We start from the raw sequence: 144,179 nt of genomic DNA, 5'->3' as shown, positions 1-144,179 counted from the left end.
TTCACCTACTGTGTGCAGGGGCGGATTGGGCCACCAGGAAAGCGGGAAAGTTCCCGCTGGGCCGGTCTCATGAACTCCTCTGCTAGGCTGGCTGACACTGCCAGGTGGCCGGGTCGACGCTGGCTGCCGCGCTTTCGCGATTTGTGCTGTGTGTGTCCCCTCCCTCTGCCGTCCGCTGTCAGGCCCCATGTCTCTGTGGGGTGTTCAGGGACGGGCCATCCCCTGGGTCTGCGGGAAGCGAGCTGGACTAAGCAAGCAGGTGCTTGAGGCTGCTGTATAGCTGGGACGGAGTAGGAGCCGCCGCCGGAGGAACGGGACACTGGTGGGAAAAGCTGGCTGTGTACAGTGTACAAACTGGCTGCTGCTATCATGTTATCATGTTACTTCTTTCCAGCGATTCCCTTCCACTCTCACCCTGCCTGCTTATTCCCACCACTACTCCCACCCTGCCCCCTGCTCCACACTACTGCTCCCAACCTGCCCCCCTGCTCCAAACTACTACTATTCCCAGCCTGCCCCCTGCTTCGCAATACTACTACTCCAAGCCTGCCCACATTACTACTACTCCCACTTCCTACTACTACTCCCATCCAGCACCTAATCTGCACTACTACTACTCCTATCCTGCCCCCTGATTGACTAGCCAGACTACCCCCTGGCCTCACAATACAGTACCCACCCTAACTATCTCTGCGTCTGGAACATACTGTAACCCTCTTTACCCCCAGCCTCCAGTTCTTACCCTACTCTCTGGCCCCCTAGACATACAGTAGCCCCCAGGCCCTGGATATACACTACCCACCATACCCCACGGCCCCAGTGACTGCTCAGACAATTTTTTTTTCTTGTGGTGGCCAATTTGTTTTTATTTTTTTCCTGCAGTGAGAACGTGGGTTTTTTTTTCCTGGTGGTGTCAATGCGTGTATTTGTTTTATACCTGTCAGGGGTCAATGTGTTGGTTTTTTTTTCCTGTGGGAGCCAATGTGTTTTAATGTTTTCTGTAGGGACCAATGAGTTTATTTTTTATGTGGGGGCCAATGTGTGAGCATTTTTTTCTTGCGGCAGCCAATTGTTTTATTTTTTCCTGTGGCGGCTAATGTGCTTTTTTTTCCTTTCGGGGGTCAGTGTGTTTGTTTTATTTTCCTATGGGAGTCAATGTGTTTTATTGTTTTCTGTTGGGGCCAATGTGTTTTATTTTGTTCCTGTGGGGGCTAATGTGTTTTATTGCTTTCTGTAGGGACCAATGTTTTTTCTGTGGGGGGACAAAGTGTGTGTTTTTTCCTGTGGGGGCCAATGTGTTTTATTTTTTCTTGTGCATAGTTTTTAATCTGCGCATGTCTCCCCCTTAACAGACTCCATCCCCATTAGGACTGCTACTATAAATTTCCCGGGCTGGTTGTCCATCCCAATCCACCCCTGACTCTGAGTGTGCGTGTATAATACGTATATCTATACTAGGGGTGAGAGGGTTCGGATTTCTGAAATCCGAACCCCCCCGATCCGAGGCCGATCTGAGACAGGCTCGACTTTTCCCGCCTGACTCGGATCTGAAATCGAGGCAAAACGTCATCATCCCGCCTTCCGGGTCTCGCGGGTTTTGGATCCTATATAAGGTAACCCCGTCGGCGCCATTTTCTCACTCGGCTGTGGACAGTGAAGAGGGAGGGTGGGAGTTAGGGCTGGCCGGGCTGTGTAGTGTAGTGTAGTGTAGTGCAGTGTAGTGTTGTGCTGTGCTGCGCTGTGCTGCTGTTGTCCATAGGGGCTGTGTCCACTCCTCCAAAGTCCATAGGGGCTGGCTGGACTGTGTTGTGCAGTCAATTGTCCATAGGGGCTGTGTCCACTCCAAAGTCCTGTGCAGTGTCCCAGTCCTAAAGGGGTGCTGTAGTGTTGTCCAGGGGGTGCTCTGTCCATCAGGGGTGCTCACCCCAAGTGCAAAAAAAAAATATTTTTTTTCTGTGTTTGTGAATTGTGTGCGTAGTAGCCGCACGTGCATCAATAAAGTAGTGCCAAGCGTGCGCCTGTGTCCCATAAGTATTGGGCCGGCTGGCTTGACTGTTAAAGGGTGCTGTAACCCCCAAAGTGCACTCCAAACAAAATAAAAAATATTTTCTGTGTTTGTGAATTGTGTGCACTGTGGCTGCACGTGCATCAACATAGGAGCAGCGCCAAGCGTGCGCCTGTGTCCTATAAGTAAAGGGCCGGCTGGCTTGTCTGTTAAAGGGTGCTGTAACCCCCAAAGTACACTCCAAACAAAATAAAAAAATATTTTCTGTGTTTGTGAATTGTGTGCACTGTGGATGCACGTGCATCAACAAAGAAGCAGCGCCAAGTGTGCGCCTGTATCCCATTAGTAAAGGGCCAGCTGGCTTGTCCGTTAAAGGGTGCTGTAACCCCCAAAGTACACTCCAAACAAAATAAAAAAATATTTTCTGTGTTTGTGAATTGTGTACACTGTGGCTCCACGTGCATCAACAAAGGAGCAGCGCCAAGCGTGTGCCTGTGTCCCATAAGTAAAAGGCCGGCTGGCTTGTCCGTTAAAGGGTGCTGTAACCCCCAAAGTACACTCCAAACAAAATAAAAAAATATTTTCTGTGTTTGTGAATTGTGTGCACTGTGGCTCCACGTGCATCAACAAAGGAGCAGCGCCAAGCGTATGCCTGTGTCCCATAAGTAAAAGGCCGGCTGGCTTGTCCGTTAAAGGGTGCTGTAACCCCCAAAGTACACTCCAAACAAAATAAAAAAATATTTTCTGTGTTTGTGAATTGTGTGCACTGTGGCTGCATGTGCATCAACAAAGGAGCAGCGCCAAGCGTGCGCCTGTGTCCCATAAGTAAACGGCCGGCTGGCTTGTCCGTTAAAGGGCGCTGTAACCCCCAAAGTACACTCCAAACAAAATTAAAAAATATTTTCTGTGTTTGTGAATTATGTGCACTGTGGATGCACGTGCATCAACAAAGGAGCAGCGCCAAGTGTGCGCCTGTGTCCCATTAGTAAAGGGCCGGCTGGCTTGTCCGTTAAAGGGTGCTGTAACCCCCAAAGTACACTCCAAACAAAATAAAAAAATATTTTCTGTGTTTGTGAATTGTGTGCACTGTGGCTGCATGTGCATCAACAAAGGAGCAGCGCCAAGCGTGCGCCTGTGTCCCATTAGTAAAGGACCAGCTGGCTTGCCCATTAAAGGGTGCTGTAACCCCCAAAGTACACTCCAAACAAAATAAAAAAATATTTTCTGTGTTTGTGAATTGTGTGCACTGTGGCTGCACGTGCATCAACAAAGGAGCAGCGCCAAGCGTGCGCCTGTGTCCCATTAGTAAAGGGCCAGCTGGCTTGTCCTTTAAAGGGTGCTGTAACCCCCAAAGTACACTCCAAACAAAATAAAAAAATATTTTCTGTGTTTGTGAATTGTGTGCACTGTGGCTGCACGTGCATCAACAAAGGAGCAGCGCCAAGCGTGCGCCTGTGTCCCATTAGTAAAGGGCCAGTTGGCTTGTCCGTTAAAGGGTGCTGTAACCCCCAAAGTACACTCCAAACAAAATAAAAAAATATTTTCTGTGTTTGTGAATTGTGTGCACTGTGGCTGAACGTGCATCAACAAAGGAGCAGCGCCAAGCGTGCGTCTGTGTCCCATAAGTAAAGAGCCGGCTGGCTCATTTCTTAAAGGGTGGTGTAACCCACAAAGTGCACTACTCTCCAGCAAAAATAAAAAAATATTTTCTGTGTTTGTGTGCGCCTTAGCCGCACATATATATCAAATCAATATAACATAAATGGAGGACCAAACTTTCTCCGATAAAAATAAAATAGGGAAAGATCAAGAACCACTTCCTCCTAGTGCTAAAGCTGCTGCCACTAGTCATGACATAGACGATAACATGCCATCAACGTCGTCTGCCAAGGCCGATGCCCAATGTCATAGTAGAGGGCACATACAATCCCAAATGACAAAGTTCAGGAAAATGACCTTAAAAAAAACATTTAAATCATCTGAAGAGAAACATAAACTTGCCAATATGCCATTTATGACACGGAGTGGCAAGGAACGTCTAAGGTCTTTCCCTATGTTCATGACTAGTGGTTCAGCTTCACATGACGATGGAAGCCCTCCTCCCGCTAAAAAAATCAAACGAGTTAAGCTGGCAAAATCACAGCAAAGAACTGTGCGTTCTAAGAAGATATCACAAATCCCCAAGGAGAGTCCAAGTGTGGTGGCGGTTGCGATGCCTGACCTTCCCAGCACTGGACGGGAAGAGGTGGCTCTTTCCACCATTTGCACACCCCCTGCAAGTGCTGAAAGGAGCACTCACAGTCCACTTGCTGATATGCAAATTGAAGATGTCACTGCTGAAGTACAACAGGATGAGGATACTGGTGTAGCTGGCGCTGAGGAGGAAGTTGGCGAGGAGGATTCTGATGGTGATGTGGTTTGTTTAAATCACGCTCCGGGGGAGACAGTTGTTGTCCGTGGGATGAAAAAGCCCATCACGGTCATTCCACCTCTTTGGTCTGGCAATATTTCTATCCAAATCCGGACAACAACTGTCTTGCCATATGTACCATATGTAAAGGTGAAATAAGTAGGGGTAGGGACGTTAACCACCTAGGAACATCCTCCCTTATACGGCACATGCAGCGCGTTCATAATAAGTTACTGTCAAGTTCAGAAACTTTGGCTAAGACCATAAGCAGTCCAGGGACACCTAAATCCCGTTGTCCTGTTGTATCCAAGCGCCTGCAAACCACACCGTCAACTCCCTCCTCGTCAATTTCCTCCTTAGTCAGGATCGAAAGTAGTCCTGCAGGCCATGTCTCTGGCATGACTGACTCTCCTATCCAGGATTCCTCCGGAGGATCCTGCATTGCTACGCCTACTGCTGCCGCTGCTGCTGTTGCTGCTGCTGGGAGTCGTTCATCATCCCAGAGAGGAAGTAGGAACACCACTACTTTTACTAAACAATTGACCCTCCAACAGTCCTTAGCGAGGAGGATGAAGTACGACAGCAGTCATCCTGAAGCAATACGTATAACTGAGGCCTTGACTGCTATGTTGGTGTTAGACGTGCATCCGGTATCTGCCATTAGTGCAGTGGGATTTAGACAATTGATGGAGGTAGTGTGTCCCCGGTTCCAAATCCCGTCTAGATTCCACTTCACTAGGCAGGCGATACCGAGACTGTACAGAACGTCAGAAAAAGTGTCCTCAGTGTCCTGAAAAATGCGGTTGTACCCAATGTCCGCTTAACCACGGACATGTGGACAAGTGGAACAGGGCAGACTAAGGACTATATGACTGTGACAGCCCACTGGGTAGATGTATCACCTTACGCAGCAACAGCAGCGTCACCAGTAGCAGCATCTCAGAAACGCCAGCTCGTTCCAAGGCAGGCTACGCTGGGTATCACCGGTTTCAGTAAGAGGCACACCACCGACAACCTCTTAGAGAAACTGAGGGAAATCATCGCCCAGTGGCTTATCCCACTTAGACTCTCCTGGGGATTTGTGATATCTGACAACGCCACCAATATTGTGCGGGCATTACATCTGGGCAAATTCCAGCACGTCCCATGTTTTGCTCACACAATAAACTTGGTGGTGCAGAATTTTCTGAAAAGCGACAGGGGCGTGCAGGAGACGCTTTGGGTGGGCCAAAAAATTTCTGCCCACTTTCGCCATTCAGCGACTGTGTGCCGAAGACTGGAGCGCCAGCAAACACTCTTGAACCTGCCCCGCCATCACCTGAAGCAAGAGGTTGTGACGCGGTGGAACTCAACCCTCTATATGCTTCAGAGGATGGAGGAGCAGCAAAAGGCCATTCAAGCCTATACATCCACCTATGACATAGGCAAAGGAGGGGGTATGCACCTGCCTCAAGTGCAGAGGAGAATGATTTCCGTGTTGTGCAAGGTTCTCCAGCCCTTCGAACTTGCCACACGTGAAGTCAGTTCAGACACTGCCAGCTTGAGTCAGGTCATTCCCCTCATCAGGCTTTTGCAGAAGCAGCTGGAGAAAGTGAAGGAGGAGCTAAGACGGAGCGATTCTGCTCGGCATGTGGGACTTGTGGATGAAGCCCTTCATTCGCTTCATTCGCTTTCCTCAGGAAAGTCTCCAAATCCTGGTTCACCCTTTCGGGTTGTCCGTTTGACTGAGGATGATATGCGGAAGAAAATTGTAGTTTAATTTGAAAGATGAACACAGAGCCCTCCAAAAAAGTGACAAACTAAACACCCCGGTCAGAAACTATTTCAGAGGGAAGTCCGTGAAGACGGAATATCTCTTTGACAAAGATTTGTGCCGGCATAGTGGCTGATGGAATTCATGCCAAAGGACAAAAATGGGCCATGTTGGTAAACCGATCCACCACTACCCAGATAACCGTACATCCCCTGGATTCGGGAAAGTCTATAATAAAATCCATGGAAAGATGGGTCCATGGTTGAGTAGGACTGGGTAATGGATGGAGAGGACAAACTGGAGACTGACGGGGAGACAAATGTTGCACACACTTGGAACAAGAATGTATCAACTCTCGAACATCATTTTTCATAGAAGGCCACCAGTATGAACATTGGAGAAAAGTGTACATACCCCTGGATGTCCTGAGAAACGCGAATTATAAGCCCAAGAAAGAAGTATACCTCGTAACTCAGGTGTTGTCCTGCCGGAAGGTGGATCCGGAGAAATGAAAATTGAAGAAAAGGCCAGAGGATTTATTATAGGATAGCTTTGATCTTCAGTCTATTCCATTTCTCCAACATTGAGTAAGAAAGAGCATCAGCCTTCTTATTCAGCGACGCAGGATGGAACCTGAGAACAAAATCAAAACAGGAGAAAAAAAGTGCCGAATGAGCTTGTCATGGGTTTAAACCATGATCTGTTTTTAAATATAACACATTTTTATGATCCGTAAAAATGGTAAGTGGATGTTTTGCACCTTCCAGCAAATATCTCCATTCCTCTAAAGCCAATTTGATGGATAATAATTCCTGATCCCCGATGGAATAATTGCTCTCAGCACTAGAACATTTTCCCCCCAAAAATCCACAGGATACTGTTTTTCCATCTGCAGCAACTTGGGACAAAATAGCTCCTACTCCATAAACAGACGCATCCACTTCCAAGATAAATGGTTTCTCAACATCTGGTTGAACCAGAATAGGAGCTGCAGAGAATGCATCTTTGAGAGTTTGAAAGGCAACAAGTGCCTCTGAGGACCAGAATGTAGGATTAACCCCTTTTTTTGTCATGGCAGTAATTGGGGCTACAATCGTTGAAAATGTCCTAATAAACTTCCTAGAATAATTAGCAAAGCCTCAAACTCTCTGAATAGACTTCAAGGAAGTGGGCAAGACCCAATCTTGTATGGCTTTAAGCTTCTCAGGATCCATATGAAATTTGGTGCTAGAGATAATATACCCCAAAAAGGGTATGACCGTAATCTCAAAAACAGACTTAGTTTATTGGCCCGGAGATGGCTTAGCACTTCTTTAACATGAATATGACAATCAGAAAGACTCCTGGAAAAAAATAAAATGTCATCAAAATAGACAATAACATATTGGTAAAGTATATCCCGAAAAATCTCATTCACAAACTCCTGGAACACTGCAGGTGCATTACATAAGCCAAAGAGCATAAGAAGGTTCTCATAATGACCATCTCACGTATTAAACACAGTTTTCCACTCATCACCTTCTTTAATCCTGATCAATTTATAAGCTCCCCTTAAGTCAAGCTTGGTAAAAAGTCATGATCCCTTGACCCTATCAAAAAGCTCAGTGATAAGAGGTAAAGGATATTTGTTTTTACCATGATCTCATTCAGACCTCGAAAGTCGATTACAAAGAAGAATCCTGCTCCAGCAGGAGACGAAGAGGGCCCGATAAACCCCTTAAGCAGATTCTCTTGTACATACTCCGACATGGCTTGAATCTCAGGGACAGATAGAGGATATACTCGACCACTGGGTGGTGTTTTACCCAGGACAAGTTCAATGGGACAATCCCAGGGACGATGTGGCGGGAGTACATCTGCAGCCTGTTCAGAAAAGACATCAGCAAATTCGTGATAGGGCTGTGGAAGAGAAGGTGGAACATCAATTTTAACTTCAGCTAACCGGACAACAGGAATCAAACAATTTAGTTTACAATTAGGACCCCAGGAAAGAATTTGAGAACAAGACCAATCAATATGAGGGTTATGGAGACTTAACCACGGTAAACCAAGAACTACATCATACGCAGAAGCAGAAAGCACCAAAAACTCTAGACTTTCTTCATGAAGAGCTCCAACCCTCAACTTTAATGACTTTGTTTCATGCATAACACTTCCATTAGTAATTTTAGTCCCATTCACTGCAGAGAGAGAGAGAGAACGAGGCAATTAGGTGACAGGGATTCCCAACTGTTGAACTAATGAAGACAAAATAAAGTTGCCAGCCGCTCCTGTATCTATTAAAGCAGAAAACACTTGACACGGAGAACCAAAATCACAAATAAGAGCAGAAATTAAACAATCTTTTTTGGGGGAAATTTTAGAGAGAACCCCTAGTTTGACTTCCCCTCCATCAACTAAGGACGTCCGTTTCCCAGCCTTACTGGACATTTAACCAGAAAGTGTTCAGGAGACGCATAGTGCAACACAAATTGGAACGTCTCCTACGTTGTTTCTCCACCTCGGATAACCTAGACTTATTAACTTGCATAGGTTCATCAGTTATACCATGAAAGGGGCGAGTGTGTGGGAGAAAAATTTTACAGTGATTAATACGAATCCTCTGAACCCCTCGTTCCAGCATCCGCAAGTCAGTTTTAATAGTTAAAGAAATTAACTCATCTAGATTCTCAGGAAGGTCCCGAGTCACCAACTCATCTTTAAGTCTCTCAGAAAGACTATTCCAATATGCTGCTCTTAACACCTCATTGTTCCATTTAAGTTCTGCAGCTATAGTTTGAAAACGAACTACATACTAACCAACCGGTGATGTTCCTTGTTTAACCCGCAAAATGTCCACAGACGCGGCCACCGATCTTCCAGGTTCGTCAAATATCCTTTTAAAAGTACGAACAAAGGCTTGGTAATCAGACATTAAAGCATCATTTCTCTCCCATAATGGGGAGGCCCATTCAAGAGCGGTACCAGACAACAATGAAATAATATAAGCCACTTTAGTACGAGGCGTAGAAAAGTTTTGCGGCAATAACTCAAAATGGATCTCACATTAATTGAGAAATCCTCTGCAGGTTTTAGGATTACCATCGAAATGAGTTGGAGTTTGAAATCGTAAATGGGAGGCGGAAGTCAAAGGGGTAATTACAGATGCATTCGTAGAAGGAATTTGGAGCTTATCCAAACGAGTAAACAGATCCTGTAGACATTGCAAAGCTTAAGCTTGGGTATTTTCATGTACTTCGAGATGAATGGTCAAACCCTGGAGCACCTGTACCCCAGAAGCCTGTCCCAGATCAGAGTTCATTTTGTGGTCTGTGCAAACTGTCACGGCTACAGACACTTGGGACTCCTAAGGAGAGACAGGCTTAACAGGCAGTACAAACTGAGGTGGTTTAAGGAATGACTCATGAAATGGCACGAAATACTAAAGGTCAACAGGATTTATTCAAGGACAAAAACTGTGTTGCAAAGTTCAAAATATTCAAACATAAAGTTCAAGTTCATAATATCATGACAGGCAGGTGCGGGGATGAGCCCCATGAAAAACTAAAGTCCAAACAGCACAAAGTTCATAGTACACAATGGGCAGGTGCGGGGTTGAGCCCCGAGATGTGACTGAGATCCGGTATGAGGTTGAGCCTCGATATTGTGACTGAGATCCGGTATGGGGTTGAGCCCCAAGATATGTCGAAGCTGGATAGCTGGCTGAGACAGAATCTGTTTAAATGTAAATGTGCATGACCACATTTTGCGAATGGTAACAAGACGCCATTTTGCGACTGGCCGCCCAGCGCCATTTTAGCGAATCTCACACATAAGTAAATATGGCGATGCTATTAGTTAGCGTTGTGCGATTCCCACGCAATAGAAAGATGTTAAAAGTCCTCATTTTATAAATACAGACAGTTGCTAAAACATATAATATGAACAACCCTGTAAAACACGTACCACAGTGTACTCCACAAAACACGTAGTCACACAACGCTAACTAGCGTCTTTTCTCTATACCCCAATACTTACACACTGCACACTTACATAAAAAGGTTCCTTAGCATTAAGGTTAATATTTAAGGTTTTATTCATCATCAGTAATGTTGTGAAATACATGTTATTTGATATCTAAGGTTTAGTGCATGATAAGCAGAACGTTTTTGGTGTCTGGTGTTTGGTGTCTAAACTACTGAGTCTTTGCAGATTTCCGGTTCCATCGGGGAAGAAATCGCAACATGTGTTATGGATCATAGAGAGTTAGGCATTGAAATGTATCCTTTAATGCAGCCAGCCTAGATTTATTATGCAGTGGGAAAATGGACACAAAGAGCTGTTGGAGGCTGGATTGTGACCATACGAACTGACCTATGAACTGTACTGTAACAGAAGAACCAGGAGGAAGAACCAATGGAATCATGCCACACTGTTCTATTGTATTGCCTATCTCTGTAAGAGTATATATGTGGGCTCTCTGAAACTAGATGCCAGTCTTCTTGCTTTGCTGTTGACGGAGGTTTCATCTTTGATGCCGGGATCTGGGTCCAGAGCGCGTGCGTATGTAACGACTGTACCTTGTGTCTGTATAATTTGTTTGCGCTAACTGTATTTAGATCACAGCGTGTAACTATCTGTTTTTATGGTGAATAATAACTTTTTGTGCTTTGGAACCACAATCAAAGTCTGAAAGCAATTATTTATTGTGCGACTCATAACGTTAAACAGCAACAATTTTAGAGTGTATAGATAGGTAGGAATCCATAATTGGGAGCTTCGTCGAGTGAGATCACGCTACTACTTATACGATAGACACACGGTTAGCGATCTCTCACCAAAAGGGTGGAAAGGTGCCATAAGCAGGAAAGAACGATTTGCCTTCGAAAACCTGCTACCACTTCGTTGCTGACAGACCGCTATCCATATATTGTGTGAGTTCAAGGAGCGCTGATTATAATCCAGAGACAAGGGAGGAAAAAAGTTTGTTTTCCTTTGTTGATAGAATTTCATGATAAAAGGGGAAGTCGCACAATAGCGTAAGGGTAACAATACGTTTTGTGTAATAATATTATTGTATATGTGACTAGTCGCACAATAGTGTATACGTATTTCCTGTATTGCTGCCACGTGTTTTAAACAAAGCCGTTGAGATTGCATTGTGATATTGATAGAGTGATAGCATTGTTGTAAATACCTTAGTCAGTGTTGCCATAATCTGGGAAAACGTTTATTTTTCTGAGCAGGAAAAGAGTGTGTAACAGTGAACGTGTGTTGGTAGGGGTAACATGTTCCCTAGTTAAGGGTATCGTAGGACCCTTAAGTGCTAGGCGCCTGGTGTCGGCCTAGTGGCTCGGTAGTAGATACCGCAGTCTATACACATAAGCAGGTGTAGTTGTTGTCTTTGTTGTAGGTATTGGCTCTCAGTGTGATTGCAGCATTGATTGTGAACTGAGCAGAGGGTGGACAAAATCACTGAAAAGGGTAGGTGTTATTGGAATGCCTAAATGCTAGCAGTTAAAGGTAGTCAAAAAGGGATTAGGTGTGTGGAAGCAGCCTGGTTATTCTTCCATAGGTGTGTGGGCGCATCCTGTTAATATCATCCACAGGTAAGTGAAAGTAGCCTTGACGTTCTTTCACTGGTCTATGGGCCTGATTCAGACCCGCTCGCAAGCGGGTCAATGGTGGCCCAGTGCGTACGCGCGAGCCCCGGACCGAGCGCAAAAAGCACTCGCTCCGTGGCTCACTACAAAAGGGGCGGCTGTCGAAGTTGATCGATAGCTCGCCCTGTTTTGTAGGCGTGGCGGGGGGTGGCTTCACAAACGGAGGCGATCCCAAGCGAATGCCTGCCGGTTGTGGGCGGCCCCACTGACATCACCAGTGATGTCAGTGAGAGAGCTTCCGGCTCTATTAGAGCCAGAAGCTCTCTGGGGCTTGTGGCCACGAGACTCTACCACAAGGGTCTCGTCGCAAACACGATGGTCGCAATGGTCTTGACCATCGCGACCATCATCCTGGCCGCTCGCAATAGCTGTGGGTGGTCACCCACAGCTATGCGAGCAGCCAGGAGGCCGCAACTAAAAAAACCAGCACCCGCCCTGATTCAGAGCGAGCGCTCGCTTTTTGCAAGCACTTCTGAATCAGGCCCTAAATCTCTATTGAAAAGTTTGGCGTTATTTTCCCAAAGATGGGAGCCAAACAAACGGTAGAGATGTTAGATGATGTGCTGCTGTTGGAAGCGCCGCTTGGGTCGGCATGGCATATTATGCATACTAGGTACGGTGCTTATGCAACTAGGTACTGTGATGTATGGTTTAAAATGATGAGGGAGAGTGTGAAACTGTTTTCCAGAATTGGCAACTTTGACAAGGAGGTATTGAACAATGTCTGAGATAGCATCTGTATGGTGCACTCCCGAATGAAAAAGATAAAGTATAACGATTGCTTAAAACTATGGCAGCAGGAGGGGGATACGTGGCTTAAAGGTGTGCATGAGACGCAAACCAGCGTCTCGTGCACGATGCAGGGGAGTGCGCACACAGCACTAAACTGCGGTGTATGCGAGCCGCGAAATAGCGCGCACGCACAGCAAGGTAGCGTTGCGGAAGGTACTGCCAGTGGTTCACGTGCACCACCACCACCCTATGCGGATGGGGGTGGAGGTACAGTCGATGTAAACACTCATAAAAATGTAACAGGTAACTTGTACCCTCTCTTGAGTAATCACAAGGAAAATGTTTATGATGCGGATGATGAACCTGTTGTTATATCTGCCATTTCCCATGCTGTACACATGTTAGATGCTCCATCACAACAAGCACGAGTGGTGGCCCCATCTTCATCAGTGGTAATACAGGAAGTGTTAACATCCACTGCACCTGAAGAGGAATTTGTTAACCCTATACGTAGCAGTAATAGACTAAATCCCCAGTCAGGTAACAAGGTCAAAGGTAACAGTGTGTCTGGTATCCATCCCATCCGGACAATAACTGTTCCCAATGGGAATCCGGATGCGAATGGTGTAGTGCCCACAAGGGAGGTAGCAATGCATTGTCCTTGGACAAGAGCTGAGCTAATTTCCATAATGAATTACTTCCCTGACCTTAAGAAGGAATTAGCAAAATGCCAAAGATTTTTGAAAAATTTGGGTAATGCTCACGAGCCAACCAATAAGAATTGGCGAGTGGTGTTAAGGGCTTGTCTTCCACACAATACCAACGTGAAAAAGTTTATCACGGATTGCGTATTGGATGGATATGGTCCCTTAACAGACAAGGGTAATCAAGGTAACATTACCCGCATAATAACTCAGTTGGGTGTATATTTTCCAGTAGTAGTTAACTGGAGTAAAATTTTCACCATAAAACAAAAGGAGAGTGAATCTGCAGAGAATTACTGTACCCGAGCTCTGCAGGCTATCACCCAGTACACTGGGGTAGAAGATATTAAAGATAGCACTCACCATAGGGAAATGGTCATTATGGTGCTTATGGATGGTCTTAAAGTCAATCTAAAAACCCGAGTCCAGACCTCGCTACCTGGTTGGAGAGGAGTTACTGTAGACACACTTAGGGAGTCTGCTATTGAGCATGATAAAAACATTCTAAAGAAGAGAGAGACCCAGAGCGAGAAGCTAATGGCTGTTAGTATTCAAGCTCTAGAAGGAATTAATGTAACAACACAGCCACCAGACACACATGCACAGCTACACACCTTCACCAATCCTGCATAGACACAAACACAGCCCTACCCCACTTATCTCACACAGCCACAAAACCCATATTATACACAGCCACCATATTACCCTCAAAATCCTTATCCACATCCACAATCTTTCTCTACCGCTCAACCCACACAGCAACCTTTTCACCCACCCCACTCACAAAGGTGCTTTAACTGCAACCAAGTGGGACATGTAAGTAGGAACTGTAAGGTGAAGAAGGGAGTACCTGGATATCCACATAAGGGATATACACAGAGTACAGGAAATTTCCAACAGTCACCAGCTCCAATTGTGGCCTTAAATGCTGTATTTGAGAGTGGGAGTCAACGCTAGGGGTCAGGTCATTCCTGTAGTCTACAGATAGTCAGGTTAACTGGAAGTACTAGGGATGAACCGGTGGTGATGGTTGATGTAGCTGGTACTAAATATCCTTTTCTTGTAGACACAGGGACGATCAGATCAGTGATAAAATCTCCAGCTAATTTACAGGTGACCAGCGAGACAGTACCAGCAATGGGTGTAATGGGTAAAGTGCAACATTATCCTTTAACCAAATCCACAGAGGTTACTATCGGGCCATTGCATACCAGGCATTCTTTTCTCCTGGCAGCATCGGTTCCTATTAACCTAAAAATCCATCCCAGGTAGATCAAATGTTATCCCAAATACCAGATTCACTTTGGACCAAGGATGGAGAGGACACTGGATTAATGGCAAATGTAGCTCCCGTAATGGTAAATCTAAAACATGGTAGGCAAGCTCCAAAAATTCCCCAGTACCCATTAAAACAGGAGGTAGAGATAGGGGTTTATCCCATAATTGAGCAGTTATTACAACAGGGAATTTTAGTCCGTACAGCAAGTGTAGCCAACAGTCCCATCTTTCCTGTGAAAAAGAGTGGTGGGAGGGGTTATAGGCTGGTACAAGACCTTTAGAGGGGTTAATAAGGTAGCAGAGAGCCAATTTCCCACAGTGCCAAATCCAGCTGTCATTCTTATGCAGATCCCACCAAATGCAACCCATTTCACTGTCATTGACCTCTGTTCTGCTTTCTTCTCTGTACCTCTTCATCCTGACTGTCAGTACCTATTAGCTTTCACATACAGGGGTGTACAATACACATGGACACGTGTGCACCAGGGCTTCATAGACAGCCCCAGTATCTTCTCCCAGGCCTTACACGACTGTTTACAATCTTTTCAACCTGTCAATGGATCTGTTCTAATACAATATGTGGATGATTTATTGTTATGTTCTGATTTGTTTATGTCATGTTTAAATGATACTAAACATTTATTGCTTCATCTCTAGCAAACAGGACACAAGGTTGCTAAGGATAAACTACAGCCATGCCAGTCCAGGGTTAAATACTTGGGACATTGCCTAACCCAGGGGTTACGACATCTGACAAATGACAGAATCCAAGCCATATACACCATGACACTGCCACAGAACCAGCAGCAAATCTGTACCTTCTTGGGAATGTGTGGATACTGCATAATATGGATCCCAGGTTTTTCTATTTTGGCCTTGCCATTACAGGACTTAGGGCCTGATTCAGACCCGCTCGCGAGCGCTGAGTACTCGCAAGCAGGTCGATGGTGCCCTAGTCCGCATGCGCGAGACCCGCATAGCGATGGCCAAGCCGTCGCTATGGGTCTCGCACCAAAGGGGGCGTGCTGTCGATGGTGAGTGACAGCACGTCCCCTTTGGTGGGCATGCCGGGGGCGTTGTTGCCTACCGTCTGGGGCCGGCCCCACTGACATCACTAGTGATGTCAGGGGGAGTGCTTTTGGCTCTGATAGAGCCAAAACCTTTAGGTCCTCCTCATTCAGCCCAAGTGGCGGAGCTGGTGGCATTAAGGAGAGCGTGTGAGTTAGCAGAAGGTAAATCTGCTAATATCTGCACTGACTCTAGGTAAGCCTTCGGGGTGGTACATGATTTCGGGGCTCTATGGCGTCTGAGAAATTTTATGACAGCAGCAGGCATACCAATTGCACATTTCAGACAGATAAAAGGACTACTGACAGCAATCCAATTGCCTAAGACAGTGGCAGTAATTAAGTGTAAAGCCCATACATGTGAGGGTGATCCGGTGTCACTGGACAACAACAGGGCAGACGAAGCTGCCAAATGGGAAGCAGGGTTAAAAGTAATTGTGCCAATTAACCAAATGATGTTTCAAACGATTGACATGCTGAAAATAATTGAGATGCAAAATTTGTGTTCCATCGAGGAAAAGGCAGTCTGGAGGTCCAAGGGATGTGGGCAAGAGTGCTCTGGACTCTGGAGAGATGGACAAGGTAAGCCAGTGGCTCCCAAGGTGTACTACCCAAGCCTGGCTGAGGCAGCGCACGGTCTGACTCACTTGGGAAAGCAAGGTATGTGCAAATTGGTGAGAGAATACTGGTGTGCACCAGGTTTTTCTTCTCAAGCAGAAAAGAGAGCAATGTCCTGTCTGACCTGCTTGAGGAAAAACATTGGGAAAATGATCCCTACCGAACCATCCCACATTCCTCCAACCGATGGACCTTTTCAGGTAAACCAAATTGATTTCATCCAATTACCACCCTGCAGGAATCTCAAGTATTAGTGTGCACTGATATGTTTTCTAATTGGGTTGAAGCATACCCAGCTGCCACTAATACTGCTGCGTTACTGCTAAGAAAATTGTTCAGGAGTTTGTATCTACTGGGTACTGGTGGAGTTTGAAATGAGGTGGTTTGGACTTAAGAAATTTTCCATCCAGTGCATGCCCTCTTTGCGATTCGAAAAATTCAGAGACATTCAATGGGAATGGCACTAACCCTACATTATGCTGTCCTTGAGGCACGTGGGAGCACACCCAACAGTCGGTTTGGTTTAAAACTTTGCCCACCATGGTTTGATAATCCTCTAAAGTATACCCACCCCAATACTGGTTATACTTAGGTTGGCACTGCTGGATGCAATTCTCATCAACTGAGGACCCACAAAACTCGCACATACAATAATCTTCAGACAATAGACCTTCACACTGTCTCTGAGTTTCTACAATAGCAGAAAATAGCTCGCTGCCGCAAGCCCTGGAGTGATTTTGGCTCTATCAGAGCCAAAATCACTCCCACTGACATCACTAGTGATGTCAGTGGGGCCGGCTTCAGACGTAGGCGTTCCCATGGGAACGCCTCCGTCTGGCAGGCACGCCCCCGGCACGCCCACCAAAGGGGGCGTGCTGTCAATCAACCTCGGCAGCACGCCCCCTTTGGTGCGATACCTGGAGCGATGGAGTGCCCGTGGCTCGCCGGGTCTCGCGCATGTGCACAACGGAGCTCCCTCCGTCGTGCGCATGCGCAGTTGGGGAACATCGACCTGTTTGCGAGCGTCCTGCGCTCGTGAGCAGGTCTGAATGACCCCCTAAGTTCCACCAAAGAAATGATTGGTAGGGTACCAGAAGGGTATTGTGCCAAGATATTATAACCAGAAACTTGCATGAGCCAAATGGGAGAACCTGAAATAGGATCACTTGCTAGGGAAATGTGTGTGACGATAATGATGTTTACTATTCCTTATGTTCTCACCGATGATGTATATTTTATATGTGGTAGAAAAGCGTATAAGTGGCTCTCTCCGAGTTCCGAAGGTTTGTGTTATCTGGGAAGAGTAGTTCCAGAGGTTATGACCTTTACACATGGTGAAATGCTTGGTATTCATAAAAACCATCACCATATCTTCACACACAATATGAACATAGAGGCAAAAGAAATATGATACCTGGTGATGTACGTAAAGCCACACAATCAGTGAACAACTGGCTTTCAAGTTTTGGTAGCATTGGATCCCACCAGGATCGCTCAGGGTACACTAAATTTTAGATATATCCAAGATTTTGCTAAATTAATAGATAATATCACCGAGATGTATGATGACACGTTTAGATATACAGGTAGGGAGTTGCAAGCTTACAAGAAAGAACTTGTGCAACACAGACTAGTGTTAAATTATTTAACAGCTGTCACTGGAGGGTATTGCGTAACTTTGGCCACCCAATTTGGTGTAAAGTGTTGCACATATATTACAAATAACACTAGTGACCCCAAGGAGGTGATAGACTGGAAGATGGACGAAATTCTGCAGCTGAAATGGGAATCCCGGAAGAACCATAATGCTTCAGTGGCTGAAGTAGAGGAGAAGGTAGAGGAATGGGTTTCATGGTTGAACCCAGTGAAATGGTTCTCCGGTCTAGGAGAGTGCGTCCAAGAAATGGTTGCTAGTATAGGTAAACTCCTGTTCCTCATATTGGTTGTCATCATAGTAATTGGCTTGTGTGTCAGGTGTATTCCTACTGTGTTGAAATATGGAAAATGTAAAGATAAGGTAAACCGAAAGAATGAAATTTTGATGGTGGTTAGAAGTAGCAATGTGAATACTGAGGTAAATGTAGGACTGCATTACAACCCTGAACTAGAAGGTACCATCAGATGATGTATAAATTTAGCCATGCATGAAATGTGTTATTAAAATGTTATTTTAAAACATCTTAAATAATGTAAGTCCCGATTCCCCTTCAAGACTTTCTTTATAGGATTGGTGCATCCCCACATCTTTCCCATGATCTCCCAAGATCCGCAGTGTGCGCATAAGGGTAGTTTTATGTCCCTCCCAGAGACACATTATTGATGGTTTATGAACCACCTTGTGCCATCCCATAATATAACATTAAATAATATGTCATAGTGTAAGCCTAAATTAATTTTAAAATCAGAGTGTGATAGCATGTTGTTTGCTATCAAAGGGTGGACTGTCGAAGCCGGATAATTGGCTGAGACAGAATCTGTTTAAAATTAAATCTGCACGACACCATTTTGTGAATGGCAACAAGATGTCATTTTGCGACTGGCCGCCCAGCGCCATTTTAGCGAATCTCACACATAAATGCATACGGCGATGCTATTATTTAGCGTTGTGCGATTCCCACGCAATAGAAAGATGTTAAAAGTCCTCATTATATAAATACAGACAGTTACTAAAACATATAATATGAACAACCCTGCAAAACACGTACCACAGTGTACTCCACAAAACACGTAGTCGCACAACGATAACTAGCGCCTTTTCTCACTACCCCAATACTTACACACTGCACACTTACATAAAAAGGTTCCCTAAGTATTAAGGTTAATATTTAAGGTTTTATTCATTATCAGTAATGTTGTGAAATACATGTTATTTGATATCTAAGGTTTAGTGCATGATAAGCAGACCGTTTTTGGTGTCATTTTAAACTACTGAGTCTTTGCAGATTTCCGGTTCCATCGGGGAAGAAATCGCAACATGTGTCTGCAAGTTATGGATCATAGAGAGTTAGGCATTGAAATGTATCCTGTAATGCAGCCAGCCTAGATTATTATGCAGCGGGAAAATGGACACAAAGAGCTGTTGGAGGCTGGATTGTGACCATACGAACTGACCTATGAACTGTACTGCTCTCTGAAACTAGATGCCAGTCTTCTTGCTTTGCTGTTGACGGAGGTTTCATCTTTGATGCCGGGATCTGGGTCCAGAGCGCGTGCGTATGTAACGACTGTACCTTGTGTCTGTACAATTTGTTTGCGCTAATTGTATTTAGATCACAGCGTGTAACTATCTGTTTTTATGGTGAATAATAACTTTTTGTGCTTTGGAACCACAATCAAAGTCTGAAAGCATTTATTTATTGTGCGACTCATAACATTAAACAGCGACAATTTTAGAGTGTATATATTGGTAGGAATCCATAGATGTGACTGAGCTCCAGTATGGGGTTGAGCCCCAAGATGTGACTGAGATCCAGTATAAGGTTGAGCCTTGAGATGTGACTGAGATCCAGTATAAGATTGAGCCCCAAGATGTGACTGAGATCCACTATAAGATTGAGCCTCGAGATGTGACTGAGATCCGGTATGAGGTTGAGCCTCGAGATGTGACTGAGATCCGGTATGGCGTTGAGCCCCAAGATGTAGCTGAGATCCGGTATGGGGTTGAGCCCCAAGACGTGACTGAGATCCGGTATGGGGTTGAGCTTTTATGATGCAGTTGACAACTGTTGCTTGAGATGAACACAGTAGTGAGACCAAGAATCAGTAGTAGAGCTGGGCTAATAGTGCAGCGGAGAACTAGTAGCAGAGCTGGGCTTTGTTTATAGTGCAGCGGAGAACCAGTAGCAGAGCTGGGCTTTGTAGTGCAGCGGAGAGCCAGTAGCAGAGCTGGGCTCTGTAGTGCAGCTGAGAACCAGTAGCAGAGTTGAGCCAGGAAAAATCACAAGCGTTGGAAGGACCACAGCATACACCAGGCACAGCGAGGATCTGACAGGCGTCCAAAGGAAAACCTGAAGGTCACGTTGCACAGACAAGAATGCTCAGTTAGTGACAGACTTTTATACCAGATGCATGTAATCCATTGGAGGTTCAGAACATGTGATTCAGAAAAAAAACAGATTTGGGAGACCAAGTAATCACAGAAACGCAGAAAGTTGGTGATGCCCATGGAACAGAAGATCATTTTAAAACTCTGCATACTCCATGCGACGAACACCAGCAGCCCGGAAGGATACTTCAGCGACCACAGCGGAAACTCGGCAAGTGTAGTTTATCTTTATAAAAAGACACAGTTCGAGTATTGACGCTGATGCCCCTGTGCACCGCCCCACACCCCCGCTGCTGCCACTGCCCTGCATGCCTGCAGCTCACCCCCGCAGCCATCTCTCTCTCGGCACCCCCAAAACACATCCTGTGTGCTGTCACCTCCTCCACCCGCTCTAGTGTACCATTTTGTTGCCCTTCTCTCCTGCAGGTGGCCTGGTTTGCTCCTCCAAACCTGGATGGTTAATAAATTATAAAAAATCTATGAAATTCCATAGACAGAAAATCTTACGGTTTCACATGTCTCATTAAGGCTTCTCAGACAAGATCTGAAATTTCACAAAATTTCTGACACTCAAACTCAAAATAAGGAATTAAATTCCGATCATTAAGGCGGACACCTTAATGGACGTGTTCCTTTCGCAATACAGATATGGTATGCCAACACATCCTGTGGTTATCTGCAGATTCAGCACTCTCACAGAGTGAGATTGCTGCTATTCACAAAATGATGGAGCTGCTAATTCACAGAATTGTGTGCTCATTGTAATACACACATGCAGTCTATGCAACTGAGGTTTGAGCAGAAGATAGAGCTGCGCAGATGGGATAAGAATGGGGTGGATGGGGCCGTAGCTAGGGTAGTGCGGCCGGTGCCATCACACAGGGCACCACAGGTCAGGGGGCGCTGTTTGGACCTGTCAAATTTCTGTTTATTATCATTCTTGCATGTAGCTTCCTCTTATTTCATCCCCAGCATCTCCTGGCCTCTCCTATCTCTTCCCTGGACCTCCCCATGAAGCCATGGCCCTTTTTTGGGTGCATTATGTCCCTTTGAAAAATGAGGGGGGCGCCAATGCTCTTTCTGGCACAGGGCACCAAAAAGTCTAGTTACAGCTTTGGGGGGAATAGACAGAGCGGTGTGGATAGGGGAGACAGAAAGGTGTGGAGAGGGGGGGGGGAGATTAAGCAGCACAGATGGGGGAAGCCAAAGTGATGCCGATGGGTGGAAAACAGTGGTGCAGAGTGACACGGTTTGGGAGAACAGAGCGACATGGATGGGGATACAGAGGTGCATGGATGCAGGAAGATAGAGCAGTGCAGATGGATAAAGACAGGTTGGTACAGATGAGGGAATACCGACTAGCACAATGGGAGAACACACATCAGTAGAGATTTGGGAAGACAGATTGGTGCGGGTGGGGGGGAGACAGAGTGACATGGTTGGGGGGACAGAGTGGTGCAGATGGAGGAAGAAAGAGTGGTACAGATGAGGGGAAGTAGGAGTGGCATGGCTGGGGGGAAGGTAGTGGTGCAGATGGAAGGAAACATAGTGGCACGGATGCAGGAAGACAGGGCAGCATGGATGGGGAAAGACAGATTGGTGCAGATGAGGGATTAATGAACTAGTGCAGTTGGGAGACCACACACCTATAGGGATTGGGGAAGTTAAAGCAGCATTGAGGCAAAGATAGTACATGCATAGACATGATAGTTTTAGAAATTAAGGAGATGAATGTGTATTCAGAATGAGATGGATGTATGGAGTGAGAAGGATGTTGGAACCCAGTGGGATTGTTGTGGTGACCGAATGGGAAGATTGTGGGCACTGAGTGGGATGATTATGCCACATAACTGCTCACACCTCATTTGCATAAACTGCATGTGTGTATTCCAATGAGCACACAATTCTGTGAATTAGCAGCTCCACCATTTTGTGAGTGTCCGCAATCTCACTCTGTGAGGGTGCTGTATCTGCAGTTAACCACAGGGTGTGATGGCATATCATATCTGTATTGCGAAAGAAACACATCCATTAAGGCGTCAGCCTTAATGATCGGAATTTAATTGCTTTTTGGGTTTGAGTGGCAGAAATTCAGTATGTTTTGTGAAATTTCAGATCATGTCTAAGAAGCCTTAATGGGACATGTGAAACTGTAAGTTTTTTTGTCTATGTAATATATATATATATATATATATATATGTGTGTGTGTGTGTGTGTGTGTGTGTGTACGGGGTACCAGCGCCCAGTGCACAATCGGCAGGAATTATAGCAATGCCCGGGGCATCCTCAGGCTGTAAAGGCAGCAATGTGCACGTCTGTAACACCCACCGCTCTGTCCGTTCCATGCTCTGCTCCATCACGGCTCTCCATCTGGACCACCCCAGTCCCACTAACCCACCGTCACTCCATCCCGCCACCCCTAGCTCCCATACTTACCATGTTACCCGCGTCCGGTTCTCCCCTCCTTGGTCTGTTCCGTCTGCCTAACAGTGGGAGCTGTCGGGGCATGCACCCAGGCTGCCACTGCGAGCATATATAAATATACTGTATCTACATACACATATATAAACCAATAGAAATTGAGAGCACTCACCAGGCCTTCTGCTTAAACGTTGGTTTATTACTCACATTACAAGCACAAACAAAGTCGACGTTTCGGTCATACTAAGTGACCTTCCTCAGGACATAGGACAAAACAGCAGTATATGCCTTAGTGCAAGTCACCCCCCTTAAATACCCACAGACTCTAATCACATGGGAAGCCACCGGAAGTGACATTATCCATCTATTCCAGAATATAATATAGTATTTACTAACAATAGCCCAACTTCATCTAGTCCTCAATGGTATATACATGCATCAAGATTCAGCCTTGTTATCTCGTGGAATTCTGTGACCCTAGGTCTCATCATTATGCATTTTAACCTCTGTGTGCAAAACTCCGTGAAAACTGGAAGTGCCCGTTGTCTAGCAACCAGTCTCGACAACAGAAGCCTCTATCACACTCTGGGCCAGATGTACTAAGTTCTGAAAAGTGATAAAGTGGAGAGTGATAAACCACCAGCCAATCAGCTCCCAACTTTCATGTTACAGGCTGTGTTTGAAAAATTACAATTGAGAGCTGATTGGCTGGTCGCTTATCCCTCTCCACTTTATCACTTTCTAGAGCTTAGTACAGCTATGTCTCTAACCCTGCTAAGAATGTATATTACACCGACGTTGTTACATAGGGCTCTATTTACTACAATCCGCATATTGAATGCAGATTGTAGTGTGATATTAACGACTGAATTCGCATTGCGAATTTACTACAAATCCCTTGCAGGGACAGAGCTTGCGATAAAGCTCTGTCCCTGCGAATCCCATCCGCACACTAGTCACAATATTTTCGGAAAAAATACCGTGACAAAGTGCCCGTGCATGCGTCGATCGGCAATTGCTGTTACCCCCACCGGCACTAAGCCCCGCCCCCTGATGCTAAGCCCCCATGATTCGCGGACTCCCCCTTCCCCCCCTCCCTTAATTACACTTACCTGCATGATCCGGGCTCTGGTGATGTCCTCCGGTCAGATGATATCCCATACTGCACTGGGACCCGATCACCTGATGACCGGGCTGCAGTGCACTATGGGAGACCAACTGACCGGAGGGAGGACATCACCCGGAGCCCCGATCACCGGTCCCTGGAGTCAGGAAAGTTAATTTTTTTTTTTATACAGTAATCAGCTTGCGGTCTGTTTAGACCACACAGCTGATTACTGAGACCGACTCCCAGCTCTGCTCTCCCCGTTAGAGCGGAGCAGGAATCCGGTAACCGGGGGAGACCCTGGATAAAGCCATCTCCAGGTGGCGTTATTATCACAGGGTCTCCCCAGGTATTTTTCTCACATTTTATTTTTTTATTTTTAGTAACTTTGGTCGGATCATATTTGCCATTACAATTATGGGAAATGCGATCTGCTTACTAAAAATAAGTGATACTTAGGGGTTGGAGTAGAATTTTACGAATTCTACTCCAATTGCTCTGTAATAACTATAGGTGATACTAAAATAATGTGAAAAGGGTGTGAAAACACCCTTTTTCACTTTATTTTAGTCAAAATATTGTTAATAAATAGAGCCCTTAGATCCTCTGATGCCACCTTGTTTAGTAACCAGTAATCATATTACTAGCAATATGCAAATCGTGGCGGTATCCGTTGCCTAGGAACGATCTCTACATAAACACAAATAACACCACTTGTCAGTGGGCTATTCACGCTGCTAAACTAGCGCTACCGTATATATCATCAGCGTTACACCACTCTCCAGTGACACTCCCCCACTCGGCGATCAATCCTTAAAGGACAGGGACCAGAGGTAAACATCTTGGTTTGGAACACACAACCGGAAGTCAATTCTACTACATAGTAAACATTCCTCCCTGACCCTATACACTTACATATAAAGCACAAACTACCTCGATCACATATCCACCACACAAAATATATAAGGCTCTGGATATCTTTTAAAGAGGATAAATATTCTGCAATCCCATTGTAGGCTTATATTACATTTGTGAACCCTCAGTGAATCTTCTAATAGGTAATGTATCCCATTTAGGGGAGCAGCTGGAAACAACATACATAAGAAAACATAATTAAACATACATAAACAAATTACAAAGTACAGCGGGCATCCAGAGCCAAATTAATCATTTTATGCAAAATCCTCCATGGAAACTAGAAAAAATGCTTAGTTATATCAAAGCCAGCCATTTCCTTACACACACACACATATATATATATATATATATATATATATATATATATATATATATATATATATATATATATATTAGTCGACAGTAAACATGTCAACATTCATAATTTCATAAAGTTGACACCACAGTGAGGATTTTAGAAAGTCGACATGGTCAAACTGTCCACAGGCACCAGGTTAACATCATCAGAATGTCGACAGGTTCACAATTTTAACATCTCAACTGTTACCATGTGAAATGTCAATATCTGTGTTACCCCTGTCTTTCTGCCCCTCCCCTTTAGAATGTAAACTCTCACAAGCAGGGCCCTCTTCTCTTATGTGCTTCTTCTTCCCTTACTTACACTATCATTTACTCCTAACTCCCTGCAAAGGCTCTAAACACAGGGCTGTATTCAATTAGCTGCGACGCTGTTTTCGCCAAAAAAACTGCTACATTTTCGCCAAAAACAGGCGAAAATGGTAACAGGTGAAAATAAACTGGAGAAAAGTTTGCTCCATCCCAGACAAGGCGAAAAAAAAAACCCAAATCCCTATTTTTGGCTAAAAATGTGTGGATTTATTTCAGAACCCTTTGGACACCTCCCCCTAATGATAAATTACTGGGAAAAAAATCGTAAGTTGCATACTTTGGCGAAAAATGACTGCGCAATTTTTGGGGGGCGAAAAAAAAAGAATATTTAAAAAAGATAGAAAGCTATTTTTTTCCAAGAAATTACTGTTCCACATAAATTTGGGGTACGTTGAAATGGGTGAAAGTATGTTTTCGTGTCATAAAAACACAATTTTAAAAACCGTTAAAAAAACGCCTGCTGCGACCGCGTGCAATGTTTAAAACACTTGACGCATCCATACTGCCCATCGAAAAATCAGACCCACTATGTTAAAAAAATGTTTTCAACTTTTTTTTCGCCCAGAATTTGCGCGGTAATTTTTGCCAAAGTGCGCAACTTATATATTTTTCTCCAGTAATTTTTTCCAGTTTTTTTTCGCCTTTTTCGGCGAAGATTTTGCCCTTTTTTGTCGTCAATGGCTGTTTTCGCAAATGGCGAAAAAAACATCAGTTTTCGTCGCTAATTGAATAAGGCCCTTAGTTGCTGATGCCCTGTGTTACTATTGGTAATGCAGCAAAGTGTATAAACCATGTCCTTGTCCTGCATTGTTTGGTACTGTTAACGGTTTTCTTGAGTGCTCATTTGCTTGTGTATTTTGTAAAGCGCTTCGGGACCCTTGTAGAACCATATAAATAAAGGATAATAATAATTCTGAGGAAGCCGACGGTTAGGGCCAGGCATCGCCGGGAGTGTTATGCCGGGATACACACTAGACGATATGTTGTCCGATCAGGCAAGATCGGACAACATATCGGGCACATCGTCTAGTGCAGTGATTTTCGACCTTTTTCAACTAGAGGCACACTACACGAGATTTTAAAATTGCCGAGGCACACCATCCTTTTTTTACCTTATATAATATAATATGTAATAACAAATATCAACATATATTTACTATACCACATTGCTCCCCAGAGAAAACCGCTATGCCACATTGCTCCCCAGAGAAAACCGCTATGCCACATTGCTCCCCACAGAAAACACCTATGCCACATTGCTCCCCACAGAATACACCTATGCCACATTGCTCCACCCAGAAAACACATATGCCACATTGCTCCCCACAAAAAACATATATGCCACATTGCTCCCCTCAGAAAAAAAGAACCATGGCTGGTCCCCATAGAAAAACAAAACACATTGCTCCCCACTAAAAAATAAAACATGGCTGGCCCCCACAGAAAAATATGATGACCATTGGTCAACCTAAAACTCACACACTGCAGAGCTGTCAGCAGCAGGCACGCTTGCGGGCGTCCAGGCAGACAGTCAGTAGAGAGAGGGAGCGGGCTGGACGGCTGATGGAGAGGGCAGGACGGCAGCCAACACGGCATGTGTGACCTGTGATGTCACGCTGCCGCGTCTGGGCAGGTCAAGGCCCAGCAGCGCCTGAGTCTCCCAGAGGAGCTCAGTGTCAGCCCGGGACGCTGTACTGTAAAATGTGCCTGGCGGCTCTGATTGCCATGGCACACTTCACAACCGCTGGCCTAGTGTGTACTCTCAATGTCACTGACGATGCACGCTCCCACTCGTCATTAACGACACCGGCCATCGGACCTATCTGTAGAATGCAGCATGGTCCCTGCCGGTATCGACAAGTGTGTATGCATTTGCCGATGCTGGCACTCCGCCGGGTGACGTCGCTTACGAGGTCGGTACACACTAGACATCGTCGTCTAGTGTGTACCGGCCTTGAGTTAGCTGCAGGGAGAGGTGAGGCTCTGGTGGGGGTGGGTAGGTTCGGATTAGGTACTAGGGGGAGAGTTGGGGTTAAGTGGTTTATACCCATTGGAACACTGGAGCGTCAGAGGGCTGACCCGGAACAGCTGCAGCCACCAGAAGGTAAAACACCACTAGACCAAAAGGTATGGTTTGTCAACAGTTCATCATATCGACATATCAGTCAACAGTTCGACCATGTAGATATTCCCATGTCGACCTGATGACAAATCATACCACACACACACACATATATGTGTGTGTGTGTGTGTGTGTGAAAAGCGTTATATAAATATTTTAGATATATATATATATTATATATCTAGATATCTAAATGCATAATTGTGCAGTACCGCTCTTGCAAATTCACAACCATGTCCCTCTTGCAGCCTGATATTATATAAGAGTTGTATATACATAAAATCTCCGCTGCTCTCAGGTGAGTGAGTCAATGTGAGATGGACTGTCATCTATTAAACAAAAAGGGGTGTTGTCTCTTTAAGTTTCACAAGGATGACATCAGCACTTGGGTTTGGCAGTCGGATTCAATGAGAGTACACAGAGTAGAGACAGCTCACAGACTGAAGGGGGAAGGAGAGAGGCAGAACACAGCTAGACGCAGCCACAGCAGGTAAGCGGAGCTCCCCGCAATCCTCAGTCATCCGCCCCCCAGAAGCATCCCCCAGGGGTGACACCCATAGGAGCAGACAGAGGGGGCGCCTAGCTACACACACATACCAATATTGAGGGGGTCGGTTGGGTTTATAGGGCTGAAATGAAGGGGGAAACATATACCCCCTATTCTTGTTTCCCAGGAGTTACAGGGAGATGGACACATTAGATCCTAGATAAAGGACCATAATATTTCTAGTAAGGTGCTGCGGATGTTACAGAGGCCATTCTTTCTGCTGTAGCGCAAATACGATCTACGTTTTTATTCCAACTAGTAAGTGCCTGCTGCCCATGGGGGTGGGTAGAGCTCATATACAGTATTACATCCTACTATATTCCCTTGTCTATATAAAAGTGGGGTGCCGCGGGGTCAGGCTAATGCCTGTAAGAAGTATAACCAGGATTTCCAGTCTTTATGCTCAGAGATAATAAGGACATTTACATTCGTGATGAAATCATCGTATTCGTAGTAGATACTTAACCCATTAGAGTGCTTCCGGTGCAGTGCGTTTATAGCATAGGGGGTGCTGGTATGACCCCCATATCTGAGTCCCAGGCAATACGTCATTCAATCTCTTCTATATTCCAAGGGTGGGGTAAAGGCCTGGGAAAAATGCAGAGCCCACCCCTTTGTTCTCTGCTGGACACAAAAAATATATACATTTATTACATTACTGACATTCTCTGCTGTTGAATTGTGTAGGGTTTATTGTGAGTGAGGTAGCACCGACTTATTGGCTTGTCCATACATTACATAATCAACAGTGTTATTCACACTGTCTCCTGCTTCTTCTAGTGTGGCTCAAGCATGAATAATTAGTGGTATTAATAATATGCTACACTTGTCATACTTAGCTTATACAGCCATGTTTGTAGGTAGTACAGTACATATGATGTATGGGAGCTGATGTTAAAATGGCCTTTTTCATATTTAATAGTGTGTATTTCTGTGTGTGTGTGTGTGTGTGTATATATATATATATATATATATATATATAATGTTGTTTTTTTTTTTTTTTTTTTTGGATATATAAAGCTCTGATAAGGAGATGATTTGGTAGTGTGGACTTGCTCAACAGTGAAACGTTGTGATTTGTTAGGAGAGATAATATGGATGTGTTGAAGTGACGTGTGTGTACAGTGTACATAGTAGACCAGGGTATATATGTGTCAACCCTGAAACTGTTGAGCCACCCTAATATCTTTTAAGCCTAGTAGGTGAACACTAGGCCAGATGTGTGTTTTATATATACTGAATAGATGGATAAGGCAAGTTCTTTTAGTAATTATGCTTGTGGTACCAGATTATTTAGACCTTTGCTAAAAGATGGAGTATAATAAAGTTAAAATTAGTGTAGCAGCGTGGATGATGATAAATGGGTCTGGAATTAAAACGAGGTAATTATCATGATAGCTCCAGGCCTACTTTTAAAATAATGTAGACCCTCTACATACTGACAGAGCAAGAAAATCAAACCTGTAATCACTGATTTTGTAATAATCCCCTTCACCATATATAGCGTACATCTTTCCAATCTGGTTAGGTAAAAAAAAAAGCTGGTGTATACACAGCTGGAAACCAGTGCACCTCCCAGGCAAACAGATTTGGGCCTTTAGTAAATGAGCAAAGGGAACAAACTTATACCCCTTTTCCGCCAAAAACCCGGCTCCAACCCAGGACACTGAGCACAGGTTGGAACCAGATCTTACTATTTTCACATTGGCCAACCCGGGTCTTCCGGCATTGCAGTGGATGCTTGGAGATGATGTAATGTTCAAGCGCTACTCAAGCCAGCCAATCCGCTATTTGAGACATGACTTGGGTCATGCCACTTGCACTGCACTGTTACCCGGATCCTTCCCAGGTTCAACCCAGGTAGCGACCAGGGTTGGCTTCTGTTTTTTTTTTTTTTTTTAAAGGACCTTTTTACACAGAACCGTAACCCGGGTTATTGCGGCAGTGGAAAAGGGTAATAATTTAGTAAAAAATTCTTTATTGATAGTGATGCCATCCCATTGTTTACAACAAGATTTTTTTTTTTTGTTGCCAATTGCAGACCAGTGATTCTTTTAATTAATCATGCATCTGATAACTAGTATCAGTACTGGTTATTCCTTGTTGTTTTTATAGCGTGCACATATAATGCAGTGGTCTAGGGAGAATATTGTGCCTCATTAGTCCCTGTCCCAGTTTACAATCTGTATTCCCTATCATATAGACGGATGTACAGATACAATGGTTCATTTCTTTTCAGAAGCCAATGAGCCTATTATGTTTTTGGATTGTGTGAGGCAACTGGAGTACCTAGAAAAAACCCACACAAATTTTTGGGAGAACATACAAACTTCACACAGAGGGAGAGCCCTGGCTGGAATCAAACCCATGACTTCAGTGCTGTAATGCAGTGCTGCCCATATTGGATTGTAGCGCTTCTGCTAATTAAATTCTACCTGAGTAGAGGCATATATTTTGTGGACGGAGCTAATATTCCTGAGACTTGTAACCATTCAGTTTACTATAAGTCAGTACCACATTTGTCATGCAGCACCTTAAAGATGTCCCTGGTGCTGAAGAAACTGATAGGCTGTCATACAGGTTTAGACCACAAAATGGATGCCTTCTTCATTGTATAAGTGACATGACCAGTTCACATGGAAACTTCTATCCCTAGGATTGCATTATGCCAGATATGTTTCTGCGAGTATTATTAATTTTTGTTCTTTGTTTTAATTATATAGAACAGGCAAAATATCAACTACTGTGGTTCACCAGAAAAGACCTTGGCCTGGATTTACATTCCCTTTATAGTTTAATAATACAATTTCACAACCTGACTTATTGCTGTACATTGTGTATGCTATATTGTGGTGACCTGTGGGCTCATACTGTATTTTCATGTATGCAGAAATGTTTTCAGTGAATCTATGGATGTGAAAGGCCGTGTTTATACTTTATATTGTGCAAATGTAATATCTTTCACCATGCTCTTGTGTGAGAATACAGAAGATCCCAATCGGTGGTCATGTCAGTCTTGTTTGCAATGGTTTTTTTTTTTTTTTGGCAAAACAAGTAAATTATTTAAAAAAAAAAAAGCAATTTTGAGTCTGTTGTTTTACTGTGCTAAAATGCTATTTTTACCCTTTCTAATTTATGTAGGATACAGTATGAACCTCCTACAACTACCCTAGAATAATATGTGAATATTCTTGGCAGGTTGATAGAAAAGTGCCTGATACAAGACAGCGATGCCTTTCTTGTATTGTCTACAGTGCGTTGCTTTTCTGGGAAGTTGTCATTTCTGTGAAAGTAATAATTAAGCCATAAAACATCAATTTTTGACAAGTTTATTTTAAGAGAAGCAAAAGAATAAAAACTGTTTTCTACAAGAATGTCTACAGTACAATGGCTGCTTATCTACTTCCTGTTATGAGACTGCTTTGGCAGTCAGAGGCTCAGAGCCAGTTAGAGGGCTCCCATAACACGTATGGCCGAGCAGATGTTACTGGCTTTATGTACCATCGTCATTTTGTTAATAGGGAAGTATACATTTTGTCAGTCTTTGTTTTGTAACATTGTCTGGTGTTGTGAAATTATTTCAGTTGTCACACAGAACAATATTTTAATATTTTCTGAGGATGAACGGCATGTTTTCCAGTTACCTGCAGCAGGAAGCGTATGTTAAATCTGTCCATAATGTTAAGATGAATTCATGTGGAAGGACCATTTGGACAGATCTGATTGTGTGGGGGGATTGGCAGAAAGGCTGAGTAGCTTAGGAGGACACTGCCAATGACCACACACACATTGTGGTGATCCACAAACCATATTTTCATATGTGATTAGGGAGTCTATTTACCAAGCCTTGAATCGAGATAACGTACCAGCCAACCAGCTCCTGTCATTTTTCACACAGCCTATGACTTGACAGTTAGGAGCTGGTTGGCTGGTACTTTATCTCCATTCACTTTATCTCCTTCCAAGGCTCAGTAAATAGACCACTAGGAGTGAGTTGCATCAAGCATTGCATTTTGCATGCAATGCATCCTGATACTCATCGCATGCATGCCAGTATGCATGAACAAAATCGCAAAGGACCGCTTTCCTGATAAGTTTTCCTTTGCGATAGAGGGACTAAGGGTTTATGACCCAGAAGTCCCTCTGCACATGTGCAGAACGACGCATGCTCCACCTGGGGGCTGGCAGTGGGCTGATTGGATCCCTATCGCAGAAGCCCATAGGCTTTTATTGGATGGCGTTACCCATCGGGTCCAAGCAGCTTAGTACATATGAGAAATGTGGTAAAACCCCTGAAAACGGCATTTCCGGGGATTTGACCGCGTCAGATCCGAACACAATTGAGGTAATTTAATAAGGTCTGGGTTCGCAAAAGCCAAAAATTTCCATAAATTTTGGTCCAGGATGTAAAGCTGCAATATTGGTTTTACCTGTAACAAAAAAAAAAAAATATCTGTTATTTAAAAACAAAAATGCCACTTTAAATTGCTCAGAAAAATCGCAAATTGTCACACCTGCAAACGTAGACCTTATTATGTCCCCACTAAGGTTAGGAGAGATCATGAAGTGTGATTGCTCTTTTGGGACAACAGGTCCAAATTGCATGCCAACTCTTGATGATTTATTACCAAAATGGTGCAGCCTCTTTGCAACCAGAAGAAAAATTTGTGACCTGCTGGGAGCCTGGAGAGCTGATCCATGGAGGTGTTTGTAGCTACAATTTTATGGCAGAATAAGGAATAGATTTTTCTCCTTCAAGTTATTGCAGGGTAAGATTCCTCTTTTGTATCCCTTTGAGTCAGAACAGTATCGAGAGGACAGGAGAACATTATATTTTGTATGGAGCCTCTGTAGCATGGAGTAAAAATTTTCGGAAGATGAAATCCTGGGGGGGGGGGAAACAAGCAATTGATGATAAAAAGCCAGCAGTCACCTCTAAAGATCTTTTTTTTGTTGTTGTTGTTTAATAGGCCTTTATCGGTGGCTGAAAACTACAAATCTGTTTATGACTAGGAGATCAGAGTAGTCTCGAAACTGGGCACTGGTTATGAGTTTTAAATGAGGAAATTATTCACTGGCGGTGATCCCTGCACCGCTATTTTTCCCACCTGTGGGACACTTGCAAATCTGCCTAGCGGGAACGCTATATATGCACTGCACCGCATACGATATCGCCTGATTGGTAATGCAGTACGGAGGCGCACAACAGTGCATACATACTAGACTATGTGGACGATTTGTCTTACCAATGTGTCTAAAATCATCAAATCGTCCACTTATCATCTAGTGTGTACCCAGCTTTAGTAATACATTGACCCGTATTCAATTCTCCGCAGTGGGAGACTGTGAAGTTCGGCAGCACACATCGTGGTAGTAGCACAGCACAATTTTTCTGTGCACCTGGAAAAATTGGTGATTGTTGGTGGTCACATCATGCCATTATTCCAGCGATGCTTACCACCCATCGCCTGCGATTGAATCCTTCTCCTTTTCCCAGGCGTTGGGCATACAATAGCAGATAAACCTAGATTAAAATAATTGAAGTAAGTTCCTATATGGTTACTGCATTTAGAATACATTAAAAAGGAGGGGTTTTATGCTTTGACCTATGTGCATTTAAAGACTTTGTCTATGTCACTTATGCTATTTTTGTAAGTTTATTATTCTTTAGTGCTCCTGTTAGTGTATTGTGTTAGATACAAAAGCCAACAGTCTCCAGTATCTTGTCCGACTAGTCAAGAAGAACAAGACAGTCTGCTTTTACCTGTGTACTGGTTGCCAGGAAAATGGTGGTTGTTAGCAAGATGTCAACATTGGTACAGTAATCTATGTTTAAGCCTTTTGTTTGTTTTTTCTCCTCCCATGGTTGTACCCCCATCACCACAGGATACAGATGGGAGGGATTTTAGACGGCTTGACTAAAGGAGAATCCTTTTAAAACAATCTGTTGAACATACCTGAGGTGAGGGTTATGAAACAGTAGAAACACTGTTAGACCATCCGGAACAGATGTCTTTTACCATTCACTATATGGGATGTCCTTTACTTGATTTATATAAAGTGTGGTCAAAATACCCAAAATATATGGGTAATTGTAAGCTTTATAATCATTTTACAGTCTCTGCAAATTAGTGTTTCTGGAAGAGTATGCTTTTCACCATAGAAACTTCATTGCTCCTGAATTGCCTTGTTTAGATGGAGATTCAGTTCATTCCGACATGCTTCCATGGGGTGTGGTATGAATGGTTGACATTCTTATGGTTGACCTTCAGAAACTGACAAGTTCTAAATGTCGACAGTCAGAATTTCTACATGGACGTTAGGTTGACGACCTATATGTCGACATTCACTTAGGTCGATATGGCTAAAATGTTGACTGTTAACATATTTTTGCTTATTTTAGACTAAATCTAGCAATCACCAAAAAAGCCATATGTCGACATTTTAAATGTAGGCCTCCTGAAGGTGTCGCAATTTTTACCATGTCAACCTAACGTCCATGTGGAAATTCAGAACCTGCCCAGTTGTGATGTCAGTGTCGGCGGTTCCTGCAGCCAATGTATGGGTAGTCAATGGGGTCGCCCATACAAGGGCAGATGTACTGATATATCGGCTGTGCTGCAGGGCCAAACTTATAGGTCTGTGAACAACATCGTTCAGACATATCGTCTGTACACACTCGCAGATACGCTATACAATATGTTGTTTGTTGACTGTATGAACGACCTGTCGCATAGTGTTTACCCAGCGTAAGCCCCACAAATGTTCCCCTTTTGCTTTCAGATGTCCTTTTTATTAAACTGTGGTAACTTAAGTGCTTGTTTTACTGTGAGGAAAGGAAAATGCAGTATGCATGGATTGCTTTATCACCAGACCCTATAAAATCTGAGGGAGAATCCTGATGTTGTGGATTGATTGAGCTTATCTTGTGTCTATAGGTGGGGACGAAAACAGAGCAGGGAGTTTGATGATACATAGGACATTTACACTAGAGAATACATCATAAGGCAGCCAAAATGCTAATTACCTCCTGCTAAGCTTTTGTTCCACAAATAATGAAAAATGTTGATGGCCGTAAAATATGTAACTTATACTGCTGTGTTCACTTGATGAGACGGACTAAGCAGCATCCGTGAAGGGAAGCCGTGCCATGTGATGGCTGAGGGAAATGAAGGTAGCCATGTGACACACACACAATTGGCTCTGAATAAACAATATATCAGATTACAGACTGATTGAGGTCCTTGTTCTACCTACACATATAAAGGCATAAATGCTGCCCAGCTGACTGCCAGTCTCCCTTCTCCTCCACACACCAGTCTGATATGACACATTTTGGATGTGATTGGAAATGTGACAAGTTTGTCAGCATCACGCACAGATCTGATCTGAGGCACATGGTATTATCACAGTCTTTATATCAGTCTGTTAAGCCCCCTCCGCCGATGATCTGTATTCAACTACATCATACAGTTAGCAGATTATTTGGTACAAGGACACATTTTAGCTGGTCATATTGGATCCAGTCATTTAGCATTCAAGCCGTGCCTCTGGCTTACATGGCACCCGATGCAGTATTATTGGCTAATGGCGTACAGCGCCAATGCTTTCTAATTTGGGGCAATACAATTGTTTTTTAGGTGGCTATTTGTTTTGGGCGTCCAGTGGAGCAATTCAATCGTTACTCTGTCCAGGCGCGGTAGTGCTGACATTTCTGCTCATACCCTCAGGAGGGTGTGAGCAAAAATCTGCGATAAACCCGTGTTTAGGGTGCCCAAACAGCAGTTCGGGTTCCCAAGCCAGGACTTTACACTGGTTTAGCCGTTCTACACAGTTAAACCCGATCTACTTGGGTGCTATGACTGTGATAATTAATGGGTGCCACGCACAGATATCGCCACGCACAAAACAATTGAATCGTCTCCTCATTCTCGGGTAAAACAATCATTACAGAAAAAAATGCTTTTCAATATTTTGGTCTCAATTTTATGTTGAAATAAGCAGATATCTGGGTACACACATCAGCGATGCAACGTTGTGATTATCGATTTATCGCATTGCTGTACACACTACACGATCCACAGTACAATGACGCAATACATTGTTACATGCTTAATAGAACTACACCACGTCGTCCGTCGCATTATTCCATTTGATGTCCAGCACTTCAGTTGGAAAGATGCGACCACACAATTCATCAAACGATAATTGGGTGTACACACTATACGATGGCTGTTACAGTCCATTGCGGATCGCAAGATTGACCAACATATTGTATAGCGTGTTCCAAGCTTTAGTCGTCACATTTACTGTAGTAGTAGTGACCCACCCATTGGAATCTCCTTTATGGAGTCTCCACATATGTGCCAAACATTTGCCTCCTTTTAGTGAACAGAAATATAGGAAGTTTGAAGGGGAAAAAAACAACATTCTATGGCTCAAACAAGTGTGGACATGTTCTGAACACTTTATTATGTTTCCTCATAGAACACTGGCTTATGTTTAGACAGTGAACATAGTTCTGAGTCGACTTAATGTTTTTATTCTTATAAGATGTAGACTACTGCAAAGTTGTTAACCCAGCCTTGAATCTTCTATTGGAGAGTTCACTGCAAGCATAACGTCAGGTTTATTTTCCAGCAATTTGCATAGCTAAAGTCTGATAACAATAATAATAATAATGTACTTAATATTGTGGGAAATTCTGTTATCTTTGAGGGCATGTAGCTCCTGGGTTAAGCCAGTTGACTGCATCACTCCTGCCACTTAAACCGGGAGATGCACCTTACTGCAACTAATGCCTGGGCCTTAAGGTGGCCATACACGGTGAGATTCAAAAGTTGGTCAGATCAGTTGTACGATTTCCCTTGAAAATTCTTCCCTTCAGATGCAGGACGATTTGTATTTAAAATGCAACTATTTCACATAAGACCATACGATTTGATCAATCACATCATGTGTGTCAATTCCTACACGATCAGTTGAGATCTCTCTGCAAAACCATCTGATCTATGATCCAACTAGACGACGGTGGGGACGCTCATTGGGGTCGCAGAAGACTCAATATACAACTCTTTTCAAATGATTGGTCTGTCTAACCTGTAGAAACTGCCCAAATCGTGTGATCAATCGTCCCGTCTATGGCCAGCATTAGTCGCGGTACACTGAATCTCCTGGCTTAAGTGCTGGGCGTGGTGATGTTACCGTACACATGTTATTAACACAGTGACTAGTCCCAAGGCGTTAGTTAGCGAGGATTTCTGCTCACACTTCATGATGGTGCGAGCAGAAATCTTCTAGACACGAGGTTACTATGCGGTCAATTGAATAGTCATAGCCCAGACGCGGTGTAGCTAAATTTCCGCAAAGCGAATTTAATTCCTCCCCTTTATAGCATTTCAGACAGCACTATAAAATCAGAAAATTTGACACTTCATTCCCTGACCTGGCGGAGCTTACAATCCAGTGTTTCTACTACAGGAAAATGTATACGTCCTCACTCTTGCCCAGTTGATTCAGCAGTCGGTAATCTTACTGGAGAGTTTTGAGAGGGGATTGAAGTGATGCACCCAGAGCAACCTCATGTGGACAGTGGGAGCATTTGGAGCAGCACAGACTATGTAATGGCTGGCATTACTGCCTCACATTACTGAGGTTGTGGGTTCAATTCCCACTACGGTCCTAACACTGTGAAGTTTGTATATTCTACCTGTGCTTGCGTGGGTTTCCTCCAGGTACTCCAGTTTTCTCCCACACTCCAAAAATATACTGTTGGGTTAATTGGCTCCCAACAAAAATTAACTCTAGCGTGTATGTGTGTGCATGAGGTAGGGAATATAGAGTGTAAGCTCCACTGGGGCAGGGACTGATGTGAATGGCCAAATATTCTCTGCAAAGCGCTGAGGAATGTGTGCGCTATATAAATAACTGATGATAATAAAAATAAAAGAAGCCTTGGGTTCATTTTATAGGCGGAATTCAATGCTTTTCGCCGGCAGCTGTCCCTCCTTCGCGAACAGCTGCCGGTGCTGGCATTTCAGCTCGCACCCCCCGGAGGTGGTGAGCTGAAATTCGCGAAAAGTTATCCGTTTGGGCGCCCAAACAGCACTTTTCATGATTGCGCCCAGCACTTTGGTCGGGTTTAGCAACTAAACCCGACCTATTTGGGCACGATATTCTGAATCAATTGAATATCGCCCTGCGATCTCCTGTCACTTTAGATGGGAGATCAGCGCGATAAAACAATTTTGTCACAATGTTGTAATTTATTTGCATGAAATTTTCTGTTTACCTATAAAGATTAAGAAGCATTGACGTCATAAAACGAAAACGTAGCCTTGAGGCTAAGTGAGATTGGCCTTGTTTGTGCAGCGCTGTTTACAAATTCTGCTGTAAAAAGTACTTAAATTAATTCTAGAAGACATGAAGGCCTTGCAAAGGAACTCGACTGTTTACATTTTTGGGACTGCTAAGAGGCGTGTTCTAGCACAGATCTAGCAGACACTGTTTTACATCACCAATTTGTCCCTCATTAGCTCCCCTCTACATAGCCAGATGATGGTAAACTGTTGTCGTCAAATAGCTGAGGGGCTACCCTGTGTCTATGAATCTGTAAGATATTTCCGTGGCAGTGTATGTTTTCTTGACCATAGCATGTTGTGTGATTATGCCACCAGATACAAATCTGCAAATTTGATTCAATTTCATAAAACACACTGGGGACGATTCAAATGTTAGAGCCGGCAGCTGTCAGTATCTGGTGCCCGACAGAGCTATTCAATTGTTGCTTTGTTCAGATATGATAGCTGCCGGTGCCAGTATTTATGCTAGGAGGAGGCGAGCAGAAATGTGCGATAAGTCCTGGTTTTGGGCTCCCAAACTGCTGTTTGGGGCACCCTAACCATGACTTTGGGCTAGTCTAGCCGTTTTACGCTGCTGAACACGGTCTAATTAGGCGCGACAAGAGCTGTAATTAATGGGCGTCCAAAAACAATTGAATTGCAACATTGGGCACTCATTAATTAGAAACCATTGATTCTGTCTGGGGAAATGTGTTCCAGTCCTTGGGTCAATTTGAAGGTGCAGTTAAATGCATACAGGCATATACTGTATAGTGGTGCTTACTGTACAGCTGACTTAAGTCTAGGACGGGCTGCTGAACAAATAGAAACTATTACGGTTTGTGACTTCCTTATGGGTATCTATAGTAAATTTATTATGTGTTTAGTGCTTCTGCTGGTGAAGTCTAGGAACCAATCTTCATATAAAATTCGAGACCTCATACATTTGGGATTACACTGCTGCAGATTGATCTAGCCCTGCAGAGGTACAGTAAGGGGCACTCGCTATATAGGTTCTTGGTACATTGTTAGTCATGCATTGACTGGTACTTAAAGGGATACCATAAACAGCGAGCCAGCAGTACACACCAGTGCTCACAGTGAATACTGGGTGGGTCATAGACACAAGGCAATAGAACATGCAGCTTTTATGGTCTGTGCAGCAGTCACTGCAAATACTTATGTACTTTGTCTGCTCATTCGTCATAGAATTCAATGTTCTGTTTATTCTGCAGTCAACACTTGATGAAAACACAAGTATATTGGGTTCGATTCCCACTTCAGCCCTAACTGTGTGGAGTTTGTATAGTCTTCCTTGTGCTAGCGTGGGTTTCCTCCGGGTACTCCGGTTTCCTCCCACACTCCAAAAATATACTGATAGGTTAATTGGCTCCCAACAAAAATTAACCCTAGTGTGTATGTGTGTGAGTCAGTGGTAGGGAATATAGATTGTAAGCTCCACTGGGGCAGGGACTGATGTGAATGGCTAAATATTCTCTGTAATGCGCTGCAGAATATATGTGCGCTATATAAATAACTGGTAATAAATAAAGGGTGGAATTCAATTCAATACGATGATGAATAGCCGCGGTAGGGAGCTTCCGGAGCTATTCAATACACTGTGATGTTTGTCTGGTCGGGAATTTGTTGTCAGAGAATGCCAGAATTGTGGTGGCCGTGCGTCTGTTAGCGCCGCATTAAGCCGGCAAACAGTTGCGTGCCAGGCACTTATGTCGGATTTCTCCTCGCATCCCCAGTGGGGTGCGAGAAGAAATACTTTAGCCGGCCAAACAGCGCAGTGAATTGAATAGCTTCGGGAGCGCCCTCCCGCATCGATTCAACATCGCACTGAATTGAATTCCCCCCTCCCCCAATGTGTACTGTATATACCCTAAAGTTTCTGTTGCCTAATATTTCTAAAAAAGTATCCTATCAGTTGATCTTTAGGTATGTTAGTAATGTCTGTAAATTGTGATTAATTCTTAAGGTCCCTACACACGGAACGATATTGCACATGATCCGACAGATTGGAACAATAATTCATTTGTGTATGCACGATATTGTGCATTGCGCGCTCTTGTGGGGCCGTCTTTCGCTTCACGTGATCTCTCTGCATGTTCAAAAGATCAGGCGAATCGACTGACTATTCCATGCAGCGCTATGGGGGGCACGTATCGGGCGTTTGTGCACCAGATCGCCCCATGTGTAGGGACTGCCCAATATGTCGGCCCTTGGATCGTCTGTCGCATCGGTGGGTACACATTGAACCGTGTGGACCTAGCTTTATGAATATTGGGAGATCCTACTAAATTACTTTGCTTGTTGTATGTAGGTGACAGACCCACTTTGTAGGCCTTCTATAATAGCCTGGTATAGGCTTGGTTTTGGCGAGTTAGCCCCTATTTTGTGAGTGGCAGTAATTTTAAAATGCAAAACAAAGTTGGGTTTGTTTAAAAAGTACTGATCTTACAGGCTATTACATAAGGCACCAACACTTGCAGCCATCCTTCTAGTACAGATAATAGATTGTGGATCTTTGGTTTTTGACTCTGGTTTGCAAAGCATTATGAATTTGATTTATATTCTTTTCTGACATTGTCAGTGTAGGTAATTATCCTCTGTTTTTGGAAACAGAACACGTCACTGTTATACTAAAGTCATTTATGTTGTGCAACCCACACTCTTCTACGAAAAGCAGTTTTAAACTGTCACGCAATGGCAAACAGTGTCTTTTAGATTGTTGGTTCTTTAAAACAATAATAAGCCTATATTTGCTTTATATGTGTTTATCACATTACAAATGTAGATAAGCCAAGCTTGTCAGAACTGGAGATATAATAAGGTGGGAATTTTTTTTTACTTTCCCTCTTTGGCTATTAGTGGTGTAATACCCTACTGACCGTTTTCTGATATGTGTGACGTCTTGTTAGATTAATCACTTGGGAGGACTCAGATTTCAGTTTGGGAGATGTCACTCACTGAGATTTGGAACATTACTGCATATCTGAACTTTTCTGATATCTCATTAGCTTTATTGACCGTTTTATAAGTTGGTTGTGCAAAATTCAATAAGAAAAATATACACAAGTGGGAATATTGAATAAACTACTGGAAATATATAAATTGTTTACAAAGAAGTCCTTAAGGGGCCTATCCATTAGCAGATCTTTCTAAAAGACAAAAGATTTATCTTTTGAAAATTCCTGGGGCTGCTATGACAGATATCTATCATGTACATGACAGATTTTTGCAAACGACGACCGATATTGCATGACATCATTCTGGGAGTGGATTTTTTTTTTGTTTCTATTAATTTTCATAAAAAAATCGTTCGTCATTTACCGCGACAGATATTTCTAATATCTGTCAGCGATAAACGATAATTGACCAACATGTTGGAGAGACAATAGACCCAATTTGTTGGCCAGCGGGAGTGCGCATTTTTATCGTTAAGAGCCTATCCATTAGCAGATAAATTGAACGACTGAACGATAAATCGTTCATCATTCAAATTTATCTGCTAATGGATAGGCGCCTTAAAGTAGAGAGAAAAAAAATTTACATACTTCTTATAACCCACCTTCAATTCATATAAAAAAAAAAAAAAAAGTTTAAAAAAACTCAATGGGCACGATTCTATTCAGCGTGATGTAAATAGCTCCCGGAGCTATTCAATACACCGCGCTGCCAAGTCCGACTAATGATTTCTTCTCTCATCCCCGGAGGGCCCTTCGCGCCGGAAAAACAGCCTCGCGCCGGGAAGTTAGGTCGGGGAATGCCCGTTATCGCGCCTAAACACCCTGTTTAAGGCGCGATAACGAGCCTTCCCCGACCTAACATCAGGATGAATTGAATAGCTCCGGGAGCTATCTCCCGGAGCTATTTACATCGCGCTGAATAGAATCGTGCCCAATTTATTTAAATGAATACTACCACACTCCTTTACTCCAGAGGTATAAAATGAACTAAACATATAAGTTAAAATGGGATGAAGGAAATGGAAATACAGGTAGTACATCTAAGGTCTACCCCCGGTGAAATTGGGCACATCCGCAAGTGTATGAATATACATATAGACACACAAGAAAATTCGTGGCTTTAAGCTGCAAGCACTCCAGTAACCTCCTGTGAAGAGAAGTTCTCCAAATGCAGGTAAATGGATAAGGCGGCACTCAGCTCTGATAAAGTTAAAATGTGCTTTATTTCCAACGTTTCAGAGACCAAGGGGTAAATTCACTAAGATTTGAGATGGTCCCGATTTTCAAAGTGATTAATTTCGCTTGTACTCGCCAAAATTCGGGTTTTTGCAAATTTAACAGACGATTTGAGGCTAAACGAGTTTGCCGATGGTGAAGCAGAATGAGATATCTCTCCCGAGTATCTCGTTTTGCAGGAGATTACTCACCCGATATTGCAGTGTTTACGTTCTGCAAATCTCACCCGAGCTAGCAGCCAGCACATATCAGTGAGATATGTGCTTGCTGCTTGTGTGTTAAAACTTGTAAAAAATAGATAAATGTTGTTTTAAAAAAATGACGTGAGGTCCCCCCCCAAAAAAAAACTATCCAGCCCCGGGCTTGCCAGCCTGACCTGGTTCTTAATTTACAAAAAATGTGTAGGGTTCCACTGTAATTACGAACAGGCAACCGGGACAGAGCTGGTTTTAAATATACGGAGAAAAAAAAATACGTGAGGTACCCCGTATATATAAAACCAGCCCTGGACCCTTTCTAACGGGGGACTGATGCCACAGCCAGGGGTGCCCTTTCACTGGGCCCCCCAGCCGCAGCATCAGCCCTGACCGTTAGTCAACCCATGCCAGGGATCCCTAGGGAGTTGGGGACCCCCCCAATAAAGGGGTCTCACCCTCTCCAGAGGGCACCCCTGGCCTAGGCGGATAGCCCGGGGCTATCCCCGCCACCCCTGGGTGGTGGGTTGATAGTGTTAAGTGTAGTGTAAAAATTAGATTTTTCATCATTCTTTACAGTGGAACTACAGGTCCCAGCAAGCCTCCCCCGCATGCTGGTACTCAGAGAACCACAAGTACCAGCATGTGGGGCATTAATGGCCCACTGGTACCTGTAGTTCACCTGTAAAGAAATGGTTAATAAAACACACAACACACTGTGAAAATAAAGCTTTATTGCATCATAAACACACTTACATACTCACCTGTTTCCAGATGTTCATGTCCCCTTGTCAACGTAAAGTATCCCATCGAATGAGTTAAAACAACCAACATTTATTTGATTAATTGAATATTTATAATCCGCCACAAATAGCGTAATTTCTAATCCGCCACACACAGCGTCAACGTTTTGGTTCTGCATGAGAATCTTTCTCAAGACAGGCGTGATAAGCAATTTAAACACTTACTAAAGACAAGACAAAAATACATCTGATCAGCACATTACTGGACACTGAAGAACGTATCCATGCTAGCCGCACCGGGCAGACGTATACGTGGAGCGCTGGCAGTTCTACAGTGTCCACTTATGTGCCGATCAGATGTATTGTTTTGTCTTTAATAAGCGGTTAAATTGCTTATAACGCCTGTCTTGAGAAAACAGCAAGCCGCAATGTCGGAGCAGGCGGAAGTGCTGTCAGAAATGGGGAAATCAGCCTGAACCCCTCCAAAAAAGATGCTCTAACATTGGGGATCAATGTAGATGTGCCCGAATAGCCCTAAAAAAGCTATTTGTGGTACTTAAGTTGTTTCAATAGCTTCTTATTAGCGTCTTTGAACAAGTGGTGAAGAATAGCATTATGCTGTATTTTTTGGGGGAAATAAGTAGTCCTGTCAAATTTGGGGTACTTGAAAATGGGTGCTAGCATATTTTAAAGTCTCTAAAGTGATGTTTAAAAAATCGTGAATTTCCACCGTCATACAAGCACCTGCAATTCCAAAAATACTTGGCCCCTTCTTAGTGCACCCCCAGAACCTTATTTTGCAAGTTTTTGAAGTTGTTCCCCCACTTTGTGCTTTTTCGCCCCCAAAATGAAAGTACTTTTTTGGGGTATTTGTTTTTTTTTCCAGGAATTTTTTTACACAGTTGTCCTTTGGGGGCTGTCCCAACGGTTCTGAGTGGTTTCCCCACTTTTGCACCCCAAAATAAAAATGTTGCACTTCTTTTCTCCTGTTATTCTTAGGCGAATATTTTTTGCCTATTACATTGCCTTGACTTTCCGTGTAGTCGAAAACCGTCTGGAATTGAATATGGAGATAAGCTTCCGCCACGCGAACAGCCCTGATCCGCGATACTTTTCTGCAGATCTCTGCTATACGCTTCTAATTGAATACGGCCCTTAGTATTAAAATTGATTTGTATTTGCTGGACTTATTGAACATGCACACTAGATGTACTCTCACATTGATTCTCTGACAGAGACACTAGGGGCAAAATTTACTAAGCGGCAGTTTCTATTTTATTTTAAACATCGGCGGTTTGGTGGCGGTTTCTATTCTATTCTAAACACCGGGGGTTTGGTGGTGGTTTTGCAGTGGTTTCTAAATTACAGCCCTGTTCTATTCTAAAATGTGTTTTGATAGCAGTTTTGGCCTTAGTAAATCTGCAGAAAGCAAAACCGCCGCCAAACCACAGTCAAAACACATAATAGAACAGGACTGTCATTTAGAAACAGCTGCAAAACCGCCACCAAACCGCCGGGGTTTAGAATAGAATAGAAACCACAGTCAAACCGCCGCTTAGTAAATTTTGCCCTAGATCTTGTCACATCCACCCTCTGATAAGAAAACCTCTCATGAATGGTTCTAGATGAAACTAGAAACTGTGGTGCTAAAAACCAGCCTGTCCAATAAAAATGGCAACAGTTTTTCGATTCATGCCTGATCATCAAGTGTAGTAACAGAATAATATATCAATCTCTCTATCTACCTCTTCTTAAAAGTAAACACTCTAAATATATGCGGTCGATTCAATTCAGCGCATTGTTGAATAGCTCCGGGAAGGGGTTTCTGGAGCTATTTAACTGACCGCACTGTTAAGTCCGACTAGAACCACTTAACTTGGAGAATGGCTGTTACTGCACCTTAAGCTGGGTGTTTAGTCGCCGTAACTGGCATTCTCCAACAAAAGTTCTGGTCGCTAAGCCGGAAAACAGCACTGCAGCCGGCACCCTAAGAAGGGCGCAAGCTGAAATCCTGTAATCGGACATAACCGCATGGTTAATTTAATAGCTCCGGGAACTCCTTCCCTGTGCTATTCAACATTGCGCTAAATTAAAACGCCTTTTGCGTTTGTACGTCATTATTTTGTAGCTTCAGTCATGCAGAATGTGGTTTTAGTGTGAAGGGCTAGATTTTAGTGATGCAAACTTGTTTCTTTATATGTATTGTAGATTGCCTAAAATATTACCGACATCACAGCCTGGGCTGCGCTCCTGTTGGCGAGACACAAAATGGGATTAGCACATTTGGTTTGTGCCAGATTAGAATTTAAAAATCTATACATCCTCTAGTTTTTGAAATGTTTGAGACTTAAAAGTATCTATTGGTCCAATTTTTATATATTGGTACAGTATATTCCCACTTATTTATAAGTGGGCTTATACGAATAACGAATTCTACCTATAATTTATTTAAGAGTATGATAGTATGTGGTTATATTTGTGACCGCATTAACCTAACATGGCAAATCGGGCAGAGGCAGTAATACCAGCCACAAACTTTTCACTACTGAATGAAAGTGAAAAATACTTTTGTAACAGTGGGCCTGATTCAGACCCGCTCGCAAGCGGGTCATTGGTGGGTCAGTGTGCACGCGCGAGCCCCGGAGCGAGTGCAAAAAGCACTCGCTCCGGTGCTCGCATCCAAAAGGGGTGGCTGTTGATGGTGATTGACAGCTCGCCCCGTTTGGAAGGTGGGGAGGGAGGTGGCTGGGCAAACGGAGGCGTTCCTGCAGGAACGCATGCCGTTTGTGGGCAGCCCTACTGACATCAGTAGGAGCAGGAAGTCCACTGGAGCTTGTGGCCTGGCCGCTCGCAATAGCTGTGGGTGGTTACCCACAGCCATGCGAGCAGCCAGGAGGCCGCACAAAAAAAAAAAAAAAAATGCCCTGATCTAGAGCGAGCCCTCTTTCAGAGCGTCCGGCTCTGAATCAGGCCCAGTATTCAGAATCCTAAATTGTACCCATTGGGGGCTCCCAGAGCTATTCAATTCAGTGCGCTGTGTGGTTGGAGAATGCCGGCTATCACGCCTTAAAAAGGGTGTTAAGGTGCGGTAACCGGCATTCTCTGACCAAAGTGCCGGGCGCGCGGCTGTTAGCGTTGCGCTATGCAGAAAGACAGCTGCGCCCCCGGCACTTTGGTTGGATTTCTCCTCGCATCCCCAGGGGCGGTGCGAGAAGAAATCCTTAGCCCGCCAAAACAGCGCGGTATATTGAATAGATTCGAGAGCACCCTCCCGTCGCTATTCAACATTGCGCTGAATTGAATCCCCCCCCCCTTAGGCCCAGATTTATCAACAAGTGATATTCTTCTTATCAATCGTTGCTAATCTTAAATAGTGCTCCAACCAATCAGCTCCTGTCATGTGTTTGAAAAATGACAGGAACTGATTGGTTGGAGCATCATTTAAGATTAGTAACGAGTGACAACAAGAATATCACTTTGATCTCATTGATATATCTGTGCCTAAGTGAGCACCAACATATTGTGGCCTGAAGCAATATTATTTATATTGAATACTGTCTATTCTTTATGTTCCTAATGCCTTCGATAATAAACTGCATTATTTATATAGGAAGATTGCATTTAGGCCCTCATTCAGAGCCGCTCGCAATTAGCGCTCGCTCGTTCAGAAAAAGGGGGTGGCTATTCAAATGAACCGTACGCTCTTGGCTATTCAAATGAACCGTACGCTCTTTGCGCCCCCTGGCCGCTCGCATCATACGTCATGTCCGCTATTTATTAGATTAATCGAGTACATCGAACAGCGTAACTGCTCGCTATTCTTGTGGTTGGTTTTTTCAACCGCTATTTTGCGAGCAGTTCTGAGTTAAAAAAAAACAAGTGACGTGGTCAATGACGCTGCTGCAATAATTATGCACTCCCTTAAAACGCCCGTTTTGACCTTTAAGCACGCCTGCGTTCTGATCTCCACTCCCCGTTTTCAAGCACCTTCCCCTGTTACCACCCACATACGCCTCATTCTGTCACTCAAAATAGCAGGCCCTCGCTATATAGCGAACAAACGATTTTCGGCCGCACTGACTGGTTCGCGCATGCGTACTAAAAACCGTACGCATGCGCAGATGTGCGAACATCGCTCGGAACGAGCGTACTGCCGCTTACGAGTGGCTCTGAATGAGGGCCTTAGTTCGGAAATTGTTAGGGTAGTGCTTTGTGGAAATTCATTTGTTTTTGGGTGCTCGTAGCTCCCATCTAAAGTGGGGCTGGTTATGATGGGCCTGCTCTCACACCCAAAATACACAGGAAAAGCGGCTTCTTCTGTGTAAAGTGTCAGGTAAGGTGCCCAAATCCGGGTGCTGCTGTTAAGGCTCCCAAAAGCCCAACTTTTGGCTTGCCTCTCAGGAGGGTGCGGGCAGAAATCTGCATTAAGTGATGGGTGCCCAAAACTGAATAGCTCCCTGTCACTTTAGACAGGAGTGAGAAACAATTGAATTGCCCCTATACTGTTCAACAGCTTCTGTGCTGACAGGATGAGGAAGAGTGAGCACCCCTTGTTATGTCACATGGGTGTGATTTAAGCATTACTGTTTGTAAAGCCCTACTACCCATAGTCCCAATCTTCTACCCTACTTTACAAGGTAGTGGTATGTGATGTGTAGTCAAAAATGCAAGATGAAATGTCGATGAAAGCAGGTGTCCAATGCAAATGTTTGACATTCGGTAAGCTATAATTTCTATATTCACTGTTGTGGTCATTGAAGGTTCCTCTTACCTACCTCTTTTTTAACTTACACTACACTCCATTGAACACCGCGAATGGGTTTCTAAAAACCTCAACTCGACCATAATGCACAAATGCAAATAAACGTGTGTGTATGCCAACATTGGAATCAATGGATTAGTGTCAGACCCATATACATCCTATGTACTAACATGAAATCACTAATAAATGTAATTTGCACATATATTGTAACGCCAGTGGGTTTGTGAGCATTATAAAAAAATAAAAAGTTTTCCTAATTTGGGTAGTAAAGTAGTCTTTTATATATAGGATATCAAGTAGTACATTTTTGCCTCTTGTATGAGACCTTGTCTGTATTTATTTCGGCTTGTTGAACAGGTCACTGTATCTGCAGAGCGTTTATCTGTTTCTAGGAAACATTCCATGTTGTGGTTTCTTAAGAGAGGAGGCATTAGCGTGTATGTATAGGGAGCAGTAAGAACAGTCATTACAACCCTTGGTCTGTCCTTCAAGTGATCTGATGAAGAACTGTTTTATGCAGGCATCCTCCCCTCCAAAATAAATAAATCTCTAGTGGCTATGGAGGTTCTCAATTATACTGAGGCCAAGTTTGTTTTGAGTAATCCAAAATGCATCTTTTTATTTATTTGTGACACATGATATTCAGGTGCATATTTACATACTTTCTCCCAGAACTGAAGTATATACACAGCTGCTTTGTGTTCTTGTCTTGTGATGTTTGAATGAACACTGAATAAATCTTGATGTACAGTATGTAATTATCAGGTAAACCTGGGTACAGCGTCCCTGCACTCTTGACACTTCCAAGAGGGAATTTGCAAAATAGGCGCTATAGTGTGTTTTTACGCGCTACAGCAAGTTGGGGACCCGGCTTTTAAAACTCAGCGGGTTCCACAGGAAGCGCAGACTGAGTGTGCCGCTGGTGGCATCTTCTTCACCAATCACCGCCGGCGGATTACCCTCATCCGATAGCTGCCGGCAGCGACTCCTCAACCAATCGCTGCTGGCAGCTTCTGATTTAATTGCCACCTGACACCCCCCCTCTCCCTTCGTGCCCGCGGCGCCAGCGCTTTCTCCAGATGGATGGACTCTGCATCCACCGGTGAGACAGGGACAGTGGACAGGAGGACTCGGGTCCTAGGCTGCTGGGGGGACTCTCAGCATGTACAGGGGATGTGCTGCTGTGACGGCTGGTGACAGAGGAGACCCTAAGCTCAGACAGGTCAGTCACTTACAGCCTATGGTCATCACTGTGCAGTCTCCCCCTCCGACTGTGTGACCATGTGCACTCCCTCTAACCCTCTCTGACTGTGTAACTGTGGCCATCCCACCCCCCGTAACATTGATTTTGTGACTGTGCGCACTCACAGACAAGACGCTTGTACACACTGGCCGACGGGCACCCGATATATTGGACGATCAATTGATCGGCCAGTGTGTACCCATCATAACGGTGTGCAGCCCCCCCCCCCTTATCCTTACTCTGTTAAAGTGTTTATCCTCCCTGACTGTGTAACTGTGTGCATTCCTTCCGTAGCCCTCGACTGTGTAGCTGTGTGTATTTCCCATTTACTGTTAACTGTGTGCACAGCCTACTTTACCCCAGCACTGCCTGTCCCTAACCTCCTCCTTGCCCCCAATACTGCGCCAGCTCTTTACCCTGACCCCCACCCTACCGTTAGCACTGCCTGCCCCTAACCTCTTCCTTGCCCCCAGCACAGTCGCAACTGCGGTCTCTACTGCCCTCTGGCTCCAACTGTACCCCATCTTCTCCCTGCCTTTATCCCCAGCTATACCCCAACTGCTGCTTGCCCTTAACCCCCTCTATACCAACTGCTACCTGTCCTCACCACCCACAATATGTGATGGGACCCAAAAACAGTGGCGTAGGAACCCAACTTTATAAAGTGACGGGTCCCTGGGGCCCACAATTTGTTTTGCTTAGCGCAATCACTGTGCCATTCTGAAACACTGCGCCGCATCTGCTGGCCTCGCAAGTTTATCCACGCATCTTATCAAGCTATGGAAAAGCTTGCAATGTTAGCGCTATTGTAACTGGCCGATATGGGTCATTTCATTATAACTCACGTTACAAAGTGACATAGCAAGTATATGCATGTCTATCAACCGCAAAAGGAATTTATGGGAAATTCATTTTATTTACTGAGAAAATAAGAAGACAAGTCATGATTTTAAAAAACTGGATACAGGAATTGCTAATTGTATGCTATGGCACTTTGTAACGTGAGTTAGCTTGGAAAACCCATATGTGCACAGCCGGATATTGTGGCACATTGCACAGATTTGGATCCTCAAAGTGTGAAGTTGTTGTTAAAGCTCTGCCTGACTGCATATGTGGCTACTGCAGAATTTAAGGTGGTCTCCAGCTCAATGGAAAGACAAACTTATGTTGGTTTAGGGACTGATTATTTCTCTTTCATCCACTAGGGGACACTGGAGGTGCTTACGCTGGGGTATAGAGGCGTGGATAACTGGAGCCGGCACTTTAAATAATTCAAAAGTGTGAAGCTCCTCCCCCTCTATGCCCCATCAGCCCTCAGTTTAGAAAATGTGCCTCTAGGAGCTGGTCACATTATGCTGTGCTCCTGCAAATACATTTATTTATTTATTTATTTTATTTTATTTCAAAGCATCTTTTGCACTCCTATAGGTACCCTTCGCCACCTATCTAAAAGGTGGGGCCTGGGTACCTGGCGCCCTGGTGTTTTAGCAAACACCAGGAAGGACTGCGCAGGGCTCATTCTAAAAGAGCTCCTGAAAGCTCCTTACCGCCACAGCAAGTCTTCACACAGAGAAGAGAAGACTCTGCTGACCTGCCGAGAGAGAGGGACCTCCGGGGACACGCAGTGAGTAACATGCTGCGCATCCCCCGGCTCCTGCCCACGTGGTTCCCGTCCCGCTGTGTCAGGGAAGCTGTGTGTACTCAGTACACGCGGCTCCCTGCTTCTCCCCGCTGACCAGCGCTAGCACATGCTGCGCTGTGTTGTTTATCATAGCGCTGTTGAAACAGAGCTACACCCGGCTTCCTGCTTCTCCCCTCTCCCCGCTGATACACGCGGAGGGGGAGGTAATGGCCAAATAGCTGCCATAATCTGAGCCCTTAGGGTATGTGGAAGGGGGCGGAGCCTAATCAGTGCGGGCTCTATTCCCCCTCTCTCTCCACTATACGCGGCAAGCAGCTGTAGATAACAGCGTGGCTGCTGTTTTTTAACTGTTTAACTGTTAAATGCCTGGATCTCTCCCTTACACAGGAAGAGTGCTGCAGACATACAGAAGGCTGGATTCTCTGGCTCCCCATTCCAGATAAGCACAGAAGGCTCTGGTACAGAGACTGTGCATAATACACTGGGGGTGCAGGGAATCCGATCTGTGGGAAGGGAGTGGGGTGTGCTCCTCTGTGTCCTATGCCAGCCTTCTGTTTTTCATTACTTCTGTTTTGTACTCTGTCCCTCTGTGTGTGGTGACTGTGTGTATCCATGTCAAACAGAACAAAGGCATCTCAAAAGGGTGTTTCTGTTTAAGGTGTAACATGCTGGGTCCACGTTATGTGATGCTTGTATAGCAATTGATCCACCTATGGCTCATACTGCCTCACCTGCGCCTACATGGGCCGCTGACATGGTAGGAGCAATGACTGATTTAACGTCCGAGTTAGCTGAGGCACGTAAGTCTCAGCCTCCCTGGGTTGCTGGGCTAACCAAGCCTCTTGACACCCTGGCACAGGTAATGGATACAGCTGTGTCCGCACCCTCCACTTCCTGGCAAGGACCGACTCAAAAGTGTCCTATATCGACTGTTCTCCAGTTAGAAGAGTCTGATGAGGAATTCCTCACTACTGAGGAGAGTGAATTGGAGGAAGCGTTACAGGATGAGACCCTTCTAGAGCTGGAGTCCATCTCTCCAGGGGTAGAATCTCTAATTATTTAATGAACGTTTTTTCTGTTCTCACTACATCTTCAACAACAGCTCTCACTTGCCTGGAAACAACCGGATAAACGGTTCCAAATTCCGCGCCGGTTTCCGTCTAGCTACCCTTTTCCATCATCCATGATGGAGAAGTGGGAAACGCCTCCTCCAGTAGATGCGTCCGTCTCCCGTCTCTCTAAGAAGACCACGCCCAGTACCGGGAGCTACAGTACTAAAAGATCTTTCGGACCGTAAATTGGAGACAACGCTAAGATCTATTTATACTGCAGCGGGTGCTCAACTTAGGCCCACTCTTGTTACGGCGTGGGTTAATAAGGCAGTGGTTGGCTAGGCTGACCAGTTGATTACAGGTTTGGACTCTGGTATTTCCAGAGCACAGTTATGCCTACTAGCAGAACACATCCGTGTGTCTGCAGTTTACCTGGGAGAAGCGTCAAAAGATATCAGTCAAATTAGTGCTTGCATATCTGCTTCTGCTATTTCGGGCCGCAGAGGCCTCTGGTTGCGTGCCTGGCATGCGGACGCTGAATCCAAGCGTGTGGTGGAGAGTTTACCATTCAATGGAGACATGCTGTTTGGCCCGGAATTAGACAAATGGATATCCCAGGCCACGGGGGTAAATCTTCCTTCCTCCCGTCAACTGCACCGGCTCCCAGAAGATCTTACTCTGGAGGTAGAGCCAGAGGTGCTCCCTCCCAAGCAAGAGGCGGCAGAGGTAGAGGTCGCCCACACACGGTTGCACGTAGACAGGAGTAAACCAACGGAGAAACAGGTGGCATGACGGTCTTCCGGCCCACCTGGGACCTCCTACAGTGGGAGCCCGCCTACAAGGATTTCAACAAGTTGGAAACCAGACCTCTCCAGAACCGTGGATCCGCAAACTAATCTCCCTGGGGTACTGAATAGACTTCGAGGACCCCCCACCACCTCTGTTCTTCACTACAAGTCTGCCAATACCTACAGACAAGGCCAGGGTTCTACAGGAGGCTATCCAGTCTCTAGTAGTATCATCTGTGATAGTTCCGGTTCCAGAACATCAAACTGGTTTGAGTAAAACCCCATACCTCTTTGGAGTACCCAAACTGGATGGATCGGTCAGGCCCATCTTGAACCTCAGGTCATTGAACCTGTATCTCAGGATGTATCGGTTCAAAATGGAGTCTCTGCAGTCTGTTATTGCGAGCTTGGAACCAGGAGAGTTCCTATTATCCCTGGATATCAAGGATGCCTATCTCCATGTTCCCATCTGGGAACCACACCAAGCCTTTCTGTGTTTTGCCATATTGAAAGATTATTATCAGTTTCTGGTGTTGCCGTTCGGGTTTTCCTCGGATCCCCGCATCTTCACCAAAACTCATGTCAGCCATGATTGCTCTCCTTCGGTCATCGGGAGTGAACATAATTCCTTATTTGGACGACCTGTTACTCAAAGCGCAATCGGTATCTCTTCTAACAAGTCATGCCTTTCTGACATATCAGACTCTTAATACAACACGGTTGGATAATCAACTTCAAGAAAGCAGATCTCAATCCATCCCAGAGGCTGCTCTTTCTGGACATGATCTTAGATACGGCATCACAGAGGATCTTTCTTCCAATAGACAAAGCTCGAGATATCCGGTTGTTAGTTCAGCTGGTCCTCGGACCAAGGAAGGTGTCCCTACTTCTTTGTCTGCGTCTCCTGGGGAAGATGGTAGCTGCCTTCAAGGCACTACAGTTCGGCCGGTTCCACTCCAGGCTTTTTTCAGCTGGACCTACTAACACAGGGTCTCATCTGCTTCTACATCGACAGATCCGTCTGAGCCCAGCTACCAGAGTGGCCTTTCTCTGGTGGACACAATCCAACAATCTTTTAACGGGCCAGATTCGGAGTGTGGGACTGGATCATCGTAACAACGGATTCCAGCCTTCAAGGATGGGGAGCAGTAGTCCTCGATTATCACTTTCAGGGTTTATGATCCCCTCTAGAACAAAAATGGCCCATAAATGTGTTGGAACTCAGAGCGATTTACAATGCTCTGATAGAAGCAACAGTTTCTGAGGACTCATCCGGTAAGAGTGCAGTCCGACAACGCGACGGCTGTCGCATACATCAATCGCCAAGGAGGGACTTGAAGTCACATGGCCATGCGAGAAGTATCTCGGGTCCTCCGGTGGGCCAAGAGCCAGTCAGTAATCCTGTCGGTGGTATTCATCCCGGGTGTGGACAACTGGGAAACAGATTACCTAAACTGCCAGGATATCCATCCCGGGGAATGGAAGCTTCATCCAGATGTGTTCAACGCGTTAATACGTCGATGGGGATGTCCTCAGGTGGACCTCATGGCGTCAGCCCCCGGTATACGTGTCAAGAGACGCTCTGACAGTTCCGTGGATCTACGACTTCGTTTACCTCTTTCCTCCGATTCCACCTGTTCCTTGACTGCTAAAATCCTATTGTCAAACGATCCGTGGCCCCTCCCTCCGCCCGGATCTGCTACTGTAGGGTCCTTTCGTACACCCCTACTTAGCGCAGCTCCGTTTAACGGGGTGACTCTTGAAACCGATATATTAAGACGCCGAGGAATCCCAGACTCTGTTATTCCCACCATGCTACGCGCCAGGAAGCCAGTTTCGCCTGCGCATTATCATCGCATCTGGCATTCTTATATCTCATGGTGTTCCAGTCGGGATCTTCCCTCTAGGACTTTTCGGTTGTCCCGGTTTCTGTATTTTCTTCAGATGGGTCTGGATTCTGGCCTTCGTCTTGGAACTTTAAAGGTGCAGGTTTCTGCCCTTTCCATTTTCTTTCAACGTAAATTGGCCCTCATTCCTGAGGTGCAGACGTTTCTTCAGGGGGTCTTGCGTGGGCAGCCTCCTTTTGTACATCCGATAGCTCCCTTCAACTTGAACTTAGTGCTTCTGTTTTTTCAGTCGTCCGTGATTGAACCTTTGGAAGAGATTGATATTAAGTACTTGTCTTGGAAGACTGTCCTCCTTCTGGCTCTAGCATCGGCTCGTAGATTTTCAGAATTGAGTGCTCTGTCCTATAGGCCACCTTACCTGGTGTTTCATGCTGATGGGGCGGAACTCCGGACGGGAGCCGCCTTCCTTCCCAAGTTAGTGTCGGCTTTTCATATTAATCAGCCTATGGTGGTAACGTCTTGGTGGAGGACTCTGGTGGTTCTTCTACCTTGGATGTGGTTAGAGCTCTCCGCATCTATGTTGACAGGACTGCTTCCCCTCCGTAAGTCTGAGTCGCTTTTTGTCCTCTATGATGCGGTTTGGAGGGGTTGGCCAGCGTCTAAGCAGACTTTGGCACGTTGGACCCGGCTGACTATTTATCAGGCTTATGTTTAGGCCGACCGTCGGCCTCCTTCGTCCATTCGGTTCATTCCACATGTTCTGTGGGGGCGTCATGGACGGCCGGTAGTGGAGCCTTCACTTGGTCTTCGGTTAACATGTTTGTAAGGTTTTACAAATTTGATACATTTGCTGCTTCAGCATCCAGTTTTGGCCGCTTTGTTCTGCAGGTGCCGCAGAGAGCTCCTGTCCGTGGGGAAAACTTTGGGACGTCCCCAGCGTAAGCACCTCCAGTGTCCCCTAGTGGATGAAAGAGAAAATTGGATTTTGGTACTTACCGGTAAATCCTTTTCTCTGATTCCACAGGGGACACTGGACGCCCACCTCAGCGCTCTCTGCCTGCCTGTTCGGTTTGTTCAGTATGTTGTTTGTTTTGATTGTGTGTTCTCTCCCTTTTACTCAGCTTGTTCTCCATCTCCTCTCGGTCTCCATTTTCTAAACTGAGGGCTGATGGGGCATAGAGGGGGAGGAGCTTCACACTTCTGAATTATTTAAAGTGCCGGCTTCAGTTATCCACGCCTCTATACCCCAGCGTAAGCACCTCCAGTGTCCCCTGTGGAATCAGAGAAAAGGAGTTACCGGTAAGTACCAAAATCCAATTTTTACCTATCGGAGCCTTAAGGGACCTATCCATTACCCGACTTTGTGAACAATCCGACCAAAACCAGGAGGTTTTGGTCGCATTGTTCACAAAGTCGTGTAATGGATAGCCGGCAAGGACCAGCGATGCGCGTGCACGCTGGGTCCTTGCCGACACCGACTGTCTACTGAACATGCCTGTCAACCTGATGCCGATCGGCATGTTCAGTGATAGGAGGTCGGGCTCCTTCACTGAATTACGTTCAGTGAACGCCGTTCAGTGTGGGCACCGCCCCTCGGGGACCTGAAGGTCTGAACGCTAGACGTTCAGACTTTCAGGTCACCTAATGGATAGGCACCTTTAGGGAGGAATTCAATTATCCGTGGAACTTAGTTGTACAGGGTTTTAGCTCCCGGGTTAAGTGCCCGGAGCTATGCAATTACCTCCAAAAACTAGCCCCAGAAGCGCTAGATTACACAGATTACTCTTCACACCTCAGAAGAAAATGTAATGGATTTAAAAATACGGCGCCATAACTCTTAATGACTCTGAGTCAAGTTTTTAAGTTACTTTTTTTTTTAGTTCTTAAATGAATGTATTATGTCACTTCTGTGGCTCTAACAACTTTTAAATTCTATATTTATATTAATGTTTTAGCTATTTTTGACTTTTCATATATAAAAAAAGTAATGTAACGAACACGTTCAATTGTCTGTAACTATTGGCCACCCGACGGAGCAATTCAGTTGTTGCTCCAATCGGGCACGAGTGCCATGGGTGCCCATTATGTTTACTCTCTCACTACAGAGGTGGCGAGCAAAATTCTGCGAAAAGTCTGCCTTTTTGGTTTACAAATTCCATTTTCCTTGTCACTCCCAGTTCCGACGATGGGCGCCCATAAACTATTGAATCGCCCCCAAAATTTGAATTTCATAGACTCCTAGGCCTTAAACGTGTTGGTGTTTGATTTGTGTGTGTAACTACATGTCTAATGTTAATGCGCCTGACATCCGTTGTTTCACTAGTATTTTTTACTTATCAGGAAGGTAATTAGAAGTCATTCCAATGACCTTGTAGCTCCATTCCCTTGATTTTATAGAGAATGTCTGTGATGACAAAGCAATGAAGCTGGATAATAAAACAAAAAGGGTGCGATTCAATTGTATATTTCACACCCCATCGTGGTGCGATGTTCAATAGTTTTGGGAGCCCATGCCGTTTCCCACATGTTGTGCACAAAAACACAGAGTCTAGCCATGTGAAGTGTCAAAACCTGTATAAAGTCCTGGTTAGTGACTTTTGCACGTTTCTCCTCGCCACTTCACGAGGCTGCAAGCAGAAATGTTGGCGCCGAGGGATCTCGCGCCTGAACTGAGTAACAATTGAATTGCTCCATTGGGCGCCCATTAATAACAGCAGCTGACGAAAACAATTGAATAATATACTACATTAAAAGTTTCTTTTTATTTTTAATACATAATTTAGAATCACTCGTGATGGATTAGTGCCCCTAAAAAGAATACTGTTCTTTTCTCTTAGGACTTCTGAACTATTTATGAATATTGTTTTTCATATAACTATCACAGTAGAGTATCCATCTTATCTACTTTTTTGCACGTTTCACACAAGTTTTTCTGACCAGTGCTCGGGTCTTCTCCCTCTATTCCCCTCCCATCACATTTATCAATTAAACAGTAATGGTGGGTACACACTGGGCGATTAAAGTGGACGACTGAACGATATCGTTATCGTTCAGTTGTCGACTTTATCGTCCATTTTTATCACAAAAATGATGAACGATAACGACGCGCATTCCCACGGGTCGTTCGTCATCATCGTTCATCGGGTTAACATGCAGGCCAAGCTGACGATGTCGTCAGGTTGCTGCATGTTGGGGAATGGGGGAAGAGAGCACGGCACTGAACGATATCGTTAATGATATAGTTCAGCGGGGGTGCGCAATGTCATGAACGACATTGAGCACACCCTGCCGGGGACACACTAGACGATATTGCTCGGGGAGCATATCGTCTAGTGTGTACGCACCATTATTCCAGAACTGCACATATTAGTTGGATGCCGGTTGATTGGTCAACATTCAGAAGGACGACACATTCTGAGGGGGTAATTCAGTTGTTTTGGGCACCAAGATAATGGGTGCTCAATGTAGCAATTCAGTTGTTTCTGGGCGCCCGTTAGTTGTTGCGCTTGTCACGCCCAGTTAGACAAGGTATAGCAGCACATAGCAACAAATCCCATCTAAAGTCCTGGTCAGGGCGCCCAAACAACAGACTTCTCGCACATTTCTGCTCTCCTCCTCAGAGGGGGGTGAGCAGAATCTAATTGCTCCATTGGGCGCCCGACACTTACAGCCGGCAGCGCTAACAATTGAATCTCCCCATGAATGTCGACATGGTCATTAGGTCAGCCATCATTCTGTAGACCTTTATTTATGACATGTATTTAGGTCGACAGGGTTGACTAGTATGTAACGTATCCACATGGTTTTCTCATGAATTTTAGGGTTAGGCTAAAATGGCAAACATGTCGACATGTTAAATGTCGCCCATTTAACCATATCGACCTAAATGTCTACAGACTAATAGTCAACTAATGACCACGTCGACCATTTTACTGTCAATATTCAGAACCAGTTGACCTACTGTCTGCCTTTTATACCACACCCATATTAGTTGTAGGTTGGAAGTTGCAGTAGTGGGCCGTACTGCCCAGGCTGCTAACTGCGTGTAGCCACAGAGATGGCCTCTATTTAGCTCAGGGTTTTCCAAACTCTGTCCTCAAGGCATTCTGACAGTGTAGGTTCAAAGAATAGCCATACTTGTGCACAGATGGAATAATCAACCTGACAGAGGTACTGACTAAGTCACCTGTGCTTAAGCATGGATATCAGTAAAACCTGGCCTGATAGGGTGCATGAGGACAGAGTTTGGGAACCATTGATTTAAATAATAAAAATTCAGTGAAATATGTTTTGGGCTTGTTGAATAAATTAATTTAACAGTGCAACAAAAACATCACAAACTGTACTACCATACTATATGTCAGTCTGTTCTGCATATCATAGGTCATGGGGACAAATGCGTATGCATAGGCTTACCATACTATTCCTTTAAACCGGGACAATAAGCCAGCCACAGAACCTGTGTAATTCATGACTTCAAGCCTCATTTTAGATCGGTTTAATGAGTGTCCTGGTGTAAAGGGATATGGTCCCCATCCATCTGCGATGGATCGCAGAAATCCAACATGTTGGATTTTCCCGATTTTGACGATCGCGATCAAAAAATGATCATGATTGTCTAATCGGGGACATTTAACATTGAAAATTTGAGCGATCCTGCATTGCCCATCGCGTCGCAGGATCGTGGAAACCCCACTCTGATGTATGGCCACCTTTAGTAAGCCTAAGCAGTGGCCACTGCCTCTGTGAAGAGGTCCTTCTCGCATAGGAAATTAATGATTCTGCAGTATACCAATGTCTCTGATCACAGTGGTACAGCCATGAAACTAATCTTGTTCTGCAGGGTTGTGAATGGAGAGAAGGCATAGAGATCTTTTCTCATTCTGACCTTCTTAAACATCTCTGAGGGCATAAGGGAGGGTATCACTGTAATCAGTTGCAAGTAGAAGAGCCTTTTTAAAAAAAAATAACAAATGAGTTCTAGCCTGAATAAAGGATGATGACGTGACAGCGGTTTGAGACACCCCAGTATCGGATATGATATATATCTTGGGCCTCTTAAGTGGCCATTGGGGCTGCTCATTATTTCAGTGTACAAGCATCAGATCATATGATATCTGCTCAGCAGCACAGAATATTCATGTGGACAAACATGTCTGGTGAGAAGGTGTTGGGCTTTCATGTTACATTCATTGTGTGATGGTGACTGACACCACAGTGTGCAGTTTACTAAGAAGGCTGCATTATGTCACTAGCCATTACAAACCTCAGCTGGCCATGAATTGGTCCTCCTATGAAAAGTACTTGGTTAATGTTTGCACATATTGCTAGTTACCAGTGGTGCCCCTGCCACTATGTGTAAAGTGTTTTCAGTGTGCAAAATGATACTTTAGCCTTTTCTACGTGCTCACCGGCCACAGGAAGGCAGAGTGTGTGTATGCTCCGTTGTGGGGTCTCCCCAGTTTGCAGCCATAAGAAGCTGTTCTTGAAAATGTTTCCTGTATTCCACATGGGTCTGGATGAAAAGATCTACAATGTAAAGGTTGACAGGCACAAAAGGTCGACATGGGCAAAAGGTTGACATTGGAGTGGTCGACCCTTTTTTTTGGGGGGGGGGGGTGTTCTAGTGGAGCATACACAAAGCTCCGATTTGATGAACGATTGAATGATTTTTACAACGATTTGAACGATTTCATCAACAATTAACGATTACAGACAGTTTTAAAATGAATGAAATCGTCAAAATCTGACTGCAAACACATCAGATGTCAGATCGTTATCTGAAATGCGGGAACGCGCTTCGTTCGTCGATATATATGCAATACATGTCAAAGATATGATCAATTGAACGATATTTACAATCATTATCGTTCATATCTGATAAGAAATCTGACCGTGTGTGCACCATTACCTTTAGTTCTCCCTAACCCTCCTCTTGGTGCCTAATCCTTCCTCCTGATGCCTAACCCTAACCATCGGGGTAAGTGCCTAACTGTCCCTCCTAGTGCCTAACCCTAAGCGCCATGGGTAAGTGCCTAACTCTAACTGTCCCTTATACAGCCTAACCCTCCAGTAAGTACCTAACCATCTCTTCTACAGCCTAACCCTACAGTAAGTGCCTAACCGTCCCTTCTACACCCTAACCCTCCAGTAAGTGCCTAACCCTACAGTAAGTGCCTAACCCTAACTGTCCCTTCTTCAGCCTAACCCTACAGTAAGTGCCTAACCCTAACCGTCCCTTCTACAGCCTAACCCTACAGTAAGTGAGTAACCATACAGTAAGTGCCTAACCGTCCCTTCTACAGCCTAACCCTCCAGTAAGTGCCTAATCGTCCTTTCTACAGCCTAACCCTCCAGTAAGTACCTAACCCCCTAACTGTCCCTTCTTCAGCCTAACCCTCCAGTAAGTGCCTAACCCTAACCATCTCTTCTTCAGCCTAACCCTCCAGTAAGTGCCTAACCCTAACCGTCCCTTCTACAACCTAACCCTCCAGTAAGTGCCTAACCCTAACCGTCCCTTCTACAGCCTAACCCTCCAGTAAGTGCCTAACCCTAACCGTCCCTTCTACAGCCTAACCCTACAGTAAGTGTCTAACCCTAACCATCTCTTCTACAGCCTAACCCTCCAGTAAGTGAGTAACCATACAGTAAGTGCCTAACCGTCCCTTCTACAGCCTAACCCTCCAGTAAGTGCCTAATCGTCCTTTCTACAGCCTAACCCTCCAGTAAGTGCCTAAACCTAACCATCTCTTCTACAGCCTAATCCTCCAGTAAGTGCCTAACCCTCCAGTAAGTGCCTAACCCTAACCGTCCTTTCTACAGCCTAACCCTCCAGTAAGTGCCTAACCCTAACCGTCCCTTCTACAGCCTAACCCTCCAGTAAGTGCCTAACCCTAACTGTGCCTTCTTCAGCCTAACCCTCCAGTAAGTGCCTAACCCTAACCGTCCCTTCCACAGCCTAACCCTCCAGTAAGTGCCTAACCCTAACCGTCCCTTCTACAGCCTAACCCTCCAGTAAGTGCCTAACCCTAACCATCCCTTCCACAGCCTAACCCTCCAGTAAGTGCCTAACCCTAACCGTCCCTTCTACAGCCTAACCCTCCAGTAAGTGCCTAACCCTAACCATCTCTTCTTCAGCCTAACCCTCCAGTAAGTGCCTAAACCTAACCATCTCTTCTACAGCCTAATCCTCCAGTAAGTGCCTAACCCTAACCCTACAGTAAGTGCCTAACCGTCCCTTCTACAGCCTAACCCTCCAGTAAGTGCCTAACCCTAACCGTCCCTTCTACAGCCTAACCCTCCAGTAAGTGCCTAACCCTAGCCATCTCTTCTACAGCCTAACCCTCCAGTAAGTGAGTAACCCTCCAGTAAGTGCCTAACCCTAGCTGTCCCTTCTACAGCCTAACCCTCCAGTAAGTGCCTAACCCTTAAAAAAAAAAAAAAAAAAACATTCCAATGTTGATCCTTTGACCATCTCGAACTTTGTGTACCCGTCGATCGTCATCCATGTAGACCTTTTGTACCTATCAACCTATTGCCTGTCTACCTAGAGACACTGTTGATCTTTTTTATAGTAGATCTATTGATTGGAACCCATTCCACATCTTCTAATAGGAACAATATGTACAGCAGTTTGATAGTAGTATGGATCTAAAATAGCTGCTTTTCTATATAAATGCTCTGCTAACAGCACAAATTTCAGTAACTTATTAGAGCTGAAGATATTTGGGTAATATAGGTTGCAATGAGAGAACCAATTTTATGATTATATGTTGTTGTTAAGGTGGCCATACATCTGCAACGGATCGTCGCGATGCAGGGATGCGAACGGAAGTTTCCGAATGCTCATCAGAAACTTCCGATCGCCCACCATCGATGTTCAGCGATCAGTTGACGGATTGCTGACATTTGACATGTTAAATGTCAAAGTTTTGACGATTGCGATCATGTTTTGATCGATCGTCAAATCGGGAAAATCCAACTTGTTGCATTTCTGTGATCCCGCAATGCCGGTTTGTGGGATCGCGAAAATCCATCGCAGATGGATGGGGCCCTTAAGGCTGTGGGAGTAACCTAGTGCAGACCTACAGACACCACTAGTGGTACAGCTGCATATTGATTGCATTCATTTCCTTGGTGTACAGAACCACATAGTTTTGAAATCCTTGAATTCTATCTTGGAATGAGATTTTTAGACCTTCTGAAAAGTGTATTTTTACTTGTCACAATATTTTTCTTCTCTGGAAAATGAAATGTATTATTTACGGATCTACACAAACATTTACATTATGGAGTAGTGGGTCTTTGCCAGTATACTATTTGTATGTGTGATTTCCATCATCTGGTAAAGGAGTCTGTCAGATGGGCACACACTCCAGGGATATATCTGTGTACGGAATGTTCCCCTGTTAGAGTGCTGGCATTAGCTGCATTCCTGGGCCAGAGAGCAGGTGTCAGATTTGAGTGTATTCACTACTGTAAGTGTTACATTTACTATTGTCTACACATACAACTGTACATAACTCACCACTTCCCTGACTATATTTATATTTATGGAACTAATGTGGTAAAAATGAATTTAGAAAAAGAACTGCCTGGGTTCCTACTGCTAACTTGCTTTGTGCCTCTGTCTAGGTTAAACGATGGAGCTCAGAGTGGGAAATAAGTACAGGCTGGGCAGGAAGATCGGAAGCGGCTCCTTTGGAGACATCTATTTAGGTAAGCAGGGTTGCTCTCCAATATTCCGACTGGGGGTTAACAGCTGCAAGTACGCCACATCTAGTACCTTCATACTTTCCATTGCAGTGTTATGACCATACTTGTGTAACCAGACCACTGTATAAATTGATGTTTAGGTATTATTTGTATATGACTGCACTGATTGATATTTTACAGGTTACAGTGAACGTTACTCTTCCCATTAGCGGTTTTCAAACAACTTAAAGTTGTAGCTCAGACTTCAATAAAGACCAAACTACATTTTCTAAATAGCTGTATCCGGGGGGCCCCTCTCCATCTAGCACTGGTATCAGCCTTTCGTTACTCCCTCCAGTTGCTACACTCTGCCCGGTACAAAAATCACTGCTGATCACTTAAATATGAACATTATTATGAATGCTATGGAATCCAATGAGGAAATGTCATTTGCACATGTGTATTACTATAGAAACCGGATAACGACGTTGTGACCTCAGTTGGACTTCCTTCAGGCTGGGCATGACTGTGGCAGAGTAGGAGAATAGTTATTCAGCTCTCCTATATAGCTTTGCATTAATAAACTCTCATGGGGATGTATTGCCTTTCAGCCAGCATTAGATCACATTAAAATAAAAACTATTAAAACTAAATAGGTTTTCTTCAAAGCAGCTGTAATACCTCAAGAATACAGACATTTTGGTATCCTTATGAGAGTTAGCTTTGCCAAATTTTCAGGGTTGATCTAAATATCTAAAAGAAATTGTATTCATGATGAAACTGACACATTTCCAAAACCTAAAACACTGGTCATGAAGCAGTAAAATACTTCTTTTATTAAATGCTAACTTCAGTGGCGATTGGTTATATAGTCTTGAGGACCATACACACTATGCGATATTGCTAACGATTTGGCCGATTCCGACGCATCGGAACGGTATAACGTTTATATCGTGCAGTGTGTATGCACTATATCATGTAGTGCGCGCTCCCGTGGGGTCGTCGGTTGCATCGCCTGATCTTTTGTACATGCAGTAAAAGCAGGCAATGCGGCTGACTATCCCATGCAGCGCTATGCGGCAGGGGACTGCATGTCGGGCACCGGATCGTCCAGTGTGTACGGACCGCCCGATATGTCGGCCCTGGGGTAGTAAGTCGCATCACTAGGTACATAATCGTTCAGTTTGTACTCAGCTTTAGTGTTCTCTGAATCATTAAGAAGCTAAATATCAGAACAGTGAGAATTATTCACTTGTTGCACCACCCTGAGTCATTAACCTTTTAATGCATGGGTTGTCCTGTTATTATTCTGCCGCAGTGTAATATATTTTACTATTTCATCATATTCTCTGCTCTCAGGTTTAGCATACAGTAATACAGATGAGACCACTTTGTGTGACATCGTCATGGGCCCCTCTATGCAGTAAAATCTCAGTGTTTAGAGCTGGTCTGCGCCAGTGTAATGTGCCAGTCACCACTTTCACAAGTATTTCCACATTCCTCTAACATGGAGGATCCATTATACTACTACAGAGCAGGAGTATAGTAACAGTCTTCTCAATCACATTGTGTACTACCAAACATATCATTTTAAATCCCTAATTTGTTATACGCTCTAATATTCGTAAATAAGAGTTCTATCCAATGATGTTTTATTTGCAATGAATCCCTTCTCTCAACTAGCGTTACCATGGAGGAATACCCAGGAACCCTGCTTACTTCATCCTATAATGCTCCAGGTTGCACAGTCTAAAGCTTAATGTAAAAGTGTGCAGATGCCTGTTGCTGACTAAGCTGGTTGGACAAGCTGTGATGACAGGCATCTTATATTGTATGTTTAGGCTTTGTGCATGGAACTGCAGTCCCAGACCGTTTCCCCTTCTCCCTTTTCTTATATGTGGGAGCCCTCAGCATTGATTGTGCGGTAAACCTGGTGAGAGTTTATTGCAGAAATAAAAAATGCACAGTTCTTTCATTTACAAACCTTAGTAAAACATATGTAAGTAAATACAATATTTAAAATCGAAATGATGGCTCCGAAGCTAACTTACAGTGGCCTTGAAACGACCGTGCTCGTCACGCCACAGCTGTTGTAGCGACTGTCTGCGCTACAGCCCTTGTAGCGGCCACACACCACACCTACAGTCCTGCCAATTGTTTAAAGATTGTCGCTATTGAAAGTGGAATGCAGTGTTCAGAGCCAGAGAGTGGTATGTATGGAATCTCTTTTGACGCATGGGAATACCAATGGCAGAGCAGAGAATTACTGCATTTTTTTTTTTACTTTTTTTTAGGGGTTGGGTACAGGATCAGAATCCAGACACTGGCATTCCGACAGGGTTAGGATACTGGCACTTATCGATCACTATCCTAACCCCCACCCGTACCTCTAACCCTCCTTCTTTGGTGCCTAAGCCTAATTTCCCCGCCCCTCCCCCTCCAGTGCCTATTCCTACCCTTCCCCATCCCTGCCCCCCTAGTACTTACTGTTGGGATACAGGCGCCGGTATTCTAAGCGCCAGCGTCCCGGCTGACGGGATTTTGACCGGATCACTTATTTAGTGTAGGCCAGCCATGATTCTTCAAATTACAGAAAAATCACTGAGGCAAATATCCAGCAATCCAGTTGATAACTGTATGTGATTATTTTGAATGTCCTCCCTTTATTGCACTGCATGCCCTCTCCCGCTTTTCGGTCTTCAGGGATAATACAGTAAAGAGTTACTACTTTTCATGGCATGTGAATGTTTTTCTAAATAGTCAAAGTGCAGACTGTCTAGAGGTGTTGTGGGATCGGTAACATACTGACCCTTATCCTATTCACTGATGTTATTCTGGCTCAGACACCTGGGGTCAGTGCTTCTATTTCTGGGTGATCTTGGGGAGAACATCTGCTGGCTGCTTTCCACTCTTGGGTCCTGGAGGTTTCCCGTGTCTGGAAACACTGCCCCCTCCTCAGGAAAGGATATTCTTGTGGGTCATGGGATTACACGGTGTGCAGACATTAGACTTAAAGTATTGGCTGCTGAACAGGGACAAACGTAAAGACGGCTGAGACCTGACATAATCAGGTACTCAGCTCATCAATTCCTATGTGACTGAGTATCCTGCAGGACTCAGTACAAAGTGTTAATTTCTTTCTTGGAAACACAATGTAACACAAGATAAGAATCTCTTGACCATGCACCTTTCTGTGGGTTAAGTCTGGGGACTCCGGTCTTTGTAAATAGTCTTGTCCATGATAAGCTGTTTGCGTAACTTAGCAGCAGTAATAAAGGTGTTGTCCTTTTTGGTGATAATGTCAACGGTTTCTCAAATTTACATAATCTATTTTATTTAAATATGAAATGCTCTTGATAGCCTCCATTATTTGGTTAATGTGTCTTGTTGCATGTTTTGGTACGAGAGCACCTTTTGAGGTTTATATTTCACACCCTTTTTGGGGGGGAATTCAGTTAGCAGCGGTAAGTTACTGCTGGGGAAAAGGTTGGTAGCCTCGGGCTTTAACGCTGGGGCTATTCAATTAGAGTTCCTTTTTATTGCCCTATAAATTGTGTTAATGTGCTTTAACCCATAGAATCCTGGATAAGTTCCTGGACCAATTGGTTAGCCCAGAAACACAGGCTATTTAAGGTGGATTTCATTTCGTGCCAGCTTTGGTTCGAAAAAAAATCCTTGTTAACTACAGCCTGCGGACTGCCTGCAGGTCTAATTGAATAGCCCCCGCTGCTTCAGTTAACCTGCAGTAAATTACCACGGCTAATTGAATTTCCCTCATCTTAATACATTTTCTTACAGAAAGCCCACTTGCTAGACTTTGGCTCATGTTCACATTACAGTTTTTTTTCCATTTTAAGCATATGTGGTACTTTGTGGCTTCAACAGTATATTGCCTTGGGTCATTCAGCGTGCTCTATAATAAAGGGCAGGCAGTAAAGGCGGGTATCCACTAGGCAATCGCCAGCAAATTGGGCATGTAAATGACAAAAACGACCAGCGATGCACGAGCCCGCTGGTCGTTTTTGCCACCTATCATCGCCCGTACATGCTGGTCAACCTGACGATCCCGTCAGGTTCAGCATGTACAGGGATGATGGATGTGCCTGGACTGAACGAGTGAACGTTTAGTCTAGGCACATCACTAGACATACAAACGACAGCAGGATTGCAATGTCGTAAACGTGCTCTAGTGTGTATGTCTATGGGGTCTATTTACTAAGCAGTATTAGGAGAAGTGAAAAGTGATAAGGTGCCAGCCAATCGGCTCCCAACTGTCGTTTTTCAAACACAGCCTGTGAGATGACCGTTGGGAGCTGATTGGCTGGCACCTTATCACTTTTCACTCTTCACTTATCACTTCTAACACTGCTTAGTAAATAGACCCCTATAAGTGGATACGCACCTAAAGAAGTGAGGTTTGGGGTAATTGCACACACGTGCTGTGCTATTCTAGTAATAAAGTACATTTGTAGCTCATGTAGTGAGATATTTTCAAACATCTCTAGTTTATCCAGTTTATAATTGCCCTGGTAAAAACTATGGGATCAGTATGATTTACCGCCGGGATTTGACAGTCGGGAAGCTGTTGGTCAGTATTTCGACCGTCTGCTTCCTAACTACATCCCAAAACTATGGGGGTCTATTTATAAAGCAATGATAACCTCTTTGGTGTATTTGCCAGAGAAAGGTGTCCTCACCACTTCTCCCTATTTAACAAGAAGGAAACCGTGATTGCTACTGCAGTCCTTTTATTTTTGCTGGTTTTTCAGTCCTGCCCATAGCGGTGAAGTAAGTGCCATTTATCAAGCCGCAAAAAAGATGGGATTTTTGCAGTTTGTGATACACATACCACCATATTCGAATGGTGCGTGGTCACTGACAAGTTGTGTGGGAGGAGAAACATCACAGAAGCAGCAAACAGGATGACCAAGATAAATAGATCCCTATATCTTAATACTAAAATACTATTTTCAGTTTTATTGAATTATAGTTGTTACTTTTGGGGTGAGATTCCTCTTGAAATGGCCACATCCTATTTCCTGTGGTTTTCCATATTGAGCCATAGCTTTCTTTTAAGATTGGTGTGGCATGTATCATTTACTGGTGACATGCTTGTTTATGTTGTGCGTTCTATGAAATCTAAAACATGCAGTATATTTATACCCCCATTCTAATTTCTGAAACACAGGATCAATCTAGTGGCGTAAAGGTTAATGCGGCCCATACACGGTGCGACAAAAAGACGTACAACATGTCATAAGATTTCCCTTGAAATTTTAGATACGATGTGTTCAAAAGGTGTACGATTTTTCATACGATCCGATGCTTCGTTTCACGATTACAAATGGTAAACGAGTGATCGGTTGTGCACATAACCATAGCAATGAATCTGCCGGAATGTGAATAGGGCAGGGCTTATCTAGGGAAGGCAGCCACCATTTTAGGTATGTGTTATACTCTGCTCTGTGACTAGTGAAGCTGGTTGTATACCTGCTGAACGCTGTGCTATATAAACAATGCAGGGTCAGAGACAAATGTACTGAGTGCCATGATGTATACTCGCTTCAACACTACACACGCTGTGATGCAGCTGCTCGGAACGCCATCTCTCATTGCAAAATCGAGTGGCTAGGGATTTTATACACCTCATAATCTGACATCGGATCGTGTTACCTGCCAAAAGTGATACGGTGTGTCACATCGGGGTAAGATAGGTCGCCCTCGTACGGTTTTCCAGTATGCGAGGCGATCCAATTATACAACTGCAGGGACGCGTATCGCCATAGTATGTACACCAAAATATACGATGTGTACGATCGATCGTTACCATCGATCAGATTCGTACACATCATATGAAAAAATCTTACCGTGTATGGGCGGCCTTAAGTTGTCAGTATAGAAGGATGATTGATGCAGTAGTTTATCATAGCAATACACAAAGGATCAGTTTCCGGTCTTATCCATACACATCAACAGCTAAATTGGATTTGGAGCTCATGCCGGATCACATGGGAATGTATTACTGTAGTGTATACTAGATATCCCTTGTGATCAGGCACAGTTTACTTTCTGACTTGCCTTTAGCATGTCGGTGCTGCAGCAATGGGAAAACAGGATGTTTCGTGCCATTAGAGGAAATGGGAGGCTGCTGCAGTGTAGGGGCTGGGGTACTTACTGGGGGGCTCTATAGCTGCTCATATACCTATATTAGTTTGGTGCTGCTTGTGCTTTGTAAAGGGTTAAATATTTGCAGTCATGGACTATAAGGAAGGATTGGAACATGGCTGGGTCTGTGTACAGTAAATGCGTTTGGAAGTGGAATGTTCCATGAGGAGGAGAGGAGAGGAGAGCTGAATTAATTTTTTTTTTTCCCAGCCCCCATCCTCTCAGTTGTAGGCTCTTGCTGTGTCTATCCCCATCTGCTGGGCTGGCCTGGGAGCTTCTGATTTATAACAAGAAAAAGGGAAGGAGAGTATTTCTGCACCAGCTGTCAAATTGTTAAAATTTTTTGAAATTGCCACTAATTTATCAGAAAAGGACAACAAGTCCTGTAACTGCCAGAAGTGGTGGGGCACCCCAAACAGTAAAATAAGATTACTTGGACCAAAAGAGAGAGAAAATAACTTTTATTATAGGGCCACCAATCATAAGAGCTTCTAATTTAGCTCTGATATAAGCATTCAAGCAATTTCACAAAAGCGCTGTGCTCTAAGAAATGTATAAGTGCCAAATGAAGTGGAGATGAACTAATATAAATGTGTCCTGCTACATCTATTCTCCATACGCCATGTAGCACGCCCTGCCATGTCGCATGCTGCAGTAAGGCGCAACGTAACGTACTGAATCGCTGAAAAAGCCAGAGTGTGTAATACAACTTTTTGTCCACCAGATGTCACTTTTCCTAAACTGCACAACGCATGCGTCAAATAGCCAACGAAGCGTTTGTAACGCTGTCTGTTGATAGTCTGACGAAACCTGTCATATAGTAGTACTGGACTGTTTTGTCATAAATGCAGGATTAAATAAAGACAGAGCAATTCAAGTTTAATATTCTTAAGGAACTCAAATTGTTCCCAACTTCCCACCACCTGTCATTTCTATGCTACTGTATAGTATACCACCCAGCTGCATTTTTTTTACGCTAAACCGCTATTGACATTGTAAAGTCGCACGCTGAATATCATACAGTACACAACGGGTGTGGCTCTTGATATGGCTGGCGTGTGTGGGCGAGTGGTTAAGTCGAGCGCCTTACAGAGTCGGCACCTTGGGTTCGATTCCCGGAAAGGGACCATGTCATTTTTTTACATCAGTATTTTTTTATTTATTTTTTTTAGTCACAGCTATTTTAAATGTATCTCATGAACTAGTAGTTCATGTATGTTTAGAGCCAAGTGTGTATTTAAAGGAAAATGGTTGCATGTAACACACAACTTAATCTGTGAAATATTATTAAAATTTTCTTCTATTTTATTTATTTTTAGCTAAGCGTATATCCCCCATAAACAAGCAGATACCAAAACGAATCTTTCACATTTATGTATAGTGCTAGGATTTTGACCTTGACTTGTACCTGTAGAGTTGGTGTGTAAATTACGCATGGGAATAGGTTACGCCTGTTCCCAATATATTTTTATTTTACCGGTTACAATATTTTCTGATCTGAATTCTAGGTTTTTTTGTTTGTTTTTTCCAGAAAAATATGTTCTACATGTCTTTTAATACTGTACAACACTATCAAAAATATTATATAAAATAACATGGTTATGGCCTTTATTTGTTTTGAAAAGATAAAAATACGGGCTAGGGTTGGGAAGCAGGGTAGGGAGGGTTAGTGTTAGAAGGCTGTAAGGGAGAGTTAGAATAGGGGGGGGAGGGTTAGGATACTTGCCTAGCCCCTGTCGCGGGATTCTAGGCATCGGGATGCCGCTGTTGGTCTTTTGACAGCCGGCATTCTGACTGCCGGTCTCCAATACCCAACCCTTTATAAATAGAAATAAGATATACTATGGTATAATAGGCTGACCAATGTTCACAAGCTGTTATTGAGTAAAGATATATCCATCATCTCAACTTAATTATCTATTTTGGGTTTGAATGATTTTTCTCTGACTATTATAATCTCTTACTTACCAAGTAAATATCTAGACTAAAGGCCCCCATACATCAGAGATTGATTGCAGCAATCGTGCAATTTGCAATCGATTGTGTATAAAAATCTTTCCCTTTTTCAATCGATTACAGATTGCAGAATTGCCACAATCGATAGAAAAAGGTAAAGATTTTTATACACAATCGATTGCAAATTGCTCGATTGCTGCAATCAATCTCTGATGTATGGGGGGCCTTAACTTTTGAGTGAAGCAAAGGATTTCCACCACTCCATGTTGTAGGATAGTGAACTTGGAAACCATTGGGCTTTAGGTGGCAAAATCTGTCCCAAATTCCTGCACAAAGTCACAGAGCGACAGTCTGAGGACTGGCAGAAATTCCGGCCTGTCTATAATATGTGCCACGTGTGATTATTTTACAGCATGACTAGATCGCCTGCTCGGTACTGTTTGTTCACCTAGGGCGACCAACATCTGACCGCCTAGCCCCATTCGTTTGACTCAAGGGGGGAATTCAATTCAAAGCATTGTTCTGATGCCTGGCTGTGCATATATAACGGCCTTTTATGAAGGTTTTTTCCACTCCTCTATTTGACAAATATCTGGCCCTGTACCACTGAAGCTGAGTGATTGCTTCTTTCAGTGTAAGAGCAGCTTTATAATCTTGGTAGCATTAAGTAGGCCTATCCAGGATAGATCCATTCAATATTATATATATGGACAGGGGGTTGATATACAGGAGATGTGGATTGTCGGGGTATTTATCAGGTAGAAGCAGAGGCCTGTTCATGTGGTAAGTTGAAGGATGAGGTATAATTTTTATACATTTTTATATTTAACATTTACCTTATGACATACTGCCTACTTTCCTGTGTTCCGTCCACTTCTGAAGTGAAGAGGATAGAGCTGTGAATTGTTTCATCCGAGCTCAACCCTATGCTGCAAAATGACGCAATTCACACCATTGTGCAGAAGGATGAGGCTATAATAATACAATTCCCATTCCCATGCACCCTACAAGTCCCCATAGGATCTCCCCCTCCAGCATCTTCCAGAGGGGAGTCCCACAGAGTCTGTAACAATGCATTATGAGCTATGTGAATATTCTTGATAACTGAACTAAAGGTAAAGTGTCAAGGTGATGGCATGAGCAATTGAAAAATGCCCACTTTAGTCCTATTCTTGTAAAGAATATCTTCCTACCCTGATCTCTTAAGGTGCCCATCCACTAGAAGACAGGCAAAAGACTGCACGATTACCACATTGTAATCGTGCAGTAGTTTGTCAGTCTGTGATGTGCCTACACTGAACGAGCAGTCGTTCAGTGTAGACACAATCAAACATATGCAAACATGCTCAACCTGATGTTATCGTAAGGTTGACCAGCATGTTTGCCCGATGGTAGATGTCTAAACAAACAATTTTGTAAACAATCTGGAAACGATTATCGAACGATATCGTTATTGTTCAATTGCTCATTTTAATCGTCTAGTGTTTAGGCACCTTTACTTTTGGAGTTCTGCTGACCAGTTCTTTAAAAGATTGAAGATTGGTAACCTTGAATGTTTGGATAGTGGGGGGGTGCATTTTACAATATACTTTTTCAGTCTGTGATGTTGGACTAAATTCCATGTGCACCTCGGGGATTGATACTGTGACCGGACTCTCATGCATTTTGCCCTCATTGCTTAGCGTTAACTTGAATGTAAATGATTTGAAGGACCTCAAAATAAGTGGCCAGTATGTGGAAAGATTTGTATATATGGGCCTAATTCAGAGTTGTATGCTAATGCTGACACAGCTGCGATGTATGCAGCTGTGGGTGTGAGAAGATATGCTAATGCAACAGCGGCCGGGATTTGTCCTGAGACTCCCACCTGAACCATCGCAACTGCATACACATATGTGTCCAGGGGGGCCCTGCTCCGCACACCCTGCACCCATAATATTACTTACCTCTCTGGAGTCCCACATCGGCAAGGGGGTCCGACGTTGTAAAACGACTGGAAAATGGCCGCAGCTGCCATTTTCCCGTCGTTTGCGCAGTACAGGGAAAATGGCCGCCGCGGCCGTTTTCCCAAGGACCTGTGCATACACTATAGACTCTGGGCACACTCTAGTGCCCAGAGTCTGTAACTCCGGCGCTGGCCGCATACAGCTCTGCTGTGCGCTGCTGGCCGCCGGGCGGAGAGGAGATGGCCCATGTCGGAGAATGCACATGGGCCTCCTCCTCTCTAGAAACGCCCCTGGATGCAGTACAGGCAAACATAGACTCCTTCAGTGAGTCTATAGTCACTCAGAATGGCCGCCATAACGGAGAATCCGGAGCCTTGTTAACTGCTATGGAATCGCAGATGCGGGATGTGACTTGTCCCCAAAACGGAAAAGACACGCCTGCGTTTTTAGCCGACACTCCCTATTGACCCCCTCCCCCCCCCCATGCCCCCAATGCTCCCTACCTCTCACTGCGATTAAAAATGGACAGCGGGCAACTACGGTAATGTACCTTGAATCATGCACAGTGGAAGAAAATCTGTCCATTTGAGAAGAGATTGGCAATGCGTGCAACTCTGCATCAGGCCCTATGTCGTGTCTGCTGGACAAGCAAAAAATAACACCTTGCTTTAAGGTTCTGCCCAGTGTATACAGACAGTGCTCCTCATTGTGATGAACACATTTTGAGAATTTTCCTCAACTCACCAGGCTGTAAAACTGCCAGTGAGTGCACACACTACAGAGATCACATCCTTGTCAGCACAGTAGTGCGAAGTTTATTTTGGGTGAGGTGAATAAATTGTTAAGGAATTCCCCCTCTTGATCTTTCCAGGTGGTAGTAGTCAACATTGTGATTGGTGCTAATGAACCCTACTCTTTAGGAAAGGTAAATAGGTGCTAATCCCCCGTTTTGGGACTCCCTTTGATAATCTGTACTCTGCTTGGTGATTGAATCTGTAATTATAGCTCTGGTGTGTCATTAGCTACACAATGGTTTGTCATGGTGATAGGAGAGGAACCTGTGTGTTAAACAATGGAAGGCTCTCCATAAAAACCCCACAATGATTGCTGTGCAGTAACCATTCAGCACTAGGACGAGGAAAAAAACCAACAGGCAAAAGGTTCAGTACCTTTTACCATAGCTGTAATGTATTCAGTATGAAAGTAAAGCACACATTATCCGTTTCCTTTATCATTTTAGAATAGTCCCGTGAAGCACAGTGTCTTGTGTCATCTCAATTTTCTGCAAAATGTAGTTTCAATTATTAATCAACCTGGTCTCCAATATTCTTTTTTTTTTTCCCTAAGCGCCCGATGTCTTAACTTTAACGACAAAGGTATGATCCACCTTTGTATAAACAAGCCTCTCTTAGGGTGGGTCCACATTAGCCGATATCTTGCCCGAGCCGACGGATTTGGCTGACATTGTCAGAATATGCTAATGTGTACGAGCTATGTCAGCCCATGCGTTCTCCCTTTTGGTCATCCGTTGCATCGTCCGGTCGTCCCTACATGCATCCCAATCTGACAATGCAACTGATTACCCCATGCAGTGGGATGTGGCTGGTGCTGACACGTCAGGCACCAGATCGTGGAATGTGTACCGGCCCCCCGATGTGTCGGCCCGTCACCTGTGCGGTCATCTGACGCATCACTGGGTACACACATCTTTAGTGTGTACCCAGCTTTAATGTGGACTACCCATGCAAGGAGCACCAGACAAATCCATTTAGAAAAGTGTGTGCCTGATGTGGTTTTAGTAAATGAAAGAAGTTTAATAGTATATGTAGTTTTGCATATTACACTGGCTGGGACATTTTAAACACTTAAAACCAAGTACAACAGGTGTTAAGAAAATGTTTAACCTTTTGCAAAGCCCCAAATAAAATTATTACCTGTATGAAAGTAAATCTGAGTTATTTAAGTATAATTTGGCAGAATAATCTGTGTCGTAGCCAAGGGTTTGAATGAACATGTTTTAATAATTTGATTAAAAATATGATCACATTGGCAGTTGCAATTAACACTTCTAAAAACATTGCATTTGGTATGTATTTAGTTTCAGTTTGTATTATTAAATGTGTGTAGTTGTGCACTTCCACATGCATTTAGCTGGAAAAGGCTACATTTAAGCACGTCTTACATTTAGAAAACCATATAATTGAGATGAGTATAGGCAAATGCATGTCTATCGCAAAGGAGCAATGGTGCACAATGTTTGAAAGTAAAACTGCAGCCCAGCAAAACTTAACATGTATTAAAAATGAAAATATTTTCTGTCTCATTACAATCATTTTTATTTTCACAGCGGTTTACATGCACTTAAATAGGCAGGGTGGTAATTCCGGGGTGTACGTAGCCTTACACTGGTTGAGGATTCCTTGTGTCTTATATTTTGACAGGTGCAAACATTGCCACGGGAGAGGAGGTTGCCATTAAGCTGGAATGTGTAAAGACAAAGCACCCGCAGTTGCACATTGAAAGCAAGTTTTACAAGATGATGCAGGGGGGAGGTAAGATCGGTGCCCCATAATAATGAGAACATTTAAGGTGATCCTGCCACATACTGTACACACTAGAGACAGGTTTGTGTGTGTTTCTCAGGCACTGGATATGACCTATATTATCTTTAAAAATATTAGAAGAAATTAGTTAGACCAACACTGTGCGAGCCCTGATGATAAAAAATAATTTGTGGGCTCTAGTTGTGTTCTGAATTACTCCCATAAAGTAGAGATCTAATCTTTTACTCATAATGAGAAATTAATGTAAAGAAAAGATCAGCCAATTGGTTGGTGAAATAAAGGAATTATATTGAATCAAATTGATAGTTCACTGCCTGAGGAAGTGGTCTGTTGCACCGAGAAACGCGTTGCAGAGACACAAGCACTTTCATGTGAGAAATTCGTTTTATTTGTTTTTCATTTTGTGATTTTGTTAAAAATTTTTATTGCCTATGCTGGTATAAAATATGCATTTTTGTGCTGTTTTATATATATTATTGGTTTAGAATATTTTATAACGCCTAATTTTTTTTCATATACTTGCTTTGTATTGTCCATTATTTATTCATTTATACACTGAGTGAGACTAATATCCTAAATATAACTTGCTATACATCTTTGTACATCATTGGTTTTTGGGAGTGAAGGCTTGGACACCCCAGACATCTGTATTTCTAACATTTGATTCAATAAAATTACCTTATTTCGCTAACCAATTGGCTATTTTCTAATATGAGTAAGATTAGGGGCCCATTTATCAACGAGTTTTATCATACGCAACGAGGTTGATAATGAGTATGATAACTGGTGCTCAAGCCAATTCGCTTCCAGCTGTCATTTTTCAAATATAGCTGATTGGCTGGAGCACCATTATCATACGCAACAAGTTTTACAAGTCGCTGCATATGATAACTCGTTGGTAAAAAATGGGCCCCTGTATCTCTACTAATATAGAAATACTTCTGACCAAAACTAGAGCCCACTACATTTATATCAGGGCTTGCACATTGTTGGTCTAATTTCAAGGGCTGGAGAAACGCACACAAACTTATCTCTTTAGCCCCTAGGGACTTTATGGGAAGTCCCTTTATTCACCTAGGCTGCAGGACACTACACCCCTATTTTTAATTTGTTTGTTTTGTTGCACCAGTACGAACATCTGCTTATACATTACAATAAAAGAGATACAAACGCTTCACTCAAAAATGCTACTTTCAATACCCTGAGGTGCTCACCACTCCTCCATATACTGTATAAGAAAGTACTTGCGTTATGTGCGCACCCTCTGGGGTATGGAAATCATAGTTCCAAGAAAGGATGTATTCCTTCTCGCTTCAATACACCTGATCTGAATATGTTCTACTTTCTTGTACGTTTCAATCTCCTAGATAATGGATACTTATATCCTATAGTAACTTGTATTCCGTAAGGGCATATAAAAGAAAACATATATACATAGATCGTATATAGTGAAATACTGTTTATTTCTCATACAAAATTCATTAAAATCTTTAGCCACCAACTTAATACATCAGGCAGCGTACCAGATAGAAGGGGGTGTAGATCTAACTCCCACAATCGCATATATGAAGTTTTTACTCCAAATACCTCCTGGGTATAGGTGCCTGGACTCCCTCCAAATATGTCCTGTTTGGGTGGGATCCTGTCCGCCTTTCACCTGAATAGCAGCTTCTCCTTATCCACCATTGAAGCGAGAAGGAATACATCCTTTTTTGGAACTTTGAAATTTGACCCTGGAGGGTGCGCACATTACACAAGTACTTCCTTATCTGCTTATACATACTCTAGAGACAGCCATTTTGCATGTCAAACTAGTACTGAGAATGCAGCCTGTCTGTTCACTAGGAACTAATGAGATGATGAGGCCAGAAAATGGCTGCTTCCACTGCATGACTGGGCGCCTCTAAATCCGATGACAATTGGCTGCTTAATAGAGCAATAGATATATAGCAAAGAAAAGTTAGATCTTTTGGTATGACTGTTACTGTACTTGACTCTAAATAATGACATAGGTAGCCGGGCAGCCACGTTCCTTTTAATGGTTTTCTTTCTTTTTACATTAACCTCTTGTCTGGTAGTGGGGATTCCTTCAATCAAATGGTGTGGTGCAGAGGGAGATTACAATGTGATGGTGATGGAGTTACTGGGCCCCAGTTTAGAAGACCTGTTTAATTTCTGCTCCCGCAAGTTCAGCCTGAAGACCGTGCTGCTCCTGGCAGATCAGATGGTAAATAGAAAAGATTTAGTTGCATTACAAACAATGGGAGGATACAATTCACTGTGTTGTCACTACAATGTTTGGCTGGACATATGACCATTTATTATTGTTAGTGCACAAGGAATTGAATGAAGATTCCTATCTTCTATGGGGTGCGAGGAATAATCACCGCAGAGTTCCTTTACAACCGTTCTGCAGGCAAATAGAAGATCATTTATATGCCTCCAAATTATGTATTTACATCCGTGATGAGCATCTTTATGAAGTTCACTGGCTGCATGTATTGTTCAGCAGTGCTACAGATACAACAGTAATAACACTTTATCAGGCATTTAAGATAGGAGTTCAGAAATTATATTTGGCAACTGAATGCTACTTCTGTGTGCCTATATTCTCCACCAGTTGGTCATGGTTTTTATAATCTCCATTATACTAAATGACTGGAACCAAAAATAGCTTTACAGAAAACAGTGTTATAGGGTCTGCCTAAAAATCCCCTTTAGTCTACAGCAGTGGTTCTCAAACTTGGGGGTCTATTTACTAAGCAGTGTTAGGAGACAGAGTGAAAAGTGATAAGGTGCCAGCCAATCAGCTCCCAACTGTCATTTTTCAAACACAGACTGTGAGATGACAGTTGGGAGCTGATTGGCTGGCACCTTATCACTTTCTTATCACTTTTCACTCTCTCCTAACACTGCTTAGTAAATAGACCCCCCCAAGTCCTCAGAACCCCACATAGTTCACATTTTCCAGGTCACCTGGCAGGTGCACAGGTGTAGTCATTACTTAAGCTGGGCATACACTGCCAGATAAAATGCCTGTCAGACCGACAGACATTTTATCTGGCAGGCTGCCAGCCGCAGATGTCCCCGGCATACAGTGTGTGAGATTTCTCACAGTGTATTGGGCTGACATCTGTGCTCCGCCCCCGGGGGAGGAGACATTTTCCTGTTCCTTCCATGGGAAGGAACACAGGAAATGTCTGTCAGCCGCGGCTGGGCATACACTGCCCGATGCGGCCGACATATTACCTCTAAATATCACATCAGACGGGCATGCTGGACAATCCAGCATGCCCGACCGAGCAATATTTAACCCTCGGTCGCCCCCCCCACCCGCTACAATTAGCGGGGCGATCCGCGGATATCGGCCGGATCAGTCCAATAATTGTATCGTGTATGGCCAGCTTTACTGACCTGTTTTAAAAAATCCACAGGTGGAGCTAATTATTTCACCTGTGATTCTGTGAGGAGACCTGGAAAACATGCACTGTTTGGGGTCCTGAGGACCGAGTTTGAGACACAGCTGTGCTTTATTTGCACAGCTGTGCTTTATTTGCACAGCTGTGTCCCGCAGAGGACCCTGTGGTGTAAACTGCACATCGTTTCTCCTCCAATCTCGTTACTGCTGCATGACCTCCCCACATTATGCAGATGAGGCCATGTGATGTAAACGTCTTCTGAACCTGGTAAAGATCAAGTTCAATCTTCATCTCCACTTCATGACCTGCCAAGATTCATCCACTTCTCTTTTTAAATAAACGTTCGGGTCACCAGTGAGACTCAAGTGGGCATAGAGCAGAGAGTACGATCTGTGACCAATGTGTCAGAAAAGAACTGGAAGTTGCCTGTTGCCCATCACGGATTTAAGTGCTTTCATATTTTGGAAAATCGTTTAAATGTGTAAATTTTGTGAGGTAATGATTTTTTCCCCATCTGAGCCTGAATTAGTATTTAGTTGTCTTTCTAGAGTTAGAGTAACATCTGCGTATGAAAACCTACCATTTCTACTTCAGGGTCCATAGGGTATCCACAGGATACCTTGGGGTATAGGTGTGACGTCAGTCGCAGGGCACCAAAGAGTTAAGCTTTCAGCCTCCCAGGATGCACTAGGTCCCCCTCCTATACCCCGCCCCCGGGCCAAGGCACCTCAGTTTAGTTTGGTGCCCGGCCGGAGTCGGGTGCACCTGTTGGAGTGGGGGCTAGAAGAGCCCCTGAAGCTTATTCTTCATGCAGCTGTGGCTGCACAACTGGATGAACAGCATGGACAGTCAGTCATGACGTCCATGCTGTCTTCCCTACACCCCGCCGGTACCAGAACGCCGGTACTGATCCGGGGATGCTGGTGGGCGTCTGGGGTCACAGCTAGCGGTGACCCCAGATGCTCCGGACCATGGCCGGATTCAAGGGGGACAGAGGTAAGCAGCGGGGTCCCGCGGTGGGTCCCCGCTGATCACATGGTCCTAAGTCCCCAGGCAGGGGGCTCCCTGGGGACTGGCTGCAGCGTGGAGCCAGGCGACCAACCTGCGCTTCCACTACCCCCTGGGACAGCGGACCGCAGCAGAGCGGTAGCGCTGCGGCGTCCCAGGGGTTAAATGCATGCCAGGGGAGCGCGCCTTCCCTGTCTCACAGCCGGCGCCTCCCCCGCTGCACACAGCCCCCTCTGCATGCTGCCGACTGGTCCTGTGGCAGCGCTCCTCCCCCAGGCCAGCCTCCTCTCTGCTCCTCGGCGGCCATCTTCTCCAGAACGCATGGTGAACGCTGCTGGAAGCGCTGGACGGAAGCATCGTGGTCTGGGTCCCCCCGCATACCTCTCCTCCGCTGTGGTCAGGTCTGTGTATGCAGCGCTGTGTCCTACCAGGCCCTGTGTCTGTGTAGTTGAGTGATCAGCGCTGTTAGTGCAGGAATTGTTATTTTTCTGCATTGTATGTGACTGTGCTAGCGCTGCTGCCTGTAATCTTTTCTTCTCTAAACTGTCAGCTTTATTACTGTCCCTGTTCTTTCTGCTAAAGCCCTTGCGGTGCGGTGCTGCAGGGTGGTCTCTCGCCTATTTAATACTTAATTGGTGAGAGAGGTCACATACGTGGTGCCATCATGTCTGAAAGTGATTTTCCCCTCCGGCTACAGTGTACCACGTGCAAAGTACCGTTAGCGGAGGGGGAGGGTAGCGCGGAGGGCCTTTGCCGGCAGTGTTTGTCCATGGCGCGGCCTATTACGGTTACAGCACCGGTACAGGAGCCGCCCTGGGCTTGTTTCGCTCAGGCGTTAACAGCTTTAGTGGGCCAGTTAGCTCCGCAGCCCGCGTTTACTCCGATGGGTTTGTCCCAGCAGTCTGTGGTGTCGTCACCCATGCAGGGGTTCCCACGACAATTGGTGGTACCCCACAGTCTCCCTATTTCCCCGCTCCCAGGTTCTCAGGAGCCAGCGTGGGTTAACTCCCTGACGAGTTCTGTACAGCACTTGTCGGATGTGTTGCAAGGGGAGTCTGTGATGCGGTCTCATAAAAGGCCGGTGGCGTCTCTGTCCGCTCCTTATGAGGATGACGAAGGGACGTCTGATGATGGGGAGATTCTAGATCCTTACGATCAGGAACCTCTCCATACTAAGGACGCTGATGCTAAGTCCAAAGTATATATTCCTGGACTTATTCGGGCGGTCCGCACAGCCTTGGTGATTGAGGACGAAGTTCCCCCAGCGGCTAAATCTAAGTATGCCTTTTTCAAAGATGTGAAGGGCGATGCCACAGTCTTTCCTCTTTCGGGTCAGTTGGTGGACCATTTAGAGGAGGCGTGGAAATAACCTGGCAAAAGATACCAGCCGCAGAGACGCCTGGCGGTGGCTTATCCGTTCGCGGATAATTATTTTGCGAAGTGGGAATCCCCTCCACAGGTGGATTCTCACGTGACCCGTCTTGTCCGTAGTGCCACATTGCCGATGCCATCCATGTCCTCCCTTAAGGATGCTACGGACCGCAAGGTAGAAATCTGCCTGAAGTCCGCTTATTCCCTTGCAGGGGGGGCAGCACGGCCGGCTATGGCCATTTGCTGGGTTGCCAGAGCGATGGAGCGCTGGGCGGATTCATTAGAGGCTTCTTTTGAATCCGACTGTCCGGCCGATCAGGCGGAGTTGATTGGCAATCTCCGTGATTCGGCCACCTACATCAACGAGGCGGCTCTAGACATTAGTACTCTGGTGTCTAGAATTTCTTCAGCAGCGGTAGCTGCTCGTCGCACCTTGTGGCTGCGATCCTGGAAGGCGGACGCAGATTCCAAGAAAGGTCTGGAAGCGTTGCCGTTTACCGGAGAAGTTCTCTTCGGTCCGGATCTGGATAAGATTGTGGCCACGCTGGCGGCAGCCAAATCTGCCTGTCTCCCGTCGGCCGCTGCTCCTTCTGGTTCGGGACCATCGTCCTTTCGGTCATCTAGGGCCCAGGGCAGGCCCAAACCACAGTCGTTTCCTCGACAGGCTGGCCCTAAGAAATCGGTCAAGCCCCGGAAGCAGGCATGGAGTACCAGACGTCCGGCCCCCAAGCCAGATGACAAGCCTGCGGCCTGACGGTCCGGGCCTCCCTTTGGGGGATCCCAGGGTGGGAGGCCGCCTGCTACAGTTCGCCCAGTGTTGGTCGACCACTACGACAGACACTTGGGTTCTGGAGGTGGTTTCCCACGGATACGCCCTCTCCTTCCGGCACAGACCCCCGGCTCGCTTCTTCACCACGGGTCTCCCATCAGACCGGAACAAGGCTACGGAGCTGCGGAAGGTATTGCACACTATGCTCCAGGCTGGAGTTATAGTGGCGGTTCCATTCTCCCAGAGGGGCCAGGGTTTCTATTCAAATCTATTTTTGGTACAGAAACCCAATGGGTCATATCGTCCGATTCTCAACCTCAAAGCACTCAACAAGTCTTTGCGGGTCCAGAAGTTTCGGATGGAGACCCTACGGTCCATCATTCTGGCGCTGGAACCTGGGGACTACTTGGTGTCATTGGACATACAGGACGCTTACCTGCATGTCCCTATTCTTTGGCGCCATCAACAGTTCCTCAGGTTTGCAATCAGCAGCGACCACTTCCAGTTTCGGGCGTTACCTTTTGGCCTGGCAACAGCACCACGTGTTTTCACCAAGGTGATGGCGGTCATGGCGGCTTCTCTGCGGCTGCAGGGAGTCCGCATGTTGCCGTATTTGGACGACCTGTTATTGGTGGCAGGATCTCCAGAGCTCCTGTTACGCCACTTGGACCTGACCATTGCACTGCTGCAACGGCACGGCTGGCTAATCAACTGGCAGAAGTCCACTCTAATCCCGTCTCGGAGGATTCTGCATCTTGGAGCCTTATTGGACTCGGGACAGCAAAGGATCTTCGTGACGGAGGACAAGATCTCTGCTTTACAGTCAAGGGTGCGCAGTTGTCTGCACAGCCGCCGGGTGTCCTTACACTCGGCGATGAGGTTACTGGGCTCCATGGTGTCGGTGTTCGACATGGTGGAATACGCCCAGTTTCACTCCAGACCTCTGCAGCACCTGATCCTGTCCAAGTGGAACGGGCTGACTCAGTCTCTGAAGTCCCAGACGATTGTGCTCACCCAGGAGGTTCGCCTGTCCCTTACGTGGTGGTTACAGACGACCCACCTCAACAAGGGACGTCCGTTCTGGGTTCCAAATTGGGTCCTGTTGACAACGGACGCCAGTCTTCGGGGCTGGGGAGCAGTTTCGGGTCCACACTTGTTCCAGGGCAGGTGGACGCCGACAGAAGCGGAGCTTCCAATAAATATCTTGGAACTCCGTGCGGTCTTCAATGCTCTCCAGCAGGCACAGCGGTTTCTCCAGGGTCGCCCGGTGCAGGTCCAGTCGGACAACGCTACCACCGTGGCCTACATAAACAGGCAAGGAGGAACTCGCAGTCGGGCGGCTCTCGTAGAGGTCTCTCGGATCCTGGTTTGGGCGGAGCGCAATCTTCCGGCCATATCAGCGGTCTTCATCCCGGGAGTGCTCAATTGGGAGGCGGACTTTCTAAGTCGCCAGGACGTTCATCCGGGGGAATGGTCCCTGCACCCGGACGTTTTTCAACTACTGGTGGACAGGTGGGGTCTTCCAGAAATCGACCTCATGGCGTCCCGGCACAACAACAAGTTGCCGGTGTACGGGTCTCGCACAAGAGACGAAGGGGCGTCTCTGGTGGATGCTCTGTCCGTCCGGTGGACGTTCCGGTTCGCATACCTGTTCCCTCCGGTCTCCCTTCTTCCACGGGTAATCCGGAAATTCAAACAGGAAGGAGGGACGCTCCTGTTGATAGCTCCCGCGTGGCCCAGACGGCACTGGTTCTCAGACCTTCAGGGTCTGTCCGTGGACATTCCTCTGCGGTTGCCGCTACGACCGGACCTTCTGTCTCAGGGTCCTTGCCTTCACCCGGACCTGACTCGGCTGTCTTTGACGGCGTGGCTGTTGAGACGGCCATGCTGAGGTCCCGGGGGTTTTCCAGCTCTGTGGTGCGTACCATGTTACGAGCTCGGAAACCGTCTTCCGCGAGGATATACCATCGCGTGTGGCATACGTTCTTCCAGTGGTGTCGACCGAGAGGTTATGCACCGCGGGAGTTTCGTCTGTCTCGGATTCTCGCCTTCCTGCAAGCGGGACTAGATCATGGGCTTCGCCTTGCTTCTTTGAAGGTACAAGTTTCGGCCCTATCTGTCTGGTTTCACCGTAGGATTGCTACAATCCCGGATGTGCGCACCTTTATGCAGGGTGTTCTCCGCATTCAGCCGCCCTTTGTTCCACCTGTGGCGCCTTGGGATTTGGCTGTGGTCCTGAGGGCTCTCCAAGGACCGCCGTTTGAACCACTGGGCTCAGTGGATCTTAAATGGCTAACAGCTAAGACTGTTTTCCTTCTGGCCATTGCTTCGGCCAGACGTGTTTCTGAGTTAGGGGCTCTTTCTTGTAGACCCCCTTTCTTGGTTTTTTATGGGAACAGGGCAGTGCTCCGCACTCGGCCCGAGTTTCTTCCCAAAGTTGTTTCCCAGTTTCATATTAACGAGGAAATAGTTGTTCCGGCCTTTAACTCACCGGGTCTTTCCGTGGGTGAGGCCTCTTTGGATGTTGTGCGGGCCTTAAGGACTTATGTTGACCGCACTTCTTCGTTTAGGAAGTCGGACGCTTTGTTTGTCCTCTTTGGCTTCCGTAAAAAGGGTTGGCCTGCTTCAAAGCAAACTTTGGCAGCCTGGATCCGTATGGCTATTTCTGAAGCTTATCTTCATGAAGGCCTACCGGTCCCTCCTTCTCTGAAGGCTCATTCCACTAGGTCTGTGGGTCCTTCGTGGGCAGCTCGACGTGGTGCCTCGGCAGTTCAGATCTGCAAGGCTGCTACGTGGTCTTCTGTCCATACCTTCGTGAGGTATTACAGGTTTGACACCTTCGCCTCTCAGGATGCTTCCTTCGGGCGGCGGATTCTCCTTTCTGCACAGGAGCGTCCCCACCCTTAAAGGATACTGCTTTGGGACATCCCCAAGGTATCCTGTGGATACCCTATGGACCCTGAAGTAGAAAATATGAGATATGGTAAGAACTTACCCTTGTTATCTCTATTTCTACGAAGTCCATAGGGTTCCACAGGACTCCCGCCCTGTCGCACCTGTGCTGCAGATGGGCTTTGCTCTGGTCACCGGTTTTCCGTCTCCCTCTGGTGAGAATGTGATTCTTGTATGTGTCCAGATCTTTGTTCTCTCTCTTCCTTCTCCTCCTCCGGCCTATGGCTTGGTAACTAACTGAGGTGCCTTGGCCCGGGGGCGGGGTATAGGAGGGGGACCTAGTGCATCCTGGGAGGCTGAAAGCTTAACTCTTTGGTGCCCTGCGACTGACGTCACACCTATACCCCAAGGTATCCTGTGGAACCCTATGGACTTCGTAGAAATAGAGATAACAAGGGTAAGTTCTTACCATATCTCATATTTTTCTCTTTTTGTCACTCCTCACATCTGAGCTTTGAGATTATTTTACAGTGGTCTCACTGCTAAACTGTTCACGCTGCAATCAGTAGTCAGATGTTGGACTCCAATTATCAGTAACCAATGTATCATCATGGCTATTAGTATGAGTGTATGTATATGTGGCCCCCTCAGATTGCCTAGTTGTCCATCAGAAGACCACATGCCTGAGTGTTTCATCAAACTGAGCAGTCTGTAAATAAGTCCAGCTTTAGTCGAGAAACTTATAGGTATTCTGTATATGTGACGATCAGGTAGACTTTAATATCTATTTATATGCCCGAATGTACATGAGACAAATGCTGACTGGATCTTGGGGTGTATTCGCACTTGTAACTTATTTTCTTATGTGTGACAGATCAGTCGTATTGAGTACATTCATTCGAAAAACTTCATCCACCGGGACGTTAAGCCAGACAACTTTCTGATGGGGCTCGGGAAGAAGGGCAATTTGGTTTACATTATAGATTTTGGCCTAGCCAAGAAGTATCGTGATGCTCGGACACATCAGCATATCCCATACAGAGAAAACAAGAACTTGACTGGGACTGCTAGATATGCATCTATAAACACTCATCTGGGTATAGGTAGGTGATCAGGAGCGCTATTTGTTATTACATTATTGTAATAGCCTGTACAGAGTTTATTTTTTTTTGTATTATTTTGAGGTACCATATTTATGTGGAGACGTGTTGTGTGGATATATTTATCTAGGTTAAAGGAAAAGACCACTGTGGAGATTCTGCTAGGGTGGGTAGTATTTGTTACACACAAGAACGTACAATGTAGAAGCGCTCCTGCAAAGGTGTGTAAACATTAGACCTAGTGTAGGACAGTGTTTGTTTCCCAAACCCAATCCTCATGGCCCACTTGCAGGCCAGACATTAAGGATATCCCTACTTCAACACAGGTGTGTAAATTAAACTGACTGAGGTAATAATTAAGGCTATCCATGTTAATGCATGGATATCCTTCGTTTCTGTACTGTGAGTGGGCCATGAGGACTGGGTTTCTGAAACACTGGCCTAGGTATTGTATCAGCAAAATGGAATCACACAACCTTTTAGAGTTGCTCAATACAACAGTCCATGATGATTGTCTAACACAATGTAGAACAGGGTTTCCCAGGCCGTAGTTAAAGTACAATTTACAGACAACATGGGGCTTTTGTTTTTAATCCCACCCATATAAATTTGTGTTTGACTGTTAATATTGGAGATACAGCAGAAATTGAGGGGGACTCTATAGTAATGGTGCTCCCTATGTTTCAGCTTTGCTACGGTTTATTATAATATTAAAGTTGTGTTTAGAACCACTTTATAAATGTCACTTTCTAGATTTGAACTTCTGCTTTTTAAAAGCTGCATTATTGATCACACTGTTTCCATGTAGAGCAAAGTCGTCGGGATGACTTGGAGAGTCTGGGATACGTCCTTATGTACTTTAACCTAGGGTCACTGCCCTGGCAGGGATTGAAGGCAGCAACCAAACGGCAGAAGTATGAACGCATCAGTGAGAAGAAAATGTCAACCCCTATTGAGGTCCTCTGCAAAGGCTATCCCTGTAAGTACTCCGTCCGGGTGTCTTTCATCGTGTAATTGGATGGATAGTTTGAACATAATGAAAATGTCAGTGTTGGATGTCTTTAAGGTTAGTCATACGCATTGTTGGAGACGGTCAGCTAGGGCACAGGTTAATTGTAACTGCCTTAGTTTTCCTATATATTGTTTCTATTTTGCTTTTCAGTTCATATTTTAAATGAAGGACACTAAAGGTGTTCTTAATTAACAATATGTTCATTTTGACAGCCTGACGATCCCACGATACATAAACTGCTTTCCCTCAAACTTGCCATGATGTAGGGTCAGCGCATGCTTACCACTGAGACTGTTATTGGGACCATTCTTATGTTATGCTGCTGTTATCTTTCAGCTGAATTTTCAACGTACCTGAACTTCTGCCGTTCCCTCCGATTTGATGATAAGCCAGACTATTCATACCTGAGGCAGCTCTTCCGTAACCTCTTCCATCGACAAGGCTTTTCATATGACTATGTGTTCGACTGGAACATGCTCAAATTTGTGAGTCAATGGGTAGAAATCTTGGATTCATAATTAAACTAAAATACAAGTTGCCATAAACAACCTTGTAATGACATTCACATAAACATTTCAGGAACTTGTCAGAACTAAAGATAATTTAGATAGAGGGGAGATATTTTCCGACACACAGCAGACTTCCTGCCAGTAATATCAGGAAAGTACACTGCAGATGGCCTATCAGTACATTCTTCTCTTGCTTATCATTTTCCATAAATCAGTTTTTTTTGTACTCCAGTCCAGAGGGACCCACTGACAGTGCATGTTTTCCAGATCTCTTAGATGGAATGCAGATGTATTCATTACCAGCTCCACAGTTTAGAGGAGAGACAATTTGCACTAATTGTGACTGAGAAGATCTGGGTAACATTACCCATACTGTTAGTGATCACCGAGGACTGCATAGATAAATTCTGCCTTTCTATATGTCTGCACTATGGCAGATTTCAAGTATTTTGTGTGTGTGTGTGTGTAAGTTCTGAGCTTTGTTTAGGATGGTGTTGGTTACACATGGGTTATTCCTGTTCCACCAGGTGCCATATAAACACTCTAAAGTACTGTTCTTTCCTGGGCATACAGCCCCTCCCTCTCGGGTATATTGGCTTTAGCACACCTCATAATCATTACATACTGATCACCATGTTGCCTCTGTATCTGAGGTTTAATAGCTGCATTGCAGTGGGTATAGAGAAGGAAGGACACCTGATCTATTCCCAGTGTTGATGACCAGCATGCTACTCGTATAGTGACACTGGTGAGAAGGACGAGTGATTGGTCTGTCTGTCACGTTGCACTTTCTCAGGTATTGAGTTGGGTAGCAAATGGTAAAGGCACTGAGGAAGATAGGTGATGGCAGGGAGGTGAGGTAAAATCGTAGTGTCTGTTGCCTTCAGTTAGGTTATCGCCACTTCTTATAATAGGAACAGCCAGAGGCTGGTCCCATTTTTGACCTGCAAGCACTCTACAGTACCATGCAGCTACAGATACAATTTATTTGCCTGAATAAATTTACCATTGGTGTTAAAGTGTGCTACTTCACTTCTAGTTTTCTTTTTACACGCTGTACTTTACAGATCGTGGTGGTGTTACTACCTCCCTAGGACATCGTTCTGGCTGAGAGGAGAAATGTACTACTTTACTGCTATAAATAAAGCTTGTATGACCTTGGGTAACACATCCGACTATGAAACTGACTCATTTTTGTGGTTGACTGTAGGGTGCAGCTCGGAACCCAGAAGATATGGACAGGGAAAGACGAGAACATGATAGAGAGGAGAGAATGGGACAGCTTAGAGGTTCTGCTACCCGAGCGCTACCTCCTGGCCCTCCAGCTGGTGCAGCCCCTAATCGAATAAGGAATGGCGGAGAGCCTGTAGCCTCCACGCCAGCCTCTCGGATTCAGCAGAGTGGTAAGTAGGTAAAAGTCACGCCTTATATTCTTCCATGCCTCCTTTTTATGCTTTAAAATTGTACAATATTTCATTAACAAAAACAAACTACTTAATTGCACAACACGTTCTGCTTGATTAGGATGGGGAGGAGGATGAGCAGGAGCTCAAGGATCTTTTCATCTTAAAGTAAAGTGTTGAAGACTTCCTATACATATGAAGTGCACTGTGAATATTTTAATTTTATTATGATGGGTGTGATGGCATTGGGGAAAAGCATGATTGGGTTTATTTGCCACCACTATAGCTATTCTGACCCATCTTTATAATATACATGTGATACGTGTGTTTTTCCATCACGCTTTGTTGGTTAGCACATCACACTGCCCGATGTTTTTTAATGTATACCTTCCCCTGGTTTTTGTGAGTGTCTGCTCCAGAGGTGGGGCTGCAGCACAGTCCAAAATTCAAATAGGGGAGCCACACCAACTGCCAGTGAGTCCCAGCCAGCATTTGGGGTGACAGTTGGTGCGGCTCCCCTATTTAAATTTTGGACTGTGCTGCAGCCCCACCTCTGGAGCCGCCACTGGTTAAACCCATTTTGGTTTTATCAAGCGTCGTCATTACTGTTACAACAAATTATCTAAAGGTGTGTATCCATTACGCGACCCAGGGAAGACTGTATTATTACGACATCGTAATCGTACCGTAGTTCCCCATCCCCTGCATGCCTACACTGAACGATTGGTCGTTCAGTGTAGGCACCCTCCGTCATCCCTGAACATGGTCAATCTGTCGTTATCGGCAGATTGACCGGCATGTTCAGCTGATAATTGATAACAGCAGGAGCGCGCATCGCTGGTCGTTTCTGACATTGTTGTGCACGATTAATGGACGACTGAACGATATCGTTATCGTTCAGTCGTCCATTAATGTCTGGTAGTGGATACGCACCTTTAGAGTTCATAGACATGGTTTTTATTTGTAAAAGTAAAGCGACTTGCCTACAGGTGATGGGGGAAAATTGTTTAAAGGTTGGACAGGTTTACTTTCAAACTTTACTTGAGACAACTGTACATACGTTGAATATATACATCGAACTGCAAATGTCGAGTTCCATGTCGGGCTGTTTATACACACAGTTGCCTTCCCCACTGGCCTGGATCACTGGTGGGGACTTGCTGGCAGCCAAGCATGCGAGTGACTGTGTTTATTGTTAAAATAATTTAAGAAATAATGAATAAATAAATAAAAGGGGATGTGGAGACTCCTAACAACTGTCTGGTGATCACCAGACAATATTTACGCAATGGAAAATGTAACAGAGTACTTTCACCCCCATAAGAACCCCTGCACATGGGGAGGGGGTATCCATATTTGAAAGAGTGGTGTATCCTCTTCCAAATGATGTGACCCTTTATCAGCATTGTTGTGTGATCACCATACATCACCCTGCGCTAGGGGAAACAGTTTTCCTTATCTCCCACATACTGGCCCACATACAGAGGGAGGGGGGTCACTCTTGTTTGATAGTGTGAAAGAGGAGGATTCCCACTCTATGTACCCACTTAGTATTGTCTGGTGATCAGCCAAAAATGTCTAAAACAGTACTCAGCAAATTACATTATCAACAGATGGAGTGAGAGGGAACTACATGTGTCCTCATACATGTAGCTTCAATATGCCAAGCAGCGCCACTTTCCTGGCACGAGTGAGCCGCCAGGTCCTGTGCTACTCTGATGCCTGGTGCTAGCAGAGTCTCACGGGACCTGGCGCGCCGAGAGAGGCTTTTTAGCGTGACTGTCTGCAGCAAAGATGTGTAAGGACACATCTGTAAAGCCCAGATCTCCTCCATCTTGTGTCAAATCAAATTAATGTGGAGCTGTAGGTTTTCCCTCTTTAAAAAAAGAGGTCTTGTTGGGCTACCATATAATTCCTACACCTTGCAGGTGTTTATAGTGGATATAAACCAAAACAAAAAAAAACATTCAGAAATTTTATCTTAAGAGAATAATTCTATCTTCTGAAAACAAAAACGACGTATAATTTTTGTGGGTTCAAATAGCCATAATGAAATCCTCCGACAGAAAAGGAGTTTAATAGAAGCTATCAAACGTACACCGTAATCTCAGAATAATGGATTATTTTATGTTTGTGATAAAAGTAATTAGTAATGTATTACAGATACGTGCCATAACGACCATAGCTAACTCTGATAATGGTCTGATCACAAAGGGGGTGAGACTCGTGGGCAAAGGGGTTATGTTCCTCTCTTAGAAAGTGATCCAGCGGTCTCATCTCTACCAGTAATACTTGGCAAGTTCACATTGCTGGAAATTGATAAAGAATAGTTAGTGAGCACTATATTTTTCAGTATTTCGTTCTGGTTTTAAAATGCCCAAGCAAGTACGTTGCTCTCAACCAGTGGCTGCTCCAGAGGTGACGCGTGAAGCAACTCAAATAGGGGAGCCACACCAACTGCCACCCCAAATGCTGCCAGACCTCGCCGGCCTAGACTCACTGGCAGTTGGTGTGGCTCCCCTATTTGAATTTTGGACTGCGCTGCAGCCCCACCTCTGAAGCTGCCTCTGATCTCAACTCTATATTCTACCAAAAGACGATGGAACTAGAATTCAATACCATTTGAGCAAAGTAAATGTAAGTTGTTCCTGTTTAAGTTGGACTCTCATTTATATATTCCAGGTAATACCTCTCCTCGGGCGATCTCACGGGTGGACAGAGAGCGCAAAGTCAGCATGAGGTTACATCGAGGAGCACCCGCCAATGTCTCTTCCTCTGATCTCACAGGGCGACAAGAAGTGTCACGGATTTCAGCATCACAGGTGAAATTGTCTTCTATTACTCCTGGGCCAAGTCAGTTATGTTATGGGTTATAAACAAACATATAGGTCTATTTACTAAGCAGTGCTAGGTGAAGTGAAAAGTGATAAGGTGCCAGCCAATCAGCTCCCAACTGTCATTTTTCAAACACAGCCTGTGAGATGGCAGTTAGGAGCTGATTGGCTGGCACCTTATCACTTTTCACTCTACACTTTTCACTTCTAACACTGCTTAGTAAATAGACCCCTTAGACTGTTGTACTGGGAACAAACAATCCACTTCTGTTCAAATGTATGCAGACCACAGTCCTTTCCACTGTTACCAGTATGTAGAGTTGCATCGGCTCCTATACTGGTACATATTTCGTCCGGATCTTGTGTGTTTTCTCACTGCGCATGCTGCTGGCCGATCGCAAGTATCTACATGCTGTTCAGGATCGTCAGCACTGCCACTTGTTACTGAAGGGTAGTATTGAGTTATTTGCACAGTTTAGTGAGTGCATGTATATGGAATTGCAGCCTATCCAGACTTTGTGTGTAGGCCTGGTGTAAGTGAACGCTGATCATGTCTGCTATGAAACCAAGTGTATGGTTGGTTTGGCCACATTGATGTGTACACCTCTGCACATGGTTAAATATCCACATTTAGTGCGGCCGTATTTGGGAGCATCTCTGAATTGACCTCGTAGTCTATAATAATTTTTTAACTGGGCATACACTATACAATTATCTGGCTGATCCACTGAATAGCGGCATTATCGGTCTGTCAGAGATGCTGAACGTCTAGCATATCTGAAAGATTGGATAATTAGTCGTCTGAATCAGTGTATACGCTGCCGTGGCCGACCGCCCAACATTTCCTCTCTTCCTTCACAGGGGAGGAAGGCAGCTATTGTGGCCATACACTGTGATATTCTCTGTGTATGGCTAGGATATCCGATGGTTTGAGCTTGTCAGTTAAATACCCGTTGATCTGACAGACGTTTAATCTGACACTGTGTGCTTAGCATAAGACATTGCTGTGTAGGTACTTGAGAATGCGTTTATGTATTAAAGTATATGGTCAGATGTATTATGCAGATCACAAGGGTCATCAGTTGCGAATAAAAGAGATTGTAGAATTCTTACTGCAGGAGGGGTTGTCAAGTCTGAAGTGAGGGCAAATGGTTCCAGGAATGTATCAGATTGCATTGTTACGGAGGCTAGGAAAGTATTTTATTTTTTCCCCTTATGAGGCTAAATTGCAACGGTCACACTGGGGTTTTTGTTTTGCGTCCTCTGGATTAACGTACAGATGTGTCCACATACATCTATCCTCCATGCACTACAAGTCGCGCCACACAACGTGGAGCTCCGTGTGCTTCTGTAGCGCTGAGTGTCTTTACTGCAATTTTATTTTTTATTTTTAACCTCAGGTGCGTCTTAGTCACACAGTGATGCGAATAGCTAGCACAAGCGGCTTCTGCTAATTAAAATGATATGCAGCGTGCCTATGTTCTCTGCATCTGTGGGTGTATCTGCATGCAAAATGCTACATTAGTGTCAGTGGTGATTAGACGCAAGGAGACTAGATGTATGAGGACACATCTGTAATTAGGAGGAGTTTCCATGTAACTGTGAAATGCTTCACATATTGTATTACCGCATCTGATAGCCATTACACCTGCCATATAGGGATTGATAGTCCTCTTTGTTTGCACCTCCGGAGGGTGCAAGTAAAAATGAGGGATGTAACACCAATTCAAAGCGTGCCTTTCATTATAGGACTTCCTAATTGAATTGTTCGGAGCATAGTAGTTATGAAGGTGATTGCAATGGCGCTAATATATATAATCAAGTCCAGAAAACATATATAAAGTCTCTTAGCTTAGGGGTTAACCTCCTCCAGCATAAAACACTTCCTGATTTTCAGCTGGCAGCTTGCTTCACAGTAGCCTATAGTTCAAGTAGGTAACAACTCTGAAAAAGATAAAGCAAAACAGCACGTTCTAGTGGGGTAATTCAGTGAGACTTTGTGAACTAAGGTGGTTTCCAAAAGCACGTACCATAACATGCCTTAAGTGTATCCTTTATTCAGGACGATTCACATCAGGTGTGCAGAAAATAACTTTTGAAGAATTCTTCCGAATTCCATAACGCAAGAAAACCTAGTGATGACATAGTGTGATACGTTTTAAAAAAGGTATCACACACAATAAAAACAGTATTAGACGTACATTAAAAAGATGCACATTCAGAAAGTGTACTAACGGCTTATCTGTATGGGTATGGACCCCAAAACGGCCAGAGGAGAAGTCAGGTTCAACAGGAAAATGGCCTCAATGTTTTTCGTCCATCTATTTTGGTTTTACTGGCATTTTGGTTAGAACAAACCAAATAATAAATAAATGAAAACGATTCCAGAATCTGTTGTCTCAATGAGGCTGGAAGGTGTGGTAATTCAGCGCAGGAATGTCACCAAGCTGCTTCCAGTGCCAGGGCCGCTGCATTTATAGGTTGTGGAAAGTAGAATGGGAAAGTTGATCTGCTGGCACAGGGTCCCTCTCTGAGCTCTGCACCCATCCTGCAGTGTAGGGGGATTGGGGGGGTTTCTCATCCCTTTTTTTTTTTTTTTTTTTTTCTTTTGTCATCAATTTGTTCAAAATAAGTTTCGGCCAACATACAGCACTCATAAAGAGATATTTACTCATCTATGATATGAAGAGAGAGACGATCTGCCCAAAGAAAATTATCTATACTCTTGCTTGGAAAGAGATCCTTTTTCTTTCTTATGAAAGTAACGTTGTGCAAATTTGGCATGGACCTGACCTATTTGGAGGGTAAAAGTACTTTTTCATCTATTTGCTCAATACTGGATAGTGTGACCTGTATAGTCATGTGAGAATGATTATTTCTCTTCTTGCTTGCAGGCCAGTGTACCGTTTGACCATCTTGGAAAATGAAAGCTGCCACTGGACCAATGTTTGCTTAGGTGAGAATAATTGTAAGTGTGGGAATGCATTTAAATATTCAGATATGCTTTCTATATATAAGTAGAGCATCCGTTGCTGAAATTAGCATTGTTGACTGTTCTATTACTTCGCTGATTCTGGACATTGCTGAGGTCTCCCCCCTCCTCATTTATAAATCCCTTTATACGTCCAGATTAACCTGCAGTCAGACCGATTTAATGACGTATACAGACAATATCTTCACAGCCCTGACCCCCCCCCCCCCCGAAGGCTAGGTCTTTTTGGATGCCCCCTTGGCTTTGGATAAAGTGGACACAGCTATATGTTCCTTCTCGGAGGGCAAGGCTCCAGGCCTTGATGGTATTCCTAAGGAATTATATAAAAACATGCCTTATTCTATGTTCCCGATTATTAGTGTTATGCAATTGCCTTTATGCTGTGGGATCTTTTCCTCCCTCTATGTTGGAGACACTTATTATATTTTTCCCTAAACCCGGGAAGGGTGTATCTCCCTGACCGCCCCATATCCTTACTTTCTAATGATGCTAACATTTTGTCAATTGGTTTTATTGCCTTTTTCTTTTGCACTGTCCCAGGGCACGCAACAGGGCTGTCACCATGACTCTGTGAGGCAAACTGATACAATTGAGCTATTTGCAGATAATCTCCTGCTCATTTTATCCCACTTTTCGTTAGGCTGTCCCCAAGGATCTCCAGTTAGTGAATGACTTTGGTGCCTTCTCAGGCCTACTATCAATTGGGATAAGTCCTATATCCTCCCTCTTAGGGGTCGTCACCCTGCGACTCCCCTCATGGCCCTGCAGTGGGTCGAAAGATTAAAATATTTGGGTATATGGGTCTCTACTGACCCTCAAGGTTTTGTTCCCTTAAACATAGGGCCCCATATTGACTATCTTAAAGAAATATCCCTTGTCTAGTGCAGGCTACCCATTACTAATAGTGGCAGAGTTAACTTAATAAAAATCATAGTTCAACCTAAGCTCCTTTGTCTGGAGCCGCCACTAGCCCTATGATCCTGACCTGTCTTATGAGAGGCAGACAGCACTGCAAAGGGATAAGATGTGTTTTCATGGATTCCTTAATAGCTTTTTGGCCACAGGTGAGGGAGGGTAATGTGTAAGTACTGGTGTGAGGGAAGGAATGTTTTACTACACAGATGAGAGCGGAAAATGTTTTACAACAGCAGTAAGAGGGGAATGTTTTACTGCACAAGTATTGGAGGGGAATGTGTTACTACACAGGAGAGGGAGGAAAACACATTCCCCTCTCAGCAGTGAGAGGGGCATGTGTTACTATAGAGGTGATGGGAGGGGAATGTGTTACTACACAGGTGAGGGAGGAGAATGTATTACTACCGGGGTGAGCGGGATAATGTTACATTATCCTCTCACATCTATAGTATTACTACACAGGTAAGGAAGGAAAACACACATTCCCCTCTCAGCAGTGAGAGGGGAATGTGTTATGACAGAGGTGTGGGAGGGGAATGTGTTACTACACAGGTATGGGAGGGGAATGTGTTACTACACAGGTATGGGAGGGGAATGTGTTACTCCAGAGGTGAGGAAGGGGAATTAGTTACCACAGGGGTGAGTGAGAGTAATGTGTTATTAAACAGGTTAGGGAGGAAAATGTGTTACAGCAGTAGTGTGTTAGTGTGGGAATGTGTTAATATAGAGGTGAGGAAAGGGAATGTGTTACAACATGGACGAGAGAGGGTAATGTTTTACTACAGGTGCACGGGGGGATTGTATTTCTAAACAGGCGAGGGAGGGATGACGAATGTGTTACAACACTGGCAAGGGAGGGAAATGTGTTACTACAGAGGGAGTGGAATGTGTTTGTACACAGGTGAGGGAGGGTAATATCTTACTATAGCAGTGAGTGATGGGATGCATTACTATAGAGGTGGATTAATGTGTTACTGGAGTGGTGAGTTGGAAATTAAAACATTAAATATCTAAGGTCTACCCAGGTGAAACTGTATACATCAGTTAGTATATTCAGGTGTCCACTCCAGCCTTCACTCCACCTAGCTACCAAACCTTAGGCTATAGTGGGAGGAGGATGTGGGCTCCCTTTGAGATGAGGATTGGTCTGCTGTGTTGGAAAGCCCTCACGGGATCTACTTCCTATATGAGATTTTAATATGTTCACTATTCATCATCCATAGGACCTATCTTACTCCAGAGGGGCTCTATAGATTTGGAAGCTTGTTACAGTGGGGGTACCTTTTGACACAGATTGTGGGAATGTTCTGTTGTCAGTGCCTTTTGGACTGAAGTCACTGGAGCAGTATCATCTACTGGGATACCTCTGGTGCTCATGATACAGGTGGTCTGCTCATTGGCTAGTAGACTGAATATCTGCTAGATAAATAAACTAGGCAATATATCCTTGTACGCTTGCTAAGGTCTGCCTAACTCGTTCCTGGATGGCCTCCTTGGGCCTGTAATTTACTGATTGGCTACACTTGGTTAATTCTACTGGTGGTCATGAAACATATATGTACCTGGGCAGGAATGCAGAATTGAAATTTGACCATAGATGTCAACAGTCTAGATATACTACTGTGCTTGTTAAGTACAACACACCCTCCTCACCTGTCTCCCCTGACACCTGATGATGTGTCTGAAGTCGTGTCCCCTATTCTAAGCTCTTCAGCCTTATTTTACCCATATGTTTGCTCCTGGCCAGGCTGAGGTGTCCCCCTCTTGCAATTTTTCTACTAATGTTGAAACTGTATGGTTTATTTGTGGCCACTGCAGTCCTATGACCTTGCTGCTCTGCTGTACACAGTGCGTTTATGCTGTACGTGTCATTTTGTATTGTTAGTTATGTTTCAATGCCTGATGTACTGAATGTTTACACACTGCTATCTATTTGGTTGTTTGTACTTATTATATATTTGTTTTAGGCCTTTTTTTCTTTTCTGTAAACTAAAAATGTTCAATAAATATGCCTCAATTTACGAAAAAGAGGAGGGAAAAGATACAAACACAAAGTGCTGCTCTGATACATTATCTTTAAAATATAATACACTCACTTTGGATTAAAAAAAAATCTACACTTTTTTTTTTCTTACTATGGTAATTATTTCTAGCAGAATGGAACTCTTTTTGAGACCGTATGTGTTTCTGCGACAGCTGGATACCCGGGAACTCTTGCTCAAGCCATTAGAGAGATCGGTAATTGAGGATGAAACGTGTGGGGGAAAATGTATAACAGAGCTCCCAACATGATGATATAACTTTACTTTAAGCCTTTATTCAGCGAGAGCTTCCGGGTATCATGCCGCTGCTGAAAGCCTGAAACACCTTAGCAGATAGAGGATACAAACTGCAGTTACTCTTATCATTTTAGGTCTCCTCAAAGTGCCATTATTGTAACAATTTTGTTTGTTGTTTTTACTGTAATTTGGTATGATTGCTTCTTACAGTTGGGGCAGCTGTGAGTTTTGGGTAGGGCTACAAAAGCAGTACATCCTCTTTTTACTTCCAGCCCTAATTCACCCTACATGGGTCTCGTGTAAAATGTGAACAGAAGTCGCAGGAAAAATTTGGTTTATATTTCCAGAGTTGTATTTGCTTATTTAAAGTATAAAGGGGCTGAGAAAATGGTTAAATGCATGTTCCCTAATATACTAGCAAAGCTTGCCCTAAAAGCTTTTAGTCATATATTGCAATTATGTCTGAATATATCTGCTTTTCTTTTTCCATCCATTAACTGTTTTTCTCTCTTTTCTCCTCAGTGTCTTCACTGTATTTCATTTTCTTTTAAAGACGACAAAATTTAATTTTTTAACCATTATTTTCTGCCAATGAAGAGAGCCACGCTGAAGATGCTGGTTCTGGCGCGGACAGAAAAGAACAGATACGGCAGGGAGGAGACTTGCCGTTCCTCTTTCCTTCCAGATATACTGGCAGTCCAGGACAGCGGATGTTCTCCCTGCTTTCTTTAAACTGAACACTACATATAGATATATACTGTATATATTTTTCCTTTTTATTTTTTAGCTTCCCTCCCCACATCTCCCCCCCAAAAAACTGTGTTTTTTTCAAGATGTAAGATTTTAGCTGTACATTATTTTAATTTTTTTTTTTTATTTGTATGACAAAGTTGGGTAGAGTAAGTTGAGGGAAGAGCAGTCTTGCTGTTACTGATCTACTGCCTTTTCGAGGCATGTAAGCCAAATTGGGCTCAACCCCCCTTTCAGCCTCCTCTGATCTGTTTATCGAGGTATGGTTTAAGGTCACTGAATATTCAGGGATGGAGAGGGGCAGGATCATTGTTGTCTCATTTTTTTCGCACTGGTCCACAGTGGATGCCTAGCTTGTTTTTTAGTATCTGTCTGCTTCAAAGAACCATGGAGAAAAGGACTTTGTGGAGGAAGCAGAGTTTGTCCGAACAGCAGGTGATCCTAGCTGTTCTGGCAGTTTTAGTTGTAGGTTATAATGTATTTTAGTAGTAGGTTTATTGTTTGGTATCTCCCACTGTGGCTGCTAGTGGTTTGTGGTTTAAGTCTTTTGAAACATTTAAAAAATATATGAACACACAGCATTGTGACGTCCCCCTGCCCTTCTGCAGCGGCAAGAGGCTGAGATGGGTGCTCTCTGACTTTCCTGATGAAGACTGTGAAGGTGCACAAGATGTTTTAAAGAGGGTTGTATCAAATGTTTGGGAGACTCCTGGACGGTGGGATACTGAATGTTAAAGCTCCCTTTCCCTCCATGTCCTGGACAATGCCCACAATGCACCACTAGATAGCGCCATGTAACTAGTTCTTTTACCCTCCAAACTGTTTCAATATTTAACAATGTTTGGTTTCCTAATTTATTTACAATATATTTACTTTTTTTTTTTATTTGTGGTAACTTTTATTACTTTATAATTTAAAAAGAAAAATTGCAAAAAAAAATCCATTTGGGGGGGGGATACGCAACTTTTTGGGGGGATTTTTGTACTTCCTGTGTAAATATAGACTTTTTTCAGCTTTAATGTGTTTGTTAATTTGAGGTAATAAAGTAGAAAATGATAAAGTGATTAAAACCGTGTTGAACTTATTTTCAGTGTAGTATGATTGTCCTATTAGTCTCTCCATTTCTACCAATTGTTTGTTTTTCGTCTGTTTTATTCATGTACCTTTCCGTATGCCTTAGCTTGGCCAGGTTGCTGAACAACGAACATGTGGGCCTGATTCGGCAGCGTACGCAATAGCAATTACGCACGCAGTCGAGCGATTGTTTGCCATTGTGCATTTGTACAAGCCACACTGCGCGTGCGCAGTGATCACTTTACGATTACAGGTGCACAAAGGAATCCATCTCAAAGTGAGTGATAGGCTGTCAGCATTTCGAGGTGACGGGGGATTGGTCGGAGAAACACAGGCGTGTATGTCTGAACGCCGTTTCATGGGCGTGCATAAATTAGCCACTGCGATTGCATACCTAGATTGAGTACTCATTGTGTGCGACGAGACTTGCAGTTTCTGCGGTTGGTCAGACCTGTTGTAAATGTGCGTAACGGGCCGATGTGCATCGATGGTACCGATGTTTACGCAGAAGTGCGAAGTTGGACGGATGTGAGAAAGCAGCAGTGGGTGTCTTTATGCTGGCTGTGCTGTGGGAGGCATTAGCATATTTTTGCACCTGCGTTGCATGCAAATTCGCAGTTGCGATCGCAATTGAGATCCATACTGAATGAGGCCCAGTGTGTATTCAGAGTGGTGCACTGAACACCTTAAACCCTGTCCTGAGAGAAAGCTACTAAAAGTAAAACAACCAGAAGATCTCCCTTATACAGGGAGTTGGGAAAGTCCCTCCGCAGTGACTGTGTGCTAAGCGCGTGACAGTGGCGGCTCAGCGCGGTCCAAAATTGAAATGGGGGAGCCACACCAACTGCCACAACAAATGGTGCCAGACCTCACCAGCCTGGACTCGCTGGCAGTTGGTGTGGCTCCCCTATTTGAATTCTGGACTGTCACACACTTAGCATACAGTCACTGCGGTGGGACTTTCTGAACTCCCTGTAGATCCTATACTCAAAAGTGAGTGGCGTGTTATACTTTCTATTAGTCTAGCGAGTGTACAGATTCATTCACTTTGAAAGCACCATCAAATATAGTTTTCCTAAAAAACAAAAGCCGGACTAGTGTTCCCTAATTAATAACATTTTACATAAACTGTCACACCAAAGTACATTATTTGATTTATTTTAAATATATAAAAGTGCTGGGCACAAATAATTAAAAAATACAATCAGACATATTCTCTGCCACTTCTAGAAGTTTGTCAGAACCATGCACCAAGTATTTTTATGCTGTGTAAAGAGAAACCACCTTTTCTGGAGTCCTCCATTGCTATTGGAATACAGCCATAACCCATCAGCTGTGAGATACTGGAAACAGGACTCTGAAAGGACAGGAGGTGTGTAGTGAGCATACTGTAACTCCTGAGCTTATTTGTTCAGTCAGGAGCCACATTATATATATATGTGTATATATATATATATATAGGTGCTGAAAAATAAGAAGACGTGCGCCTAATAGTGTAGTATTTAAATAACAGCAAATAGTGCTCAAAATAAGTAATGTGCGTACCAAACAAAAACTTTCAATAAAGCTTATCTGATGTCCAGGTCTCCCTCATATGGTCAGGAAACAACTGCCAATAGATTCCGGAGATAGGTACCCTCTTATACGGACCCTTTGGTAAGTTTTAAGCAGAAAAAGAGTCCACTCTGTTGGAGGTGCAGGAGAACCAGTGTGTATGTATATATATATATATATCTATCTATCTATCTAGAAACAGCGGGACTTTCAAAAGAAGAGACTCCTGGACACAGCAGTGTAGTTCAACGTTTCAGTCTTGGCAGACTTTTATCAAGAACAACATCAAAATACAAGTGAACATACCTTTATAGGATAGCGTGTAAAGTGTGGTGCATGGCCGCCCCTCCTGTCCAGTTCCGGGTGGGTGACGTCATCCGCATGTGGCCGACGCGTCACTCAGCACGTCATGACGCTCAGCGTGTGACGCGGTAAGTATGACTCACCCATTCACGTGATGGACCTCAGGTAGTGGGTGGTGAAAGTGTGTGGGGTAACCTGAACACAATGACGGAACCACGTCTGGATGTAACCTTGTGCAATCTAATGTGTTATATCCATACAAAACATGGTGCACTATGACTGGATATGTGGAGAACAAAGTCCAAAGAGCGGACTTGAATAATGAGATATAGTGACACATAAAAAAACATATAACAAATATGCAAAACACAATTTTGTAAACATGGGTTAAAAAATCACTGACTCTAGAAGTCTGACAGTGCAGGAATATCTATGTAATACATGGCAGTAAGTTATAGACTGTAATTATATAAGAGACACGGTAAGGTGAAAAATATGTGTATATATATATCCAGAATAGGATACCATGCGTCAGTAACAAAGATACTCGAAAATCATCAAGGATATAATTAAAAAGAGCCAATATATAAGCCAAAACCAAAGATATGATTCAAAACCAATCATCATCCAGCACCAGACCTGTCGTGGAGATGCACACGCACGGGGTAAGGTAAATGTCCTTTTATTTGGTTGTTTTACAACACCTGGTATTCCTAGGTGGTCCCCCATCCAAGTACTAACCAGGCCAAACACTGATTAGCTTCCAAGATCAGACAAGATCGGGCTTATCCAGTGCATGTATGGTTGTAACTGACCATATGAACGTAGGATGCCAGTACTTCCCCTCAGCCTTGTGAGCATAACACGATATAACCCGAAAATTGCTGAATAGCAGATCGAAATCAATATCTAAGGGTCATATATAGACTAGAAAAAAATCTAAAGTGAGCCAAAACTGAACTCACAGATAGAAACATGTATAGCCTGTACACATACTATAAAATACAGGTTATGTAACCAACAGTATCTATGCACCAATAGAATTATACCGTGCACTGTAAAAAAATATACAGTTATAAAAATTAATTAGATGCACTACTTGATGAGGCACTGATGAAAAATTGGATAGACAATAACACCAGTATCAAACTAAAAACGTCTTACCCAGTAGTACCTCTAATCTATACTTTACCAAAAGTCCACAAATCCCTATAGTCTCCCCCTGGACGCCCCATTATTTCTGCTAGAGGATCCTTATACAGTTCAGTATCCAAATTTTTTTATTTTTTTTGTCCAGCCACTAATCATGGAGGAACCGACTTTCCTCAAAGACACAAATACTTTTCTTGAAAAATTACATCAGTTGAATCAATTGCCTGAAAATTTACTTATCTGTACAATAGATGTTGTATCATTGTACACCAGCATTCCCCATACACAAGGCTTGGAAAGCATGGAAAGGTTTTTGCTATCCAAGCCAGAGTATAATGGTCTGAATATTCAGTTGTATATACAACTTCTTGAGAAAACACTCACAAGGAATTATTTTGTTTTTGACAACTTGCTCTTTTTACAAAAAAGAGGCTGTGCCATGGGCTCTTACGTGGCACCGGCCTTCGCCAATATCTACATGTTTTATGTGGAAAAGGCTGTTTTTCTACTTAATTCCGAGTTCAGTAATCATTTGCTTTACTTTATAAGATACATAGATGATATCTTTGTACTATGGTTGGGCACCTCACAACAGTTTACTTCAGCCATGGATAATATCAACCAAATGCATGAATATATTAAATTCACGCACGATTGCAGCTCTGAGAACATACACTTTTTGGATGTGGACATTAGTTGGGATGGTACTTCCTTTTCTACTAACATCTATACCAAACCTACGGACTGTAATACACTCCTACATGCAGGGAGTCCTCATCCTGTGTCTCTAATAAGGAGCTTACCTTTACTCTCAATTCCTTCGCGTCCTAAGGATTACAAGTAACACTGACAAGGCTGATAAAGCATTGGACAATATGATGACCAAGTTTTTGAATAGGGGATATAAGCTAAAAGACTTGTTGAAAGCCAAAGCTAGAGCCATCAACAGCAACAAATCAGACAATCTATCCTCCACTACTAAAACAAACAAGGCTCCAACCATGTTTATTACACAATACAATTCTGCAAGTCAACATATTAACACAACTGTTAAAAAATTCTGGCCAGTTGTGAATACAGACTCTAGTCTCAAGCCTCTGCACACATCTAGAATTATGATGGGATACCGGAGAGGGAAAAGTTTAAAAGACTGGTTTGTACACAATGATGTATCCACAATTGAAGCAACTATGGCAAGTAATTTCCTCTCAAAGAAACCTGGCTGCTACAAGTGCATTGGTTGTACCACCTGCAGGTATATGGAAACAGGACCAGATGTAGTTCACCCACACTCCGGTAAAAGGATTCCGATCAGACCCGTACTTAGTTGCATGACTAGATTTATCATCTACATGATCTGCTGCCCTTGCAGCCTCGCATATATAGGAAAAACTTCATGTACAGCAGGAATTAGAATGGTGCAACACCGTACCGTCATAAGACAGGCCCTAGAAGGCAGAGAGAATGACCAACCAGTGGCAAGACATTTCAAGGAACGAAAGCACCCTCTGGCCACACTAACACACAAAGTCATCGACCATGTGCCAATATCGAAAAGAGGGGGAGATATAGATAAACGACTGATGCAACTTGAAGCCCGTTGGATACATGACATTAACATTGTGGCCCCGTTTGGTCTTAATGAAACCTTATCATTAGCATCACGATTCAAAGAAAACCTGCAATTACTTTATCACAAAGTTTTTTTCAGTACAGTAACTTTTCCTGTATATATATATTTTTTTTTTTACAGTGCACAGTATAATTCTATTGGTGCATAGATACTGTTGTTTACATAACCTGTATTTTATAGTAGCTTGTGTACAGGCTATACATGTTTCTGTCTGTGAGTTCAGTTTTGGCTCACTTTAGATTTTTTCTAGTCTATGCATGACCCTTAGATATTGATTTCGATCAGCTATTCAGCAATGTTCGGGTTATATTGGGTTATGCTCACAAGACTGAGGGGAAGTACTGGCATCCTACGTTCATATGGTCAGTTACAACCATACATGCACTGGATAAGCCCGATCTTGTCTGGTCTTGGAAGCTAATCAGTGTTTGGCCTGGTTAGTACTTGGATGGGGGACCACCTAGGAATACCAGGTGTTTTAAAACAACCAAATAAAAGGACATTTAATCTTACCCCGTGCGTGTGCATCTCCACGACAGGTCTGGCGCTGGATGATTGGTTTTGAATCATATCTTTGGTTTTGGCTTATATATTGGCTCTTTTTAATTATATCCTTGATGATTTTGGAGTATCTTGGTTACTGACGCATGGTATCCTATTCTGGATATATATACATATATTTTTCACCTTACCATGTCTCTTATATAATTACAGTCTATAACTTACTGCCATGTATTACATAGATATTCCTGCACTGTCAGACTTCTAGAGTCAGTGATTTTTTAACCCATGTTTACAAAATTGTGTTTTGTATATTTGTTATATGTTTTTTATGTGTCACTATATCTCATTATTCAAGTCCGCTCTTTGGACTTTGTTCTCCACATATCCAGTCATAGTGCACCATGTTTTGTATGGATATAACACATTAGACTGCTCAAGGTTACATCCCGATGTGGTTCCCTGTCATTGTGTTCAGGTTACCAAGGTTACCCCACACACTTTCACCGCCCACTACCTGAGGTCCATCACGTGAATGGGTGAGTCATACTTACCGCGTCACACGCTGAGTGTCCTGACGTGCTGAGCGACGCGTTGGCCGCATGCGGATGACGTAGTCACCCACCAGGAACTGGACAGGAGTCGCGGCCATGCACCACACTTTACACGCTATCCTATATAGGGATGTTCACTTGTATTTTGATGTTGTTCTTGATAAAAGTTTGCCAAGACTGAAACAGTGAAATACACTGCTGTGTCCAGGAGTCGCTTTTCCTTTGAAAGTCCCGTGAGTGCCGCTGTTTGCTTGTTTCTCTCTCTCTGTAAGTATATATATATATATATATATATGTGTGTGTGTGTATATATATATATATATATATATATATAATCTCTATCAGAGAAACTGGCACACTCAAACTTAGTATACCGGTGGGTGCATGATCTTAAACTTGGTTAATAGCAGCAGTCCTGTTAGAGACGATCAGCACACCAAATTGAATGCAAAAAAAGTCTTTATAAAGCACATAGCATGTATCCCATAATCAAAGCTTCCAAACGTGCACAGACGCTGTAATGACGGTAGGAAAACAGGGGAAACACTTCCCATATAAATATATAAGCCTTAAATACTCATCGATTCATGTTAAGAACAATGATCAGGGTAAGCAACCCGATGCCCATGCCGGACAGCAGCCCTTTCGGTGCATACGTGCACCTTACTCCTGGGGCAGCATAATGCATACAGAGCCAGTTCTATCTGATATACACACCTGGCCATCCGTCAACACCCACAAACACACTCACCTGTGTAGTACCGCCGACCTTCGGGATCTCACTACACACTGCGTGGTGTTACCTGAAGTGACATTCTGTCCAACTTCCTGTACAATGGAACGCAAGCCATAGCCAGCGTAACGAAGCAACCACTAAGGCTGCATAACATGTTCCGTAATCGGAATACAAATAAAGTTGCCATGCAACCATAAAGATAACATTGTTTACCTAATCAGAGCGCATAATGTAAGGGATGAGGCGGACAAAAACGGATGAACAGGTGTGATCTATCAGTACATATACATGCTATATAAAGATCAATAATCCCACAAACAATACATAAAGAATACATAAAAATAAAAAGTTAAGGCAAAAGACTGATTATAAAGAAGGTTATAAAAAACAAGAAAGGCTTAATTCCTCATTTAAACCAACTGGAGAAATAGATTTCAAATCCTAGATCCATCTAGCCTCACATTGCAACAGACTCCTATTTCGATCACCCCCTCTTTTCATTGGTGGAATTTGGTCTATAGGCATGACCTTAAAGTCCAATGGGCTATGTTTCATTTCCACAAAATGTCTCGCTACCGGAGGAGTATTGCCGTCCATACTGGATTGCATGGGCATTTAATCACATATACTATGAATTTACTCTCACATGTTAAGCGATGTTTAATCTTGTACACTTTTTTTTGAAGCTGGATCTTCAAAGGTCCCACCCGTAATCAAAAATCTGCAATTAATACATCCTGGACAACGGAACACTCCATTCTTGGCTGTCAACCAATTTGTAGACTGCTGCTGATTCACATCAGATCTAGTTATACAGTCCTTCAAGTTATTGCTCTGTCTGTAGCAGAACATAGGTGGTTGTTTACACAGATCTCCCAAAATAGGGTCAGCTTGAATTATATTATTATTATTATTATCCTTTATTTATATGGCGCCACAAGGGTTCCGCAGCGCCTTACAAAGTACTGAAACAAATGAGCACACAAGACAACAGCTATTAACAGTACAGACAATGCAGTGCAAGTACATGATTTATAAACAATGCTGCATAACACCTAAATAAGCAGCAGGGTGTCAGTAAGCAGTTTTAGGTGCCATTGTGAATGAAAGTAAAAGTATGGCAAGAAGAAGCACGTGAGGAAAGAGGGCCCTGCTCGCGAGAGCTTACATTCTGAGGGGAGGGTCAGACAAACAGGGGTGACACAGATGGGCTAGATAGTGAGGGAGGAGCATAGAGTAGTGGGTTAGGATGAGCGCTGGAAAGCATTGAGGAAGAAATGGGTCTTGATGGCCCATTTGAAGATTAAGAGCCAGGAAGCCAAGTGATGGAGGAATTTTGCAGGAGCAGTGGTGTCAGAGGGGTAAATCCAGGGTTTGGTGATGGCTAGGACAATCAAGGCATTGCAGATGAAGTGCTCATGAACGGAGACCAGTTTATTATAGACAAAACTGGCTTTCCAGAGGGAACAGGAGAGAGGGACAGAGTTAAGAGGTGAGAGGAGAATGAGATTATTAGGGTTGATGCAGTGTGGAGGTGATCCTGACCTAGAGAAGGGGAATAAGGAGTGTGGGGTTATGTGGCTGGCTTCTGAATGAGGAAGGGTGACAGCAGGTGGTGGGTCAGGTGGAGGTTTAGTGTGGTGGGGGGGGGGAGAGGATAGGTAACTTGGAGAAAAGAGAGGGTGCAGGGTTTAGTGGTGGTGCAGCAGGACCATGGTGGAAGAGAAGTGAATAATACTGGAGTTGTGGGAGATGGAGTTGAGAGACTTATATGTGATGAAGAGAGACAGAGGAGGGGGAGAACGTAGAGGGGACTATGGATGGAGAAAAGAGGTGAAAACTGGTGGTAGAGGAGAAAATAATGTAGTGCCAGTGTCGTGAAATTGCACGTTTTAGTATAGTGGAACTGATGGAATACGTAGTTGCAAATCTAATGCGTTCAGATTTTATTTTGACATTTGGTCTCAAAAGCGTGGACCGATCTATTTTCATGCACTTATCGATTGCCTCTTGTACCTCTGATGCGGCATATCCCTTCTGAATAAACTTGTTGCCCATTTTTCTCAGTTCTGGCAGTAATTTAGACCTATCTGATGTAATCCTGGCAACCCGCACAAGTTGCAAATATGGAAGCCCTTTCTTCAATGGGAGGGGGTGAAAACTGTCTGCTGCCAATAATGTGTTCTTGTCTGTGGCCTTATTGTAAACTACTATTTCAAAATGACCGTCTTCTATTTTAATCATCACATTCAAATAGTGTATCACTGATGTGCTAAAATTCAAAGTTAATCTAATGGTACTATCGATGTAATTGAAGTCATTGAAAAACGTGATGAGGTCCTTCTCACCTCCAGTCCACACCACAAAAAGGTCGTCTATAAAACGAACATAGAACAAAATGTGCTTTGATAGTGGATGTGATAATATATGTTTTAACTCATAATTCTGCATATATAAATTAGCATACGCTGGGGCCATATTCGAACCCATCGCGGTTCCCCGGCGTTGCAAAAAAAATTCATTATTAAACAAAAAATAATTATGCAGAATAATATGAATCAAGAGCATAATAAAATCAACTGGTGGACCCTTGTAGTGTGGACTGGAGGTGACTGCCTCCCTCACAGCACTCACACCTTCATCATGCGGGATGTTCGTATATAAATTAACAACATCGAAAGTAACCAACAAGACGCCACTGGAGGGTACGGACAATGCATTCAATTTACTCAAAAAATGAGTGGTATTCTTTAAGTAAAAATCTGTCTGCTGGACCACAGGCTGTAGCCAAAAATCAACATACTGCGAAAGACTCTGACACAATGACCCCCGAGAGGAAATAATCGGCCTCCCCGGGGGGGTTGTGTAGGGTTTAGTGAACCTTTGGAAGCACATAAATCAAAGCTATTACAGGAAAATCCTGCATAAGAAACCTAGCTGTTACTTCATCCAACCAATGATTACTTAACCCTAAATTAATCACACTGTCAATTTCTTTCTTATAAGTTGATGTGGGATCCATTCTCAATTTGATATAGTTAGATTCATCAGACAACTGTCTAGAAACCTCATTAATATAGTCAATCCTATCTAAAATCACGATACCCCCGCCCTTATCGGCGGGGCGTATCATTATTTCTTTAATGCTGTGATTGACTGCTTCTGACATAAAGTGAGATTGGAAAAGGAGGTTTTTTTTGTCTAGCAACCAAAGGCATCACCTCTTTCTTTACCAATAATATAAATGTGTCAATGAAGGGAACATTAGTGTTAGGTTCAAAAGTACTTTTAGGCCTAAATTGTCCGGAATTTACCGGAACATTCTCTTTATTACCAAAAAAATTTTTTAATTTTAATTGCCGCTGAAATTTGTATAAATCCACTTCTATATCAAATGGCTTTTGTTTATATGTCTGTACAAATGTTAACCCCTTCGACAAAACTTCCATCTCAGTAACTGTTGGAACATAACTAGATAGATTGAAAACTATAATTTCTTTCTGTTCCTACCTCTGTTCTGCGTAATTTTGCCTTTTTGACTTATTTCTCCTCCCTCACCTCCTGCAGGGTTTATATCTGAAGTTTTGTCTAAACCTTGTGAAGGAACCCTTTCTCTTAAAAAAAAGGCCCTTGTTATTACTGTTATCAGAGTCGCTACAGGAAGTCTGAGAATCCAAATCAGTGTACACTCTATTAACACGTTGTCTTCTATTACCCTGTCCTGACCTCCAGGGGCGCCTTGTATCTCTACCCTGCAACCACTGGTACACTCTTCCTTCTTTATAATCATCACGCACAGTTTTATATTTCACTTTTTAAAAGACAACAGTTCCGCTTTAAATGAAGCCACAGACATCTCCAACTTAGATGACCAATCTACATCCTTATCCTTAAATAATGTATCCAAACCTGTAGCTTCGCACAAAACAATTTCTTTTTCTAAAAGGCTGATTTCCAAATTGACCTGTTGTATTACAGATATCATAAGGTCTAAAGAACATTGGTTCAATATCATGCACCATTGACGACAAAATTCTTTATTATTCCTGCCCAAAGTTGGCTGGTTTTTGATCCTGAAACCACGAGGTATTAGATTCTCCTTGTGGTATTGCGAAAGGGTTAAACCATGTAAAGACAATTCCACATCTCTTTTTCAATTTAACCAGGTAATTAAACACTTCCTTTGGGCTATCAATATCAAACTGTAGTGCATCTGTATTAGCAAATAAAATTTCAGAAATATCCTTTTCACAAAAACGCTTAGTCCCGATAAGGTCAAAGGTCTCAGCCATTGTTGTATCCATATTGACTTAAAACAATCTCTTGTAACGGAGCATTAATTCCATAAATGAATGTTCATAGAAAAAACAGAGAAACTTGCACACTCAAACTTAGTATACCGGCTGGTGCATGATCTTAAACTTGGTTAATAGCAGCAGTCCTGTTAGAGACGATCAGCACACCAAATTGAATGCAAAAAAAGTTTTATATATATATATATATAACTAGCATTCTGGAAACACTGGGTGGTCCTAGGGTTAGGTTCCTACCACAGGGATACATGAAGGATGTTTCATTTTAACATTATGGGGTAGAAAGGTGGATAGCTCTCCCAATTCTTGTCTTGGAGTGGAGAGAGCCAGGGTTACAGTACTTTGTTAAAAATGAATGGTGTACACAGCATTATCTGATTTTGTAATATATATACAGTCAGGTCCATAAATATTGGGACATTGACAGAATTTTCATATTTTGGCCTCTATTCACCACCACAATAGCTTTGAAATGAAACAAACAAGATGTGCTTTAACTGCAGACTTTCAGATTTAATTTGAGGGTAATTACATCCAAATCAGGTCAACGGTGTAGGAATTACAACGGTTTCTATATGTGCCTCTCACTTTTTAAGGGGCCAAAAGTAATGGGACAAACTAAACAATCCTAAATCTAACTTTCACTTTTTAATACTTTGTTGCAAATCCTTTGCAGGCAATTACAGCCTGAAGTATGGAACGCATAGACATCACCAGACGCTGGGTTTCATCCCTGGTGATGCTCTGCCAGGCCTCTACTGCAAATGTCTTCAGTTCCTGCTTGTTCTTGGGGCATTTTCCCTTCAGTTTTGTCTTCATCAAGTGAAATGCATGCTCAGTCGGATTCAGGTCAGGAGATTGACTTGGCCGTTGCATAACATTCCACTTTTTAGCCTTAAAAAACTCTTTAGTTGCTTTTGCAGTATGCTTCGGGTCATTGTCCATCTGCACTGTGAAGCGCCGTCCAATGAGTTCTGAAGCATTTGACTGAATATGAGCATATAATATTGCCCGAAACACATCAGAATTAATTCTGCTGCTTTTGTCAGCAGTCACATCATCAATAAATACAAGGGGACCAGTTCCATTGCCAGCCATACATGCCCACGCCATGACACTACCACCACCATGCTTCACTGATGAGGTGGTATGTTTTGGATCATGAGCAGTTCCTTTCCTTCTCCATACTCTTCTCTTCCCATCACTCTGGTACAAGTTGATCTTTGTCTCATCTGTCCATAGGATGTTGTTCCAGAATTGTAATGGGTTTTTTAGATGTTGTTTGGCAAACTCTAATCTAGTCTTTCTGTTTTTGTGGCTCACCAATGGTTTACATCTTGTGGTGAACCCTCTATATTCACTCTTGTGGAGTCTTCTATTGATTGTTGACTTTGACACACATACACCTACCTCCTGGAGAGTGTTCTTGATTTGGCCAACTGTTGTGAAGGGGTTTTTCTTCACCAGGGAAATAATTCTTCTGTCAACCACAACAGTTGTTTTCCGTGGTCTTCTGGGTCTTTTGGTGTTGCTGAGCTCTCCGTGTCGTTCTTTCTTTTTAAGAATGTTCCAAACAGTTGATTTGGCCACACCTAATGTTATTGCTATCTCTCTGATGGGTTTGTCTTGATTTTTCAGCCTAATGATGGCTTGCTTCACTGATAGTGACAGCTCTTTGGATCTCATATTGAGAGTCGACAGCAACTGATTCCAAATGCAAATGTCACACCTAGAATCAAGTCCAGACCTTTTACCTGCTTAATTGATAATGAAATAATGAGGGAATAGCCCACACCTGTCCATGAGATAGCTTTGAGTTGATAGTCCCATTACTTTTGGCCCCTTAAAAAGTGGAAGGCACATATAGAAACCATTGTAATTCCTACACCGTTCACCTGATTTGGATGTAATTACCCTCAAATTAAATCTGAAAGTCTGCAGTTAAAGCACATCTTGTTTCATTTCAAAGCCATTGTGGTGGTGAATAGAGGCCACAATATGAAAATTCTGTCAATGTCCCAATATTTATGCACCTGACTGTATGTAATGATACATGTGTTTATTGAGTGTTATGTGGCAGTTAACAGGTGGCTGCTGCATTTTGTATCCAATGCAAGCAGAACATTTTTTTTTTTGCTGGGAGACCAAGGTAGAGGATATTACAGTAGTCCAAGTGTGATGATTCAAGTGTGTAGGCAGATCTTCTGAGGGAATTAAGTACTTTATTCTGGCTGTGTTCCCAAACTGAAAAAAAGTAGGATTTGATCATGGCTGAAACCTGATGTTAAGTGTCAAGCTACAACCAAGGACAATACCAAGATTACACACAAGTATACTGTATTGCAGCTCTAAACCCCAAAGTGTAAGTCTAGAAGGTTGGCTAAGCTGTAGTCTTGTCCTTTGACGGTGAGGTCCTATCATAAAGCCCCTCTACTTTTCAGGATTGAGTCACAGCCAATTGGCACTCATCCACTTTTGGAGCTCAAGTAGACAACCATTTAAGATTAGTATTGGGTTCTAAGCACCTGGAGCAAAAAGACAGGTACAGTTGGGTATAACCTGCATAGCCGAGATAAACCAGGCCATGACATCTGATATTTCACCCACTGGAAGCATATACAGCGCATCCGGAAAGTATTCACAGTGCTTCACTTTTTCCACATTTTGCTATGTTACAGCCTTATTCCAAAATGGAATAAATTAATTTTTTGTCCTCAAAATTCTACACACAATACCCCACAATGACAATGTGTAAAGTTTTTTTTTTAAAGTTTTGCAAATTTAATAAAAAAAACTAAGAAATCACATGTACATAAGTATTCACAACCTTTGCCACGAAGCTCAAAATTGAGCTCAGGTGCATCCTGTTTCCACTGATCATCCTTGAGATGTTCCTACAGCTTAATTGGAGTCTACCTGTGGTAAATTCAGTTGACTGGACAAGACTTTGAAAGGCATACACCTGTCTATATAAGGTCCCACACTTGACAGTGCATGTCAGAGCACAAACCAAGCATGAAGTCCAAGGAATTGTCTGTAGACCTCCGAGACAGGATTGTCTAGAGGCACAAATCTGGGGAAGGGTACAGAAAAATATCTGCTGCTTTGAAGGCCCCAATTAGCACAGTGACACCCATCATCCATAAATGGAAGAAGTTTGGAACCACCAGGACTCTTCCTAGAGTTGGCCGGCCGTCTAAACTGAGCGATCGGGGGAGAAGAGCCCTAGTCAGGGAGGTGACCAAGAACCCGATGGTCACTCTGTCAGAGCTACACCATTCATCTATGGAGGGAGGAGAACCTTCCAGAAGGACAACCATCTCTGCAGCAATCCACCAATCAGGCCTGTATGGTAGAGTGGCCAGACGGAAGCCACTTCTTAGTAAAAAGCACATGGCAGCCCACCTGGAGTTTGCCAAAATGCACCTGAAGGACTGTCCGACCATGAGAAACAAAATTCTCTGGTCTGATGAGACAAAGATTGAACTCTTTGGCATGAATGCCAGATGTTATGTTTGGAGGAAACCAGGCACCGCTCATCACTACGCCAATACCATCCCTACAGTGAAGCATGGTGTGGCAGCATCATGCTGTGGGGATGTTTTTCAGCGGCAGGAACTGGGAGACTAGTTAGGATAGCAGGAAAGATGAATGCAGCAATGTACCGAGACATCATGGATGAAAACCTGCTCCAGAGCACTCTTGACCTCAGATTGGGGTGACGGTTCATCTTTCAGTAGGACAATGACCCTAAACACACAGCCAAGATACCAAAGCAGTAGCTTCAGGACAGCTCTGTGAATGTCCTTGAGTGGCCTAGCCAGAGCCCAGACTTGAATCCGATTGAACAGATCTGAAAAAGGCTGTGCACCGGCGCTTCCCATCCAACCTGATGGAGCTTGAGAGGTGCTGCAAAGAGGAATGGGTGAAACTGCCCAAAGATAGATGTGCCAAGCTTATGCCAGGTGCATCAGCAGAGTATTGAGCAAAGGCTGTGAATACTTATATACATGTGATTTTAGGTTTTTTTTAAATTAAATTTGCAAAAATCTCAAAAAATGTTTACACTTTGTCATTATTGGGTATTGTGTGTAGAATTTTGAGGACAAAAATGAATTTATTCCATCTTGGAATAAGGCTGTAACATAACAAAATGTGGAAAAAGTGAAGCGCTGTGAATACTTTCTGAATGCAATGTGTATATGTATTTGTGTGTGTGTAATATATATTATATAATATAATATACACACTGTAACATGGAAGACCAGAGGCCAAGGTGCTAGACTTTAGAATCAACCCATGCATTGAAATCACCCAGGATGATCCCTCTTTGATGCTCCAGCTCTAGGCCAGCTACAATGTCTGCAATATTTTGGAGAAATAGCTTTCAATCTCCAGGGGAGTGGTAAATAACAATGACTCTGAAACCTAAACCTGAACTCCACAATTCAACTCAGCAATTCACTAAAATTAGCAAGTAATTTCCACTGGGTGGACAGTAAGTCTAGGTGTTTATCTATTTATTTATTTTTTAAAGCACAGTCAGCGCACATTCCCTGTTCTGTCTTGAGTTGTGGATCACAGAATAGTCCAAGTTCAAATTTGAATTGCATAAAGCTCTGCCCTCAGAAAGGTCATAGTCGATAGGATTCATAAAAAGACGCCCACAGGCTGCGGTGCTAATTCGCCACTTCTGGGTGCTAAAATGCACCATCGGACGTACCAGCGAACATTGCAGCAGCCCTATGGAGGCGCAGAATGTCCATCTGAACATGACCGCCAAAAAAAAATGTAGCTTGCCCATATCTGGCTAGCTACCCTTGTTCCCACCTGGGCACTCCCAATAAAATTGCCTCTTTGCATCCAAATTCGTTCTGTGGCTTTCAGCTGTAACCATCGGGACCCGTGCACAGTGCAACTCTGACACATACACAGATCGAAAAAAAAAAATCACACTTTCGTCTGACATCAACACTGCGTCCACCTCTGAATCAGGCCCACAATGTGCTGATGGGGAGTCATTCTTCTTTTGTGCCTGATTAATTTATACCCCTTTCACACTAAGAGCAATAACCTGGGTTATTGCACGTGAAGGCACAGCAACCCAGGTTACTGCGCAGTGTAAAAGGCCAGGTTGAAATAACCCGGGTCGATGCGACCCAGGTCCCGTTCACAAGCATATGAAGAGCTGTCACTCTGAGATCTCATCTCCAGGTGCAGGCTGAGCACATGATGGATGTGGCATCATCGTCCCAGCAATAAGCCAGGTCGGGACACCAGTCTGAAAGGGGTCTCAGCCGTGTTGCATCCGGGGATGGATGCGTGAATGGAATCCTGGTGCGACCTGGCATTCAGATGTGAAAGGGGTCTATGTCTGGATTTGGATCTCTAGGCTGCTCATGTTCTCTGATATCAAGTATTGCCGCTGCTTAGTAAATATACACCTTAGTGTTACGCATTTCCTCCAAGTATTATTCACTGCCCCCTCTGCAAGGGGTTTATTTGGCTTCAGTTATCTAATGAATGTGTGCAATACAATCCTATCAACTCAAGAACTGTATGAGCTGTAGGATATGGTTGGTGCAGGATGCCGACGGTCTAAATACCAGCGATGAAATCCCAACAGGTCGCGATCCTGGCACCAGTATACCGACCGTCTGCATCCCGAAGAAAAGTATCCGGGGTGTTAGGGTTAGGCACCGGGGAGGTGGAGGTTAGGTTTTAGGCACTAGGGGCGGCAGTTAGGTTTAGGGTGTGGGGAGGAGGAGGTTAGGCTTAGGCACTAGGGGGGGTAGGTTAGGAAAACAGTTTGTTCCTATGTGTGTCTGGATGCCGCTGTCTGTATTCTGACCAGCGGCATCCTGACAGCCGGGATTTCATACCTAACCCGGCTGGTGCATGTGCTGCTAATCACGAAGGTACTGCTATTTAAAACCCTTATGTCACTAAAGTGCCAGCTGCACTTTTTATCAGTGTTTGCAACTGTAGAAGTATCAGGATGTGCTTGGTATTTACATAGACATCATTACACTAGCAGTTACATTAAGACATACCTAATGCTAATGTGATTGTCTATCACGAACACCCACTCTGTCATTAATTTGTTTCTTAAACTAAAGTAATGCTAATAGTGACATCATTGTGTCATGTGATTTCAGAACTGCATGTTTAAGGCCACAAACTTAAATGATAAGATGTTCAAGGGTGAAATGTCTTGCATCATTGACAAATGTAAATAAAATGTTCTATACCAGTGGTTGCCAACCTTAATTGGGGTGTGAACTACTCCAGAAAAATGAAACCTGAAGAGCTACTAACATTTTTGAAAAAAAAAAATTGGCTAATAACTGAAAAATGAAAGATCATTTAAGGAAAATGGAAAAAAAATATTTAATAGAAAACAACAATGCATTTAATTCATACAGTGATATTGTTGCACATTTCACTTTTAATTACCAGCTCCAAGGAGGTAAGTGCAGTAGAGTAGCAAAAGATACAGTATAGGCAGGGCTGGGTGGGAGTCACTCACCCAAAATGCATTGATATTGTTGCACATTTCACTTTTAATTACCAGCTCCAAGGAGGTAAGTGCAGTAGAGGAGCAAAAGATACAGTATAGACAGGGCTGGGTGGGAGTCACTCACCCAAAATGCAGTCGACTCCTGTGATGTCCAGACGGTGTCCGTAACATATTATGCCGCCCTACAGCATTCATCTGATGAGCGTCCCCGTGGCTCCACCAACAGCTTTGTCAGAAGGTAGCTTCCTCCTAGTTGACTCCGCAGTACTGCAGCTGGGTGAGCTACCAAAATTGGAGACCACTGTTCTATACCATATCTAAAGGTGCCCATCCACTTGTAGGAGCGGGGACGACGGCACGGTTACGACATCGTATAATCGTGCCATCGTCTCCCTAGGGGTGAAGTGCATACACTGGACGTTCAGTGTATGCACATCAATCATCCCCAAACATGGGCAACCTGACGCTGGTCGGCAGGTTGACCGTCATGTTCGGGAGATGATAGATGTCGGAAACGACCAACAGGCGCGTGCCTCGCTGATCGTTTTAACCTTTAAATGCCCGATGTGCAGTCGATAACTGAGCGATTGCATGATTATGATGTCGTAATCGTGCAATTGCTCAGTATTGGCAAGTGGATGGGTAACTTTAGGATATTTTAAATGGTGATTAGATTGATGCCCTCAGTGCAAGTCAGTGTCATTGGCTTGGATAAATCCAACTGGGTCATAATTGAAGGCATGAGAGACACTGAAAACTGGATTAATATAATATCACTCTGACCAGAACAAAAAAAAAAAAAAAAAAATCAAGTCCAGGGTTACTGCAGCAATTCCAATTATTCTAAGTGCTTTTCTATTTTGGGCTCAGTGACTTTTGGCAGCGTCCTTCATTAGATTAATTTCTACTAAAATAAGGATAAAAAAATAGATACTGAATACTTTGAATTGGTAGTGATCAAAATGTATTAAATGTAAATATACATAGTATTTATCAAGACTAGTCTTAGACAAAATTGTATCCAGAGTAGATGTCATAATGGGGCCTCTTTATACAATGAATACCCAATCAACGGCTCATTAAAATTTCACATTACCCATTATCAAACATACGGAATGACCATTAGAAAGGCCACATTGCACAATCCTTACATATAAGTTGTTTCTGCTTTAGCTCATAAATGCAAATTTCCCCTCACAGAGACTGCCTTACTGTATGTTGTTCACTAATCAAACAGCTGACTGCAAATACTTGTGCAACTGCTGCCAAGTTTTACTTTGTACACAATTGGCCTGATTTGGAGTTGGACGCATTGGAGTGATGTTTTTCATCTGTGCAGTGGCAGAACCGCTAAGGAGCAGGCCCGGCAACAGGGAGGTACAAAGAGCATAGTTGTACTGGCCCACAGATAAATCCATCCATAACCACTGCCTGCACCCTGCTTTGCAGGCAGCAGTTACAGATGGATATCTGTGGGTTCCAAGAAGCCACTGTCTCAATCTTCAGGCACCACCAGCGGCTAGTGCAATAAAGTTTTTGAAAGGCAGAGGAGCTGCGGCGCGAAGAGAAGATCCCAGAAGACACAGAAGAAGATATGTGCTTGAGGACTGGAGCCGGAGAGATGCAGAGCCTGGAGTTGGAGAGACAGTAGTGGGCTGAGAGACAGAAGGACTAACTGGAGCTGGAGAGACATTAGGGGGCTGGAGTGCAGAAGGGGGCTATCTGGAAATTGAGAGAAACTGGTGGGGCTGGAGATATAGAAGGGCGTTGGCTGGAGCGACATTGGTAGCCTGAGTGATAGAAGGGGTCCTACTGGAGCTGGGGGATACATGAGGGGGTTGGAGAAACAGAAGGGGGTTGACTGAAGCTGGTTAGACACTCAGAGGCTGGAGAGATAAAAGGGGTCTATCTGGATCTGGAAAGACACTGGAGCCTGGGGAGACACTGGGGGGGCTAGAGCGACACTGCAGTGCTGGAGCTGCAGAAATACGGGCAGAGATAAGGCTGTAGAGAACAGGGGGAATTTGCTGGAGACTATCCACAACTGGCAGGATTACTGGCACATTAGTTCCTCCTTTGCCCCCCTCAGCTGTGCTACTGCTCATGCATCAACAGTTGCCAGTGCATGTGCAAGCCGGATGTGTGGTATAAGAGATAGACAGTAATTAGATAGACAATGTCTAGGTAGACACCAGATGTTAGACAGACAATTGTTCGACAGGGACAAAAGGTTGACACAAAAATAGACAACACAAAAATGGATGACACATGATTTTTTTTAGTTTTCTAGCCCCAATTTTCACTCCCTTGCCTTGGTGCCTAACCCTCCCTCCTGGTGCCTAACCATCGGGGTAGGTGCCTGACCCTAACCGTCCCTTCTAGTGCCTAACCCTAAACCTCCAGTAAGTGCCTGACCCCAAACCTAACCCTAAATAAAAATGTCTACCTACAGCCACGGCCAAAAGTTTTGAGAATGACACAAGTATTGGTTTCCACAAAGTTTGTTGCTTCAGTGTTTTTAGACCTTTTTGTCATGGTATACTGAAGTAAAATTACAAGCATCAAAGGCTTTTATTGACAATTACATTAAGTTTATGCAAAGTGTCAATATTTGCAGTGTTGGCCCTTCTTTTTCAAGACCTCTGCAATTCGCACTGGCATGCTGTCAATCAACTTCTGGGCCACATACTGACTGATGGCCGCCCATTCTTGCCTAATCAATGCTTGTAGTTTGTCAGAATTTGTGGGTTTTTGTTTGTCCACCAGCCTCTTGAAAAATTGACCACAAGTTCTCAATGGGATTAAGGTCTGGGGAGTTTCCTGGCCATGGACCCAACATTTTAATTTGTTTTGTTCCCCGAGCCACTTCGTAATTACTTTTACCTTATGGCAAGGTGTTCCACCATGATGGAAAAGGCATTGCTCGTCGCCAAAGATTATTAAAAAACAGAGCGCTATCGACACAGTCCAAACAGATGGGTATACATGCACAATATTACGTATTCCTAGCGCTGCAAGGCCAAAAAGAACCTACTATGAGGGTTCCAATTCAATATAAACAGAAAAAACACACAAAGGTCACCATTTGACCTCCATCTATGCTGGAAGAACCCAGCTGCTCTCACTGCTCCCGCTAATAGTTTCTGCTGGTACTGGCATCTGCAATGCTCACAGACATAGCGGAGCATATCGTCCTACTGAAAGGACCTATATCCACCTGCTGTTCCACCCTGGGCGTAGCGCCCGGCTGTCCCAGATAGCCATCATACACCTTGACACAGCTGTAAGTGGAGCCCCAGTCCCTGCACTATTCCGAGGACGCTCGAACGGACCAGATATCCACTCGTACATACTTATTTGGATTTCCTCGTGTGCACACGTTATCTATTTGGCAAGGATTGTCTCTGGCCACAGCCTGCTCTGGTGGCTAACGGCAAATACCGGAATTTACACCAGCTGGTGCTATTCAAATAACGGGATCATTCAGTACGCCAACTGAGCTTCCTGCCTTATATAAGGAATCTATTTAAATCTCAAATAGATCTTTTTGTTCTCTCTCACTGGAGACCTATGACTGGCTTGATAAAAAGTTACTGTTTGTTTCATCTGAGGAGTTATATTGTCTAAGTGCTACAATTGAAAACCTTGAATTCTTGGTTTAGATATCCATTTCTATTATGTCATGACATTGTGTTTTCTATATGTTCTAAAGGTTTTTTTTTTTTAGATTAATATCGATAGCTTTTACTATATATTTTATTTCATTTATATGTATGCCTTACCCTTTTTTCAATTAATTTATTTATTTATCATATGTATATTTCATATTAAATCTTGATAATTATTTCTAGCAGCGCAAGACCTTTGTGTGCTTTTTCTGTTTATATTGCCCATCGCCAAACTGTTCTCGGATGGTTGGGAGACGTTGTTATTGTAGGATGTTTTGGTACTGTTCTTTATTCATGGCTGTGTTCTTAATCAAAATTGAGGGTGAGCTCACTCCCTTGGCTGAGAAGCAACACCACAGATGAGTGTTCTCAGAAAGCTTTACTGTTGGCATGACACAGGACTGATGGTAGCGCTCACCTTTCCTTCTCTGGAAAGCGTTTTTCCAGATGCCCCAAACAACCTTTAAGGGGATTCATCAGAGAAAATAACTTTACCTCAGTCCTCAGCAGTCCAATCCCTGTATCTTTTGCAGAATATCAGTCTGTCCCTGATGTTATTCCTGGAGAGAAGTGGCTTCTTTGCTGCCCTTCAGGACACCAGGCCATCCTCAAAAAGAAATGTGATTATGTAGGCTGCGCTAAGTATGAGAAGCATCTCTTATGGATTTTGATAAATTTAAGTATAAATTCCTGAGCAAGCTCTGCACTGGTGGTGCCCCGATCCCACAGCTGAATGAACTTTAGGAGATGATCCTGTAGCTTGCTGAAGGTTTTTGGGTGCCCTGAAGCCTTCTTCACAACTATTGAACCTCTCTCCTTGAAGTTCTTGATGATCCGATAAATGGTTGATTTAGGTTAAATCTTACTAGCAGCAATATCCTTGCACGTGTTTTCTTGCAGGTAACCATGGTTAACAGAGGAAGAACAATGATTTCAAGCTCCACCCTCCTTTTAAAGCTTCCAGTCTGTTAGTCTAACTCAATCGGCATGACAGAGTGATCTCCAGCCTTGTCCTCATCAACACTCTCACCTGTGTTAACGAGATAATCACTGACATGATGTCAGCTGGTCCTTTTGTGGCAGGGCTGAAATGCAGTGGAAATGTTGTTTTTGGGATTAAGTTAATTGTCATGGCAAAGAAGGACTTTGCAGTTAATTGCAAATCATCTGATCATGCTTCATGACATTCTGGAGTATTGCCATCATAAAAACTGAAGCAGCAGACTTCGTGAAAACCAATACTTGTGTATTTCTCAAATCTTTTGGCCAAGGCTGTAGACATTGTCTATCTAATTACTATCTACAGTCCGGAATCCAAGCCGGAGCCACCTGTGGGAGAGGGAGCACCACCTTCTAGTTTGCCTCCACGCGCTTGTATGAACTTATTATCTGAATTTGAGCATGAGTTCTGATTTTGTTTGTACAGAGTTGCAGATCAGATTTAGACGCATAGTAGCAGACATGTAAAGGAGGTTTCTGCAGTGGGGGCTAAAAAGATACACGGAGATGTTGTATCTTATAGTATTGCAGGTGTATCACAGAGTGTGGTTGGGTACATAGATGTTGAATCGCTGATATGGGAGGTCATACCTTGATGTAGAAACGGCACCTGCCATAGGGTTGGTGCAAGTTTTGATAGTGCATCTAAAGACGTTCAAAGCAGTATTTCAGAGTCTATGGGGCTGACAGTGGGCATCTCAGTCTTTTCACAATCAGGTGAACAGATGTACACTAGGGAAGGGCTTTGTAGTGGCATTATCATAAAGTCGCAGATGCAAGACCAGCAAAAGACAGACATGGATGCTGCAGTGTCTGACACAGAATCAGGGCCAGTAACAGTCGGCAGGATAAGCTCTGGAAGCACTTATAGTATGATGGGCTATGTGACTTATAGAGTCATGGACAATATGACTTATTTTGTGTGCTGTACCATATGACTTATAGCATGATGGACCATATGACATAGCGTGATGGGCTATAACTAGCGCTATGCATAATAGACAGGGAACATTTATCAAACCTTCTAAAGAGGGCAAGTGGAGGTGTTGCCAATAGCAACCAATCAGATTCTATCTATCATTTTTATGGAATGTGCAAATGTCCTTTTAGAAGGTTTGATTAATGTCACCCTGAGAGAGCTATGTGATTATGCAGTAGCTAATGCCGAGCACTGTAAGAGCTCAAAGCTTTATATTTGTATATCATGAACTCTCAGATGGACAGCGGATGCTTCCCTGTATTTTGGGATTGACTAAAACCAAGTACAGAGGCGAGGAGTCTACCGTGCCAGCTGCATTCACCAGGGACCCCCGCAAGGAAGTTTGGAATAGGCTGCTTCCAACGCGCAGGTCGCGGTCCTCTGACTTTGGTTCCCTATTACAGGTGCCGGTGAACACTGGAGCGTAGTAGGGTACGTAGCAAATTCATAGTCAACAAGCCAGGTCAGAACCAGATGGATGAATCCATACCAAGGATCAAACGGAACAGGTCACGGAGAATAGCCAAGGTCAAAACCGGAATACCAAGCACAGTACCAGGGAGGAGACGGAATCAGGTCACAAACCAAACCAATGTCAGGACAGAGCAGTAGGGATCACTAGATGTAGGAATGCTGGATTTTGGTTTGGGAGTCTATAATCAGACACTGTCTAGTGCCCAGAGACTCAACCTTATAGGGAGGAGTTCAAATCTCGCACCAAACGTGATGTCACGTTTGGCTCACCTGTTCCTTTAAATTTCTCAGAGGCCAGCGTGCACGCCCCCAGGGGAGCCACGGCCATCTGTACACAGCCGCTGGATGTCGGGGATGGAAGCCGGAGGACACAGCAGCGAGCGACTGCCCACCCGCTGCCCTACTGACCACTGCTGCCGGACCATGTAAATACGTGCCGGTCTCCAGCACGCTGTGATATTACCCCCTCCTCTAGGGGTGGGCACCGAACACCCAACAAATGGCTTGCCAGGGAGCTTCTGGTGGAATTTCCAAAGAAGTTGAAGTGTGTGATATGAATACCGTTTAGTTACTATTTAGCGCTGCAAGTCACTTAAGAAAGAATTGCTTTCCAGTCCAATTGTGTGGTTCCAAAGCACAAAAAGTTATTTATGTAAAAAGGGGTAACATGATGTAAGAGTTAACATTTAGAGTAAAAAGCAATAAAATAGTACAGCCCGATACATACGCGTGCACACTGGTCCCAGTATACAGTAATCAGTCCTAAAGTCTGTGGTCGCAAAGAAGATGTGTGTACACTGAGGTCAGGACACAGCCTATATACCTTACAGGTTTCAGAGTTAACAAAGGGACAAATTGACAGGTTTTCATTGGTTCCTGCTTCTGGTCAATCTGGTCATTGGTCAGTTCATACAGTGTCATCAGGGGTATGGCTCAGTCTTCCAACGGTCACATTGTGTAGCTTCCTGCCGAAGAACTGGTTTATAACTGGCTACAACACTGCATTCAAGTAATAACATTCTACTTAATAACTCCCTATAATCCATAACTAGCGGACGCATGATGCAACTTCTTTGCCGATAGAAACGGATGTCTGCAAATAAACAGGGATTTAGTATGATACCAAACATGACATGCCCACTGTATTCTGAACCTTAGATCTCTTTTAAGTACATATTACATTATAATTATTCGCTAACAACACCTTTAATAACTCTGGTTATTAGCTATAATGTGTGGGAACCATTTTATATGTATGCGTTTGCATATGTGCGTCTGTGTATTGAAATAGCAAATGTGCGTCTATGTGTATGTATGTGAACATATACAGATGAGTGTCCATGTGCAAGTATGTGAATACGCATATGAGCATCTGTGTGTATATATGTTTATATATGTGTGCGTTATGTGCGTCAGCATATGTGTGTTGTGAATACGCATTTTATCACATCGGATTGCACCGACACAAAGTAGCGTCCTAGTAATAAGTCATCAGATAACAGATGACTATATCATCAGATAATAAGTGTAAAGCGATCATATTCAATTATTTGACTTTGACAGTGAATATCCAAGGTCTTGACCCAACAGCATTCTTCAGGACTGTCACGAATCTGGGTCTTAGCATTTTCTGACAAGTTTAGACACTCCTCATCTTCTGCTCCAATGGGGAATGGGTTGTCTGCTATTTAAATCTGCACCTGGAGTCAGCGCATGGCCTGTACAACGTGTTTCCAGGATAGTTCTATGCTCCAGGATTTATTCCTTGTGTTTTGATATCATGTCTCCTGTGACTTCCATTGCTATTTCATGGACGACTTGCTGGTTACCACCTTCAGCTATATTTTCCACGCTGCATACAGACTTATCTTTTTGCTGTTGTTACCTGCATTCTATCTACCAATACTGCAGCTTCCATGCTGCATACTGTAACACGGGGTATAGAAATGAGGACTCCAGACAGGCAGGTACCTATTAAAGCAGTGTATTTTAACAGATGGCATAGGTCTGGATACACACAGACACATAACAGAAAATAAGCAAATAAAAGTAAATGTCCTAGCATTCCTTGTGCTTTAACAGTTAGCAGTCACAATGTCTGTGGACCTTCCAGGTCCTGGCACCCTAATGCTATAGCCCCCACCCCCCATCCTATCGCCTGGCCAGTTTGTCCGGCATCAGGAACAATGAGAAACAGGTCTGTTAGAATTTTAAACCCTTCCTGTGCTGCCGACATCCTGCTGGCTCTGGGTGACCTGGAAAACCCGGAATTCTATATTTCCAGTTTGAGCTGTGCAGCCCAGAAAACCAAGAATTTCAAACTTCTATTGTAGGTGCAGAATGTGCTAATCTTGTTTTCCTCTGCATTGGAGGGAGCTGATCCCACCAGAATGTGGGCGATTCAGGTGAGAGACCACCCCTCTCATCACAATACAGACTTATACATTTGCTGTTGTTACCTTTTATCTGTCAGCACCATAGCTTCCACGCTGCATACAAACCTGCTCCATCTACTCCACTAAGCCAGAGTGTATACCATTACCTGCTTTCCATCTGCCGCTGTGTATCATTACCTGTTAGCAACGCAGTTTCTACACTGCACACAGATTTGCTTCTTCTCACTACTAAGTCGGTGTGTGCAGCTGGGGTTTTCTTTTGATCTGCCGCTAGTACATCGCTGTGGACTCCGCTCTACATCAGTACCGCTGGGACAGTGCATGTAAGTTACATATACTCAGAGAAAAGTGTTGGTTCCAAGGCTAGGGATCTGTGTGCAGTATACGGTCTGTATATGGCGGTGTCCAGTAAGCTGTATTACTTATCCTGACTCTCAGTTTCTGAGTTCATCACTGGGTTCCAGTTCCATGTCTTCCATCAGCGCAGTACCAGATTTGCAGCTTTCTCAAGCTGTACTCCGACTACATTAGACACCGATTCCTGGCCTGAGTCCCGATTTCCAATCTACCAGTACTATATTGATCTGAGTCCTGGAGGTCATCTTTGTCTCTGGAGTGTATCCCTGGACTTGCTGGCCTTCACAAGTCACTAGACGAGGGGTCGTCCAGTGGACCTGGTCTGTTCAGTCCGGTTCCAGTTCAGTATCTATGCATATCACAAGTCTGTGGTTCCTACACTATAACTAGTGTGTCTACACTCCTGTTTATACCCAAGAGCCATGGTATCATTAAGCCTCCACGTTTCCTAGGCACAACAGTCATAACAAAACCTTTCCTGTTCACAAGGAATTGAACCGTACCTCGAGAGATTCTTGATTCCAGAATTTGTTTCACCTCATACTCCTCTTGATGGTCCACTGGAATAGCCAAAGGAGGAATGCAGGGTGTTGAAACCGATTGAGTTACCAGTGGTTTCAGGAGGGAGATATGGAAAACATTCAGTATTTTAAGCGTGTTAGGTAGTCTCAAACGGTATGCCACCGGGTTGATCACTTGGAGGATCTGAAAGAGTCCAATGAATCTGGGAGGAAACTTCATCTTGGGCACCTTTAATCACAAATGTTTGGCTGACAACCAGACTCTCACAAGGATTTAATAAAGGACCCTTATTCCTTTTCTTCTCTGCAAAGTTTGTACCTAGAAGAGGATTTGCACAAATTCCTCTTTAGTCTCTCCAAATAATGAGAAAACTGTTCACTGTACCCTGGATGACTGGAAGTGAAACTAACCGTACAGCCTAAAGATTTCCCTTACAAATGATTCAGCTAGTTTCGGAGCTGAGGGTGGGCCTTTTAATGGAAAAAAAATGAGCACCCTTGGAAAACCTGTCCACCACCACCACCACCCAGATTGTATTGAAGCCGTGGCAGTACAGTAAATCCGTTACAAAGTCCATGGAGATATGGGACCAAGGACGATCAGGTACTGATAATGGATATAGACAATCCGAGGATGGGTTGTATGGGACCTTGTGTTGAGCACAGGTAGTACAGATTGCCACGAAGTTCTTGACATCTTGAAAGACAGTAGACCACCAATAATTCCTGAGCATTACCTCCAGGGTTCTCTTGACTCCCGAATGGCTGGTGAGGCATGTACAATGTGCCCATTGAAGTAACTTTGCATGAAGTTCAGGTGCTACAAAAGTTTTCCCTGGAGGAATTTTGACTGGGTTTGTTAGTTATCGCTAAAAAACCAGTAGGATCCAGGATAGTTTTATCTTCCTCAACTTCATCCTCCTCACCGGAAAAGAATGACCGGGAAAAGGCATCAGCTTTGGTGTGTTTGCTACCCGGGTGGTAGGTGATCACCAGGTGACTCAGTGACCATTACTATTGCTGAAGGCCATCTTCCACTTGTCCCCAGACCAGATTCTAATCAGAGTATAGGCCCCACAAAGATCTAGCTTGGAAAAAATCTTTACCCCTTTTATTCGATCGTACATTTCTGAAATCAGAGGTAGAGGGTATAGGTCCCTGGTGGTAATGGCGTTCAAACCCTGGTAATCTATGCAATGGTCTTAGCACTCTATCCTTCTTTTTAATGAAGAAAAGAACAGCTCCTGGTTGGGATTTGGATTCTTTTTATAAAGCTATGTTTCAGGGTCTCTTTGTTGTTGTTGGGTTTCTGGAAGTGAGAGAGGAAAGACACTTCCACGAGGAGGCATCCCAGGTAATAGGTCTATACCGCAGTCCCACTCCTGATGATGGGTTAGTGACTCTGCGGCTTTCTTGCTGAACACATCCCTGAAGGACTGATATGCAGCTGGAAGAAAATCATCTGGAGCGAGGATCGAACTCTGGATGACAAGATGTGAATGTCGGATTGTCGGCAAGCACTTCTGATGGCACTGAGACCCCCAAAGACAAGATTTGGGGTTCACTCCAGTCTAACCTGGAAGCGTGCTTGTGTAACCACAGAAGACCAAGGATGATCAAAGTCTCGGCTGATGGGAGTATATAGAAAGAAATTAACTCCCTATGAAGAGCGCCAGTCTGTATGGTAACTTCTGAAGTCCTGGAGAGGATGGTAGCCATTGGATGTTTATATCCATCCACCCCAATGATACAAACTGTGGTGTGAAGAGGCACACTAGGAATTCTCAATTCCTGGACTTTCTTTGCTGTGATGAAGTTGCCATCTGCACCCAAATCTAAAAAGGCCATAAGTATTTTAAGAGGGTTTCTCTAGAAGTAGTCACATCAATACTAAACTGGAAAGGGGCATTTTCTTTTGGGGTGTGCTGAAATGCACCTAATCTGACCACCCCTGGATCAGTTAGGTTTTCTCATTTTCCAGGCGCTTAGAAGAGCCAGTGAGAAGGTGACAGTACAGACACAGCTTGAATCTCCTTTCCCTCTCTGCGGCAGGGAAACGTGACTTCCTGATCTGCATGGGCTCTTCAGGAGGTTCAACAGGAGTTGTGAAACGAGGAGCGAGCTTGAAACTAAAGCACTGTGACTTTTCCCTCTCTTGTGCCCTCTCTTTATGACGAAGGTGTACCCTTGTACATAAGGATATTAGGTCATCCAGGGACGTTGGTAGCTCTCTGAACATCAGCACATCTTTTATTTGCTCCAAAAGCCCTTGCATAATTGCAGCTACCATTAGCTCAGAGACGAGGGTTCTGAACTGCATTGCATAATGGCCCACAGACTGGTTGCATTGTCTCAATTAGAGGATATTTCATGCGGGGGAAGATGCCCATCCAAGTATGCTGAACACCTTTCTGAAGGCTTCCAGAAATCTTAACCTGTCATTGACCAGCGGGTTGTTTCTCTCCCACAACGGTGAAACCCATGTTAGTGCCTGACCAGACAACAAGGAGATGACGTAAGCCACCTTAGTTCTTCCAGAAAAAAAATTAGCAGCCTGGATCTCGAACTGAATCGAACACTTATTCAGAAATTCCCGACAGCTCTTGGGGTCCCCGCCAAACTTCGAGGGTTTTGGAATCCATAGGGGTGCGGAAGCTCCGGTAACTGGAACAGACATCACAGGAGAGGGTGCTGACTGTACAGGAGGAATGGACAATTAAAGAATTGTTTTTCACATAAATGAAATAGGAACGGTAAAAAAAGGAAAAACTTAAATTTTGTATCAGTAAACAGGGCTTACGTATTATTCGGTTTCACCAGAAAAATTGATGTATCAATCTACATGGTATAAAATAAAGTCCATCATTGTGATAAATATATATAACCGTTTAGGCAGCATAAACCAAGAAAGCGCTCGGTCATCAGTTTTTTCATTGACTTGCTTTACTAATATTGTCACTGCTCGGCTCCTTTTGTCACACATTTGTTTCATATACCTAAACCTTCCCCGACAAATGCTCTATACAATAGTGAAAGTGGTTCTCGAGATTAGCCAGAACAAACAGACAGACACCTAATGAGCCCTGGTTGTCAGCACCCTTTTCCCCCTCCCCCTTTGAGGAAACTGAGGGGAGGGGGAGTGCCAGGTGCTTACACAAGCAGCTAGCAGCTTTCATTTTTAAGAAAAGAGGTGGGGGTGGGACTGCAAGGTGAGGGGGCTCTTCCCACAAGTCTGCAACCTTTTCACTTCAGCCAAATATCAATCCTTGCTGATGAGCAGGGCCGGCTCTAGGCATGTTCCACCTGAGCGGCCACGCAAGGGCGCCACTCTTTTTGGGCATGCCTATTCCCGTCTGCTCGCCCCGCTGATTTCCCTCCCAGCAGTGAGTCTGTTACAGTCACTGAGTGACAGTCTCCGCCTGAATATGCCTGCGACGGGGGGTCGCGTAACCTAACCACTTGCTGGCATGTGATATCATCCCTGCCCGTGCATTGCTCTGACTGCTGGCCTGCACCAGCAACAGAGGAGGAGGAAGACGGAGGCAGAGGAGAAACACGCATGCCTTGCCGACAGGGTCGGACTGCCTATCTGGCAATTGGGCCGGTCCGGCTGGTGCCGCTGAGGTGGGGGGGCAGCGTCAGTAGTGTACCTGGCCACAGCACTCTGTACAGGCAGTGCTGTGGCTGCCTGATTGAAGCCTGTCCTGCAGTGCAGTGAGCCGCTGCCACCCGCCGCCGCACCTCCTATATAGATGTATAGAGTAGTTGGCATCCCGCGCTAGCTAGAGACACAGCTTTCCCCCCTCAGGCCCCATCCAATTGCGCTGGCTGGAATAAGACGACACATTGACGTCATTGCGCGTCTGTCACTGTCTTTCCTGCCGCGAGAAGAGGAGTCGTTGTGACAAGAGGGAGAGGAATGGACCCACGCGGACGCCGATATCCGTAACAGGAGCTATGGAGAAGGTGGTGAACTTGAAGGAGACGTTCTGAGGACGGCATGAGCCTGGAGTGGAAGAGAGGTAAGTTGGAAAGACCTGCATGAGGGGGGTGGGAAGCCACGTGATGGAAAAGCAGTGTCAGGGGGAGAGCTTTGTGAGGGATAAGCAGTGTCAGGGAGAGAGCTTTGTGAGGAATAAGCAGTGTCAGGAGAAAAGCTCTGAGGGATAAGCAGTGTCAGGGGCAAAGCTCTGCGAGGGATAAGCAGTGTCAGGGGAAAAGCTCTGAGAGATAAGCAGTGTCAGGGGAAAAGCTCTGTGAGGGATGTCGAAGCTGGATAATTGGCTGAGACAGGATCAGTGTAAAATTAGATCAAGGCGACGCCATTTTGCGAATGGCAATGAGACGCCATTTTGCGACTGGCCGCCCAGCGCTATTTTAGTGAAATTCGCCATTACAAGTACATACGGCGATGCTATTATTTAGCGTTGTGCCATTCCCACGCAATAGAAAGAAGTTAAAAGTCCTCACCATGTAAATACAGACAGTCACTAAAACATATAAAATGATAAACCCTGCAAAACACGTTCCATGGTGTACTCCACAAAACACATAGTCGCACAGCGCTAACTAGCATCTTTTCCCTATTCCCCAATACTTACACACTGTACACTTACATAAAAGGTTCCCTAGTATTAAAGTGTAATATTCAAGGTTTATTCAGTAATTATTAATGTTGTGAAATAAAGATTATTTGATATCTAAGGTTTAGTACATGCTAAGCAGACCGTGTTTGGTGTTGTTCTGATCCACTGTGTCTCAACAGATTTCCGGTATCATCGGTGAGAAGATCGTAACATGCGTCTGCAAACTATGGACTATAGAGAGTTAAAACATTAAAATGTACTCTGTAATGTTAGCAGCTTAGATTAGCATGCAGCGTGAAAAAGGACACAAAGGGCGGTTGGAGGCTGTTTGTGTCTATTTGAATTGACCTATGAACTATCCTGTAACAAAAGCACCTTTAAGAAGAACCAATGGAATCAAGTCAAACTTGTCTATTGTATTGTCTATCCCTGCAAGAGTATATATGTGCGCTCTCTGACCCCAGTCTTGAGTCTTCTTGCTGTGCTGTTGACGGAGGTTTCTAATGCCGATGCTGGTATCTGGGCCCAGAGCGTGTGCGTATGTAACAACTGTACCTTGGGTCTGTATGATTTATTTGCGCTAATTGTATTTAGATCACAGCGTGTAACCATCTGTTTTTATATTGAATAATATCTTTTTGTGCTTTGGAACCACATTCAAAGTCTGAAAGCATTTATTTCTTGTGCGACTCATTACGCTGAATAGCGACAATTTTAGAAGGTAAAGGAAGGAATATTGTTTAGGCAGGAATCGATTGTTAGAAGGTTAGGTGCGTGGAAGCAGCCTGGTTATTTTTCCATAGGTGTGTGGGCGCATCCTGTTAATATCGTCCGCAGGTAAGTGAAAGTATCTTGACTGCCTTTCACCAGTTTAAATCTCCATTGAAAAGCTTAGGGTTCTCCCAGATGGGGGCCAAGCAAACGGTAGAGATGTTAGATGATGTGCTGCTGCTGTTGGAAGCGCCGCTTGGGTCGGCACGCCATATTATGCATACTAAGTACGGTGCTTATGCAATTAGGTACTGTGATGTATGGTTTAAAATGATGATGAGGAGTGTTAGACCTTTTCCCAAAATTGGCAGCTTTGATAAGGAGGTAATGAACAATGTCCGAGATAGCATCTGTATGATGCGCTCTCGAATGAAAAAGGTAAAATATGACGAGTGTTTAAAATTATGGCAGCGTTAGGGGGATGCGTGGCTTAAAGCGACGCAAACTAGAGTCACGAGCATGTTGCAGGAGAGCGCACCCGCAGTGCTAAACTGCGGTGCGTGCGCGCCACGAAATGGCATGCACGTGCAGCAAGGTAGCGTTGCGGAAGGTATGGCCAGTGGTTCACGCGCACCACCGCTGCCCTATGCGGATGGGGGTGCAGGTAAAGTTGTTGAAAAAAAACATAAAAATGTAACAAGTAGCCTGTACCCTCTCATAAGTAATCATAAGGAAAATGTTTATGATGCGGAAGATGAGCCTATTGTTATGGCTGCCATTTCCCATGCTGTACACATGTGAGATGCTCCACCACAACAAGCACAAGTGGTTCCGCCATCTTCATTAGTGACAGTACAGGAATGATCGTCACTGTACTTATGGATGGTCTAAAAGAAAGCCTAAAGACCAGAGTTCAGACCTCACAGCCTGGCTGGAGGGGAGTCACTGTAGAGACCCTCATAGAATCCGCTATTGAACATGATAAGAACATCTTTAAAAAGAGAGAGACCCAGAGCAATAAACTAATGGCTGTTAGTATTCAAGCTCTAGAAGGAGTGACTATAACATCACAGCCAACAGACACACATGCACCTGCACAGCTGCACGTCCTCACCAATCCTGCACCACCTCAAACACAACCTTACCCCACTTATCACACACAGACTAAAATCCCATACTATCCACAACCACCATATTTTCCTCAATATCCTTACCCACACCCACCATCTTTCCCTTCCGCTCAACCCACACAGCAATCCTTTCACCCACCCCACTCACAAAGGTGCTTCAACTGCAACCAAGTGGGACATACAGTCAGGTCCATAAATATTGGGACATTGACAGAATTTTCATATTTTGGCCTCTATTCACCACCACAATGGCTTTGAAATGAAACAAACAAGATGTGATTTAACTGCAGACTTTCAGATTTCATATGAGGGTAATTACATCCAAATCAGGTGAACGTTGTAGGAATTACAACGGTTTCTATATGTGCCTCCCACTTTTTAAAGGGCCAAAAGTAATGGGACAAACTAAACAATCCTAAATCTAACTTTCACTTTTTAATACTTTGTTGCAAATCCTTTGCAGGCAATTACAGCCTGAAGTCTGGAACGCATAGACAACACCAGACGCTGGGTTTCATCCCTGGTGATGCTCTTCCAGGCCTCTACAGCAAATGTCTTCAGTTCCTGCTTGTTCTTGGGGCATTTTCCCTTCAGTTTTGTCTTCATGAAGTGAAATGCATGCTCAATTGGATTCAGGTCAGGGGATTGACTTGGCCATTGCATAACATTCCACTTTTAGCCTTAAAAAACTCTTTGGTTGCTTTTGCAGTACGCTTCGGGTCATTGTCCATCTGCACTGTGAAGCGCTGTCCAATGAGTTCTGAAGTATTTGACTGAATAGGAGCATATAATATTGCCCGAAACACTTCAGAATTAATTCTGCTGCTTTTGTCAGCAGTCACATCATCAATAAATACAAGGGAACCAGTTCCATTGGCAGCCATACATGCCCACGCCATGACACTACCACCACCATGCTTCACTGATGAGGTGGTATGTTTTGGATCATGAGCAGTTCCTTTCCTTCTCTTCTCATCACTCTGGTACAAGTTGATCTCTGTCTCATCTGTCAATAGGATGTTGTTCCAGAACTGTAATGGCTTTTTAGATGTTGTTTGGCAAACTCTAATCTGGTTTTCCTGTTTTTGTGTCTCACCAATGGTTTACATCTTGTGGTGAACCCTCTATATTCACTCTTGTGAAGTCTTCTCTTGATTGTTAACTTTGACACATATACATCTACCTCCTGGAGAGTGTTCTTGATTTGGCCAACTGTTGTGAAGGGGTTTTTCTTCACCAGGGAAATAATTCTTTTGTCATCCACCACAGTTGTTTTCCATGGTCTTCCGGATCTTTTGGTGTTGCTGAGCTCTCCGGTGCATTATTTCTTTTTAAGAATGTTCCAAACAGTTGATTTGGCCACACCTAATGTTTTTGCTATCTCTCTGATGGGTTTGTTTTGATTTTTCAGCCTAATGATGGCTTGCTTCACTGATAGTGACAACTCTTTGGATCTCATATTGAGAGTTGACAGCAACTGATTCCAAATGCAAATGTCACACCTAGAATCAACTCCAGACCTTTACCTGCTTAATTGATAATGAAATAACGAGGGAATAGCCCACACCTGTCCATGAAATAGCTTTTGAGTTGATAGTCCCATTACTTTTGGCCCCTTAAAAAGTGTGAGGCACATATTGAAACTGTTGTAATTCCTACACCGTTCACCCGATTTGGATGTAATTAACCTCAAATTAAATCTGAAAGTCTACAGTTAAAGCACATCTTGTTTGTTTCATTTCAAAACCATTGTGGTGGTGAATAGAGGCCAAAATCTGAAAATTCTGTCAATGTCCCAATATTTATGGATCTGACTGTATAAGTAGGAGCTGTAAGGTGAAGAGAGCAGGACCCCTAACCAGGTAGTACCTGTATATCCCTGGGATATACACAGAGTAAAGGAAACCCACAACAGTCACCAGCTCCAATTGTGGCTGTAAATGCTGTATTTTAGAGTGTGAGTCAACGCTAGGGGTCAGGTCATACCTGTAGTCTACAGATAGTCAGGTTAATGGGAAGTACTAGGGAGGAACCGGTAATGATGGTTGATGTAGCTGGTACAAAATATCCTTTTCTTGTAGACACAGGGGCGACCAGGTCAGTGATAAAATCTCCCACTAACTTACAGGTAACCAGCGAGACAGTACCAACAATGGGTGTAACGGGTAAAGTGCAATATTATCCTTTAACAAATTCCACAGATGTCACTATCGGGCCATTGCATACCAGGCATTCTTTCCTCCTGGCAGCAGCGGCTCCTACTAACCTACTGGGAAGGGATTTGTTATGTAAGATGGGTTGTGTCATATACAGAATTGTACCCCTGATGGTGTATTTCTAGATATCCCAGAGAGAGTTGCGCACGAGGTGAGGGATATGTTGGACACTCCTCAAAGGATAATGTATCACTCTACTGGTTTAAGTGAAAATCCATCTCAGGTAGATCAAATGTTATCCCAAATTCCAGATTCGCTTTGGACCAATGATGGACAGGACACTGGATTAATGGCAAACGTAAGTCCGGTAATGGTAAATCTAAAAAGTGGTAGCCAAGCTCCTAAAATTCCCCAGTACACATTAAAACAGGAGGTAGAATTAGGGGTTTACCCCATAATTGAGCGATTGTTACAGCAGGGAATATTAGTTCATACAGCTAGTGTAGCCAACAGTCCCATCTTTCCTGTGAAGAAAAGTGGTGGGAGGGGTTATAGGCTGGTACAAGACCTTAGAGGGGTTAATAAGGTGGTAGAGCGCCAATTTCCCATAGTGCCAAATCCAGCTGTCATTCTTATGCAGATCCCACCCAATGCAACCCATTTTATTGTCATTGACCTCTGTTCTGCTTTCTTCTCTGTACCTCTTCATCCTGACTGTTAGTACCTATTCGCCTTTACATACAGGGGTGTACAATACACATGAACACGTTTGCCCCAGGGTTTCATAGACAGCCCCAGTATCTTCTCCCAGGTCTTACACGACTGTTTACAATCTTTTCAACCTGCCAATGGATCTGTTCTAACACAATATGTGGATGATTTATTGTTATGTTCTGATTCATTTATGTCATGTTTAAATGATACTAAACTTTTGTTACTTCATCTCTCGCAAACAGGAAACAAGGTTGCTAAGGATAAACTACAGCCATGCCAGTCCAGGGTTAAATATTTGGGACACTGCCTAACTCAGGGGTTACGACTTCTCACAAATGACAGAATCCAGGCCATACAGAACATGACACTGCCGCAGAATCAACAGCAAATTCGTACCTTCTTGGGAATGTGTGGATACTGCAGAATGTGGATCCCAGGTTTTTCTATTTTGGCCTTGCCATTACAGGACTTAGGACCTCATTCAGAGTCGGTTGTTGCGGCCGCACGGTCGTAAGGGAAAAGGGGCCGGATATGCAAATGATGCACTCGCAAGTTGCGTCCTTAAGATCGGATCGTTAGCTGGCCGACCAAGGGAAGGATGCGGCCGGAACACAAAAAATACTCCCCCTTCTCATACACATTACACGTCATCTCCGGCCATATATGGATTAATCGAGACCATCGTTAACCATCGGAACTGGTCGTAGAGCTTAAGGTTGACCATACCCTCTCTTAAGCACTACGATCAGGTCAGTGTACAAACCACCTATGTCACGTGTGCCATGACACTACTTTGTTAATTATGCACTCCCATAAAACGCCGTTCGCATAATTAGGCACGCCTGCGTTCGGATCACCACTCCCCCGTTTTCAAGCACCTTCCCCTGTTACCACCCACAAAGCCTCATTCTGTCACTCAAACTACCGACCTGGCTGAGTTCAAGGAGAGAGAAATTTCTGATCATAGCAGCTAGATTGCGCACGCGCATTGCGAACTTTACGCATGCGGAGTTTATCGAACATCGGTGGCGTACGACCGTGCGGCCGCAAAGACCTTAGTCTCTACCTCAAAGCTCGGTCATGTCATACACACAGAGGAATAAGAGCAGGCTTTCCTTAATCTTAAGGATAGTCTGACAAGAGCACCTGCATTGGGAACACCTGATTATGAAAAACCTTTTGATTTATATTGTACGGAAGCCAATGGTTGTGCAGCAGGTGTCCTCACACAAAAACATGGTGATGCCAGTAGACCCGTAGCATACTACAGTGCACAATTGGACACTGTGGCAAGATCACTCCCAACGTGTTTAAGAAATGTAGCAGCAACTGCTCTATTGGTCAGTAAGAGTGAGGATGTGGTACTAGGCCATGATATGATTGTCTATACTCCCCATGCTGCATCTGCTTTGTTAAACTCTGCCCAAACCAGACATGTCTCCTCAGCTAGGTTCACAAAATGGGAACTAGCCTTAATAGCTCCTGCAAACATCATAATCAAAAGGTGCAGTACGTTAAATCCAGCTACGTATTTACCATATGTGCAACATTATGCACAAAGGGTGGAGAGAGGTGAGCCACTGGCAACAGGTGAGTTCTGCAGGTATATTGATGCACATGATTGTATGGAATATCTGAATCAAACCTTTACTGCAAGACCTGACATACGAGATATACCTTTAAAAAATGTAGATGTGACATTTTACACGGATGGGAGTTGTCATAGACAAACTGACACTGGAGAGTTATGTACAGGTTATGCTGTGGTAAATGACGAGGACGTTATAGAAGCTGAACCTTTAGGGCCACCACACTCGGCCCAAGTAGTGGAACTGATGGCACTAAAGAGAGTGTGTGACTTAGCGAAAGGTGAATCTGCTAATATCTACACTGACTCTAGGTACGCCTTTGGGGTAGTACATGATTTCGGTGCCTTATGGCATCTGAGAAAATTTATGACAGCAGCAGGCACACCAATTGCACATTCCAAACATATTAAAGTACTATTAACATCAATCCAATTGCCAAAGGCAGTGGCAGTAATTAAGTGTAAAGCCCATACATGTGAGGATGATCTGGTGTCACTGGGCAACAACGGGGCAGATGAAGCTGCAAAATGGGCAGCAGGATTAAAAATGAATGTACCAATTGAATAAATCATGACTTTTCAAACAATTGATATGCTGAAATTAACTGAGATGCAAAATTTGTGTTCTATCCAGGAAAAGGCAGTCTGGAGGTCCAAGGGATGTGGGCAAGAGTCCTCTGGAGGGACGGACAAGGTAAGCCAGTAGCTCCCAAGGCATACTACCCCAGCCTGGCTGAGGCAGCGCACGGTCTGACTCATTTGGGAAAGCAAGGTATGTGCAAATTGGTGAGAGCATACTGGTGTGCACCGGGTTTTTCTTCTCAAGCGGAAAAGAGAGCAATGTCCTGTCTGACCTGCTTGAGGAAAAACATTGGGAAAACGATCCCTACCAAACCATCTCACATTCCTCCGACTGACGGACCTTTCCAGGTAATACAAATTGATTTCATCCAATTACCACCCTGCAGGAATCTCAAGTATGTATTAGTGTGCACTGACGTGTTTTCCAATTGGGTTGAGGTATACCCAGCTGCCACTAATACTGCTGCGTTCACTGCCAAGAAAATTGTTCAGGAGTTTGTGTGCAGATACGGTATCCCTAAAATTATTGAGAGTGATAGGGGTACTCATTTCACAGGTGATGTTTTTCAAAATATGTGTAAGCTAATGGGTATTAATAGTCGACTTCATACCCACTACCGACCACAAGCCAGTGCCAAGGCGGAGAGGATGAATGGTACTATTAAAAATAAATTAAGTAAGATCATGGCAGAGACTGGATTAGGATGGCCAGAATCATTACTGCTGTTCCTACATAGCATAAGGACCACTCCTAGACCACCTCTAAATCTGTCCCCCTTAGAAATACTGTTTGGTAGACAACCTCATTTGATTATAAGTCCGCAGGAAGATTTGAAAGGTAACAACGAGGTAACTGTAAGGTATCTTATATCAATGAGTAAACAGTTAAAACAGCAACAGCAAAAACTGAAATTGTTGTCCCATGATATGGCTGAAACGAACTGTCATGATGTTGAACCTGGAGAATATATTATGATCAGAAATTTCTTGCGTTCAGGTTGTTTGACTGATCATTGGGAAGGTCCATATCAGGTGTTGCTGACGAGTACCACATCTTTGAAGGTGGCTGAGAGAGACACCTGGGTCCATTCCACTCACTGCAAGAAGGTCAACCAACCGGTGGAGAAACAAGGCTGAGACGAGGCTGATAACGTGGACCTGTCAATCGCAAGCTTGTTCCGGGAGGGTTAAAAGGTTGCAGTGAGATATCTGAACGAAAGAAATTTGCAGGTCCTTGACATGGCAATGGACTGGTCTGCTGTGTTAATTTTTGTATTCTCTTCCAGAGATTCCATCATCTTAGTTTGTTCGGGGATCTCTGGTTTCTGTGACGGGGGACCGACAGAGGAGATGGGAGCTGATGTTAGTATTGATGGAGTGGAGTCGAAAGGAGGAGTGCTATGCCAATCAGGGGAGTGTTTGACCAATCTTAGTACTGTAATTGTTAAGAGATCTGCTATTTCAGAGACAGTATGAAAGTCTATCGTCTGAGGATTATTGTATGTGTGAGTCCTGTGGGTCCGTAATTGATGAGAGATGCATCCAAAGGTGTCAACACAAGTATAATTAGTATTGGGGTGGGTATCCTTTAGAGGATTATCACACCATGGTGGACAAAATTTGGGTGTGCTCTCACGTGCTCCAAGGACAGCATAATGTAGGATTAGTGCCATTCCCATTAAATATCTCTGAAATTTTAGAACTGCAAAAAGGGAAGACACTGGACAGGAAATTTCTTAATACCAAACCACCCCATTTTAAGCTCCACCAGTACCAGGCTGATAAAACACTTTTATGTTTAAACATCACCAACTCCAATGAACCAGGAAGTTGGGAAGTGAGTGGGAATAACCAGACGATGACCTTCTCACAAAGAGCTGACTGTGAGCCTATGAATTATGAACTGTTACACAAAATTAGGTCAGGTGGAAGACACTTCCGGTAAAAATATACACTGAGTAACACCAAAGAAATGGTTGGCAGAATACCAGAAGGGTACTGTGCTAAGGTTATATAACCAGAAACATGTATTTGCCAGATGGGAGAACCTGAGATAGGATCATTTGTGAGGGAAATGTGTTTGATGATCATGATGCATACTATTCCTTATGTTCTCCCCGATGATGTATATTTTATATGTGGAAGGAAAGCGTATAAGTGGCTCTCTCGGAGTTCCGAAGGTTTGTGTTACCTGGGAAGAGTAGTCCCAGAGGTTATGACCCTTACACATGTTAAAATGCTTGGTATTCACAAAAACACACCATCACCAAATCTTCACACACAGTATGAACACAGAGACAAAAGAAATATGATATCTGGTGATGTGCATAAAGCCAGTCAGTTAATTAGTGAGACAACTGGCTTTCAAGTTTTGGTAGCATTGGATCCCACCAGGATTGCTCGGGGTACACAAAATTTTAGATATATCAAAGATCTCGCTAAATTAATAGATAATATCACGGAGGTGTATGATGACACATTCAGGTACACAGGTAGGGAATTGCAAGCGTACAAGAAAGAATTGGTGCAACACAGACTAGTCTTAAATTATTTAACAGCTGTCACTGGAGGGTATTGCGTGACTTTGGCCACCCAATTTGGTGTAAAATGTTGCACTTATATTACAAACGATACCAGCGATCCCAAGGAGGTGATAGACCGGAAAATGGATGAAATTCTGCAGCTAAAATGGGAATTTCGAAAGAACCATAATGCTTCAGTGGCTGAAGTAGAGGAGAAGGTAGAGGAATGGGTTTCATGGTTGAACCCAGTGAAATGGTTCTCAGGTCTAGGAGAGTGGGTCCAGGAAATGATTGCAAGCATAGGTAAACTCCTGATCCTTATACTGGGTGTCATCATAGTAATTGGCATATGTGTCAGGTGTGTTCCTATTGTGTTGAAGTGTGGAAAATTTAAAGATAAAGTGAATCAAAGGAATGAAATCATGATGGTGGTCAGTGGTAACAATATGAATACTGAGGTAAATGTAGAACTGCATTACAACCCTGAACTAGAAGTTACCATCATATAATGTACAAGATTTAGACATGCATAAAATGTATTATTAAAATGTTATTTTAAATATCTCAAATAATGTAAGTCCCTATTGCCCTTCAAGACTTCCTTTATAGGATTGGTGCATCCCCACATCTTTCCCATGATCTCCCAAGATCCGCGGTGTGCGTATAGGGGTAGTTTTATGTCCCCTCCTAGAGACACATTATTGATGGATTAAGAACCACCTTGTGCCATCGCATAATATAACATTAAATAATATGTCATAATGTAAGCCTAAATTAAATTTAATATCAGAGTATGATAGCATGTTGTTTGCTATCAAAGGGTGTACTGTCGAAGCCGGATAATTGGCTGAGACAGGATCGGTGTAAAATTAGATCGGGGCGATGCCATTTTGCAATTGGCAATGAGACACCATTTTGCGACTGGACGCCCAGCGTCATTTTAGTGAAACTCGCCATTACAAGTACATACGGCGATGCTATTATTTAGCGTCGTGCGATTCCCACGCAATAGAAAGAAGTTAAAAGTCCTCACCATGTAAATACAGACAGTCACTAAAACATATAAAATTATTAACCCTGCAAAACACGTTCCATGGTGTACTCCACAAAACATAGTCGCACAGCGCTAACTAGCATCTTTTACCTATTCCCCAATACTTACACACTGCACACTTACATAAAAGGTTCCCTAGTATTAAAGTGTAATATTCAAGGTTTATTCAGTAATTATTAATGTTGTGAAATAAAGATTATTTGATATCTAAGGTTTAGTACATGGTAAGCAGACCGTGTTTGGTGTTGTACTGATCCACTGTGTCTCAACAGATTTCCGACATCATCAGTGAGCAGATCGTAACATGCGTCTGCAAACTATGGACTATAGAGAGTTAAAACATTAAAATGTACTCTGTAATGTTAGCAGCTTAGATTAGCATGCAGCGGGAAAAAGGACACAAAGGGCGGTTGGAGGCTGTTTGTGTCTATTTGAATTGACCTATGAACTATCCTGTAACAAAAGCACCTTTAAGAAGAACCAATGGAATCATACCAAACTTGTCTATTGCATTGCCTATCCCTGCAAGAGTATATATGTACACTCTCTGACCCCAGTCTTGAGTCTTCTTGCTGTGCTGTTGACGGAGGTTTCTAATGCTGATGCTGGTATCTGGGCCCAGAGAGTGTGCGTATGTAACAACTGTACCTTGGGTCTGTATGATTTATTTGCGCTAATTGTATTTAGATCACAGCGTGTAACCATCTGTTTTTATATTGAATAATATCTTTTTGTGCTTTGGAACCATATTCAAAGTCTGAAAGCATTTATTTCTTGTGCGACTCATTATGCTAAATAGCTACAATTTTAGAAGGTATAGGAAGGAATATTGTTTAGAAGGTATAGGCAGGAATCGATTGTTAGAAGGTATAGATAGGTAGGAATCGATAGGGATAAGCAGTGTAAGGGGAAGAGCTGTGTGAGGGGGAGAGCTACGTAAGGGATATGGTGTCAGGGCAGCATCTAGATGCCCTTCACTGAGCGGGCATGGTGTCAGGGGGAGAGCTGTTTGAGAGAGATGATTTGAGGAGGTGAGTTGTGTCAGGGGGGAGAGCTGTGTGAGGTACTGTATATGTTGTCAGGGTGAGAGCTCTGTGGCATAATGTGTTATGAGAGGCATTACTGTGCATCATAATATTGGTGGGAGGAGGGCTGTACAATGACTGTGGGGGGGCACAATATTTACATTTGAATCGGGTGGGGGGGTGCTCCACAATTTCTCGTACAGGGTGCTAGTTGACTTGGAGCCAGCCCTGCTGATGAGGGTGCCCATGATGGAGACCTGGGACTTATGTAATAGACTTGCTGGAGTCCCTGCAGCTCGCAACCTATTTTTAAAGCGGCAATCATTTTAAAAGGCAATACCAGCTTGGTTTTGCCTTTAAAATGATTGCCGTTTTAAAAATATGAAAAAAACTCACTGGAATTCCGCAGCAGCTGCAGCTCACAACCTCTCACAAAAGCCCACTGGTCTCCCAAATGGGAAGATAAGCAAAGGATATCAAGGTGACTACGAGTCTACAACAATCTAAAGATAAGGGTTATGCCCACAGTCGGTCTAAGCACCTTGTGTGTCTCTTGGGAGAATTCAATTGTGCTAGCATACAATTCAGATAAACTCCAAACCAAAAGCACATCATCACTGTATGCATACTGCGGCTTATGATGGAGTATGACCCTGTCAATAAAAAATATTGTAACAACATATACTACACTTGATCCTAGCCAAAACAAGAAGCACTATGATACGCAACATATGCAATCAATACTGAGTGACAATGATCAGAGCGTTTTAGTGCTCTGTGCCAGAAAGAGCATTGGTGCCCCCCCCCCATATTTTAAACAGGGATAGTGCACGGCGAAAATAAAGGGAGGGTGGCGTCACTGGGATGGGATGTGGCCACACAAAAATATCAATTCGCATTACATCGCACATTTGTGTCCGCTATTCATATTACATAGC

General features: G+C 43.9%; 1 protein-coding gene and 1 pseudogene across 3 annotated transcripts; one reads left to right on the top strand and one right to left on the bottom strand.

The window, feature by feature from the left end:
* Window positions 1-27,874: 27,874 nt before the first annotated feature.
* Window positions 27,875-100,508, top strand: CSNK1E (casein kinase 1 epsilon). Of its 3 annotated transcripts, none has more exons than XM_088455088.1 (11): window positions 27,875-27,979; window positions 63,496-63,579; window positions 76,064-76,174; window positions 78,265-78,413; window positions 86,520-86,748; window positions 87,554-87,724; window positions 88,094-88,242; window positions 89,477-89,669; window positions 92,352-92,491; window positions 95,398-95,459; window positions 99,212-100,508. In XM_088455088.1, exons 2-10 carry the CDS (start codon window positions 63,504-63,506, stop codon window positions 95,428-95,430), a joined length of 1,251 nt encoding a protein of 416 aa, XP_088311214.1. In that variant the 5' UTR covers window positions 27,875-27,979; window positions 63,496-63,503; the 3' UTR covers window positions 95,431-95,459; window positions 99,212-100,508. The 3 variants fall into 3 exon arrangements, with proteins under 3 accessions (XP_088311214.1, XP_088311216.1, XP_088311215.1); XM_088455090.1 differs by having other exon boundaries at window positions 95,398-95,471; XM_088455089.1 differs by lacking the exon at window positions 27,875-27,979 and adding an exon at window positions 28,276-28,294.
* Window positions 100,509-103,062: 2,554 nt separating this feature from the next.
* On the bottom strand, window positions 103,063-103,182 carry LOC148478996 (5S ribosomal RNA; annotated as a pseudogene).
* Between the last annotated feature and the right edge of the window lie 40,997 nt (window positions 103,183-144,179).

The sequence above is a fragment of the Taudactylus pleione genome, unplaced genomic scaffold, assembly GCF_031769625.1.
Source record: "Taudactylus pleione unplaced genomic scaffold, aTauple2 ptg000642l, whole genome shotgun sequence".
In the NCBI taxonomy this organism is placed as follows: domain Eukaryota; kingdom Metazoa; phylum Chordata; class Amphibia; order Anura; family Myobatrachidae; genus Taudactylus; species Taudactylus pleione.
Note: the sequence above shows the minus strand (reverse complement) of the source record. Positions and strands in the feature narration are given on the sequence as shown.

Excerpts from the sequence above, each read along its gene's own strand:
- CSNK1E (XM_088455088.1), top strand. The coding sequence starts at position 63,504 with ATGGAGCTCAGAGTGGGAAATAAGTACAGGCTGGGCAGGAAGATCGGA. Across the intron at positions 87,725-88,093 it reads CCTCTGCAAAGGCTATCCCT|CTGAATTTTCAACGTACCTG; the intron begins GTAAGTACTCCG and ends GTTATCTTTCAG. Across the intron at positions 92,492-95,397 it reads CACGGATTTCAGCATCACAG|GCCAGTGTACCGTTTGACCA; the intron begins GTGAAATTGTCT and ends TCTTGCTTGCAG.